This window comes from Cynocephalus volans, chromosome 3, assembly GCF_027409185.1.
Source record: "Cynocephalus volans isolate mCynVol1 chromosome 3, mCynVol1.pri, whole genome shotgun sequence".
NCBI lineage: Eukaryota > Metazoa > Chordata > Mammalia > Dermoptera > Cynocephalidae > Cynocephalus > Cynocephalus volans.
The window spans coordinates 150,422,707-150,566,885 of NC_084462.1; the positions used below are offsets into that span (position 1 = coordinate 150,422,707).

General features: G+C 48.8%; 1 protein-coding gene and 1 pseudogene across 3 annotated transcripts; one reads left to right on the plus strand and one right to left on the minus strand.

Annotated features, from left to right (window-relative positions):
- Positions 1 to 22,731: 22,731 nt before the first annotated feature.
- Positions 22,732 to 117,390, minus strand: ACTN1 (actinin alpha 1). 3 transcript variants are annotated; one of them, XM_063092071.1, is made up of 22 exons: positions 116,980 to 117,390; positions 68,080 to 68,194; positions 63,631 to 63,750; positions 56,314 to 56,400; positions 54,492 to 54,579; positions 53,854 to 53,932; positions 50,502 to 50,583; positions 48,591 to 48,676; positions 41,202 to 41,294; positions 39,888 to 40,118; positions 38,095 to 38,242; positions 34,341 to 34,491; positions 32,507 to 32,615; positions 31,901 to 32,041; positions 30,755 to 30,937; positions 30,357 to 30,491; positions 29,001 to 29,180; positions 28,085 to 28,231; positions 27,106 to 27,186; positions 26,559 to 26,624; positions 25,222 to 25,380; positions 22,732 to 23,443 (listed from the first exon to the last, which is right to left on the minus strand). In XM_063092071.1, the coding sequence occupies exons 1-22, from the start codon at positions 117,082 to 117,084 to the stop codon at positions 23,285 to 23,287; spliced, it is 2,745 nt and encodes a 914-aa protein (XP_062948141.1). In that variant the 5' UTR covers positions 117,085 to 117,390; the 3' UTR covers positions 22,732 to 23,284. The 3 variants fall into 3 exon arrangements, with proteins under 3 accessions (XP_062948141.1, XP_062948140.1, XP_062948139.1); XM_063092070.1 differs by lacking the exon at positions 27,106 to 27,186; XM_063092069.1 differs by lacking the exon at positions 26,559 to 26,624 and having other exon boundaries at positions 116,980 to 117,389.
- LOC134374118 (U2 spliceosomal RNA) lies at positions 79,384 to 79,490 on the plus strand (annotated as a pseudogene).
- Positions 117,391 to 144,179: the final 26,789 nt, after the last annotated feature.

A 144,179-nucleotide genomic window follows, 5' to 3' on the forward strand; every position in this document is an offset into this window, starting at 1 on the left:
AGAACCCCAAAGTACACCAAATAGCTAAAATAATTTTGAAAAAGACCAAATCTAGAAGACTCACACTTCCTGATTTCAAAACTTACTACACAGCTACACTAATCAAAACAGTATGATACCAGCATAAAAACAGACATATAGACCAATGGAATAGAACAGAGATCCCAGAAATCCTCTCATATATGGTCAAATTATTTTTGACAAGGATGCCAAGACCATTCAATGGGAAAAGAACAGTCTTTTCGACAAACGGTGCTGGGAAAACTGTGTATCTACATGCAAAGAATGACGCTGGACCATTACTTAACAACATATACAAAACTTAACTTAACATGGACCAAAGACTTAAATGTAAGACCTAAAGCTATAAAACTCTCAGAAGAAAACATAAGGCAAAAGCTTCATGACATTGAATTTGGCAATGATTTCTCAGATATGACACCAAAGGCACAGGCATCCAAAGAAAAAGTGGACAGGGTGAACTTCATGAAATTTCTAAATTTTGTTCATCAAAAGACACTATCAACAGAGTAAAAGGTGACACACAGAATAGGAGGAAATATCTGCAAATAGATATCTGATAAGGAATTGATATCCAGAATATATATAAAACTCCTGAAACTCAATAACGACAAAACAAGGAACCTGGTTCAAAAAACAGGCAAAAGACTTGAATAGACATTTCTCCAAAGAAGATATGCAAATGGCCAATAAGCACATGAAAAGATGTTCAACATTACTAAGCATCAGGGAAATGCAAATCAAAACTATAATAAGATACCACCTCATGCACATTAAGATGGCTACTATTAAAAAAATAAAGAGAAAGTAAGTTTTGACAAGAATGTGAGAAATTGGAGCCCTTGTGCATTGTTGGTAAGGATGTAAAGTGATGCAGCCACTGTGTAAAACAGTATGGCAGTTCCTCCAAAAAATTAAAAATAGAATGACTATATGATCCAGCAATTCCACTTCTGGGATCTCAAATATTCCCAGAAGAACTGAAAGTTGGGTCTCAAAGAGATATTTGTACACCCATGTTCATAGCAGCAGTATTCACAGTAACCCAGGTGTCTATTAACAGACAAGTGAATAAGCATAACGTGGTGTCTGTGTGTGTGTGTGTGTGTGTGTGTGTGTGTGTGTGTGTATGGAATATTACTCAGCCTTAAAAATGAAGGAGACTCTGACATATACTACAATGTGGATGACCTTGAGGACATTTTGCTAAGTGAAATAAGCCAGACACAAAAAGACAAATATTGTATGAGTCCAGTTATATGAGGTCCTTAGAGTTGTAAAACTAGTAAGAGACAGAAAGTAGAATGGTGGTTTCCAGGGCTGGAGGCAGGGGTATGCAGAGTTATTGTTTAATAGGACCAGTCTCACTGTTACAAGATGAAAAGCATTATGGATGGAGATGGACGATGGTGATGGTTGCACAGCATTATGAATGTACTTAATACCACTGAACTGTACACTTAAAACAGCTAAGATAATAAATTTTATGTTATGTGTATATTACCATGATAAAAAATGGGAGAAAAAAGACGATCAAAATCTAGTCACCAGGAAAGTGCAAAATAAAACCACAGTGAAATACCCTTGTACACCCACTAGAATGGCTAAAGAAAGAAAGCCTGGCCAAACTGGATGCTAGCGAGCACGTTAGCCGGAACTTTCACACATTGTTGCTGTGATAGACTGAATGCTTGTGTCCCCCCAAAACTCATATGTGAAAGCCCTCACCTCCAGTATGGCTGTATTTGGAAATGGGACTGTTAGGGTTAAAGTTAAATGAAGTCATAAGTGTTGGGCCCTGATCGGATAGGATTAGTGTCCTTATCAAAAGAGGGAGCAAAGAGCTGGCTCTCTCTCTTCACTCACACACAAGGAAGAGCTCCCTTGAGCCCCTGATCTTGGACTTCCAGCCTACAGAACTGTGAGAAAATAAATGTTGTTTAAGCCACCCAGTTTACAGTATTTTGTTATGGCAGCCCTAACTGACTAATACAGTTGGTAAAGTATAAAATGGTACGACCACCCTGGAAAAGGTCTAGCGGTTTCTTACAAAACTAAACATGTAATTACCCTATGACCTAGCATTTCCACTTGAAGGTTTTTACCCAAGAGAAATGTAAACATATGTTCACAAAAAGACTTATACAGGAATGTTCGCAGCAGCCTTATTCACAATAACCAAAATTAGAAACAGCCTAGTGGTAAACAAACTGAGGCCACCTACACAATGGAATACTACTCAGCAATAAAAAGGGACAGATTCCTGATACACACAGCAGCATAGATGTATCTAAAACATGATGCTGCGTGAAAGAAGGAATACACACAAGCCCCTGTTGTATGATTCCATTATATGGAGGAAAAAAATCAGCACAGCAGTTGCCTCTAGGGATGGGGCAGGGATTGATTGGGAAGAGGCATGAGAGAACTTTCTGGGTTGCTGGTAATGTTTTGTTTCTTGATTGGGGTCTAAGTTACATTGGTAGATGCATGTTTTAAAACTCAACATTACAGTTAATATGGATATTTCATTTTATGTAAGTTTACCACAAAGGGGAAAATAGTAAACAAATCCTGGATCCTGGTTAGTAAATTGCAGTGGAGTATTTAGGGGAGGGGTACTGATCGGTTTCTCTCTACTGCTCTCACTTGCTGCACCAACGTGGTCTCCTCCCGGGAGTCATGCCCGAGAGCTGTGCTTCTCATACTCTCACAAGCAAACCCACCACCTGGACAGCTTGCTAAGATGCAAATTCTGAGTCAAAGTTCTGGTCTGAGCCCCAGATTCTGCATTTCTAACAAGCTCGCAGGTGCTGCTGCCACTGGTCCTTGGTCCTCACTTTGAGGAGCAGGAACTTAGAATCTTACCTTTCCACCTCTCTGTCCCCATCATTTCTCCCCTCTGTGGCTTGGACTGCCTTACCCACCCCATGCACTCATCTCCCCTGTGCGCATCCATGTCTACCTTTTCCTCCAGCAGGCAATGACTGATAATCACAATCATGAGAGATGACAGCAACAGCAATCATTAGTGAGAACTTACTAGGGACTATGCCACATGCCTTATAGCATTATTGTGTTTAGTCCTTTTAACAGCCCCATGAGGTCAATACTAATATTTTTCCCATTTTACAGACAAGGAAACTGAAGTGTAGTGAGGTTAAGTAATTGCCCAAGTTCAGCTAGGCTCAGTTATCTGGATGCTTCTCTTGGTTCCAGCTACTGACAACTTTACGGTAACAGTCCTTGTGTAACACTTGTACACTTGCATGTTTTCACTTTCCACTGAGATCACACTGTCCTTGAGGGTAGGGACAGGATAATTCTCTCTCCCTCCCTCCCTCTCCTCCTTTCTTTTTCTCTCCCAATCAGAGCCTTTGCCAAACTAAGTCCTCTTCTTTAAAACAGGACACACCACTACACCCGAGCAATTCCCAGCTCATCTGTAACTGGGGCGCAATGCCCCACTCTCCCCACCCCCAGGGCTCTGTCTTGGGTGTCCCCCAGTTTGGAGATCCCTGCTCCCCACACCTCTCTACCAGTGACCCCTAGCAGCTGCTCTCTCCCCCTGCCATGGGCATCTCCAGGCCATACCTTCTGGTTCAGCCCATCCCTACTCCCAGATCATGCCTTCCAGTCTAGTCTCCCCATCCCAGGGAACCTGGAGTCTAAGCAGTGGCCTGGGAGCCCCTGACCACGAGGAAACCCCACAAAGGCTGCTCTACGCCCACCCCAAACACTCCTCACCAAGCTCCCTTAGATCTGGGTCGCTGCTATTCCCCCACTCCCCACCCCCCCACTGGGGGCAGGGACCGGGCCTTTTTTATCACAGCTGTGTCCCCAGTGCCTGGCATTTAGTCACAGTAGGTGGATGGGGGACAGGTCTCCCAGCCTTTCCTGGTCACCAGAAGGCTGGGCAGAGATCCTGCCCCATTCAGTCTCTCGTCACCCTCCAGCCTAAGCCCAGAGTCCACAGGTGGCGGACTTGATGTCCCACTCCACGCCCTAAGCTCTGTCAAGCAGTTCCGAGCCCTTCCCCAGCCCCCCATTCCCTCCCGCAGATCCTCGGCGGTTTCTCTCCACCCTCCCTAAGACCACTCTTGGGAGGGTATTTTACTTTCCAAAACAAGCTCAGCGATGCAATTTCTCCTCCTAAGAGGTTAGGCTAATTGCTCTTCCCAGAAGATAATCCTCAGAGGTTTTCCTTGTGGTGGAACAGGAGGTTTGAAAATTACACGTTCAGGGCAACCTCGGGTTACTATATTAAGTCAGGTTTCAGGATTGCGGCCCTGGAGTGCAAGCGCCGCCTGCTGGCCGGAAGCAGGACTCCAAGAGAGGACGTGGCCCAGCGACGCCTTCAGCGATGTGCGCACCAGCAGCTGCGCGGTGCACGGTCCTTGTGAGTCCTTGTGAGTGCACGGTCCTTGGCACCGTCGGGAACAAGAACACGGAACAAGTCAGCAATCCTCCCATGCAGCTCTGATTTTTCTCATTTTAAAAGCCCCATAACAGTAATGCCTAATTATTGACTTCCACATACATAAATTGTATGATTTGCAGGCATGGACTTAGAAAGTACCAGACACACACTTCAGAAACATTAGGAAAAAATTATGTATTTGTATGCACACATACAAACACACACACACACACTAGGACGTCTCTACCACTTATATCAAATTAAACAGCTTTTACTGTTTTAAACTCATCTTTGAACAAATGGGCTCTCTCAGACACTGACTTAGGAACATAAATTAGAAGTAATTTTCAGTCTCTTAAATTATAACAGCATGTACTCGTTAATGCAGCAATCCCATTCCTGGTAATGAATCCTACAGACACATCCATGTTCATGAATGCAATGACATATAGGTACAGGGATTTCCTCTGCAGCCCAGTTAATAATAGGAAAAAGAAAAAACAAAAACAAAAAACTGGGAACCACCAGTAAGGTAGGGACTAAATAAATCATGGTACATCCATGTGATGGAAAACACAGGGCCATTGAAAAGAATGAGAGGAATGGATACCTGCTGATATGGAGCCATCTCCAAGATGTAATGTCAAGTGAAAGCACCCTCATGAATATCTGGACTGTGGTGATGGCTGCACAACTTTATAAATTTACTTAAAAATCATTGAATTAGGGCCGAGCCTGTGGCGCACTCGGGAGGGTGCTGCGCTGGGAGCGCGGTGACGCTCCCAGCGGCCGCGGGTTCGGATCCTATATAGGAATGGCCGGTACACTCACTGGCTGAGTGCCGGTCACGAAAAAGAAAAAAAAAAAAAAAAAAAAAAAAAAAAAAATCATTGAATTATACTCTCAAAATAAGTGAATTTTATAGTATGTAAATTATACCTCAAAAAATATTTTTTTAAACAAAAGACCATAAAAGATAATATGTAACTTATTGTTTTCTATAAAACTAAACAAAAAGTACACATATAATCATATATGCTTGTATATGCATAGTAAAATCTAGAAGAATATATAAGAAACTCATTAGTGGTTGCTTCTTTGGGAGGGGAAATTTTTATTACACATACTTTGTACTATATATATATTTTACTATGAGCATGTATACTCTTTCAATAATTTTTTAATAGTTGCATCCATTATTCCATAGAATATCCATTACAATAATCGCCACAGCAGTATTTGACCCAAGAATTTAAACAGATTAAGAAATGATTTTAACATATTGATAACTTGAAGAAAAGAGGAATTTTTTTCACCAAAAGATGTAGGTTTTATACACGAGGTACTTTTATCTTCATAAATAGAATTCAAAGAAAACTCTTTTTCCATTGTGATAAGACCCTGATTAAACACACACACAGACACACATCGTGGGGTTTTTCTCTGCTTATAAAAATAAAAGCTGTCTATTATAGAAATTTTAAAATAGAGAAAAATATGAAAAGAAGAAAACAACAATCACCTGTAATCCTACCCATTTACAACAATTGTTACCATGCTGGTGTATTTTCAGCCTGTTCCTATGTGTACATATCTTCTGTTTTACAATGTTATGAATATACTGCAAATAATTTTGTATCCAATTTTTTTCCACCAATTCCCATATCATGCAAAATTTCCTAAGTCCTTAAAATATTCTTCAAGAACATGCTTCAAGAATAGGATACTACATCCCATGGACATTTTCTAATGTATTTAACCAATCTCTCTTGATGATTGCTTCCATAAATTTGCTTTATAAATAGTGGTACAGTGACCCTGAGATATATCTTTGTTCGCATCTCTGATAACTTTCCTAGGATTGATCCTTGAGCTGCAATATCTGGACTGTCAAAGAACAGATACATCTCAACACCCAGGAAGCAGATTGCCAATGTCCCCTCCGTAAAGGTCATACCTGTTGGATGAGCCAAGTGCGAGAGGAATGGCCAATACTTCTGCCAAGGAGGCAAATTTTGCAGTAATAGCAGCAGCAGCTGCTATAGTCACATTTATTAAATACTTGCTAGGTACAAAGCACTGTACTAGGCACTTATACCTATTATTTTACTTAATTCTCACAACAAGAGAGGTGTTGTTATTATCTTCATTTTGTCAGCTAGGAAAGAAACCTAGAAAGTCTAAGACACTTGCCCATGAAATGTCTCCCAGTTAGATCTATTTTCCATGACACTTCAGAGGAAGAAGAGGGGTGGGGGACAGGAGGGTAGGAGAAAGTCAGAGAGAACTTGCTTCTGAGGCCTTCCAATGTCCTAAGGTCAAAGTTCTCAGCAAGCCAAAGCATCATACTTTGGTGTATCATGTTCTGAACCCCAATAAAAAAAAAAAAAGAAACAGGTGAAATTAATTTTAACCTATTTTATTTAACCCATTATCTCCAAAGTATTATCATTCTAGCACATATTTAACACAAAAATTGCTAATAAGATATTTTTAATAACTTTATTGAGATATTTTACATTCTCTTTTCCTACTAAGTCTTTGAAATCCAATGTGTATTTTACACGTACAGCACAGCTTAATTTGGACTTGTCATATTTCAAGTGCTCACTGGCCACACACACAGCTGGTGGCTAAGGATAGGACAGCACAGATCTAGGTTCTGGCCCAACCTGTCTGTTAACATCCCTAGAACATACCCAGTCCTATGTTCTGGCCCTGTGAGCCTGCATGGTGTTGCTGTGTCTCTCTTACAGAGTGCACCGAGAGGCTGCGCACTGAGCATTTGCCACGCAGGAAGAGCAGCCGCTAAGACTGACCTGGGATCTAGCTGGGCACCTATTAGACAGGAGATGCTGTCAAGACACTGTCTATCCTAACTCCGTTTCCTCATCCATAGCGTGGGGAGCCCAGGGTTTGCCCTGCTTCCCTCCCAGGCCCTGGGGTGGAAAGGATTCAATCCAAGAGCTTGGTGACATGCTCTAACGGGCCTCCTGGCAGGGTGAGGGCTGGACACACGGCCAGTTCACTTTCGCTTCCCATCTTCTAAGAGCAGGTGGGCTAGTGGTAGGCTCTGCGTACCTGCTGGGGCTCAGCTCTGCCCCAGGAACTGCAGAGGAGACCGGAGAGGGAGAAAATGGTTTCTCAGCCTCGTGGATTCAAGACAGATGCTGACAGAAGCCAGAAACCACAGGCATACCTGAGCCCCTCAAGTACAAGCCACCCAGCGGCGGCAGAATATGAAAAGGGACTTCCTAAGTGGGGCCACTCAATCAGCAAGAGGTTATTATACCCTCCTATATTCCAGAGGCATGAAAACCACAAATCAGAAGAAAAACAATTACTGCATTCCATCAGTTCTAAGATGTACTTTAAAAAATTTTTTTTTTACATTTTATCGTCTCTAACATCTGGGTACATTTTATAATTGATGGTGGGCCAGTTTATTCAGCAGCTTTTTTTCTTTCTTTCTTAGAAGAGCACAAAGTAAATGTGCCTCTTAAAATTAATGGCATGTTAGATCCAGTGAAATACAGTATTATTAATTGAGCCCTAATTATGCTGCAGGCACCATGTTGGTTAATTAGCACACGTCCTCACACAACTCCAAGAGCCCTACATTACAGATGAGGAAAGAGGCTCAGAGAGGTTAAGTAACTTTCCCAAAGTCACACAGCTAGTAAACAGTAGACACAGCCTTTAAAACCATGTTTGCTGAACTCCCATGCCCCTATCCTTCCCATTTGTCCTAGTCTCCTTTCCTTCTCGATAAAGTGATGGGGGGACAAGGCCAAAGCCAGTTTGTTATTTCTGTCCTCAGGCCTGTAAGTCCTGGGTAATTTTCCAGGATAGGTCACTGTCCTGTCAGCTCTATTTGGAAGCTTATGGCATTAGATTGAATGCTTACATCCCCCCAAAATGCAGAGGCTGAAACCTAACTCTCAATGTGATAGTATTAGGAGGTGGGGTCTTTGATAGGTGATTAGGTTGTGTGGGTGGAGCCCTCGTAAATGGGATTAGCACCCTTATAAAAGAGACCCTAGAGAGCTCCCTCACCCTTCTGCCATGTGAGAACACAGAGAAGGCACCATCTATGCACCATTAACGGGGTCCTCACCAGACACTGAATCTGGCAGCACCTTGATCTTGGACTTCCCAGCCTCCAGAACTGTGAGAAACAAGTTTCTACTGTTTTAAAGCCACCCAGTCTATGGTAGTCTGTTATAAGCAGCCTGAACGGACTAAGAGACACTTATTAGTCTGCTCTGAGCTCAGAAGCTTCTGGGAAGCCCTGGTTCTCAGCACACGGCTCACTTGGTTCTGGAGCAGCTCAGTTACTTGGCCTCCTGCCTGTCTCTACCTCCCACCCTCCAGCTCTACTTGTGGGTTTCCTGTTGCCTTCCCAGGCCTGCTCTGCTCCTCACCAGCCAAGCCTGCTCCTCCACCCACCCAAGGCCCTGGGTAAAGAAGCCAAAGTTCCTCCCGAGGTGGCGGTTTGGGGAAAGACACTAATTGCAGGTTCTCTGGTCAGACTGGAACTGGCTAGTACAGTGGTCAGGCCAGCGCTCCCACATCAAAACAGCAATGACAGAAGGTGCCATTGGAAGGTTTCAGCCTGGGGGGACACAGGGGTCAGCAGGCCAAACCACGGTCCTTGTCCCCCAAAGAGGCAGAGGGCCACCTCTCTTTTCTCTTCCTCTGTGCTGCAACCCCTGCCCCCAAGGACTGGCTGTTCTCCACACCTGCCCTCCCTGGCTCTAGCTGGCTCTTGCCAATCGCTGCATGTACAGTTTCTCCCTGCCGGGCCTGCCCGCTCTACATTTATGCACCACGTCCCGGCTGGGAGCCCAGCGCACCCTCCCCACTGCCCCGACACACTCCCCTGACAGCAGCTCTCATGCCACCCCGTGGCTTTGCTTCCTCTCGCGGGCTCGACAAATATTTGTTCTTCTGACAACTGGATGCTGCTAAGTACAGAAGACCCCATGGAGGGAATGCGAAGTCGTAGACAGACACTCACAGCTGAGTATAGGAATGTTCCAGCAGCGCCCTGTGCAGGAGCTGCTCACACCGGATCGTGAGCACCGACGTGCGTGTCTCTTCTCGACTCTGTTCATTGATGTCAACTTGGTGGAGGGAAACTCGCCATGGTGGGACTATTTACACCATGGAAATCAGCGAACTGCCACCAAGGCTTTTGTTTTCTCCCCTGGCTTGGTTTGGGTTCCCCCTAAAAACAGACCCTGAGACAGGATTTGAGAGCAAGGATTTGGAAGGTGATGCAAGGGAAAGGAAGTCATATCTTTTTCTCACCCACCCCAAGGTTCATGGCTGACACTCCTATAACATTTACAAGAGAAAAGCACACAAATTTAATTCATGTAAGTTTCACATGACATGGGAGCCATCAGAAAATGAACACCCAAAGAAATGGGGAAATTTGCATATTTTTAAGGAGTCGTGCAAAAGTATGATAGGACAAAGGGTATGACTGGTAATAAACTGGGGGGAACTTAGCAAAGTCTGCTTGTTCCGATTGGTCTATGTTTCCTCGTGTCTTCAGAGATAATGAGGGTTGTGTGAAGAAAAAAAACACAAACTGTTTTTCCTCTGCTCCCACAGCACATCAACATCAACGTGGAAGACAGACTTCTGTGACCAAATGTGTGGGGATGTCTCCCCACTAGCAAGCCAGCCGTTCTCCAGCAGACACCAGCTGGGTAGCCTCTAATTCAATTCAATTTCGACACTATCTACCTGAAGATAGCATCAGATCCCACAGGGTGAGGGCTCAGCCCCCAAGACTGCCCATCAGATGCCAGTCGCAAGCCCAGGTCTCTGGGGCTTCTGACCAACCAGCTATAAATCAGGGTTCCCCATACCCTCTCCCTGGGTTCAATTAGTTTGCTTGAGCAGGTCACAGAACTCAGGGAGACACGTACTTACGTTTACTACTGGTTTGTTATAAAGGGTATCATAAAGGATACAGATGAAGAGACGCACAGGACGAGGGATGGAGGAAGGGCACAGAGTTTCCATGCCCTCCTGGGCACACCAGCCTCCAGGAACCCCCATGTGTTCAGCTTTTGGGAAGCTTCCCGAAACCTGTGCTCTTGGGTTTTTATGGAAGCTTCATTATGTGGGCATGACTGAAGCACAGACAACCATGTAGAAACATGATTGGACAAGAAGGGTCTGATTAACACCAGTAGACTGAGTAGGAAACCCAGCAAGGCCTATCTGTTCAGATTCTTCTCAGACTCTCTGTACAGCATTCCTTTCTCCTGGGCATGGGGCAGGACCCCTTCTGCAATGGGGGTCTTATGACCTACAATCAGATAACATAGGGCAGAGGATTTCTTTATGGCCAGCTCCAAGACAGAAAGGGAGGGGGGGTTAGAACTAGCCATGGAACCGTGGATGAAAACCAAAATATACATATCATAATGTCGCAAGGCTCTTAAGACCTACTTCAGGGAAGAAGGCAGAGAGAAGGTCAGAGCGACAGTCCTGCTTCTGCAGTTTTCCCAGTTTCCTTCAGCTTATAATACTCAGTCTGCCAAGGTGCCATATTTGGGGATAGCATGTTTCGAGCCCCATCAGTGGTCACAGGGAACAACAGTGAGACAGGGAAGGGAAGGGCCTTAGTTAAGGGGGTCTTATCAAGCAAGACGTTTTACCAACACGGGCAGTCAGAGCGCAACCCTGCTGCAGTGGCAGACAGTGCCGGGCAGACCCCAGTCACATGCCGAGCATGAGAAAGCAGGGGTTTATCCACCAGCATCGTCACCCTTTGCTTGGGCGTTGACCCCCTGGCACTTCCAGCAGGCTCTGTGCTCGGGCCCAGCTTGCTCTTGCCCCCAGGGGGAACTCTGCACCTAGGTGTCACTGCAGGCAGCCTTCCTCAAATAGAAGTGGATGCCAAGAAGCCCATCACAGGGGGCCCACCCAGACTGGAGCCTCAGCCTCTCCTACACTAAATTCCCTGAGAGCAGAGACTATGTTATTCTTCTAACCACGGGGCTCCTTCATACCCTTTCAGGAAATTCATGATATTATTGGGGTTCAGTAATGCTACCCCAAAATATGGCACCTTGGTGTTTGAGACCTGGGAAGGTCACTCTCTTACCTTCTCCCTCCCTCCTCTCCTGAAGTTGGTCATAAGACCCTCAGTAACATCCTCATCTCTGAAGACACAGGAAACAGAAGAATCTCAACAAACAGCCTTGCTAAGTTCCCCCAGGTTCATCACCATTAGGCCCTACGATTCTGTCCTCCAATCACACTTCTGCATGACTGTCCATGAAAATATACAGGTTTCCCTGGGTCTTTGAGTCTTAATTTTCTGAAGGTTCCCATGTCATGTAAAACTTATATTGAATAAATTTGTTATTCTTTTCTCTTGTTAATCCGTCTTCTGTTATAATGTTGGCCTGTGGATCTTGAGATGGTCGAGGAAAAGATATTACTTTTTCTGTCCTGCAAGCTCAAAACTATTTTTATAATAATACTAAGACATCAGTATTTTGCCCTCTCATTCTCTCATGAGCGTACCATAGAATTACCCAGAGGCTACTGATATGTGATATTGCAGCAGGTTGAATGTAGAAGCAAATATGAGAGTCCAGCTGTTTTCCATTAAGCCGGATATTAAAAAGGTTTGCAAAAATATATTAAAAATATTGATTTTTCTCACTATTTTTTTTGCTTTGGAAGATACATTTACTTTTCTTTAAAAAAAAAATTTTATTGTAAATATAACCATATTTCCACTCACCGTTATTTTTACTTAAATACTAATTTAATTTTTTTTTATTTCTGGCATGGTAAACATTGATAGTGTTGGGACTCAGAAAACAATACCCCAAAGTATGGTGCTTTGGCATGCTGAGGACTTTGACCTGAGGAGCTTGGAAGGTCTTAGAAGCAGCCTCAGAAGCCAATCTGAGTGTGGCCCATGAACCTGTTCAGATGACTAACTGGACCCCACCCAAAATGTCCTAGGGACAGATTCTCAGTTCTTTTTGCCCCTCTTAGACCCGGTTAATCAGAATCTCTGGGGACAGGGCCCTAGACTCTGCATCTTTAACAAACTCCCTAAATAATTCCTGGACATAGCAAAGTTTGAGAACCACTGGTAAGGTGGTGGATAAAACACAGCTTCTGGCGATTGAAGAAACCTAGGTTCAAATCCCAGCTCTCCCCCTAACTTGAGACTTTAAGGCCTTGGCTTACTGTTTTTCTAAAATGGAGATAATAATAGTGTGCCTGAAAATTAAAAGCAGGTAAATTGCTTAAGACTTAGGCCAACACAAAGTAAGGCCTCAACAAATGTTAGCCACTGTTTTTCTCCTGCTTAATGCGCCCGGTTGCTTCTGCTGTCCCTCTGTGGCACGGGTCCAAGCCCCCTCACCCTCCCAGGAAGAACCCAGCGGGGCGCTGGGAGCAGGTCAGTGAGGCGAGTGAAGCTGCTCTGCTCCGGGAGGGGTTTGGTTTTGCCTCCTGGGCTCTCCCACGGTGAAATACTGCAATGGCATACTTGGCCACTGGGGGGCAGCATACACCTAGGTCATTTTTAAGAGCATCATTCTAAAAAGAAGCGTTTTCCAGCCCTAGTTGTGGGCAGCTTGAAAGGGAGACTTCATGGGGCTTACTGGACACTGGGTTAATTGCTTTACCCTAGTATTCGTTTACATGCGCCCTACTCCAGGCAGCCATTAGTGAATAGGTATAACCTATATTATAACCTATAATAGGTTATATAAAATGCAACCTATAAAATATAAGCTATAAAGAGATGTTTCGCTTAAAGAACCCTGTTTTCTCATTGCCTTGAATTATAAGAATTTTGTTCCTAAATGTAGGGTCTCCCACAGGTGCCCAGTGACAGTTTACTGGCCCTTTTGCTGCCACACGCCTGCCCACCAGCACCGTGACTCCCCCCTCGGGCACACAGGAAGCTGCCTGTCTTCCCACCCTGCCAGCTGGGGCTGAGCATGAAGGAACTTGGAGGCAGCTGAGGGAGGGCTGGTGACTCCTTCTCTAAACCCCTGGTGTCCCCTCCTCAACACAGTAGCAGAGATAGTTTCTCCAACCTGTGGATCTGAATGTTCTAGCACTGTTTGAGGACTGTGCGTGGGGCTCCCTTGGAGCCCATCTGAAGGGTCCAGACCAAGGTACCCAGCTGAAGTCTCTCCCCAAGCAGGTCCCAAGAGTGGTCTTTGTCTTAGTTTGGGTTACCCCCAAAGCCTCCACTAGATGAGGATTCTAGCACCAGTAGTTTATGTGGAAGGCGTAGGGGATGGAAAAGGGGAGCAGACACGGGGAAGGGCAGGCAGCTTATGAGGCCATGCTATGAGCTCGGCTTCCACAGTGGGCAGCTGGGCTGAATCACATGGGGGAAATGCCGAGAAAGTCCAAAACGCGTGCCCCAGAATCATCCCATCCGAGTGGTAAGGCAGTCTCAGGGTTGAGAGCTGCTGCTAGTGGCTGCTTCCCCAGTAGTAGCCCCATCCTCAGGCAGAGTGGCCTTCTGTGGTTCTGGGGGAAAAGCCCCTAGGCACAGAGATGCAGATACAATTGTGCCTCAGTATCCATGGGCATTGGTTCCAAGACCCCCACTAATACCAAAATTGGCAGATGCTCAAGTCCCTGATATAAAATGGTGTAATATTTGCATGTAACCCATGCACACCCTCCCGTATATTTTAAATCATCTCTAGATAACTTAGCACACCTAATACAATGTAAATGCTACATAAATGGTTATTGCAGGATGAGTATTCATTATCCCAAATGCTTGGGACCAGAAGCGGTTTGGATTTCAGATTTTTTGGATTTTGGAATATTTACATTACATATTCATACCTACCTGTTAAAAATCCCTCATCCAAAAATCTGAAATCCAAAATTCTCCAATAAGCATTTTATTTGAGTGTCACGTCCGCACTCAAAAAGTTTGATTTGGGAGCATTTTAAATTTCAGATTTTCAGATTAGGCATGCTCCACCTATATACTACATTGTCTTGTTATTTGTATTTTTTTAATGTTGTATTTTTTTTAATTGGTTTTGGTTTTGTTTTTGTTCTTTTTTTGCTTCCAAATATTTACCATCGGCTGTGGTTGAATCCACGGATGGGGAATTTGTGGATAGGGAGGGCAGACTGTACTGGCAGGTAGAAATTTGCTGGAGCAAACTGAAAAGTGGGAGGGTACAGGCAGGGCAGTGACAGCAGCTGGCAGAGGCTGCATTCGCCTCTGACTCAGGTGCTGGCTGCCCATTGACCCAACACCAGTTCTCCCTTTTCTCTGGCAACAAACAGCCCCTGAGCTGGGGTGTGTATCCGTTCCTCCCCCACTCTCACGGATGCCTGTCATTGACCAGTGTCAGCAACTGGAGAAGCCCACTCCCTATGGGTTCTGGTAGGAGGCAGAGACGGCTTCTATTGCTTGCAATAAAGAGCACTCACACTGACACACCCACGCTGAACCCAGGTGGCCTGAGTGGGGCTGCACCCTCCACTCTAGGGCGAGTGCATGACCCAGGCCAGGCCTAAGCCAGTGAGCAAATCCCACACCCTGCCTGGGGCCACCATGGTGCACACCTCCAGTGGATGCCCCTTTTTCCAATGGCATCTCTTTGCTAGACTTGCAATTGCAAGGTGAGGAAGCTGGAGCTGCTGGCAGTCACTTAGCCACCCCAGAGGGAGAGGCTGTTTGAGAATGGAGTCAAGCCAGAGAAAACAGGTCCTGCTGGCATCATTTGAGCCCCGACCTTGGCCATCTGGGAAGCCAGCGTACCTCTGGTTAGTTCAGTCATTTGAGCCAGTAACTCATCCTTCTGGCTTTACTAACTCAGGTTGGGTTTTGCGTCTCCTGCACCTAGAAGGGTCCTAACCAATATACAACCTACTAGTTACTGAGCATCATCCACAAATGACGCTGGGCTGGGTATATTCGTGAATTATCATGTTTAATCATCTCACGCTGATTGTATATGAAACCACAATATCTCCACCCCATATTTTGACATTTATTTGTACATATTTGCGAGGAACAGTGTTTGGGTTTTTTTTGTTTTTTTGTTTTTTTTTAATAAAGATGACTGGTAAGGGGCTCTTAACCCTTGACTTGCTGTTGTCAGCACCACTGTCTCCCAAGTGAGCTAACCGGCCATCCCTATACAGGGATCCGAACCCATGGCCTTGGTGTCATCAGCACCGCACTCTCCCAAGTGAGCCACGGGCCGGCCCCACAGTGTGTTGTTTTAATGCATGCACATACTGCACAATGATTCATTTCGGATAAACAGCATAGTTTTGTACCTATTAGTCCACCGCTTTTTCTACTTCTCTCTCCTCCCATCCACCTTGGCTCCACACTTTGCTGTTCTGTATAGAGCCCTAAGCTATGTATGAGTCAGGATACCTGGATTCTCACCCTAACTCTGCCTCAGCCTACCCTGTAACCTAGAGCCAGGCAACCAGTGCTCCCAGGCCTTGGTTTTCTCCTCCGTGGAACGGGAAGGTTCGACTCCATAACCACAAAGGTCTTTCCAACACTGACATTCTACGCACATGCTTCTCCTTCATCTCCCAGATTTGGCCAGTCACCGAGGCCCACTGAAGTTCCCTTGGAAATCTCTAACCCATTCCTTCTTCTCCATTCCCCACTGCTGTTACCTTTGCAGTAAGAATGGGTTCCTCCCTTTCTTCTTTAAATGCTACTTTCACCACGGGCTCCAAATTTAGAACCAGAAAATATCTTGCAGTAAGTAGAGGCTGGGAGGGTCCCCCACCCCCAGAAAATTCTGAAAGGACATGGGAAGATTTTCATTAATTTTGATCCTCAGAGTAAGTCCCAAGTGAACCTCAACCCGGGATTTTATCAGACAGCCTAGTGTCGTTGGTTGTGTCCTGCTTTTAAGTTGCTTTACCACACTGTTGACCTATATTTAGAATCTTTTCAGTCTCTTTTCCATGTGACCTTCTCATATCTTCACACCATGGAGTCGGGTTTTGTTTTTTTTTTTTTTAGACCCAGTTTCAGAGTTTTACATTTATTCCCATGAAATGGAATCTTGTAAGATTATCCCCATTACTGTTGCCCATTAAGGTCCTGTTGGACCCTAATTCTCTCATTTACCTTATTGGCTTCATAATGACTGTGGGTTTGATGAGCCCAAGTCATTTAGAAAAATGTTGTGCAAGAAAGAACCAGCAATTCGGCCCTTACAGCATGCAGAAACTTCCCCACACATTGTCATTCATAAGCCAGCACACCCTGGGCATATTCATCTACTCAGTCACTTAGACCTCTAGTGGGATTCTCCATCCCCTCCCCTTCCCCGTCATTTCCACTAGGATTAGAGATGCTGCTTGTCTGTATTTCAGCAAGGACTGAGACATCTTTATGTTGCTCTTTCTGTAGAGCTCGGAATCCAGCTCTGAGAAAAGACAGTTCATGAAGCAGAGCCCAGTTCTTGCAACTGGGCTGGGCCCAGGGATCCCTGTATCCTTTCCCAAGTCTTCACAAGCCATCTTTTAAATAGCTTGTTTCCAGAAGCCAGTTCCCCCAGATATTAGAGTGCTCAAAATCTCTCTTGCATTGTTGTGTTGGAGAAGTAGGACTCAGGAGATTTCTAAGCAAGAAAGCAAGACTGGAAAATGGAAGATGCTGGAGGGGGCAATTAGAAAGTAGATGTTAAAGATGTTAAAGAATGAATGTTTTACATGGCCTTTGGCTCTCTCTGAAATTGAATTAAATAGAGTGAGTTTAGAATAAATCTTTCTCTTCCTCTTCCATCAAAAATAGAATCCAAAAGATTTGGGGGAGTTGACAGGCAATCCGATCAGTAGGCCATATTTCATTGAATCTGAGATACGACCAGATTTATAGATGCTTCATTATTTTATGAGACATTGAGAAAGAGTGTAACCAATTAAGCTGTAATACAATGTTTGCATATTTAGAATTTGATTATGTACTTTATGTACTCATTTATGTACATTATTTTATACTTATGGGAAGAGCTCATTTAGACTTACGTAGACATTTTTATCATGTGCATTGATAAAAAGGAAAGTATGAGGAAAACAAATTTGCTAAAACTTCATCAAGTGCAGAGTCCAGCTCTTCTGAATCTCCTGTCTGTAAGCGCCCGTTTCCCACACACCACTGCCGTGCTAGCAATAGCATTGATAACGGGATTTCTCACATGCTACACTATGATCCATGGGATTTTCTTCCCGGGTGCCTATTCTTTCTGAATACACATTCTGCAAGTTTTGGTATAGATTTTACCAGAAAATATTAATGAAATTAATATTTTAATTTAATGGGGCTAGATTTTACCAGAAAATATTAGAAAGTTTTTGACACAACAGCCGAGACTCACATTCCTCTCTCAGACAGGAAGGAATTATACTAAGTCATGACTGCCACCCGGCCAACAGCAATGTAAGACACCATTAATTCTAAAGTGAGATCAATTGCAAGCTGCATCCCAATTTCAGATACTAAAATGTGAAGATTGATGAATTGAGGTAGTTCTTACAAGGCCATCTTTTGGGTTATCCCAAAGGTGATACCCAACCTAGTCCATGAGCAATGGCCCAGCCTCGCACATTGGTAAGCATCTTTATATCAGACCAGGTCAGACTGGGCCAAGTGGAATTGGGAATGGGGATTTGCTACTGGGACTGGGCTTTTGTGTACTGGAAATGTCAACACTTGACACTGTGGGGCCAGCCTCTGGCACCACCAGGAGTCATGAGAACAGGAGGCTGGGATGCAGGGAGAGGAGAGAAGCCAACACACAGGGAGGGTTGAGAGAAGAGAGAGAGATGGATCTCAGCTTTCTGGTTCCTGGGGCTGGTCCCTACCTGGAGCTGGGCTGCCCTCTAGCTCCTGTGTTCTGTGAGACACCCTTAAGTCTTATCATCAGTTCCCCTGTCTTTAACCTCACTAGCTGGTCCCTGTTACTGACAAGTGGTCCCACCAGCCTAGCTGGTCTGCTCAGGTCTTAACTGCATTTCAGACAGTAGCTTCCCCACCACTCTTGGGGCTTTGAAAGACTCGATGGTCACAAAGCAACTTCTATAGTTGTTTAGCTGAAGGATCCTATAAACCATGGGCCCTGCTACTGCTCATGTTCTGTCCCTCTAAATTTGGCCTAGTCTGTATGGGGCCAAAGGAGGGGCAGCCTGTGACCTTGGAGACCTCCACATGAGGTCACCTAACCCATTCAGGGATTAAGCCCACATCCCTCAGCCCAGTGCCGCTAACCAGTGGAGCTAACCTGCTCACCCACCTCCTGCCGGGCCCAGCCATTCTGCCTCTTTTGGGGTTTTGGAACATTGTAGCTTTCATCTCCCCCCTCCGTGGATGGTGGTTTTAGGGTAAGGGCCTCTGGCCCAGCAGCCTCCCAAGGGCCAACACTTTGAAGCTAGGGTGGTTTCTCCTAAGCCTCATGCCTGTGACACTGGTCATTGATGTCAGGGAGGCAGCTGGGCCTCCCAGAGGCCTGAGCAGCGGAGCACATGTTAGTTTTCCCACAGCTGCTGTAACAAATTACCACAAATGTAGTGGCTTGCAACACAAATTTACTATCTCACAGTTCTGGAGATTAGAAACCCAAAATGGGTCTGCAGGGTTGCATTCCTTCTGGAGGCTCCTGGGGAGAATCCATTTCCTTGCCTTTTCCAGCTTCTGGAGGCTGCCACATTCCTCAGCTTGTAGTCTTGCATGACTCCAACATCTGCTTCCGTAGTCACACCTCTGCTGACACTACATCCTGCTCGCTCTTATGAGGGCCCACCCGGAAAACCCACAATAGTCTCCCCATCTCAAGATCCTTACCTTAATCATAGCTGCAAAGTCCCCTGCACCATGTAAAGTAACATATCACAAGTTCCAGGAACATGGACATGGATATCTCGGGGGACCATTATTCAGCCTACCACACAGCACAAAGACCAAAAGAGGGCTCCCCTTAATGGTATTTTTCCTGCAATCAGGCCTTTTGTTTTAAGAATATTTAAAATATCGTAACAACAAAGCACTGCTGATTTTTTAAAAATTATAGTATCAATACTCACTGCCAGTTAAACACCTACGAGCTACGTGCCAGAGACAGAAGGAAAGTAGCGTTATCAGCACCACTTGAGGTCATTTCCCTGAGGACTCCGCTAGTGAGCAGCGGGGCCAAGCCCAAGTCTTTCTGCCTTGCCAGGCGCTGATGTTGAAAGAGGTCACATTTCTTCCCTCGGTGACCGTAACGCAGACTCTAGTCTGTGATTCTTGCATCACAGACTTCAGAGTCTTAGATTCAGAGGAAGCCAACACCACTCTGCCACCCATGGACGCACCAGAGGGCCTGGCATAGACCCACCACCTCAGGAAATCTAATTCCAATCCTGGTAACTCACTCGGCCAAGTGACTACACTTTTTGGGCACTGACCCCACATCCAAGGGACAGGACACAGCACACTGCTGTGATAGGTCTGGTACTCAAAGCAGTCACAAGCGTTTGGCTAAGGGGCTGACGGGCCAAAGAGTGCGAGCAGGGAGCTGTTTTCACAGACTGGCCTTCATGAGGCTGTCAACAAAGTCTCTTGAGAGTTATGGTCAGAGGTAGATAAAAATACAAAAGAAAATGCACAGTCCACACAGACAAAAAGGAGATGCAGTGAATTTATCCTACTGATGCAGCAACAATTAATTGCTGCCTGGGTCAGGGTAGAGAATTGCACCTACCCCATCATTTAAAGCAAGCTGGAATAGGTTACTTTAAAAAAATTGGTCAAGGGTGAAATCCAAAGGAAGCCCAGGGGATGAACGATGCAGTGAGTTACAAAACAAGAGCCAAATGAAAGGAACGGGCCCAGGGCCCCTGGTGCCAGAGCAGAGACAATGTCTATTACAGACAATGCCCACCTGTACCTTGGATGGAACTGCCCTGGAAGTGTGTAAGCACCTCATTTTGTGTCATGGTTTAGAATCGCCAAATGATATATATCCTAAACCTTTGACCCAAAAAACCAGCAACAAGTAGTAAATGACTTTTAATGTCCTATTTAAAAATAAGTAAGAAGATGAGGTAAATCAGATTCTTAATACTAACACTTTAAGTTGTGTTCGGCAGTTTTGTACGCATCATGACAACCTGTGGATTAAAGTGCTTAAACACATGAGAGAAGCTGGCAAATACTCGTCTTGTGGTTTTACTCTGAAATGTGCAGTTGAAATTACATGTGATTTAATTTTGGAGGTGTAAGGAAATTGTTGGTAGACGGCATTGGACTGCTCAGGGAACTTGATTTACTACATTTATTAAAATTTTCAACTGCTTTGTGCTGAGCAAGACTTTGCTGCTTGGATTTGAATATGCCTGAGTCAGAGGTTTGAATTATTAAAACTTGTAAATATGGCTTAAAATGTTTAAAGGAATTTAATGAAGTTTGCAAAGAGGATTAATTAATTGTTTGGGGGAATTTAATCTGTTAAATGTATAAATGATTAAAGAACAAGCGTGTTTTTATTTTTACAGAAAAAATTACATTATCAATATAATAAAATGTGTTCTATGATCTTAAAAGCTTCAAAACCTAGATTTTTAATTTTTTACCCATTTAACAGATTGAAAGTTAATTTATGGAATAACATGGTAGACATGTTTTTGCTCAAATGACTTACACATTTTCAAAAGTGAGCACTGATAAGGGTGCTGATTGATCATCTCTCTGGAAATTAAAGTGCCTGCACCCTGGGTTTAGAAACCCTCTCCTAAACTCCTATACCCCTTTGCCCTTGTTTAGACTTGCATGTAAATAGCTAAAACAAGTGTGTCAGATTCTCTCAAGAGACTTCAACCCTCTAGAGACCAGGTTCGAGCCTTGTAACATGGTTTTCCCCACCGTGACTCAGCCACAGCAGACCCACATTGAGCATTTACTGAACTTCTTGCCAGTCAGTGGCAAAATCCATAGGAATGTTTCCCAAAGCAAATGCCAACATCTCTGTCCATATCCTTCCTCCCCAGCAGCCCTCCTGCCTAGTCCCTCTTTCCTAGGGCTATAGGTGTTCCCGAAACTCACTGAACTAATCCCTAAACATGAGGGCCTCACACCAAAGACAGTCATCTCTGGTCCCAGTCCAGTAAGTTATGATTTAGTATTAGTCCTATTCATTGAGGGAACATCATGTTGATTTTTAAGACATCTCTCAACCAAATGAATCCCTTGAAACTTAAGATTGATCACAGCTAACATTTATACATACTAATGTTCTATGAGCTCCATATTATAACATTAATTTTACAATAGCACTACTATCCCCACTTGATAGATAAGGGAACTGTAGTGCACAGTTGACCCATTTTAGAAAGGACAGTCATGGATTTGAACTCTTGTCAGTCTGACCCCACACACTCAACTCCCTGTAACCCCTACACCACAGTTTTAATTCCTAAACACAGCCATAACTTGAACATTTCAGTTGCTAAATTACATTTCTGCAGGCCACTGTGCTGTTCATGATAGTCTTTACAAATGCATTTTCAGTAAAAGGTAGTCTCAGGGAGAAGTAACAGAAGAAAAAATGGGAGAAACTACATCACTATACAGAAATCCCTTGGGGATTCTGTTAAAATGCCGATTCTCACTCACTATTCTGGGGTGGGGCCTGAGATTCTGCATTTCCAACAAGGTGCCAGGTGATGCTGGACAGCTGCTATCTGTAGGACATTTTGAATAGCAAGGGGTAGAATGACTCTTGCTGAGACAACTCAAGCTGTTCCCTGCATCAAAAATAAAGGAGTGGGCGGGGGGGAGGGGTAGAATACAAATGCCACAGAGCTGTCTGATGCTGAGAACAACCGAAGGTGGTTCATACATCCATGACCTTATTTTCAACTCACGGGAGAGAAGAGTAAGGAAATCACCTTTTCTTTTTCAAAATGAGGAAGCTGAAGTATAAGAAGACTAAATACACCAGTGTCAAAAACCTCTTAGGGGTGGGTAGATTCCCCACACCTCCTTGACCCCACACTTTCAGAAAACTGCAGGCCAGGAGCAAGCAAAGGGCTTTCGTGGGAGCACTGTTGTTTTAGTATGGTTTGAGCCAAGCAGTATCAAAGCTGTCCATGCTCTCCAAGTTTGTCCTATTTTTTTTTATAGGCAATATTAAAATCTTTTTAAAAACTGCATGTTGATAAAGAAGCTAGTCACACCTCTGAGGGGACTTAAAAATGAAAAACCACATAAATTTTCTTCCTTAAAAAACAGCCATTTCAAAAGATTTTCTTTAATATCATAAAATATTTTCATGGACAAGTGAGCTAGCAAACACACATGCACCAATGTGCCTTTTGACAATACCCCCTACCCCCACTCCCCCACCAGGGTGGACATGAGATTGGAGAAATGAATACAGCAGATGGAACAGATAGAAGGAAAAAAAAATCAATAAAAAGGATGGCATATAACTTTGTGCTTGGTTATTTCCCTACGTCACAACAAAACAAAACATGTTGGTGCAAAAAGTTAATTTTTCCTCTTTTCCATTTAAGTCTGGTGGAGAAAAAAATACTTTTTCTATAATAAAATATGTAGTTTTTTGGTTTTTTACTTTTTTAACGTAACTTTTTTTTTTTTCTTTTTTGCAGAAAATAACTTTGTAAACTGTCACTTTGCGGGAAGGGAGACTCGATGCCACGTGGACCCCAGCTCGCCTGGTGAGAGGCTGAGCTGAAACCAACCCCGGGCGGGAGATGGGACGGCGCAGGCGCAGGGTGGGGCGCGCACGGCGTACGGGGGGGAAGGCGGCAGGGCCGGCGGGCGGGTTAGAGGTCACTCTCGCCGTACAGCGCTGTAGAGAAGGACATGTAGTCCAGAGCACCGGGCACGGCGTCGGGGCCGGTGTAAGGAGCCATTCGCGCGATGCAGTACTCGGCCTGGTCGGGCGGCAGCTCCCGGCGTAGCTCGTCCACGGTGATATAGTTCTGCGGGGAGAGCGGGGTCAGGGCAGCCGCAAAGCCCGACGGCCATAAGGCGGGGCGACACGGCCGTAAAAGGCAGCGGCCGTAAACCTCCTCGTGATGCCAGGTACACCGTACCGTCCCCCATGTTCACCCCCTGCCAGTATTTCCGGATGTCTGTTATGCACATATACATACAATATGTATTTTTTAAATTATCTCATGTTTTCACTTCAGCACTTGCTTTAGCCTTTTTCCACACTAATTCGATGTGCTAATGACACCTGTAATCTCATGTATCATTTTAGTCTGCAGTAACCTCATGCTGGAACACTTATAGATTCCTGGGGGCCCCCACACCCACTCAGTTGGGTTCTCTGAAGGCCTCGGCCAGAGAGGCTAGTTTTAATGAGCCCTCAGCAGGTTAAGATGAGCGTCCAGGTTTGGGCATCACTGCTACAGATGGCATCCAAAATCTGGCTGAGTTATCTTAACCAGAACTGTTGCAAAAATGTGGACCTGCCCCACCACAGCCAGCTCCCAGCAGGGGCCTCTGCCTTCCTGATACCCCTCCCCCGCCAGACTCACCTATGATAGGTCTACTTGGAAGCTGCTTCTTTCAGGAGCTTAAGGGTCCAAGGGAGCTCTCAGGGGCTCTGATCCACACCCAGCCCCATGCCCTACCTCTGCCAGAGTGTCCTAGGAACCAGTTTGAGGGAGAGTGGGGCTGCCCTCAGGTCACTCCCAAAGTCAGGAGACCAGGTCCCTTTCTGGCCCTCAGTTTTCCTTTTCTAAAAACTAGTCACACTTCAACGAGATGGTTTCTGAGGATCCTTCCAGCTGCAAGGTGCTATGACTGTAATGAGGGTGTCCTTGAACTTAAATCAGAACTTCAGTGACCTCTTTGTAGGTTCAGCTTTTATTCCCTTATATGTGGGTACTTCAAAATGCTCATGGAAAGATTCGCATTATCTTTTAATTCTATTTTTCCACAAACTTCTTGAAGTACTCTTGAGGACTGAGACATTTCAGATACTGTACTCCCTGTTGGCTTTCACTTTTTGTAACTGAATCTTTTCCATTCTGAAGGAAGGATGAATTTTACAGAAGGAAACCCAGCCCACAGGCATCCCGCCCCCCAATTTCCTCTGGATGCTCTTTGAGTCTTTTCTATAATATTAGAAGGATCTGTTGCTCCTACAGATCCCTTTAGGTCCCTGGGCTAAGATGGTTGTGGGTCTGAGTGACATGTGAGTCCACCAATGGTCATCTCATATGGCCAACACCTGCACTGGGCCTCTGATATCCACGAAGGCAGCCACACTGCATCCCTCCCACTTCTCTGCTGCCTGGTAGGGCGCTGCAGGGTACTTGGGAGATTTGGAAACCCAAAGTGGACCACTGTTCAGGATAGAAAAATGAGATATGCTTCCTTCTGCCTCCACCTGCTTTCCATGCTTATGCCTAAGATGACGTAAGGGTGAAGTCCCAGAGGTTCTCAGATGGACTTTCCATCATCCGCTCACTCACCCTCATCCACTCTACTGCTCTCCACCCCTTGTCATTTCATCACAAACATCACTGCCTGCAATGTCCCTGGCAGGGTATCCCCAGAAGCTAACTTTGGCTGAGCCCAGGTGCTGTAGAATTGGGTAGAGGTGGGCCACAATGAGAGGTCTGATGGGACCCCAGAAGAAGGGGCAGTTGGAAGAAGGTGCTCATGTCCCAGCCTTCTCCCCTCCAGATAAGAGTCCAGCCAATGCCTGCTGCCCCAGCACGGTGCCCATGCATAGCAGACTCACCTTGTCCCCGGCCAAGATCTTGAAGGAAGCCATGACTTGGTCTGCCGTATCTGTGTCAGCTGTCTCTCGGGACATGAAGTCAATGAAGGCCTGGAACGTCACTACCCCCAGGCGATTGGGGTCCACGATGCTCATGATGCGGGCAAATTCTGCCTCTCCCTGGAGGGAACAGCCATGCCCAGGCCTGTCAGCATGGCCTGCTGGGAATATCTCATAAGGACCTGAAGCCTCTGGGGGCTCAGAGTAGCCTGTGATTGGAAGAGGCAGGCTCAGGAGCCCCCTGACCTAACCTTGGTTGTCCTGAGGGTATGATGGGGACACAACACTACAGTGGAGACCTAGCTCAACTGGGTCTTTTACCACACTTACAAATGCCTGGGTTCTTTGAACAAATAATAATGCTGATAATAATTATAATGACAACAATGGCCAACACCTACATAGCACGTACCATATGCCACGCACTACCCTGAGTGCTTTGTATGTTTTAATTCATTTAATCCTTACCACAACTATATGAAGTAGGTATATTACTTCCATTATACAGATGTGAAATCTGAGTCCCAGACAGGCTAAGCAACTTGCCGAACGTCACACAGCCAGGAAGGAGTGGAGCTGGCATTTGAATTTGGGCAGTCTGGCTCCAGAATCTGTTCTGTCCCCACCACACTGTATTTTCTATGTGCCAGACACGTACACAGCACTTACATAAGTTACTTCATTTATCCCCTACAGCAGTTCTGCAGGGCTCCCTCACTTCATCTGAGGCCACGAGCTGGTGATGGCAGAGCAGGGATCACTGCTAAGTTCACTGTTCTAGCCCCTGCCCTTGTCTCTGTGCTTTGCACCATGGCCCAGTAGTCATCTGACTGCTGGTCTGAGAAGCTAAGCCCCCTGCCCTGCTGAGAAAGTTAGGGAGGGCCTGGGGTAATGGCAGAGCTGCAGCAGACCTGACTGGAGCTGGCATCAGGGTGGAGATAGAAATCTAAATTTCCACACCTCATGGGAGATGAAGGGAAGCCAACCCCAAACCCGGAATTTCCCAAACCACTGGTCCTTCCAGCCTCGGGGTAAGCCTGGCCATCCACATAGGAGTGAAAAGGCCCGTTTCCACAGCAAGTACCAGGAGATAAACCGGCACAGAGACCAAGGTGGCCAGGCCTCTTGGACACGCACAGGCCCCATGGCTGGGCCCGGCGTCCAGGGTGCCACCTTCCCCAAGGACCAGAGACTTGAGGCTGCTCTGGAGAAGGCAGCCCCTAGCCTGCGGGCCTGCAGCCGGCTGGCTGCCTCGTCACCAGGCAGGGCCGAGGCCCGGCAGAGGGGGTTTACGTTACCATGTTGTAACCCATGGAGATAAGGCAGGCGCGGAAATCATCCGTGTCCATCATGCCTGTCTTCTTCTGTGGGGGCAGTGGCACGAGACACAAGGAGGGCACAAAGGTGGGAGGAGGAGGGGCGGCCCAGGGCCAGAAGACAGGGCACAGACGGCCACAGAGGAGGATGAGGTGCATGGTTTGGGGGTCGAGAAGGGGAGGAGAGCACAGCAGGAGCGGATGCAAATGCATCCAGGGAAGTGGGCACAGAACGGAGGAAGCCGGGGCAGGGAGATGCAGAATCCACGTGCAGGACGAAGAGTGGCGAGGAGAGGGGAAGGCGGGCACCGAGTAGGTTCCCACAGAGGAAGACGCAAAGGGCAGGGGGTAGAGAGAAGGGAGGAGGAGCATGACACAGGGCAGGTGGGGACGGCAGGAGAGGACGAGCCCCACGGCCCACACGAAAGGGGTCAGGGAGATCCAGACAGAGAGAAGAGAAAAAGGAAAAACGCGTTATTCCTCGCCCCGGATGCCACCCCTGGCCGTGCTCCATGCAGGAGGCGAGTACCTGGGGGTCGTTGCCAATATCATAGCCCAAGCTGATGAGGCAGGCTTTGAACTCCTCAGGGCCCAGTGTGCCGGAGTGGTCCTGGGGCCGTGGTGCGCCAGGCAGCCAGCCATGCGGTGCCAGGGAGGTGGAGGCCGTGGGAGGGGCATGCCCCGGTGGAGGGTGGCGTGTGTGGGGAGACATGGGGACAAAGGCATGCGGTGGGCAGGATGGGAGTGGAGGGGGCAGGGAGGAGGGAAAATAAAAGTGCACACGGTTAGACACACAGACAAGGTTCCAGAGGGTGTCCTCTCCCCAGCACACATGGCCCTGCTCCAGGAAGCAGGGCCAGAGGGGAGCACGAAGAGCCATGAGGGTGAGAAGCTCCCCCAGAAGTGCCCCAGCCCACCCAGGCATTAAGGGCTTCTCCCACCCGGGTGCCTGGAGGGCAGTGAAGCAGGCAGGGGCGGTGGGCAGCATGCTCCCACCCCTGTGGCCGCCCCCAAGCCCCAGGGCCCCAGGAAGGGGCGGCCCACTTAAAACACAGGCTGTCCTGGAGCTGGGATGAGAACCCAGGCCTGGAGATTCTGGTGTCCCCAGCAGTGTACCCAAAGCCGCCTGGATGGGGGTGAGGGCACCCCCTCCTCTACTCCTCTGTCCCTGAGGCAGGGGTGAGAGCCAGTTCCTACAGCCAGGGGCAGTGGCCTTCACTTGAGGGTTGATTCTTCATGGTAAGACAGCAAGGGTTAGGGGCCACAGGTCATCCCTCCACCCACAATATGAGCTCTCTCTCCAGGAAAGCAGGAAAGCTCCTGGGACACTGGGACAGGCTTCCCAAGGCCGGCCTGTGGGTCATACTGAGTCAGGGAAGACTCCCTCTCCCTTTTCCTCACTTGCCCAAGAAGTGTCCCACGTGGCAGCCCACACCCTGGGCAGTGCCCTCCAGGGCCTGGGGCAGAGGTGGGGCTGCTCTAGGCAAGCGCAGGGGTGGGGCCCTCACCCGGTCAAAGTGGTTAAAGGAGGCCCGGAACTCATTCATCTGCTCCTGGCTGATGCCTTTGGCATCCCGAGTCAGGATCTGGTTCTCCACCTCGTTGATGGTCCTGGCAATGGTGGTGAGCAGCTGCTCCCAGCCCACACGGATGTGCTGGGGGTGACGGGCAAAGGGACTGTCAGCAAAGCAGCCCCAGGCATGGCCTCTAGGCCATCCCAACCCACTCCTCCCCCAACCACCAAAATGGCCAACGCAGTCAATCTTGGCCTTCTGTCTGGGTTCACAGTGTCACGAGAGGGAGAAGAACCAGGGCAAGGACAACCCACCAGGACAGAGGACCCTGGATGATAAAGGGGGCAGGGCGGTGGCCTCTGCCTGGGACAGCAAGGAGACCAGGGCTTGCCAATGGGAGTCAGGTCAGGAGGGAGGGCAGATTTGGTAGTAGGAAAGATTAAAGGACAAAGAGCTGGGTGATTCCCTGAACCTTCAACCCACACACACGCACACACACATACACACTTTCCCACTCAAAACAAGTAGTCATTTAGAAAATGGGCCTAAGCCAGTGTTTGCAACTCATCAGCATCTGGGGGTGCTTGTTAAAAACTGAGATTTCTGAGCTCCACCCCAGAACTACTGAATCAAATTCTGGAGGTGTGGCCTAGGAATGTGCATTCTCAACAAGTTCCTTGGGAAATTCAGAAGTTACTGAAGACACAGAGCTTCAGGGATGAAGAGAAGTGAGAGTTTATCCTCCAGCTATAACCAGTTTCCTTGGCAGGCGAGAATTCTACCACTGAACCACCAATGCTGACTATAACCAGTTTCCTTGGAAGATGGGCAACCACCCATGCCCCGAACCCCCACCCAGCCAGAGGAAGAACAGGAGGAGAAACAGGGAAGCAAGGCCAGCCCCACCCACCTCCATGGTATAGTTGGTGTGCTTGTTGTCGAAGATGAGCGCCTCCTGGATGAGCTGGTGGTCGCCCTCCAGCTGGTCAATCTTTGGCTTGTAGTTGACAATGCTCTTCTCGTACTGCCGCAGGTGGTTGAGCTGGTCCTCCAAGGTCCCGTGCATCTCAATGGAGATCCTCCCGATCTCCTGCTCATCCAGAAGGGTGCACTTTGTCAGACCACCCCACTCTGAGCCCATGTGTTGGGGACTGGGGCTCCCAAGGTCATTGGTTAACCCCTTGGATGATTCTCAGCTCCCATCCCAGTCCTAGGAAGGCTGTCACTGGTAATTACTAAGACACATTCAGTGTGGATGCTCCTTGGTATGGAAACAGCATCATAAAGGTACACAGCAAGTATCATCACTGGACAAAATACCTTCTGTCTCTCAGGTACCTGTCAGCCTCAGGAAGGCAATGCAGGGTCAATTGCTAACCCAAATGTTCGCTCCTTTGATTGCCATTCAAATCCCCTTCCCAAGCCTTGTTCCCAACCATGGTCCACCTCAGAGACCTGCCCCGTGCCCACTGAGCCAGGATGCCTGCAGCCTTGGCATACCTGGCTTACCTCCTCACGGGCCATGCTCCTGCTGACCTGCCTCCTAGGATGCTTGCCCCGGCCCAGCCAAATCCCACCCATCCCCACAGGCCGGGCCTACTGCCCATCTCTGTCTGTCGGTCATCCACGTAAACAAACCTTGTTTGTGAAAGCTCTTCTGTCCACTCAACCCAGCAAATACTTCCCGAGCGTCTACTAAGTGCAACATGCTGGGCGAGCAGGTGGAGGGGGAGCGGGACACAAGAGTGAACTTGACATGGTCTCTGCCCTCAAGCAGCTCCAAGGCCATGCTCTGGCCAAAGAATGGCCCTCCCCAGGTCTTTGATAGCACCCCACTATCCAGCTCACACAACTCAGCAAAAAATTCTATGCTCAACTGGGGTCAGTTCTCTTTCTGGGAACAGCATCCACCTGACTAAGCCCATTGCTCAGGAGGGGGAGTAACGGAGGAAGGGAAGCCTGGTCAACAAGAAAGCCAAAAGGGTTAAGCTGAGTTGGAATCCAGGAGCTGATCCTCCTGTGGGACTTTCATGTGGCTTCTTAACAGTGTCCTGTGTTGGTCTTTGCTCCCAGATCACCCACTGGGACCAAGCCATGAGGCCTTCCTGGCACAGGCCTCTACACCCCCCTGTAGGACAGCAGGCCTAGCACGGGCTCAGACCTCCATCCTTCATGGGTCCTGCCCGGGAGCAGACAGCAACCTGGCTGGCTGGGCGGTGCTGGGAAGGGTGGGAAGCCCCCTGCTCTGCTCCCCGTGAGCACCCACCTCCATCTTGGTCTGGATCCAGGGCCCGATGACGTTGGCCTGAGCCCCAAACTGCTTGCGCAGCCTCTCGTTGTGCTGCTGGCGGGCATGCTCCTCGGTCAAAGCCTGGTCCCTGCGTGGCACCAGCTGCCTCACCTGGGGCGGGAACAACCATGGGACTTTGGGGATGGGCCAGCCATCTGCTCCATTAGCCAGGTGAGGACATGGAGGACCCATGAGGGAAAGGGACTGGTTAGTAACAGAACAGGGGTGAAGATATCAACCTGCTCCAGAAAGTCAGTCATTTGTTATCCGGACAAATAATTAGTGCTTACTACATGACAATTAAAAAAATAAAATCGATGAAAATCAATCAGTGAAACTTAAAACCCAGCCATCAGCCCAGCCCTTTGACTCACATGGTCCCATTTGCCATTGATCTCCTGAGGCGTGATGGTCGTGTAGGGGTTGGTGCCTGCCATGTTGACATGATAGGTCTGGACAATCTTGGACACCTCGTTGTGGATGCCCAGGATGGCCAGGCGCTCCTTGTCGGCATCAGGGAGGGTGGCCTTGAACTGCTCGTGGGCTGTGGTCAGTCCCTGGACAGAGATGGGGATGCAGGAGGAGCACAGTCACTCAGAGGGACTGGGGCCTGCCCTGGACAAGATGATCAAAGGGGACCTGGAGGCATCGAATCAAAGATTCTTGGGGCCAAAAGAGCCGGGATGGCAGGGGTGGCCACAGGTAGGTAGAGGCAGAGTCATCAAAGCAACGGCTCCATTCTTGGGGTGGGAAAATTGGCAGCAAGCACCCTGGGATGTTCACTATCCCACAGTCAGATCAAGGACAAGAGATGCCCCAGAAGTCTGTCCACAGGTGACCTCCCCCAACATTGGCTTCCTTAGTTCTTTGCAAAGCTTTTATTTCTTTTTGTTTTGGTTTGATTTAGGTTTTTAAAATTTTTTTTTCCTTCTTTGTAAAACCTTTTATTTTTATTTTTTTTTAAAGATGACCAGTAAGAGGATCTTAACCTTTGACTTCGTGTTGTCAGCACCACACTCTCCCAAGTGCGCCACAAGCCAGCCCCTTTGTAAAACCGTTTAAATAGAATACTCTGTGGCTGTATAAAAGACCGAGGAAGCACTTAATTGATATGAAGTGAGCTCCAAGATAAATATTAAACTAAAAATCAAGGTTCAGGATACAGTATATAATAAAAGCTACTTTTTGTGTTTAAAAAAAAGGGTGTGGAGAAGAACATGTAAATACAAATATTTGCTTGTGTGTGCAGAGATGGTATGGTCACACTGCCTGCTTCTGGGGAGGGGAACGGGGGGCTGGTGGGTAAGGGGTAGGAGGGAGACCTTATCATAAACCTGTTTCATCTTTGGAATTTTATACTATGTGCATATATTACCTAGTCAAGATAAACAAAATACAAAGGCTTCAGATCTATAAAATCCATGGGTTGCTCTTCCTCAATCCTCTGCCTACAGGGGCAGTCCTGCAGGAGTGTGACCTGCAGAGTGTGGGCCATGGGTGGCTAGGGGTGCGTGGCACACCTGGATCTCCTCGATGGTGTGCACGATGAAGGTGTCCTGCAGGTCTTCCATGGCCCCCTCCATCCAGTTGTTGAAGGGCGCAGCCCGCTTGGCATACTCCAAGTACAGCTGGTCAATGGTCTCCAGCAGTTTCTCTGTCCTCTGGGAGTGCCAAACAGAGTGGGGATGTTAAGCAGAGTGACAGCCACAATCACCCCCCATTCAATCAAGATCCTCCTGGTGAGCTCCCAGGGGCGCGGGTCTAGAAGCACAGACTAAATCAGGCAGGAAGAACAAGCTCTCCCTGGGGCACTGGGTCTGATGGGCATATGGACCACCTTGCACTGGAATCATCTGGCCTGGCCCCAGAGAGTCAGGAAAGTTCCCAAGCAGCTGGGGTTGGGCTGTTAAGAGCACCAAACACGGTTAGGGCAAGAGAGGAGGTATCTTTATCAGGGCAAAGTCCACATCCTATGCCAAAGTGGATCTTCCAGTTAGGCCAGGGGTGAGGGAGGTCCAGGGAACCCATGGAGTTCTTTAGCCCAAAGCTAAGAGAGTCAAGAAGCAAGAAGGGGCACACACAGAAGCTGCTAGATGCGGGCCTCCATCTCCCTCTGGACTCCTCACCTCCAGAGCCTCCCTCCGCTTCTGAGTCAGGGCCCCCAGATTGTCCCACTGGTCACAGATCTTTTGGCAACGGGCGTTGACACTGGGTGAGTCGTAATAGTCCAGCTCACTGGGGAGGGAGAAGACAAGGAAGTCAGATGACCCAGGTTAAATCTATGGTCCGCTCTCCCTTTTCCTGGGGCTAGGGGTAGCAGTGGCACCAGTGGTGCCGAAGAACCAGGGGTGCTCCCTTCATGAGACCCTCCAAGCACCCCTCCCACCCCCACCTCCTTGGCAGATTTGGGCCATAATTCCAAAAGATACAACCTCAAACACTATAATCCTAAATGTTGAAATCCACAAAGATCAAAATCCTGAAAAATCAAAATCTCTAAAAAATCCCTAACATCTTGGGCCAGCCCGTGGCTCACTTGGGAGAGTGTGGTGCTGATAACACCAAGGCCACGGGTTCAGATCCCATATAGGGATGGCCACTTCGCTCACTTGGGAGAGCGTGGTGCTGACACCACCAAGTTAAGGGTTAAGATCCCCTTACCGGTCATCTTCTAAATTAAAAACAAAATAAAACAAAACAAACAAACAACGAAAAAAAACCCTAACATCTAAAATCTCGAAATTTACAATCCCAAAAGATTAACACCCCAAATGTTGAAATCCAATTTTAAGTTTTTTCCCCCCACTATTTTAAATTGTTGAGATTCTTTTTTACAATTTGCTATGCTAATATACTTCTTTTTTGCATCATTTTCAATACTGGAGGTATAAATTATGTAAAGACTTTGAGTTCTAAATCATCTTATGCATTTTTTGCAAACTTAACTCCACAGAAGTGCATTATCATGGCACTGAATTTGAGTGTAAGCATTGTGCATGTAAGTAAAATAGTGGAAACTTCCTCAATAAAAGAAGAGATGTCTTTTCTGTATGTCTGCATTTGTGAAAGATAAAATTCCTCAAGATCTCAGCTCTTTGGACAACTGGATATGTGGTCGTGACCCATCGTGGTTTTTGATCTCATCATCAAAAGACTGAGGTTTCAGATGACCACAGTCATAAAGCTGGGTGCACACAATTACCAACCATAGTGATGAAATACGTTTATACGTTTCACTTTTTCACCTATTTCTCCATGAATAGTTTGTCTGCTCATAACTCTTATATCCATACAACTGTAGCTAGTATACTTGAGTGTGCTTGCAAAAATGTATGTTATAATTGCCTATTTTATTGGATAAAGTGGCCTATGTTCTGTCAAGTTTTTATGTCTCTCAAATAAATCCCCTTTTAAAAATGTAAATAAACATCTTTAAATAATTTTTTTAAATTACTTTCCAGAATTTTATTTTTGGGATTTTGATCTTTCACTATTGTGATTTTCAGGATTTTAGATTCTAGAGATTTTGATTTTGGGGATTTCAACATTCAGAAATATAGCATTTGAGATTGTATCTTTCAAGAGACAAGCAGGTAGGTGACCAAAGAAGGCCAGTCCTCCTGTCCAACGGTCCCAACCCCAATGAAGGCTGGAGGTGATGCCAGCCTTGACCCCCATTTCTCATGGCAAGGAGCCACCGAGGCCCAGCGAGAAACCAGGCTTGGTCATCCTCTGGTCCTGTATGAGTTACAGGCGAGGACTGAAAGCCTGCAACAGGAAGGGAGTGGTCACAGACTCATTCCCCATCAGGAGGGACATTTGTTATCTTCTGCCTCAACTCCCTTCCTGCCCAGGCACCCTCACTTCCACAGCTGCACCCCCACCTCCCACAGCAGCTGAGAAAGCTGAGCCCAGCCCCTCACCAGCTGCCAAAGTGTGGGGGTCGGGGGACGGGCCTACTTGAGCTCCTGCGCGATGGCAGCGATCTGCTCCACGCGGTCCTGGTGAGCGGCCAGGTCACTCTCGAAGGCCTCATGCTTCTTGAGCAGAGCCTTGATCTCCGAGAGGGTGGCTGTCTCGTAATCCTTCTGCCGCAGCATGGCCTCTTTGCCTGGGATCAAAGAGAGGGGCACACGGCTGAGCAGGAGCAGAAGATCTTCTGGGCCCTGACCATCCACCCCACAGGGCCCAGGAGCTCCGCTTCTGGGGGTATTTGCAGGAGGCATCCACCGTACAGTGATCTGCAATGTGAGAAAGCAGGTGTGCAGCCTGAACATCCAACCACAGAGTGTGATCAGGAAAGTCACTACTCTCAAAATGGGGCATTTCCAGGCCATTAGAAGTGGTTACATGTGAAGGCTCTGCAGAAATATGTGGGAACCAACAGGGCATAACATCAGCTTTATAAACAGCAGGAAACACAGCCATCTGTGCCCTCTGGTAAGACCAGAGAAAAACCAAGCCAAACACCTCAGGGGTACCCCATCTTCAGAATTCTTCCAGTCATTGTCACTGGCTCCCAGCAGCCCTGCAGGGACCCCTCCCCCAGTTACTCCCAGTGCCATGAGCACATCCAGTGTGCTCTGCACAAAAGCCATCGGGCCAGAGCCTTCCTGACCACTAGTGCACTGCCCTTTCCCTTTAGGGCAGGAGCATGTCTGGTATTCCTTGGATTTCTGTTTCCACCAGAGGAAAGCAGGGATGAAAAACAACTTCCCAGGACTGTTGTTTGATGATGTTCCCCAGCTACCTATGAACCACGGGCACAGGACACAGGCATACCCTCTGCATTTGCATCATCACAGAGACGCGCAACCACCTCAGTAATGAAGGCAGGGCTGCAAGGCCAGGAGCTAGTCCCCACACAGCATTTCTTCCTCTACTACTTGTTTTTGGTGGCTGGACTATACAGGGATCCAAACCCTTGACCTTGGTGTTGTTAACTCTGTGCTAACCAACTGAGCAATCAGCCAGCCCTCCTTTAGTCTTTTTTCTCTAAATCAGAATAATAATATAACAAGTTTAGAAAAAAAGTTACAGATAAGCCTATTTATGTACTTCTATTCATTCATACCTTACATAAATATTATGTTAAAAACCCTGGGGAGGTTGGTCATGGGTGTGGTTCTGTTGGTTTTAAAAGGAGAACACATGAGAGTGTCTACCCCCCCACTTCCTTTCTTGCAGTGTGTGATATCCTATGTCACTGAAGTCACCACCAAGGCGGCCCTCGCCATAAACGTTTCCTGGACTTTGCATTTCCCAGCCTCTGAACTGTAAGCAATATATATCGTTTCTTTACAAATTACCCAGTTTCAGGTATTTCTGTTATAAACAACAGAAATGGACTAATATAGAAAATTGGTACTAGAGAAGAGGAGTGTTACTGATAAGAACTAATTGAAAATGTGGAAGTTCCTCCAAATTCTTCCAGCTTTGGCAGAGGCTGGAAGAATTTGGAGGAACAGACTAAGAAAAGCCTAGATTCTGGTGAGGAGAGTTTAGAACATCTTAAGAGACTGGTTAGACGGTGGTGATCAGAATGCTATCAAAAATATGGACTATAAAGACCATTCTAGGAAGGTCTCATATAGAAATAAGAAAGCTTTTTGGAAACTGGGGCAAAGATCACCCTTGCTGTGAACTGGCAAGGAACTTGAGGAACTTGGTTGCATTCTGTTCATGCCTGAAAGTTTTATGGAATGTGGAACTTCAAGGTGCTGACCGAGGGTATCTGGCAGAAGAAATTTCTAAGCAGCAAAACATTCAGGAAGCTGCATGGCTCCTTGCCACAGCCTATGCTGAGTTATGGCAGAAAAGGCATAACACAGAGCCAGAATTTATAAGTCAAAAGAAAGCAGAGGGCAAACAATTGGAAAATTCTCAGCCTGGCCACATAAACAGTGAGAAAGTCAGTTCAACAAAGGAAATCAACAGTGTAGCCTGGCAACTGCTTGCTAAGGAGATTAGTACAGAAGAAAGGGATTATCAGGAGAAGAGAAAAAAGACCTTGAAGGCATTTCAGAGATCTTCAAGGCTCTCCCCCCCATCACAGCCCTAGAGGCCTAGGGAGACAGAAGAGTCCTGGGTAATAGGCCTGCAGTGCCCTCCACGGGCTTGCCGCCCAGGGCCACCTCAGGATGCTTCTCATACCCCAGATGCTCCAGCCTTGCCTTAATTGGCCCCAGGCATGGCTGGACCAGCAGTGGAAGATACAAGCCAGAAGCCTTGGTGGCGTCCACGTTGTTTTAAGTTTGCAGGTTCACAGAATGCTAGAGCAGTGGAGATTTGGGAGCCTCCACCCTAATTTCAAAGGATATATAGAAAAGCCTGGGGAACCAGGAAGAGATCTGTCACAGGGATGGAATTAACGTATAGAACCTTCCCTAGAGTAATGCCAAGCAGAAATGTGGGGGTGAAGTTGCAGCAGAAAATCCCCACCAGGGCCATGCCTGGTGGAGCTATAACAGCAGGACTGCTGTGGAGACCCCAAAACTTTAGAGCTACCAGCATGCAACACCAGCCTGGGAGAGTTAAAGCATGAATTGAGACCAGGAAAGCCATAGGAACAGAGCTGCCTAAGGATTTGGGGACCCAACTACCACACCAGCATGCAGAGGATGCCTGAAATGGAGCCAAGGTAGATTTTTCAGCTTTGAGATTTGAAGCCTAACCTGCTGGTTTTCAGACTGGTTACTATTTCTTCCTTTTTGAATGTGAACGTGTACCCTATGCTTGTCCCATCATTATATCTTGGAAGTAGATAACTTGTTTTGATTTTACAGATGGGACTTTGGAATTCTGAACTGGGACCAGTTGACTTTCGGGCTATGGGAATAAAACGAATGTATTTGTATGTGAAAAGGACATGTGTTTTAGGGAGCCAGGGGCGAAATGCTGTGGACTGAATGTCCCCCCAAACTCACTGAAGCCTAATTCCCACTGTAACTGTTCCGGGTGAAAGGAAATTCCTATTACGATCATGCAAGGTGGGGCCTTGAAGAGGTGATTAGATTCTAAGGACATGCTCTGGTAAATGGATTATTTCACTGATGGTTTAATGGTGTCACAGATGTGGTTCTGTTGGCTTTAAGAGGAGAGCACATGAGAGTCTCTCTCTCACTTGCTTCTGGATTTTTTGCAGTGTGCTACTCTGCATCACTGAAGTCACCACTAGAGAAGGCCCTCACCATAAATGTTTCTTGGACTTTGGACTTCCCAGCCTCTAAACTGTAAGCAATAAGTATTATTTCTTTGCAAATTACCCAGTTTCAGATATTTCTGTTATATGCAACAGAGACAGACTAATACAGTCCCCAGGCCAAATTTACACTGCTTTTAAGGGGCAGAGTCAGGATTCAATCCCACCCTGACTGATGCAGGGGAACAGAAACAATAACAGTGACAAGAACTATCAAAAATTAATATTCATGAAAAAAGAATTAACACTTACATAGCACTATACTATACCAGGAACTCTTCTCCATACTTTGTATTAATTGATTTAATTCTCATAAACCTCTATGAAGTTGGTGCTATTACTATCCCACTTTACAGAAGAAACTGAGGCAACTAAAAGGTGAACAAACTTGCCTAATTACACCAGACAACTAGTAAGAGACAAATGAAGCAAACCAAAAGCAAGACAAGAAAGGAGTTGTGCCTGGTGGCTGGGTGGGGGAGCAGGACAGCCAGGAGGCTGGGTTGGCCTTACCATCGGTCCAGGCCTCGTGGATGGAGGCCTTCTGCCGGAACTTCTCCGCCAGGTGGTCAAGCCGCTCCAGCCTCCGGATCTCATTCAGCAGCCACTCCTCATAGCCCTTCTCCACCTGCTCCAGGCAGCCCCAGGCGTTGTTGATGTCCTGTAGGGAAAGAAGTGTAGGCTCAGGGCCCAGTCTTGGCCTGGACCCCAACCCCTTATCCCCGAGACCCCTGCAGCTGCTCCATACCTTCCTGATTTCTGCCCCATTTCCACCCCAGCCAAGCACCTCCCCAACTCCCAGCTCCCATTGGTATTTCCCTCGGCTCCAAAGAGCCAGGCCTTGTGGGCAAGGAGCAGGGACTGAGTCCACATAGGTCACCCAGCTATGGGATTTTGAGTGTGCAGTCCTCTGAGGAAAGAGCCCAAGGCCCTCCCTGCCCACGACTGGCTTCCAACAGGTCTCGAGCCAATCACAGAGGTCGTAGAGCCAGGGAAACAGAGCCCCGATGAGGGAGGCGAGCAGGTATGGGAGCCACCAGCCTCCCCACATTCCCGGATCCACTCGTGGGCCTCTGGGCAGTAGCCTGGAGCTTGCAGGGACCCAGGCCTGGGTGAGCTGGCCCAGATCCTGAGAGGACAGACACTGAGTGCCAACCCACAAAATGCTTCAGACAGGGCTGCCTGCAGTTAGCGCAAGGGCACCCAGCTGAGCAACACCAGGGGCCAAACCCGCCAGCCTGTCACCCTCCCCACCACGTGCCATGGCCAGGCTGCCTCTGCACTAGGGAAGGGGCACTTTTTCTAGTTCTCACACAGCACCCTTTGGCTAGCAGTGGCTCTGGCCACCTAAAGCTACTGATTCAGCCTTTGAGCCAGTAAAAGGACTGCAGTTTTCCAAATTGCACATGTAATGTCAAAGTCCTTTTTTTTTTTTTTTTTTTCCTTTCAAGACTCCCTCAGACCCTGCCTACTCCCAGAGCTGTCTGTGCCCCCTTCCTCTACTAGTCCTGCCATACTCGCCTGTCTTCAATTTAAGGAAGAAAAAAGCTCTGCCTCGGTGCGTTTGTTAATTTTATTCTACATGTTTCTCTGGCTTATAAAACTTTTCCCTAAGTCCTGAGGACAGGAAAAAAGGAGATGAATAACAAAAAGTGACATAAAAGAAGAGTATTCTATGACATGGAAAGCTAGTCACAATATAACAATAATTTTTTTAAAGCAGATTATATAAAAAATGTTTTGGGATTCCCTTAAAAATATATTTATGTAGAAAGACTAAAAGGACCTTTTCAAAAAAAATTTTTTTAAGTTGATACTGGGTAGTGAGATTATGAATAATTTTTATTTTTTGTCTTTTTGCTTACTTGTATCTTTGAAATATACTATCAAAAAATTATTTAATAAATGTTTTTTTTTTTTAAAGTACTTAAGATTTCATGGAAGTAAAAATTAACTTTGCTACTGAGTTATGCTCTGCTTGGTTCTATCCATCAAGAGCCATCTTGTCTACAAAGATTTTTTTTTTAGGGGGTTGGTTGGTGGTGCTGGGGAGGTCAGGGGTCCAGAAGGACACACCCCTTCTGAATGGTGAGGGGAGAGGCAGCCGCCCCAGATCACTGAGTTTTGGCTCGAGTCTGGGCTGAATCTGGAAGGGAGAAGTGATTCCAAGAGCGGTGTCCATAGGCAGAAGAAAACACGACCCCCTCCCTCCCCTGCCCATGGCACCACATTTGGTCATGACTAGGAGCAGCTCAGGGATGAAGGTGATGCAGGCTGAGGGACCAGGCTCATTGCCTGGTGCTCACCGAGACCATCCTGCCCTCGGAAGGCATGAAGGCAGGCCGGTTGCTGAGCCGCAGCTTGGTCTGCAGGGTGTTGAAGTTGATCTCTAGCTGGCACTTCTCCTGCACCTTGGGTGGCTTGTGCAGACGCCGGTAGTCGCGGAAGTCTTCCAGCTTCTGCTGCATGGCCTGCATGGTGTTCTCGGGCACTCGGTTCTCCAGCCACGGAATGGTGCGGCGGATCCACTCCAAAAGCTGGGGGTGGGGGGCAAGCATGCTGGGAGTGTGCAAGGAAGGCTTCCCTGTGCCCCCAAGGGGGTCTCTCCTGATAGCATGCTCTTTCCCAACTATCATCCTAGGGCATTCCCAGGCCACGAGGCAGGTTCCAGGGTGTTCCCTCTGAGAACCGCAGGCTTGGTGAAGCCTGGCTACCAGGGTATGCTAACTCACAGCCAGCATCACCCAACCTCCTTGCTCTGCCACAGGAAGAACCTGGCGGGAAGATGGCTTGACTAAGAGGCAGGAGACCTGAGTCCTAGTTGTAGGTCCTAACCAGCTGGGCCTCTTTCCCCATCTATACCACAGAAGGGATTAACAGCTATTCCCTGAGGTCCTTGTCACCTGACCTTCTAGGATTCTGGAATGTGGGTTCCCAACTGGCTCCTGGGGCAGGGAGCTGGCCTGGAGCACAGGCAGGGAATAGTCTGGGTTGTTTCCCTTGAGCCAGGGTGATGGTGGTGCAGAAGACGGAGGAGGAGTGGAAATGACAATAGGAAATATTCTGAACACCTACAAGGTGCCAGACATGTTGCATGAATGAACTCATCTGAATAATGCCAGGAATCCTATGGGGTTAAGTGCTGTGATCATCCCCACATTATGGAGAAGGTAAACAAGGCACTGCCAGGTCATTTGGTGTGCCAAGGTGACCTGACTGGAGCAGGAACTTAAACCCAGGCATGTGGGCTCTAGAACTTGGGTTCTGACTATGCTGGATGGCAGATCCACCCAGAGGCTGGGCTGAGCAGCTCAAAAGGCTGAGTTATTTTAAGACAGAAGTGGAGCCTTTACCCAAATGTAGCCAATGGCAGAACAGCAAAGCCAACACTGTCCCATTCTGTCTCCAGATGGATCCAGCCACTAAGCGAGCTGCTAAGTGAGCCAGAGTAAAGCACAAGCTGCCCTGGGTTAACCATGCTGGGAACATGAACTACACTCAGCCCGGGACTATGCCCCAGGGATGGATTTGGAGGTACAGGCTCTGGGGGCTCTTTTTCTCTCAGGGTAGGGTGGGCAGGGCCTTGCGAGGCCAAGTCAGGAGAACCCGGGGGTACCCACATCACTGGCCAGCTTCTCATAGTCTTCCATAAGCTGCTCATTCTCCTGGTTGACGGCCAACACCTTGCAGATACGATTGGCTGCGGTCTCCGCCTGGCAACAAGACAGACAGTCGTGATCAGCCAGCCCCGGCAGCACCTGGTACACAGCTGCGTTGACAGACCCCTCCCCACCCCTGTAGGTCCAGATGGTCGGAAGGGAGCTCCCTCCTCTCCCTTCCTCACCATCATCATCGCCAGCCCATGGCCCAGTCCCCTGGGTCACGTGAGCCTGGATAGAAGTTTTGGTGGCTAAACTGGACCCCTGGAAAAGGGCTGAGTTTGAGGCCCAACATGTGAGTTGGGAAGAAAGGAATCCAATGACTGATACAATGAAAATGCTCGGGTCAGGCAGAGAGGTGAGAAAAATCTATGCCCACCCTACAATTCCAAGTGGGAACATTGGGATCCCAAGGCTCAGGACCTCGGGCTGGATTTGCCAGGATCTTGGAGATGCAGGAATTCAAATCTGGGAGTCCTGGGATAAGGTGCTGACTAAGCAGCAGTGAGCCCCCCCCCACCACCACCCCCAGGATCCCTGCAGAGCCTCTCCAGGCTTCTGGCCCAAAGCCCAAAGCAACTTTAGTGCAAACCGAGGAGCCCACTACTACACTAAGGGTAAGACTTAAGTATCAACCCAGCACAGGAAGGATGCCCGGAAAGCCCAGAGGAGGCACCTCTGGAAAGCTCAGCACACATCGCACACTGAGGGCCAGGAAGAGACCTGAGACGAGCCTCAGCCTGAGAGTCCCCCAATGAAAGGGGACTGAGTGGTGACCAGATGCAAGGGCCTGGAAGCCCCAGAGATCTCACCCTCCACGACTGCAGAGGAACTGTGCACCTAACACCAGTGGGGACCTGGCTCTCCTAAATCTAGTCGGCTCGGGTGGTTTTTAAGTCCATCCATGTTCTCGTGCGTGTTCTAACCCCACACTGAGGGCCGGTGAACTCGAAGCCTTTTGGGGGCCCTGGGGTAGGAAGGAAGATAGCCTGGGGATGGGAGAAGGTAACGTCTGCGAGACGGATACGCGTCCTGCGACCCTGGGGAAGGGTGACCTGCAGGTGATAAAGGATCCTGGTTTAAAGGACAGAAGGAAGGGTGGTTGATGAACACCTCTCAGCTGGTTGATGAGCAAGACCAAGTGGGTTTCAACTGCAGCAAGACGAACTGAGGTGGGGCGGGGGAGCTTCCCAAAACGAGGGTGCTTAGAATTGGAAGGAATGACTAAGACAACACAAATGTTTTTTCTTTGAAGAACTTTTTAAATAAGATGTACACCCACCAAATTATGTGCTCCGTGGGGGCACATGATTGTGCTGGGGGATGGGGGGCGGGGGCAGAATGAGATCATCTTAAAGGTCCTTTCAGGTGCACAGTCGAGACTGTAACCTACAGGGCGAGGTGTCCGAGTGGGCTGGGACTCCACAGGAGAACGTGGGAATGGCAGAGGGTGACCTAAGAGTCCTCTGGATGGGGACTTCAAGCTCCAGGTCTCAAGAAACTGAGGCAAGGAGTCACACCCTTAGACCCTCATCCCCTGCCCCCAACTATGTCCTGGAGATGCCAAGACCTCTTCTCACACAGAACTCCAGACTGATGGTCATTCCTCTCGAGAGCTAACAAGTAACCTCGGGGAACCTCCAGGGGCAGTGAGGAGGGGAATTTCTTCCCTGGAGCCTGTCCCAGAAGATGTGGGGCCCCACAGAGCAAGCAGGGCCATGGGAACATGAGGCTGGCTGGGGTAGCAATCTGCCTGAAGCACCAAAACTGCCACTTCTGCTGAAGGCTACAGCAGGGGACCGGGGAGAGGCCACGTGTTCTCCTCTAGGCTGACACTTATGTGAGGGTGTGGGGGGCTGCAGACCTTGCCACAAATGTGCTTACCAAGCAGATAAGACTCATAGGTAGCCACTCATCATAGGCAAGAAGCAGCTGCTGCTGCAATTTTTAATGGTTAAATCCCACCTTAACCTTGTTTCCTCCTGAAATCCTGGGCTCATTGGTGATAAACTTTGATGTGTCAATTTATCAAACTGATGGACTGAGTGAGGTCCATGGGATTTTAGGAACTGTGTCCTGTGGGCCTCAAAAGCCCCGCCCATCCCCTAGAGGCTGTTGACTGTTCCAGGGTCAAAGGGGGCTCCTTTTGGATGAAGTCTGGGGGAGATTCCTGAGCGGGTCTCCTGGGACTTTTCACAGAGATCCACCCTCTTTCCCAAGCCCCTGTCTCATCCTGCCCCTTCCCAGGCTGGCCTCGCCAGAGGGGACTGACAGAACACCGACCACTATAAGCAGCAGACCTGCCTTTGGAAATGACGCACAGGCTTTGTGGAACAAAAAGATGCTCTCTTTATGAAAGGTCTGTCTACAAACTCCACCAGGGTTCCCTCAAGGGACAGCCTGGTCCCTCCATTACCTTTCATAAGCAGGTTCCTAGAATCCAGATCTGACTTTTAGAAAAAGACAACAGGCAGAATGCTCAGAACCCTAACCTTTCCCTAGAAGCTGGCACTGCCCAGCCCCCTCCCACAGGCAGGCTGCACCCTGAAGAAGACTGCTGGGAGGGGGATTAAGCTTGTTTCTGCAGCGGTCCCTTCATGAAGAAGGTTCAGTCACCCCCCAACCTCAGCCCAAGAGGCAAGACAAGATCAGCTCAGAAGTACAAGCTCGGTCAGGCCCACAGGATGTAATCCCCAGACTGGAGGGGAAAGAAGACTGTCACTGGTGAGAGCTGGGCCTACTCCAGTCACCCCAGTTTTCTGGCTTTCTAGCTTTTCTCTCCCATGACTACAAGAACCCCATGCACTATTGGGGATTTAGAAGAGAGGCACCAAGAACCACCAAATACATGAAGAATCTCAGAGACTGCTTTAGTTCAGAAGCTCAAAGGAGACATTTGTTCTAGGCGAGGAAAGATGTATTCCCTGAGAGGACCTCAGAAGAAAACCCTCCACAAATCCTGGCTTCAGACTATTCCCGCAAGAGGAGATGGGCTGCTCTGGAATTCAAGCAAGAAGAACCAGAATGCCCAGACTTTTCTGATGTTCACAGAATTTGCACGAGATAACGAAAAGTGAACACAGATAATCAATGGGCTGAGAAAATATTGCACAGTAATAGGCAAAATATTTACTTCCAAGTGCCAAAGGAAAAGACTACTAGAAATTTGTTTACTATTCCTTAGTTTGTTATTTATGTTTTTTATGACCTACTTTAAAGTGTACTATTATACAACTTAACATATAACAATACACTTAGTTTCATATTAAAGAGTTATTTTTTTAAAGTTATGGACTATTATCCCCAGACTACTTAGTCATCCCACACCAAACTGCTGCCCTAATAATCAGCATCACATTACCTGGTACAGGTATATTCTAGAGAGGAACTGTCCTCAACTAAGGTGATATGCAACATCCAAATGTGGACAAATGCTACACCATGGTTCTGCAACCCACAGATTCATATGAATGTCACATTTTTAGTCAAACATGTCCCAAATCTAGCTAGAATCGCCCAATTCCTTCCTCCCACAGCTACCCACTGCCTAGTCTTTTCCCTTGTCCCAAGTCAGCAACCAAGCCTGGTGGTCCTTCTAACAAGGCCTCCAGATCGGCGAGGACCTCAGACCATGGATCCGAGCTTCCCCATGGTGGCGGGCAGGGCTGGGTACCAGACAGGGGAACTGACACCCAGGCCATGCAGCCCCTCTCTCCACTTCTGGTGGTCCCTCCAGGACGCCCTGCCCCACAGGCAGCCTGGACACTGCTAACTCACTCCCCTGCCGCATGCTTCACTCTCGCACCTTGAAACTTCTGCATGAGCTGTAGCCACCTTCCTCAACAACACCTGCCCTTTGCCATTCCTCCCTGAGCCTTTCCCATGTTGACCCCCACTCAACCCTAAGACCCTGGAGCTCAAGTGTCTGCTGCTCAAGAAAGCTTTCTCGGTGTCCTGCAGTCCCATCTGGAGCACCAGAGAGTGCTGGTCAGACAGCAGCTGTTGGAGGCTTCCTTTTTTATAGGGTTTTCCCAGATGGACTATGAATTCCGTGAGGTCAGGAATGGGATTTCCTTCCCTTAGAAGACTCACAATAGTGAATAAGGTGACTGGTGGACAAATGTATGGCTGCAAACAGCACCATCTACTCCTAAAAGAATCCAGAAACACCTGCCACATCAAGTTCATGCCTTTGAGGGTTGTTTCTCAGAAACTAGACCATGACCATGAATTTTAAAGCACAAACTACATAAACAAAATCTTGATGCTCCCTACCCATTCGAAATCCCTGCAGGGGAAGAGGGGAGGAGAGGAAAGCAGAGAAAGAATCAGAATCAAAATCAGCCTGTCTAACAGTACTTGGTCCTCATGACACAAGGAAAATCAATCACACAGACCAGAACCCCATATGCATGTGGGGGCACGTGTTGCATACACACATGCACACAAACATGCACACGTGCATTGGACGCTGCTGGCTTTCTAGTTCCATCAACCCAGGTTTGGTGAGAGAAAGACAGAAGAGAGGATGAAGGGCCCTGGGCATGGGATTTGGAAGATCTGCCCCCATCGGTGTGTGGGAGACAGTCATGACAAGAAGAGTGAGTGAGAGAGAGTCCTCTTGCTTTACCAGCCCCCTCCCCCGGCCTGCTCTGCTCTATGTAGTTGCCTTAGAGGTGGTTGGGGGCAACTCTGGTCAGGTAGCCCAGGTCAGGAGAGGACCACCACCACCACCGCCACCACACCCAGCTGGTGACCTTGTCCTCAGACATGGATGAAGGAAGCATGAAATGGTTGCAACAGGGATGAGTGAAGGGAAGAGGGCATGGGGGAAGGTGATATGAGATCTGGGAGGGAGAGCAGGCTGCCACACGCACACACACACGTATGCGCACACACACACACGTATGCACACACGCGCGCACACACACACACACACACACGTGCGTGCACCACCCTCCAAGCATTATCACCAGCCGGGACACAGAGGTGGCTTCAGAGACAGGTAAGGCCCGTGTCAACAGGCATGAAGCCCAGGTCAAAAGCCCTGAAGAAAAAGAGGAGAAAGAGGAGACAGAAGAAAGAGAGTTGGAAAGACCACAGCAGAGCACTCAGCCCAGCCATGTACATGGGCTAGCAGACTGTCTGGGGTTATCAGATTATGAGGCAGATCCAGGCAAGTAGAGGGACGCTGCTCATATCCCAGCTAAGAGGTGGGGAGTAAAGGGGGCCATAGGAGGTGGACGAGAGAGAGCAGCAGTAGAGGTGGGTGGGACCAAGAGGAAGCAGGAAGCAGGCCACAGAAGGGACTGAAAGGGGCTGGCAGCCGGTGGGGCTGGGACACCTATGAAAAGGAGCTTCCAGATGGGGCTCCTCTCCTGTCTTCAGTACAAGCCAGTGAGCCCTGGAAGGAAGGTGAGGAGGGGCTTAGGACCCCATCTGGTCAGGGAACAGGGCTGCTGCTAGCCCACATGATGTCTTTGTGTGATTTTGTAAAGGTGCCTCTTCCCCAAGACACTTCTATCAGAAAAATGTCATGCTGATTTTGCTATAAGACACTTTCACTGCCATCTGCAGGATAATTTTAGTAATAAATTCTCAGACCTTCCTTGTCTATGGCACTCTTGTGTGGTATGCAACCTGCACAACTATCCATGGTAGGCCTGGTTGGGAAGGATCAGGCAGGGCTCTGGCCTGGACACCAAGGAGAAGGCAGGAAGACTTCTCCTTGCCCTGGCTGCTGGTTAAATTTGAGACAATGTCCTTGCTCAAGCAGAAAGGAGGAAGAGAGAGAAGTGAAGGGGTCCCGGATGTTTAAGGGAACGGTGAGGCAGTGTAGCCAAGAGCTGTGCTACTTGGGATAAGGGCTCTTGATACAGGTCCAGGAAAGAAGCTGAGACCACAAGTCTCCTCCCTGTTTGTGGTATCCACTGCCCAGTGCACAGGGACAGAGACACAGGAGGCCCTTCAGAAGCTAGGGTTTTCTGGCATCTTCGAGTGTCCTATCCAAGGTGCAGAGAGGATCCTGCCCCTGCAAGAGGAAGAGCTTCTCTAATTCCTCCTTTCATTCCAGGGCCTGCTGCTGGAGTGTCCCGGGAGGACAGAAGAGATGGGCAAAAGGGCAGCAGGGAGAGTGGGCAAGGCCAAGGGAGAGCTCACCTTCTGCGCACCCGAGAGGGCGTGGCAGTGACATGAAACATTAGGCCACATGGCCTTCCCATCCAGCCTTAGCGTGCCTACACATCTGCACAGAGAAGGAGAAGAGGTTGAGAGGAGAAAGTAGGCAGCAGCAGCAGCACAGAATAAACCCAAACAGCCACGGCAGGCAGAGAGAGAACACAGGACAGAGAGACACACAGAAAAGGAGGGAATGAGGAGGGAGAGGAAAAACGAGATGGTGCAGGAGAAAGGAGGTGGGTGGGAGTTGAACATAGTGTGAGGCGAGGCAGAAGACAGACCGGGAATACAGAGGACACACAGCAGAGGAGGCTGGGCGGGGGGAAGGGGGTCCCATCATGCATTTCAAGACTACGATGCCATGCGGAGGGTGGGACATTCGCATGAGTACATGACGGGCCCACGGGCCAAAGCTGTGAAGGTTCTGTGGTCATGGCAATGTTGTGCTTCTTCTGGGGTCCTGTCTACAAGGGGGGTCTGGGTGAGGGGCGTCCACTGCCTGAGCTAAGCCTGCTGATGAAAATGTTCAAATCCACTGCAGCTTGGATGGTGCCCTTCCACTGTGGTACCCATGTGTAGTGTGGAACCTGCATGACTGGACTTTAACCTCAGGCTTCCCTGAGCAAAACTGGGCCAGGACACTTGAAGGGACTCACAGCTGCCCAATCCCTCTCTCCCTCTTCCCAGGATTGTGCTTATGCCTGGGAACACAGAGTGCAGAGGGACCGCATGGGGGTCTCAGGCAGGATATAGGAGCGAAGGAACCAGGGCCGAAGGGGCTTTGAACAGATTTGCTAAATCGTGCCTGTGAGTGGGAGAGAGGGGAGGGTGTTATGATGCCTTTGCAACATGGGTACGTGAAGACAGATGTCTCCCCAGATCTGCCCCGGCTGGTCTCACGCACACAGCCCCTCCTGCATAAGCCACTCATCTGGCTCCCAGAAGGTGAGCTCTTGTCCAGTTTTCTCGGTAACAGCAGAGGAAGATGAGAGAAGGAGCAGAGGTGTGGGTGGGAGAAGAGCCAAGCCAGAACAACTAGGGGCCAACTCTACCAAGGAGACCAGGCCATCCAGATACCTGTCACCAGGGAAAGGTGGGGGTGGGCAGGAGGGCATGGTCTGGGATCTGGCATGAGGTGTGCTGGGCATGGAAGGAGCAGGGGGCCCCAGGTACCTTCTGGGCTCCAGAGAAAGCGTGGTAGAAGCTGGACACATACGTCATGATGGCTTTCTCATCCGGCCGTGCTGTGCCGACGATGTCTGTTGAGAAAAATCTGGAGTTACGACCAGCTGGTGAACACACGGCACACCTCCTACTGTGATGCACAAAGCAGCTCGCGGCACCAGGAAGTATTCTTGCCAAAATGTTGAGCCTAAATCTAACCAGCCTCTGGCATCAGCTGGCACTTATAGGAGTATGAGAGGTGGAGGAAGGAGAGAAACGATGCCCAAGGAAGCAGACAGATGCACCCAGAATAAGGAACGTTCTACAGGACTGCAGGCCCAGTTCCTGCAAGTTCAATGGCAGGAATAAAAGGGACCGAGGGGAGGAAAAAAGTGCTACAGATTAGAAAAGATGCAAGGAATGTGACAACTAAATGCCACATGTGCACCTTGTTTGATCCTGATTAAAACAAACCAACTCTCCAAGACACGTTTTCAACAACTAGGGAAATTTGATTATGAACTGGTCAGTAGATGTATCAAAGAATTATTATCAATTTGCTAGATGTGAAAATTGTTTTATGGTTACATAAGAAAATATCCATATTTTTAAGGTATGCATTATGTAGTAGGGAAATGATGTGATGTCTGAGACTTGCTTTAAGATATTTCAACAAAGAAAACAAAACAAAACAAAGTAAATATGACAAAAATCTCAATAATCATTGCATCTGGATGAGGGGTATATAAAAGTTCATTGTACTATTCTGTTTTTGTATGTGTTTGAAAACTCTCCCCCTGGCATTCTGAAATTTAAAAGCCGCTGGTGGGCCGGGGAGCAGAGGGAAGGGGTGGTCCTGGATCCCACCACAAACCTTTCCCACTCCTCGCACTGAGCAGGCGCACTCCAAAACAGCGCCCGAGCAGCTGGGGCCAAGGAGGGCACCAGAAAGAAAGTGGCCATGGTGTGTCAGGCTTCTCCCGACAGGCAAGGGCAGAGGAGGGGACAAGAAGACCTAGACTGATCCCGGCCTTGAGGCAGCCCACGGGCCCCTCCTGAGATGCCTCCCTTCCCCTACAACCTCCGTTCCCCGCGTCAGAGCTGCTCTGTATGCTGAGGTGTGAGGCTGAGTTTCCAGCCCCAGGACCGTATATTTGGTAAGGTGTTCTTGAGTCATGCTCTGAACCTGTCCCCATGTAGGTGGCCTGGTTAGCAGGGCCTGAGACACACAGGCCTCAGCGAGAAACAGAAAAGTCAACACCAACCTGGGTCCCCTCCTTCCCTACCTTGCATGAGAGCCACTTGCTCTGCCAGGATCTACTAAGCAAGTGGATGAGAGGCAGAAACCTCCAGCACCAGGAAAGTCCAAGCCACGGCTCTATAGCACCCTGCTCAAAAGGCAGGGGAAGAGGGCCAGTCCCCAGGGTTGAGAAGACTTTGAAGATGTCAAGAGCAAACACACACCCAGCCCCCAGTCACAGCTGGGGCATGGAGAGGACACTAAGCTCAGCAGTCTACAGACCATCCAAGCACTCAGAGGGTTAGGACAGTGAGCCTTGCAGGGTCCCTCTCAGCCAGTGGCCCCTCCTGTCCCAAAATGTGTGCAGGAGTTGGACAACAAGGGAACACTCCACCCCAGTCCAGCACCCACTTCCCAATGCCAGGACAAAGATGAGAGCCACCCTCGGGCCACCGAAGCAAGAACAGCCTCACAGCCCTTTGCATGATCAGCTCTCACCTCTCCCTCCAAACCTCAGGGAACTACAGAATCCCTGACATGCAAGTGACCCCCAGGCTTCTCAAGTGAGGTCCTAGAAGACCAGGCCTTCTCCCTTCCTACCTCAAGCTGCTGGGGCCCCCTCCTAGCTGTTGGGTGGCAGGTGGGGGAAGAGCTGGAGGCACAGAAGAGGCGCTTTTTACCTTCAGCATCCAGCATCTTGGGGATGTCCAGGTACTTCTCTGCCACATCAAAGGCCGTGTTCAGATTTGTGAGCGGATCATCCTGCGAGGAGAAGAGGAGGAAGGGATGATAAAGTGACAGTCATGACAGTCACAACAGTCACTGGCTACTCTCAATTGGGGGGTAGAGGGGACTTTGCACCAGCCCCTCCCAGACTCAATCCTCAGGGCACCTCTGGGTGTAGAAGGTTGGTCTCCCCACCAGGGCTCACTGGCTGGGGGTTTAAAATGTTCTCCTTGGGGTTAAGAATAGTGGTCTGCAGCCCGAGTAGGGGTAGTGAACAACTGCTGAGAATTCACAGCAGCCCCGACCTCTGGTTTCAGCCCTGCCTGGTTCCAGCAGGATGCGTGGGTAAGGAACCTGACACCACCTGTAAATCAAGAGTTGGAACAGGAGCCCCTTTGGTGTTCAAATTCCATAAAGTTTTGGAGATCCTTCAAATAGCCAAAGCATTTTGACTATTCCAGCTTTTGCTACCTTCTCAAGAAAACTTAACGGGGAATGGGCAAGGACGTGGAGACACTGGAACCCTTGTGCACGGGAATGTAACATAGACATAGACAGGGATGTAGAATGGAGCTGCTGCTGTGGAGAGCAGTGTGGCGGCTCCTCAAAAAGTGAACACAGAACTACCACATGACCCAGCAATTCCACTTCTGGGCATATACCTGAAAGAATCAGAAACAGGGTCTTGGACAGATATTTGTACACCCATGTTCACAGCAGCATTATTCGCAATAGCCAAAAGGTGGAAGCAACCCAGGTGTCCATCGATGGATGCCTGGATGAGCAAAACATGGTCTATCCTTGCAATGGATTATTATTCTGCCTTAAAAAGGAAAGAAATTCTGATACATGCTACAGCATGGGTAAACTTTGTGCTAAGTGAAATAAGCCAGACACAAAAGGCCCAGAACTGTATGATTCCAGTTTTATGAGGTACTAGGAGTGGTTAAATTCACAGAGACAGAACACAGAGTGGTGGCAGCCAGGGGTTATGGGGGAGGAAAGAACGGGGACTTATTGTTTAATGAGTACAGTTTCAGCTTTGTAAGATAAAGAATTATGTTTGAAGCCAAGGTAAATAAAAACAATTTTAAAAAGAGTTATGGCGATGGATGCTGGTGACAGCTGCCCAACACTCTGAATGTACTCTCTCAGTGAATAGAGCTCATTTCTGGACCCTCCACTCTATTCTCAGTTTCCCAGACTAACCTAAAGCAAGCTGGTTTTGTCAGCCCAGGACTCAGTTTCCCTGTTTGCTAAAGTAAGAATTACAGAGTAAAAAAATAAATACATTCATTTTAGGATGTTTTCAGGAGGAAATTGCTCAAAACAGAGAAGTGGAGTCCTTCTGGGAAAGTGTCTGACAGCAGCCAGAATGATAAAAAAAAAAGCTGCCAAGCAGGGAAGGTCGTTTGCGTCCAAGACTGTCCAGCAGCTGCCAGTGCTCAAGCACCAGGAGCACATCCGGCCGCCCCCTGTGAGCCCGCCCGCCCCCCACACCCACCCCACACTGGTGCACAAAGGAAGAACTTCCCCGGCTCTCCCCTGTTCCCAAGCAGCAGTCAGCTCTGGCAAACTGTTTTCTGGAAAGTATTCATGGTTCACTGGGACTAGGTCTGTGCTAGCATTAGGGCTGGATTTTAATGATACTGGATTAAAGATAGGGGTAAACAGAGACACACTGAAACGGGAGAAAGGAGAAGGGATAAATAAAAAGATGGAGAAGGACAGAGGTGGAGAGAATGCTAGCTCGGTATCAGACAAGTCCCCTGGACTCTCACCTCCCAGATGGGTGAGGCTCCAGAAGCCTTTGGAATGAGGAAGGGGACTCTAGAGCCATGGTCGGCAGAAGCCCCACTTTTCACGGAGGTGGGCAACAGGTGTGGATTAACTGGCCACTGCCACCCCAGCACACCCAAGCAAGGACACAGATCCACACATACCTGTCACTAAAGCATATCAGCTTGACAGGAAGGGGGTAGGTGATGATGCCTTTAGAAGGAAAAACTACTACCTCTAATTTCCAACCCCACCCACCCCCCGGCCCTGTTTGATTTGACCACACAGCTTTCAGGCGGGGTCGGGGGAGCTCTCGAGGTGATTTTTTTCCCTTATAGAGAAGCTGAGTTAGAGAAATAGGAAGGTCTGGCCCCTGCTGTCCACATGGACCTGGACACAGCCACACCCAGGGCCAGGTGACGGGCTCCTCTCCTTCAGCAGATGGGCCCTTCCAAGCAGGCAGAGGCTCCAGCCCCCTGCTGCAAGTGACTAGAGGGTGGGAAGCTGCTCCTTTCCTCCCCCACAGTCCTTCTGGCGGCTCACTCACTCACACCCTGGAAACGGAGGACCTGCCACCACAGGAGCTGCCAGAGCACCTCCTGCACCGGCAGCATCAGGAAGCAAGAGACCTTTCCTGGGGACGCAGGCCAGGCTGGGCCTTCACTGAACACTGCATTCTCCAAGTATCAAGACAAGGAGAGAAACACAAGGCCGGTTACTCCTAGAAGCCCCTCACCAACAGACGCGTGTGTAGACGGGTGACGTCCCCCTCAAGCACCAGATCGACAAGGGCTGTGGGAAGGCTCCGGGGTGGCCTCTCCCTACCTGCCTGTGCCACATTGACTTCTTGGTGCTGGGGTGGGCTGAGAGGGAAGATGGTGGGTACAGTCACGGTGGCCTGGGACAGGCCTCTCCAAAGTCAAGGCTAGTGTCCTTTAACCATTTCAGACACCAAGAACCACCAAGACACTAGAAATTCAGCTTCCACCTCTTCTGCCTCCTCCACACACATGCTCAAGAAAATCACCCAGCAGTTTCATGCAAAAGCAAAAATGAAACCAAGCAGCATCAAAAGAAAATCCCCCAGCCAAACTCTGGCAATGAAGGAAACCAAATCCATGGGAGGGATAACCTGCCCAAGACCACACAGCGGGTCGGGGACAAGGGTGGGATAAGATGTCTCTTAGATATGCAATATTTAAAAGAATGAAAGTAACAGCTCCACCTTACAAAACACGGGAACAGAGCGAGCACCGCCACCTACATTCCCTCTCTATAACAAAACTGCCACCACGGTTCTGCTGTCTTTGCTGGCGGGCTGTGTGTGTGCGAGTACACACGTGCTGAGCACACAGCAATGCAGTGGCCCTGACAGGGGAGGAGGTGTTCTTCTGCTCACTTCTAGATGGGGCAGTCTGGCTGGTCCAAGAGGCCAACCCCCCTCACGCTGGGCTATGGGCTCTCAGCGTAGCAGGTCTAGTCCTGCCCACCAGGGACAGCGGCAGGAGGCCGGGCGAGCTCACGTACCTTCCGCAGCTTCCCATAGTCAATTAGCTCGGGCCGGTGTCGGTGGATCAAGGCACAAAAGCCGAGGCCATCCTTCCAGCTGTCCAGGAGAAAGAAGGTGGGCCAGGTTGATGAGTGAGGCCTGGCAGCCAAGCACTAACCCGAGCAAGGCAGCCGGTAGGGGCTCCTTTACCCCAGAGATGAATATGGAACTCTTCACGGCAGCAGTTAGATGACAGGACCGAAAGGGACATTTCTTCCTGCCACAACCCCAGGCACTGGGGTCAAAACTTTATGGGGGGTTGGCAAGTTGAGATAAACCTGCCACATCCAACCCTGTCCCCCACCACAGTCTATGGCCCTAGCGTGTGCTGTTCTGGCTGGGATTTCCTGGACATTCTCCTCGGGGGATCTTCCCAGTAACACAAGCATCAACCAAAGGTGTATCAGGCAGTAGCTGTGTCCAAGACACTGTGTGAAGGGAGAGGGGAAATTCCAAGGGACAGGGAGACCCCCTTTTCAGGAAAAGCTACTTCTTCCCCCAAGGGAAGCTCTCGCTCTGTTCTAGAGCTGAGACTGACCCAGCCAAGGGGGCCTGGGGGTTCCTGGCGGAGGCGGCCTGGGTTCTGCAAGAGCCCCTCAGCGCCCCCACCACTCACCTTATGTGGAAGTTCTGGATGTTGACATTTTTGTAAGGGGCTGTCTTTCTCTGACACCACAAGAGCAGCCCTTCCTTGGCCGAAGTCTCTGTGGGGAAGGGGACAAGTGGAAAGGTCAGTGGCTGACTCAGTGAGGGGAGGGGCGCTGGCTCACGGGAGGCCTCACCATGACCCCTAGATTCCCATCTTGAGGCTACCAAGGAGGGAAGAAGCCATGGCCATCAAGTCTATTTCTTTGACAAAGTTTGAGAAGTTATTTGAGAAACAGAAAAGCAATCTAGGAAGGTTCTCAGAGCTAGTCACATTACACATTGAAATTCTGAGATAATAACCTTTCAACTTTTCGGAATTATCTCCCCCTACTCCCTTTTGTTCAATGAAATGGTAGTGATACAAAATGAGTTGGCAACCTCTGTCAGGTGGCCACTATGTGGAGGAAGGTTTGGCCTGGGAAATCTAAGCATCTAGGAGTCTGCAGTCAGGGGATCGTGCAGCCTGCAGAGTACACAAGACTGAGTGGGAAAAAAGCGTTAGGACTTCTACCCAGATTTTGTTGTCATCTAAAAAATACAGTTTCTTCACATTCACTGCATGGATTGAGACTGGTGCCCTCCACTGCTATGTGTGGAGCAGTCACGTGTCTGGTAAGGCAGGCTGAGGAGACCCGGGCAACTCCCAGCTCAGAAAGGCTGCAAACTGCACTGCCCTCATGTGTTCACACCTATGAATTGCAGGTTCGGATGCCCAGCAAAGTCGGTTCATGGATGACCTCATTATCAACTCACAAAATGGACTTATGTGAAAGGGTTCCTAAAACGTACTAACAATTCAAGCACAAGAAAACAATTTCAAAATTGGTAAAGCTAATGCTTCTCCTTAGTTCCAGCTCTTTGTCAGCTATATCACAAAATTAAAACAATGATGATTTAATCAGAGCTGAAAAGAAGTCCGCCCAAAAGAGTAAAAGTCCAGAAGGCTATTTGAAAAGTGATTTACATACACCATCCCTAACAAGAACCATGCCCTAAGTGACTACTGTGAGGCTCTTTACAATCACTTCAGCCCTAAGTACTGAGTACCTACAAACCAAACTTAGACCTTCACATTGCTGTGTCAAAGTGTCGAACCAAGATTTCTGTAATAAAACAATTTAATCCACATTGTTTTCATTAGGAAATTCCTTTGACTAGAAATATTTAAGATTTCTATGCCATTACAAAGTGAATTTTTAAAATTTTTAAAATGTTACCTGCATCTTATCTTTAAAAAATTTGTTTTGGTTTGTGTTTATTATCTGCATAGTAATACAGAAATATTACATAATAAATACATGCATATCAGACATAAAGCTCAAAAACTGGAGGAGTGGGGAATCAAAAGCTGAGAGAGCTCACTGCCCCAGACCATGGTGGCCCTTGTAGATCTATGAAGCGGCCACCAGAGGGTGCTATGGGAGCGAAGTGGAGGCCTGGGATCAGCTCCCCCGCCCCTCTCTCCCTCCTGGAGGCTATTGCCCCACCCTTAGGGATTAACAACCCAAGAGCTAGATGGGGTTTCCAATACACTTCCCCACAGCAGCCTTGGGGACTTTCTGTGGGGCCAAGAAGCCCATGGGAACCAGCACCGCAAATAGTTCTTCCTTTTCTAAAACAGGCTAGGAGAGAGAGCAGATGCCCAGAAATGGACAAGATGCCCAGGACATGGCCCATGATCAAGCGTCCATTGCCCCAGGTAAGGGAGTTCTCCCAGGGAGAAAGATGAAAGGGTGAACGCGGCGGGGAGCTGTGAGCTTGGGGAAGGAAGGGACAAAGCAGAAACCCACCTTCAACGGAGATGTCCTGGATGGCAAAGCGAAGGATGATGGTCCAGATCATGCCCAGGGTCATTTTCACGTTCCCATCCACAATTTCTGCAGAAACAGCAGCAGGACACATTAGGATAGGTCTTAGCAGGGACAGAATTCACATTCCAGGAGCACCCATATCACTCCATGCACCACATTAAGAAGCAAAAACTACAGAGCTCTACTTCCAGAGGGAAACAGAAGGTTTTGTAAGTTGGTGCCATAAACTGTGACAGGTGCCAGTAAAGAAGTCTATTTGGGGCACAAGGAAGTCAATTCTACTTGGAGACAGTGGGTACATCAGGAAAAGCTACTGAGAAAGGGGTGTCTTACAGCCTGAACTGTGCTCACCACCCTGACAATGACGGGAAGGAATTCTAAGCCATCACAAATATCCTGGCAACTCCGTGAGCTGGGGGCCTCTGGGCAGTCAGCTCTCACAACAGCCATCCACACACAGAAAGCCAGTGCAAGCAACACAAAGTCACAAACTTAAAGTTTTGTAAACTGCCATCTTGAATGATCCACCAACCTACCTCATAATGCCATGAGTTTGGGCATTAAGTTCAGAAATTAAAAAAAAAAAAAAAAACAACAGCTTCAAGATCTCGACTAAGAGATACCCAGCGTACTCAGTCTAAGTACTTTTTAGACTTTTAAATGCTATAAACCCTATCTAGTAAATTTTTTTCTGTACCAGGCCTAGAGGCAGGGAATACAAACACAAATAAGCCCTGTCTTTAAGAAGCCTATGAAATGGAGCTATTTATGGTCTTGGTGGCTGATGAGGTGACACTCAAATGTAGACTTCTGACCCTCACCTGCTTCCAGATCAGGAGACAGTAACCTGGCCCACACGGTAAGGTACTCTCCATTAAAAGTAAGGTACGCAACGGATGGTCTGTTAGCTCAGTTGGTTAGAGCACAGAGTGTAACACCGCGGTCAAGGGTTCGGATCCCCTTACCAGCCAGCCACCAAAAAAATTATTAAATAAATAAAAGTAAGGTATCTAACGAACAACGTAGTTTCTCTCACCCACAGCACTAATGTTAGGGGAATCACAACAGAACCACACACAGAGGCAATTTCCAGGGAGTACTGATTTCCTTAGCCTTCATCCGCTAGGCTTTGCCTTCCACAAACCCCTGAAAAAAGAGTGGATTACCATTAAGGAAGTTACACTCAAACATTCTAGCCCTTGAAAGTGAGGGCAAAATCTCATGCTGCTCTATGCCCACCAAGGTACAGAGCAGGGAGCGGTGACACAACTGCTTCCGGGGGCAGGTGACACTGCAGGGTCTGCTTCGGGTGCTGACAAAGGAAGAGCAGTGTCCACTGGGGACACGGGATGGGATGTAATTCTTCCTACTAATGGGGAGGCTCAAATGCCCCTCCAGAGCTCCAGACAGCAAGAAGGCACAGCCCCACGTCCAAGGGCATGGGTTAGAGAGAAACTGAGCTGTGGCCGCACACAACCATTTTCATAAACAAGTAACGCAGCACTTTGCAGAACGCACTGTGGGGAGGGAGAATCACCCATTAAGAATCAGTTCACAAAGCTCTGGTATTTTAAAAATGCACTTTCATTCATGATTTCCAGTGGTTTAACATCTGGAACACTGAAAGAGTTTATCTAAGTTGATAGAACAAGTCTAAATTCTCAAAATATAAATAGGCAAAAGACATGAACAGACATCACAAAACATGAAATACAGATAACTAATTCACAAGAATGTTCAACCTCACTTGTAATCAAAGAAATTAGATACCATTTTCCCAGCTGTTAAATTAGCAAAGTTAAAAACACATGCAACACCTTGATGCTAGCAAGGCTACCACGCTGCAGCTAGAAGTGTAAATTGGTTTAAAAAAAAAAAAAAAAAAACTTGCTGGGAAATAATTTGGCAACAGCATCAAAAAGTTGCTCAACTTTTTGACAGTGAAATTCTATCTCTAGGAACCTATCCCCCAATGACCTAAAACGCAGAGTAAGGTTTCTGTATAAGTGTGCTTGGTGCGAGGCTATTTATCATGGCCCCAAATTGGAAATTGGGTGAAAGTGAATGTACGAGGTATAAGGAGTGACTGAGTAGATCCCCAAACCTGTCATTCCTCTACTCAAAACCTGCATGGCTTCGCACCTCACTCAGAATCAAAGCTGGTGGCCAGTGAAACCCTTGTGGCTCCTTCCACTCACACTGGCCTCTGCAGCTCCCTCTCCCTCAGCATCCACATGGCTGGTCCCTCACTTCCCCCTCAGTCTCCACTCACATCTCGCCTTCTCCCTGACACCTTCCTTGACCACCTCCTTCAATCACTGCTTTAGTTTTCTCCATCTGACATAGGTATGTGTATTTTCTCTTTCCCCATTTCAGAACGTAAGCTCCACAAGGGTGAGGATTTTTTTGTTTGCATCACTGCTTAGAGCCTGGCACTGAGAAAGTCCTTCATCCTCATTTGCTGAATGAATGAATGAATGAACACTGACAGGCCCTAACCACAAGTGGGTGAATGGGCACAGCCTGTCACTGGTCCGCGAACACAACAGTGGCTCAGTATCTTCCAGGGCAGGGCCCAGGTCTGGAACAGAGCCCAACTGTGCTCAACAAATAGAAGATTAACACAGCCATTAAGAAATTACATTCATGAGTTTTTAAGGACTGGGAAAAATCTTTATAATACAGGAAGCAGGGGCTGGCCGGTTGGCTCAGTTGGTTAGAGTGTGGTGTTATAACACCAAGGCTGAGGGTTCGGATCCCCATACCGGCCAGCTGCCAAAATAATAATAGTAATAATAATAATACAGAAAGTGGAAAAAGCAGGTACGAAACTGTATGGACAGCATTTCGAATATAAAAGGAATATTTTTAAGCCTAGAAAAAAAGCTCCCAGTGACAATCTTGCAGCATGGCCTTTCTAGGAGCAGGGCTGCAGTGCTGGCTGTCCCCTCTGTGAAGGCCAAATCCCTTGGCCTCCCAGTGGCCTGAGCTCAGTACCTGCAGATCTGCTCTCCTGAGAGCCCGCCCAGCACTAAGGGAAGCGGTGGCTTCTCTTCCAGCTTTTATCTACTTACTCCTCTCCTCCTTCCCCCAGCACCCTCCAGGAATTTTTGCTTACTGAATTCTCACATATACCAAAAAAGCAGTTTCACTCCAAAAAACAGAGTAGCCAAGCACAGGCAAAGAGAGTGGGGTATGTTCAATTAACTGCCATGCACCCCAGTCCAGTTCCCGCCTGACTCTCTCCCATGCTCAGAGGGTAACCCTCCCAGACCGCTCTCCTTCCCTGCTCCCCAGAACAACAGGTCGTTTCTTCAAGGCCTCTCAATCTCTGCAACAGGGACACCCCATCTCAGGCAGCTTTATGTCAGGGGGCTGCTTGGCCCACATGGAGGATTCCAAGGCCACAACTGGGGTCTGGGGGAAAACCCGTGATAATAGATTAACAACGTCTGCCATGGGTATGGGAGAAGCAGTGGCGTGTGTCTGCCAGGCCTGGTCTACAGCTGGCGACAGAGCTGCTTGCATCCTGTGTTTACTCAGAACACACTTCTCCCTCGTCCCCAGTCTAGAGACGGAATCAATCTGCCCATCCGTCAGACGACAGAATGAATGAGGCTGCAGAAATTCCTCGTGACAGAACCCGGGGTCCACCACCTCCTAGACCACTGCTTTGGCTACTGTAATCACTGCCCCCTCCATCCTGAAGACAGATGCTAAATCATCAAGACCACCCCCAGGCTCTCGGCACCCAAATCATCAGGCTTGCCCTGCCCAGAGATCTTAAAATGAAAAATCCTTCTCGGGTCCTCTCCCGTGGTTAAACCCCAACCACTCACCCAGGCCAAGTCTCAATTCCGTGCAGTCCAGACATTGTAGAAGCAAGTATTGTAGAAGAAATCATGAGGATCTGTTCTAATCCTTCCCTGATGAGGCCTCCAACCTCCATTTGTTTTTTGGGTTTTTTTCAATAAAGATGACTGGTAAGGGGATCTTAACCCTTGGCTTGGTGTCAGGACCACGCTCAGCCAGTGAGTGAACCGGCCATCCCTATATAGGATCTGAACCCGCGGCCTTGGTGTTATCAGCACCGCACTCTCCCGAGTGAGCCACGGGCCGGCCCTCCAACCTCCCTCTGAACACCTTCGGGGACAGGCAGTCCTGACCTTCCCAGAACACCCATTCCATTCCCCAAGGATCAGCATGTCACCCAGAATCGGCCTGCCCAAGGGTCTCTCTTGCCAGCCAGAACAGAGATCCAGTCCTCGCACCACATGATGATTATTCAAAAAGGGCCAGACCACTGGGCCTGGTCCCCACAGCACAGACTTTGCAGCCCCGGATGCCCTCTATCAGGGCAACCAGCAATGTTCCCCCACCCCCACCCTCCACAGAGCTTGTTCCAGGTGATCGCTCCCCTGCCTTTTATTTTATAGTCTACAGCAGTAAGCTTCATTTCATTAAAAATGACAGACCCATTTGATGCTTCTTTTAGTTTCTTGGTTCAGCAGAACCACCACCCCAGCATGATCTTGGTGCTCAGCTTGACGTAGGGTTGATTATCTCAAACCAGGAAGCCTCCGCTAAAAACACCAGCTCACGAGGGCAGAGAAAGTCAACGACATCTCACTTGAAAGGAGCCTGTGAAAATCGTTCAAGAAGCTAGACCTGTATGAAAGGAACTGGGAAACCAGAGAAGCTAGGTTAAGTGACTTCCCTGGCACCGCAGAGGTGATAAGATTCAAGTTCGTGCCAGTGTCCCTCTCCATTCTGCAGAGGCAACACCACAGACTTGACCTGCCATTTTATTACTGAGGAAAATCAGACATAAACGTTCTGTCTGGGACCCACTGGGGGAGGCAGCGATGCCCAGAGGTGATGGGGAAAGTCCTCAGTGCGAATCCTGTGGCTAACCCTGGCTCTGCTGCATATGAGCAGTCTAGTTCACAGCCTGGGTTCCACTGACCACACTCTTCCACCCTAGTAACCTTTCTGAGCCTCAGTTTCCCTTACTATAAAACGTGGCTGGTCATTCCCATCCCGCAAGCCTGCCATGAGGGTAGCAGTAGCTAATCTAGCCAGGCACAGAGCTGCTATGAAGTAAGTGCTATCCTCGTCCACTTTCCCCCTTCCTTCTTTCCCTTTGGTCTTTTTACATTTTTCTTTTTCTAAGTGAGCTGCCAAATTTTCCTTATGAAAAATCTGGACTTCTGGCTCCTTTTGAAAAACTGGAAGACATAGCAATGCTGGACCTATAGTCCCACACTGCAACAACTGATTAGATCTACACGGCGCCTACCCTGCTTAGGACATGCTTTCTCCAGTTCACCACAGTCCCCACCCATCCCTATCGCTCACCCCAGCCCACTTCACACATTCTCTACTTCCCTGCCCTGGCGGGCATCTGTGATTGACCAGGCCACCTAAGCAGCATTTTCTTTGGCTTCCCATGCCTGCTTAGCTCAAAGTCTTTCTGCCAAGTCTATATCTCTCCCTAACAGAACACTCTTTTCTTCTTACTGCAGAGTACACTGCTATGTGCAAGTCCTTTGAACATTTACTGAGCACCTACTGTACGCATCACACTGCTAGGAGTCAGGGGCACAGGATGTAGAAGACATGGTCTCTGTCCATGAGAAGCTCACAGCCATGGGGTGTCAGGGTCCATAAGGCACCGTGTGTGACTACCTCAGGTACCAGTCTAAGTTCTCGATAGGACAGGAGTCAGCAAACTTTTTCTGTAAAGGGCCTAACAGGACATATTTTTGGCTTTGCAGGCCACATGTCATCTGTAGCAACCACTCAACTCTGCCACTGTAGCACGAAAGCAGTCACAGATAATACGTAGACAAACAGGCATGACTATGGTTCTGGTATCTACAAAAACTCATGTCAGCAGATTTGACCCCATGCATTGTAGTTTGCCAACCCCTGGGCTAAAGTTTCTCAGTTTGAAATACATTACAAAGAGATACAACAATCACAATAATATGTTGAACTTTCAAAAGGAGAGAACAGAACTGAGGTTATCAGAGGAGGGAAAGGGGAAGGACAGGGGGTAAAGGAGGAATGGGCCACAAAAAACGATTATACTGTATAATGTTGAATATACTAATTATCCTGATTTGAGCATCGTATTGCACACAGGTACTGATATTCAACGCTATACCCCACAGATATGTACAATCAACTATGTTTCAATAAAAAAAGAAAACACAAGTTTCTCAGTTTGATATATCAATGTAAAATCCCTCAGTTTCTAGAAGAAAGGCGACTCAGCATCAACCCAAGAAGAGATCTGCTCCTATGGACTTACCAGGAGCAAGACTACTACCCTCCCCAAGGAAAGGCCACGCTCTGGGGGCATTTCTCTGGTGTCGCATGGATCTGGATTGGAGTTCTGGCTTTGCCACTTACTGAGGAGGAAACCTTGAGCAATAACGTAATCTCTTTAAGCATCAGTTTTCTTATCATAAAAGAGGAGTGATAATTAGAGCCATGTCACAGGGTTGCTGCAAAGATTAAGTCACTGGGGTAAAGGGCTTCGGCACAGTAGTTTGCACAGAGTGCACGCTCAATACTCACGGCCATGGTTCTGTCCTTGAATGAATGAATGAATGAATGAATGAATGAGACCGTGTCTTATTCATCTTTAATCTCTGGCATCACACAGCAAGTGCCCAATAAATACTTGGTGCATCCATGGGTCACATTACTGAAGGGACCTGGTTAGAGTATTCTAACCACCTCAATCCACCCCAAATCCTCAGAGCCACCACAATGTACATAAGAAATTGTGCTACCTTCTTCTTTTAATCATGAAGAAAATGCTAATGGTTCAAACAGTTTTAGGAAAAGTTTTTCTAAGTGAAAGGAACAGAGCCAAGAAGCTACACTGCAGGGAAATAAATGCCACTAACAATGTTGCTAGAGGCTTCTGGGCATCAGTCTTCCCAGGCCCCATGGAGCCTCAGGGCAGCCTCCAGCCCCACCCGCCAGGGTCTGCACACCATCCCCAGCCCACAGCATTCTCTGCTTCAGGCAGCCAAACGCGCACATGTAGGACTCCACAGTGCAAGGATTTGGCCGGGCGGGGGTGGGCAGGAATGGGACTGGAAGGAAAGTGCTGTTGTTAAACGAGAAAACCACAGGCCGGCCACATGGAGGTGCTGGGGACACACCTCCAAATGCCCCAGACATATGTGCGCCCCAAAGTCGGGGAGGAAAAGGCCAAGGAAACCAGGAGGACACAGAAGACCAGACTCCTCAGGGCAGTCAGGGGCAGACCTTACTCACCTTCGGCCCCAATGGACACCAGTTTGACCCCTTTGCTGGCTATGAAATCCAGGGCCTTGTTGACGTTGGAGATCTTGTGCACCCTCATCTTGCCTCTCTCTGGTTTGGCCAAGCGCTCGCCTGATTGGATCAAGAGGAAAGAACAGGAAGGTGAGATGCTGGTACCCAGGAGCCAGGGCTACGTTCACAACACCTTCATCCAAGGCACATCTTAGGTGTGCATGTGTGTGTGCACACATGTGTGTGCATGCCTCTTAGGTGCTGGAGAATGCCACCATGGCAGGGAATCAGAGGGAGAATCTATCTGCATTTTCTTTCTTCCACTTCTCAGATCTAAACCTGCTTGCATCTGCTCAACATATATTTATGAAGTCCTTAATATATGCCAGAGATTTAGCTGGGTGCTAGGAATATGGGGGTGAAAAAACAGTCTCTAGCCTTTGTATAATTACAGCCCAGTAGGAGAGGGACCTTAAACAGAGAAAAACACAGATAAATGCATACAGTGAACAAATACCAAGAAGGATCAATGCTCTTCAAAAGAGGAGCAGGAGGAAGAAGGAGGAGGAACTGAGGAGCGAAAGGGAAGGCCTGAGACTTTGCAGCCAGGCAGAGACCGCAGTGAATGGTGATCAAGGCAGAAGGAGCCACACACACAAAGACCCTGAACTCCTTCCAGTCCAGCCTGTTCTTGCCCTGGGAGGGATGTAGGTCACCCTAGAGTATTTTGAAAAAGTTCCCTGGTGTTTAAATGGAGTTGCCTACAGCATCCCCTGCTCCTGTCCTGCTACCCTGCGACCTGGTGAACACCCGTGGCTCAGCTCCAAGTCAAGCCTCCACCCTCACTCAGCCCCCATCCCCCCACCCCCATCTCCTGCCTCCACAGAGGAGCTTCTGCTGCTCAGGTTTCAAGGTCAGAAGCGGCAGGGAACAAGGGGGCTGGTTCTCCAAATACCCCATTAAGAGCACTTTTACCCCAGAACAGAACATTCAGGGATCTCCTGAAACAATGTGAGAAATGTGTAAATGCAACACGCATGGCCATACCAAGGAGTGGGGCACACAGCTCTCAGAGCTACTGTGGGGTCAAGGACCCCAAAGGCTGAGAATTCCATCCTAAAGCCTGAAACTCAGCATCCTTGTGCCTGCCATCGTGTCCAGACCAGCCAGCTGCCTCCCTAGCACATCACCTTCTGGCCAAGAGGACTCAAGGGGCCGGCAGCTATGATCCTGGGCCAGGCCCACCCTGTCAGAGCAGTACTTCCCTGGGTGGCCTCCCAGCGGCCCCCCAGCTTCTGGAATAGGGCAGACTTCCTGCCACAGATGTGATTTGGCTACTGGCTCCCAAGGAAGCACAGCTGTTTTTTAATTAAATCCTGACTCTCCACTTGTGGTTGTCCCGAGGTGGTGGCCGCTGCCCAGCAAGGTACTCCCCCATTTCCAGGGGTGATGCCATAGGATGAACAGAGGCAGCCCTATGTCCCTCCCTAGAAGGCTGCTCCTGCCTACGCCCCCGGCCCTGGGGTCCTGCTAAGCCCAAGCTCCCAGCCACTTGCCAGCTGTGCACAATGGCTGGAATAGGACTTCTTCACAAGGACAGTGGAGGGGAAAGGGTTAAGCACAGGAGCACAGGAAAAGCTTCCCTGGCTGGGCCAGTGGATCTCCGACTTTAGTCAGCACAACATCACCTGGAGAACTTGCTAAACCGCAGATGTCCCACCCTCTTCCCCCTCCCCTTAAGTTCCTGATTTAGAAGGTTTGGGTTGGTGCTGGGAATCTGTATTTGACAGGCAGTCCTGCTCATTCTGGTGTGGGTGGTCCAAGGACCACACTGTGAGAACCTCTGTAGGCAGTACTCCCTTCCTCCTTCACACTCCTGGCATCCTATTCATCTCCAAAGACACTCAAGAGGAAAAGGCAACATCTGGGTGACTAGATCTCCAGCCCCGGGAAAGAGACACACACGCTTCACAGAAGTTCACGCGCTCCCCTCGGGCACAGGCTTCACAGAAGTTCACGCGCTCCCCTCGGGCACAGGCCAGGCCTGCTCAGCAGGCACACACTGGGGGTCGTGCGGACATGCCCACCTCTGGGCATCCAGTCATTCCTGTTTGTGGAGCACTACCTACATGCCAAGTACCAATCTAAGCAAATGGGACACAGAGATAAGACAGTGCATGCCCCAGGAGCTCAGTATGGAGTGGGGAAGAAAACAAGTGAGCCAAAATGATTATACCTTGGGGTAAATGACATGACAGAAGAATTAATGTGGTTTTTTTTAGCACTGGGGGGGGGTGGAGGGAGAACCAACTCGGATTCGGAGGAGAGGGGTCAGAGAAGCCTTCCTGGAGGAAGCCCCCACACTGAGTTTTGAAGAATGAAAAACAGTAATGCCAGGTTTGTTTGTTTTTAACTGGGCAATGATGGAGAAGGAGGTAGGAAAGGACATTCTTAAAGGCAGTTAGAAGAAAACAAGTTGGTTCCTAAAAAAAAATTAAACAAAGAATTACTACATGATCCAGAAATTCCACTTCGGGGTATATACCCAAAAGAAGTGAATGCAGGGATTCAAAAAAGTATTTATTTGTACACCCATGTCCACAGCAGCATTATCACAAAAGCCAAAGGCAGAAACTGCCCAAGTGTCTATGGACAAAAGAATGGCTGAACAATACAATGGAATATTATTGAGCTTTAAAAAAAAGAATCTGAGGGCTGGCCCGTGGCTCACTTGGGAGAGTGCAGTGCTGATAACACCAAGGCCGCGGGTTCGGATCCTATATAGGGATGGCCGGTTAGCTCACTTGGGAGAGCGTGGTGCTGACAACACCAAGTCAAAGGTTAAGATCCCCTTACCGGTCATCTTTTAAAAATAAATAAAATAAAATAAAGAATCTGACACAAGCTACAACATGGATAAATCATGAAAACAATATGCTAAGTGAAAAAAGCCAGACACAAAAGGACAAATACTGTATAATCCCACTCGCATGAGGTAACTAGGAGTCAAATTCAGAGAGATAAAGTAGAATGGTGGTTGCCAGAGGCTGGAGGGAGAGAGACTGGGGAGTTACTATTTAATGAGGGCAGAGTTTCAGTTTGGGATGATGAAAAAGTTCTGGAGATAGATGGTGGTGATGACTGCACAACATTATAAATATACTTAATGCCACTAAACTGTACACTTAAAAAATGGTAAAAATGGTAAATTTTGTTACGTTTTACCACACACACACAAAAAAATACCCCACACACAGACACAGGTTTCACCTGAAAGCAACTATAAAAAAAACAAAAGCAGTTAGAGTTTGTGCGAAGTCACAGGGACCAAGGGTACATGTCATGTGCGGAGAACGTGGCAGAGGGTCTGAGGTCTGATACCGTTTGGGGAATAGTTAGTTGAAAACACAGCAGATGCCGGCACTCGAAGGGCCCCGCAGGCTACGCTGAGGAACGTGGGCTGCAGGCAGCGTTCTGAGCGCCCGGCTGCATGACCATATTTGGGCTGGTGCACAGTCCCTCTGGCTGCAGTGTAGATGATGGACTGCAAGGGGAGCTGGGAGGCCTAATGCCTTTGTGGTGTCATCTAGGTGAGAGGCGACACAGGCCCACACTGACACCACAGTAGTAGAGGTGAAAAGAAGGACTGTGAAGAAGGAAACAGAATGAATAGAACAGGAATGCTAAGCTGGAAGGAAGAGCACAGGAAGAGCCGTCTCGCACGTTAGGTTTGGGAGAACAAGACAAAGGCTGCAGGAGGAAAAAGAGGTTTGCCAAATACAGTTCTGGACGTGCTGAGAGGACCCTGTGGAACAACTGGGTGGAGATGCCCAACAAGGCTTGGTATTTAAGAGGGGGTCAGAGGGAAAGGTCTGGGCTGAGATTAGCTCCAAGACTCATTGGCTTTCAGATGGAAGGTAAAATGAAGACAGCAGCTAAACTGCCAGAGTATAAACCATGGCCAGACTCTCCGGGACCACCCACCTTTAAGGTAATGGTGGAGGAAAGGTATCCACGAGAAAGCTGAGATGTCCTTCCAGATATCTGAACAACCTAGGGGCTGGGTAATGGACTGGGGGCACCTGGATTCAGGGAGATAGGTAGCAGTGGAGCCAAGGTTTAGAGACGGTCTCCCATAGTTACATTCCTGGTCACAGAACCCTGACACTTTTCAGGAGAAGGAACCATGGAGATCATCCTTCAAATCCTTCTTTTTTTGCAAATGAGGATGCTGAGACAGAAAGACAGAGTGACTTGTCCGATACAACCAGATGGTCAGCAGCAGACCCAGAACCGAGACCCAGTCCTCTAGTCTGAGTTCACACATGTCACCCCGAGCTTGTTTCAAGAGACCCAAAGCTGGCTATAACCACAGGCACAGCAGAAGCACGGGTGTCAGGGTGGAACTCAGAAGGCAGCACCTTACCCTGCGTCAGGGGTCCACCTCACCTGAGATGACCTCCAGCAGCAGCATGAGCTTCAAGCCATCCCGGAAGTCCTCCTCGATGTTCTCGATCTGTGTCCCCGCCTTCCGGAGGTGGGAGTTGCACCATGCCGTGAACGTCTGGGCAAAGGGAAGAAGAGCAAGTGGTCAGTCTCCCCACAAGTCTCAACAGGGGCCTTGACGGACCCCTCTGCCCCATGCCATCTTTCCAGCTGTTCTGTGTAAGGTACTGGGGGGTAGAGTTGTCATCCTCATCAGACAAGGCACTTAACAGGGCCAGGGAGGTGGACTGTCACTCAGTACAGCCCACAGAACCTCTCAGCATGGTTGTCCCACACAGTTGTCTTCACCCCATCAACCAAGCAGTGAGCTCCCCACAGGGCAACAGTGGAGGTGCCCTACACAGAGCCCGCAGCACAGGTGGGCACCAGTGGGCTGGAGGAAGCAGCACCCTCCCTTAACTCCTCCCCTCCCAACCCTCTTCCACAAACATCATCCCCACCCACGTTCAGAAGCACCACAATTCCATTCTTAACAATTTGCCTCTTAGGTTAGAAGACTTAGTTTCAATCTTCACATTTTAAGGCAGAGTAACCCAGAGGTAACATATTAAGCCCCGTAGACACCATTGGGCAAATTAGTTTATTGAATCCTTTCTCACTTAGCAGCTAGGATTAAATTTAGAAGTTTTGTGGAGGACAAAGTTCAGCGACACGGGGTCAGGCTAAGAAGGAAAGGTAAGTGCTCCAATGTGTATATGTGTGGTTTTTTTGGGGGGGGGGGCAGGGGCACCTTAAGCTGCAGAAGCATGAGGAAAAATTCCAGAAAGGGAATGTAAGAAGGTTAAATGCAAAGACCATCAACTTTGTAGCTACTTCCCTATTAAGCAGATCATAAGCAGGCAGGACACCAACCAAGCTGTCCTGTGTCAACAGCACCACCTCGTGGCTCAAACAAAAAACAGAATAACTCAAACATGAGAAACCTGTGCACTTCCATTTCACACCTCTAGCTAAAATGCTGTGACCATGGCAACCAGAGAGAAGAGCTCTCTTGCTTCAGATCCAAAGCATTCTTTGGCAACTCCATATTTCACTGCACCCAATGGTACTACCAATTACATGGGGCTTACCCAACAGCAGGGCCACCCAGCTCTCTTCCTGCCTGCCCTGCAAAGTGCCAAAGGTAAGCAGTATATTATTCATCATAACAGCTGTAGCCACACTAGAAATACCACTCCCCCTACGGAAGGTCACTAGACTCATGACCCCCACCACTTCCTCCTGCCCTGGGGAACTCCAAAGTCAATGAGTGGACAGGGGGAGGGAGGAATACCACACCAGTGATTATTAGGAGGAAAGAAATGGCTGCTTAGATTTACAGGCAAGAGTTGTGAGCGAGAGGAGGGACAGAGATGGGAGCTATTACTCCACACAGGTGGGGAGGAAGGGACACTATGATGACACCCCCTAGCTGTGGGCCTCATCCTTAAATCGTGTCTGACTAGTAACTTACCAACGCAGGATACCTCTCCCTCCCTGCAACTCATCTCCACTCTGTAGGCCATACCACCCCCATGATAAAGAGAATAGGGGTACATGTGCTAGCCCAGAGCTTTGGGAAGACTGGCACACAGACTGGAGATGGGCAGGGGGCATATACTGATTCCTCAGCCTGGAACATCCTCTACATCTTGCTTGGCATCTTTCAAGACTGGGCAAAGACATCACCTCCTCCAGGAGGCCTTCCTGACAGTCATCTGCTCTGCCTGGGTTGGGCACACAGAGCCCACAGTACCCTGTACTCACCCCATCATTGCCCATACCCCACTGCAAGGTCATTTCCTGGCCGCTTATCAGCTCCATGGCCCAGACTGGGGGCTTATGAGGGTAGGGACTCAGTGATGGCCTTTATATCCTGAGTCAGGGACAGAGCAGTGAACAGCAAAAATCTCTGCCTTTGTGCAGCATTCTAGTGGGTATAATCGGGCAGCTGGATAAAGGGACACATAAAGAAGTGATGCAAAGCTAGGAGGGTCCTGGGACATCCAACCACACCCTGCGGGTGATGCTACATGGAGGGTAGGGAGTGACGGGAGAAGCAGCGCCCTCAGGGACCCTCTGGACACAGAGAACAGCTCAGAGGAAAGGGGCGAAGCAGGGTAGGAAAGACTATATACTGGGCATCCCTCCTCTTCAGCTGGCACTGCAAACCTGGCAGGAGACAAGGGGGTCCCTAGCTTTTGTTTTCATTTTGTCCTAACTTTTTTTGCTTGTACAAAAATATTAAAGAATTTTTCAATCTTTAAAATCAACAGAATTTACTTTGGCTTTGCATATTCTCTCCTGGCTGTCATCTGTCCACATGTGCACATTTGCCCAGTGTCACCAAATTGTACCTTCCCATAGGGGTGGGGGAGTCCGTCCACCACCATCTTGCATTTCCACAGCACCCTGCTCTAGCAGCCCTTCCAAGCCCACACCAAACCTTCAGCCTCAGGTGTTCTGCTGCCTCAAGGGAAACTGGGTCAGCCCCAGCAACTCAAAAGGACACTTTCAGGTCCAACATGGCCAGGGTCCTGGTGGGAAGTGCCCGGCGGCGCCCACCCAGCTGGGGGCTGTGAAATCTCACTGTTTACTGCCAAGTTGTGGAGGGGGTTGGGGGTGAGAGTAAGGAGGAAGAGGCTGCTTTTGTAAAAAGACACCGCTTTTGAAAGAGGAAAAGTGCTGTTGAAGGCAGCCAGCCGCATTTCCTGGGGAAGCTGGCGGTCTGGGAGACGAAAACACACCTGTGTTTGCTCAGGTCTCCCAGACAAAGCCCTGGTTCCGAGCCTCCTCAGGAACCGAGCTTTACTAAAACCCCCAATCCCTGGGCCCTACAGGTTACTACCTTGAAGGGGACCCTGAGCACGTCCCAAATGAGAAAGTTCCACCGAAATATAAGCACCCTCCATGAAGTTCAGGCATAAGTGGGAAAGGGTGATCCCGTGATGATGAGCAGGCACCTCGGGATGTATCGGATTAACCTCCCTAAACTTCAGTTCCCCTAGCTGTCAAAGGGGGATAGTAATAGCACTTCCTAAAAGTCAAGATTAAAACATTTTTATAAAGTACCTGCCACTTAGTAAGTGCTCAATAAACTCTAAGAATAAGAAAAAAAAGACTAGTTCCCCAAATGTTCCCATGGATGGCCCTGGAGGACCCGCTCTGCTGTGCTGCACCCCACACCCCCTCCCTGCCTCCAGCATCCAAACTCGCCTGTCCTAGGGTCCACCTCTCCAAGTGCTGAACCGTTTCAGATGACAGCTTGTGTGTCTGAGAACTTTTTTCGAACTGGTGCTGATGCGCTAATGGGAGAGGGCTAACACTGTGGTGTGGGTGCAGAAAATGGTGATTTTGGCAGTGGCCTTGTGCATCCCCAGCAGAAGATTCATGGGCCCCATGCACATCATACAACCATATTCTCTCCTCCAGCCTGGGGCAGGCCTTGGTCTCGAGGCTCGAGGTCCAGTTCTCCCACTGTATGACAGAGGCGGCACAGAGGTCCAGAAAGGAGGGGAAAGCCAACAGCCACAAGCAATGCGCAATGCGCATGGCTAGAGACCCATAGCCTCCAGCATGGTGGGCAGTGCTACACCCACCCCACCCCACCCCCACCCCACCCCGCAGGTTTATGGTCCAGCTTTATTCAAATCAGGGGCAAAGGGCCATTTTATTTTATTGCCCCAGTCCCAGCCAGGCCCTGCCCTATCTGCCTTGCTGTTGCTCCAAGAGCTTTCTTCAATAGCCTCCTGAGGCCATGCTCAGGCTCACAGTCTGACAGAGGAAACGAAGGGCCTTTGGTGGATCCAAATCTAGAAATGGGCTCGGGGAAGCTGAAAGGTATCAGGAAAGTATGTGGGACCAAGGAGGATGCTGGGAGGTGCTCGCAGAGCTGCAGCCAGGGCCAGCTCCCATCTCAGCAGCGCCCCCCACACTTCCCCCACCCCCAGCCAGCTGCACAGCCTGAGGGCCCTGGACAGAGAGGGAGGGGCTGGGAGAGAAGCTGGCCCCTGCTCCACCTCTCACTGACCTGGAAGCATCTGCCCGTGTCTAATCTGGTGTAGAGGTGGTTTTAGGAGGTGAAGAGTGGAACTGCCCAGCCCTGTAGTTCAGGGTTGCAAAGAAGGGCCTGGCCAGGCCCCGACAGTGGGGCTCCAGCCCAGGCCAGGGTCCATAGAGTCGGTTGGTCACGGAGAGAGAAGCACCCTTGTCTAACTTCTCTACAGGTCTTACCGTCTTGCTTTCACAAATTCCTCTAACATCTTTCCATTATATCTTTCACAACTGTCACAGCAATACATTTCCTTTTAAATGTGTCGAAAAGCTATATGGCTTTTGAGAACATGCACTCCTGGCTCCCCAGCTCAGACACCCTAGAATGTGACTTGAGCTACATAGACCTCTCCAAGCCTCAGTTTTCACATCTGTAAAATGGGAGCACAATAGCATCTACCAGGCATCACTGAGAAGAAGACTAAATAAGATAATACGAACATAGCACCATTGTTTGTCTCTATTAATGATAATAGTGTGCCTGGAACATAGTAAGTGTGCATGACGTGGACACTATTTAGACATTGTTATTGTCTAAATTTTGGATACTAAAAGGATGTTGAATAATCACACTCGGCTGGGACCTAGGTACAGAGGACTACTCCTTAAGCTTTTAAAAAGTCAAGTGTCTTTCCAGTCTTGATCATGGTGGGAGGAGGGAGTGGTAAAACAGGAGACCCCAAAGCAAAGGAAGGTCACAGGACTGGCTCAGGATCACACCACAGAGCAAGAATCCACGGAACTGAAAGGATTCAATTGCTCCAAAGCAGACAATGCAAATCCAGGTCCATCAACTCCTAGCCAGGTGATAACCTTGAGCAAGTGCCTCAAGGCACCCAGCTGTAAAACAGGGGGAATGATAGCACCTGCCTGTTTGGTTGTTGAAAGATTCAATGAGACAGTCCACTTAAAACATTGAAAAGAGAAATTAATGACTGCTCAATAATTACTTATAATTATTACAAGTTCATGCAGTTAACACATTACATCAAAGAATGTGAGAGCCAGAAGAGATGTTAGGCACCATCCAAGTCAAACCCTCTCTTTACAACTGAGCACACATGGACCAGAGAGGGTGAGCAGCTTTCCCCAGCCATGCAGCTGGCTATGTTCACAACCTGATCTCCTGTCTCCAGCCCCTCACACTTTCTGCTCCACCAGGATGACGTGGATTTCAGGTGCAGGCACAGGTGGGGTGCTGAAAGCAAAAAGCAGAACCAAGGCCAAGATTCTAAACGACCAGATGGGTGTGTCAAATCTCATGGGGTATCACTGAAAACGGGTCACTGTGAAGTGAAAACACCAACCAGATGGAACCTGGGGCACTCTGGCCAGCACTGGCACAGAGAGTCTGAGCTGACAGAGCATCAGCAGAGTTGGCAAGAGACAGGCAGCCTCTCTGGGGCAGCATGGTGGAGAGGGGCGAGGGAGACAGAGCCCGGGTGCAGGCAGATGGTTGTCCACAGTGGGGAGATCATTCTGGATGGTAGGCAGACCAGAAACGCCTCTGGGGGGAGAGCTTTGGGAACTGGGGCTCTTTGACTGGGAGGAGAGAAGAAACGACTGATTCACCTCAAATATCTGAACAACTCTCCCCCATGAATAAGTGGACAAGCTTGGGGCACAGACCCAGGCAGAACAAGCCAGTGGCAAGGACTGTGGATTCTTGAGCAAGGTAGACCTGGATCCAGTGCCAGCTCTGCCCCTGAGTGACCTTGTGCAAGTGACTGCCTCCCTTCTCCAACCTTCAATCTCCACATCTGCAAAATGGGTATAACAGAACCTACCCTGCAGGGTGGTGAGGATCAGTGCAGTGACACATGGAAAGTGCTAAGTACCGTCAGCCACATATGAGGCCCAATAAGTGGCAGCTGCTATTATCAGGATGAAGGACAGGAAGTTTCAGGGAAAACTTGAGTTCAGCATAATAAAGGACAGACCCACAGATGGATGTACAGGGTGTTAGCTGCCACTTAAGGTAGGACTTGGTGAGGGTACTGGGGAAGGGATTCAAGCACCCCCTGGGGCTGAGCTAAGTAAGGGCCCTCATAATTCTGATTCTACGATAGCCCAAGGCAGCCGTTGAAAATGCTGGCTTAGAGACCTGTTTGAAGGCTTTAGTCAGACCACGTGCCACACAGTTCACTGTCTAAGCTGGCTTCTGCGATGTCAATATCATTGATACTTGGAGTCACAAAATGCTTTGTTGGGGTTGGGCTGTCTCAATGCCTCACAGAACATTCAGCAGCATCCCTGACCCTGCCTACTAAATGCCAATAACACCCTCCCACCCCAAGCTGTGACAAGCAGAATCGCCCTTCAGTTGAAAACCTGGTCTAGAGGAGACAAACACATAAGCCATAGATAACAAGAATAATTAAAATGGCAGCTGACATTTATTGAGCACTTACTATGCGCTAAACCCTCTTCTGCGTGCTTTACCTCCTCTAACTCACTTCATCTTCACAATGACACCATGAGGCAAGTACTGTTATTCTCCCCAATTTACAGATGATGAAACAAAGGCACAAGGAGGTTTAATAAATGAGCAAAAGGGCCCAAGTGTAGTCCTCACTTCCATGGATTCTTATGCATTTTTCTTGAAACAGTGGCCCTCTCAGGCTATCCTTTGTTTTTCCACCCACAGGATGACATGGCTACAGAGAAATACTTGCAAGCGTACAGATATGCTCATGAGCTACTGAACCGCAACCAGAACAGAGCCTCGGTATCAGGCAGGAGGTGGCGGGGGGACAGAAGCAGCCCCTCCCAGCCTCTGCATGGGAACATGGGGCCCTCCGTTGCCACGCCTCCAGAAAGCTGGACTTTTATGTGAAATCCCATTTTTAAATGCTGCTACAATATCAAAAATAAGACATCCACAGGCCCCCCCCAAAATATGTTGGCAAACTAACTCTGAATTAATTAAGCCTCGCTGGGTCTCTGTTTCCACAGTGGGAAAACATGAAGCTTTTCTAAGTCTCCTAACAAAAACGAGTTACACACATAATAACGTATGGCGAGTGAAAGCAGGCATTCAGCACACACCTGTGCCTACCCCATTAACACTCCTCACAGACCTTCGGTGGTATTAGCCCTTTGGGACTCTGGTCACAAAAGCCGAGAGGACTTCCTGTGAGGAGTAAAGGGGGCTCCTCTCATTTGGGTTCAATCAACGACCAATAGGCATCACAAGGGACACTTACCACCACGCCTTATGAATGAAGACAATGGTACCAGCCTTCATTTATTACATTTGCAAAATAAGTTTCTGCTAATTCCCTTTGGTGGGGGGGGGTACATTTGACAAAAGTCCATGACACGCCACTGCAGGCGGGCTGATTTGGTACAACCCCAGTAGAAAACAACTCGCCAAGGTGAACTAAAATGGACATAAAACCCTTTACCCAATTCTGGGACACTATCCTGAATAAATAACGCTAAATAAAGAAAAGGCTGAGCATGGAAGCCTTCTTGCCAGCATTACTTGAGGGGGAAAGAATAGAAATAGCCCCAAGTTACATTAATAAGGTATTAGTTAAGTAAATTATGGTGTATCTATCTAATGGAACATCATAAGGCCAAAATGATGTGTTCCAAAACTATATGATTATTGAAAAATGCTTATACATAATTTTTTTAAAAAGCAGGAATCAAAATTCTGTGTACTGCAGGTTTAAAACTACGTGAGCAATCACACAAACATGAAAAAAAATGACTAAAAACAAAACACATCAAATTGCAATACAAAGTTTGTGCTCCAGTAATTGAATTGCTGGTGCTTTTTGCTGCTTTACTTGCCCAGTTATCCATAAATGTTGGTTTTCAATGATCTGTTCCCTGCCTCTTCTCCCTGCTGGGGCTCTCCTTTTTGATGTTTACTTGCTCAGTACACAATCCAGGCCATCCACTCTTGGCTGACCTCACCTCACTGACAAAGGTGCTTTTCTATCCATTGTGCAGCAGAGTAAACAAGATAACCCACCTGCAGCCAGATGAGACTGGCTCGGCCATGGTGGGACAGCAGGGCCACCTCACCCAGCCCCAGGCTCACATGCTGACCACACCTCTCCCAAGCACAGCTTCCACTCTCCTAGAATCAGGACACCGGCCACGGTTCACTCCAGGGAAGTTATTGTTCAGAGGATGGGGTCAGGAAAGCTGGGCCCTGCCTTGGCTCAGCCAAGCACATAACCTCGGATAAGTCACCTCAACCCCTTCCAGTTCCTCTGTAACTCCAAACGAGTCCCACATACATTGCAGGCTGGGGCCCAGCAAATTTTCCCGTCACAACATGCCTAAAAGACACAACCAAACAGAGCACCAACGACAATCTTTTGTTCCTGTGCAGGGTTTATTCCCGTCGGTGGGCTCTGCTCCTCGTCAAAGGAGGCCAGTACATTCCACAGGGACAGTTTCACCTTAATGGCCTCAAAGCATGATCAGTGTTTCATTCTCAAGACTGCCAGCTGCTAACACACAACCCTGACATTAGTTCACCAAACAGTCCCTAAAAGCTTTACACCAGAATATCCTTGGAAGGACATTGCAAGGACCTGGAGCAGTGGCTGTCTCCAGGGAGGGCAGCCAGGAGGCTCCAGACAGGGGAGGGAGGGACATTTGCTTTTCACAGAATACTCTGTTTCTTTTGAGTTTTGTACCATGTGCAGTCATCACCCATCTTTTGAAGAACTATGCAAATGTAAGAAAAGTCTATCTGGAAGTGTGTACATTTAACTGTGACGTCAGGCCCTTAGGATGAGATAGAGCGGACTTCCCATTTCTCTGGGATTATTTGGGAGGCAGGAGGCAGTGCTCATGCGTTATCAAAGAGAAAAAAAGGATGTTTCCAAAACAAAGTATGAAAAAGGAAAAACTCAACCCATTATTTAAAAGAATGGGTAAGGGACGGCCCATGGCTCACTTGGGAGAGTGTGGTGCTGATAACACCAAGGCCATGGGTTCCAGTCCCTATATAGGGATGGCCAGTTAGCTCACTTGGGAGAGCGTGGTGCTGACAACACCAAGTCAAGGGTGTCAAGGGTTAAGATTCCCTTACTGGCCAAAAATAAAATAAATAAATAAAAGAATGAGTAAGAGAATCGAATAAGATATGAGAATATGAGTATAGAGAAAAGGCTCTGAAGAACTTTAAAGTGCCACATCAGAGTAAAATATGATAAAGAAAGTCAGAATTAGGAATCGGGACATGAGGATAAACCAGCAATCATGCACACATCACCCCAATGGTTAAGATGGCAAACAGTTAACTGTGGGGAAAGGTCAAGGGCACACTCTGGCCAAGTGGCCCAAGAAAATCCCCCAAGCAAGCATCTAAGCCTCTTGAAGGTGTTGCAGGATTTCCCATACAAGCCAGCTTCTCATCTGCAGGTCTTCCTCTCCCTGGAGTAGAGCAACCAGGACCCTGGTCCAGGCTCATGGAGTCCAAAATCAACTCACCCCCTAAGAGTCCTGCAGCTTCCCCGGGCAAGCACCCTGACCTCCTGAGATGCCCATGGCAGCTGGTCAGAGCCAACCCCCTACCATGCTGGCCTGGTGTGTGAACCTCAGGCCAGGACCCCTTGGGAGGGCTGGGCCAGCACATGTGCTCAGGGTTGAGGTCACTTCAGAGCAGCCAGAGAGCTCGGCCACCCTGTAGTCTCTCTGAGCCCTGCACATGTGCAGTCAATCTGGCCAGGGCGTGGGCCCTGGGAGGTTTGTCTAAGCAAAGACCTGCCCACAAGTGATCTCAGATGCCCACTGTTCTGGTAAGGTAAATAGGAGTATCTTGTTAACACATCAAGGGCTGACTGCCAGTCCTTCAAAGCCAGCCATCAGTTGGTTCATACACAGATGAAAAGCAGAGTCCCCAAGAACATCTCCACCCACCTGGGAGTGGCTGCCGAAAAAGCTGACAACCACCAGGCAGTTTCCTCTGCTCAGAAAGGGCAACTCTCTAACAGCTTGTCCCCCAGGACCTGTGAATGCTGGGGTCCTGGAAACAGAGGCAGGCGGCCAGGGGTGCCCGGAGGAGCTGGACTTTGCAGCCAGAGCTGGGCTTTAGTCCCAGCCTACACCTCTCATTATACCTGTCTCCTTAGCTAAATTCTTAATCTCAGCCTCAGGATACCCATCTGTAAAATGGGTATAACATGACCTACATTGGCACAGAATGAGAGAGGACCAAATTAGATTTTATGTACTTGAAGATTTATTCCAGTGTTGTGCTCACAGCAGATGCTTAAAAAACTGTTAACCCAGCGGTCCTTGCCACTCAGTGGCTGTATGACCTTAGCTAACCCGTCGAGACCTCAATTGCCTCAGCTGACAAGGGGGAGAAATAATATCACTACTTTGCAGGGTTGTTGCCAAGACTAGGACAATGGAAGCAGAACAGCCAGCAAGAGCCCAGTAATTTCCACTGTCATGATGCCGTCACTTCCTATCCCTTTCTGTTTAATGAAAGTTAATCATTCACAGAGCACTATGGATTAGCAAGAACAAGGTCCTATTATTTTTTCCCCACTGATAAGGAAACTCTGAGACAAGCTTCATCCAGGAGGAGGATACTGGCTGTGGCAGGGGAGCCTGGGATTCCCGGTTTACACCCTCAACAGCCAACTTCAGGAGACAGCGCCCGACACCCAGAAGGTCACCAGGGCCAAGGAGCAGGGGCCCAATGGCTCAATGAGGAAGGCTGTGTGACCTAATGAACCCTGCATTGGAGAAGGCTCCCAAGCCCACCATGAGGCCCAGGCATGGCCTTCCTGCCAAGGCCCCCAGAAGGCAGACCTCTGCCCAGGTGGCTCAGCACCTTCCTGCCCAGTGTGGGTGAAGCCTGTGGGCTTCCATGAGAATTCAGAGACATTTTCAAAGTTACGTGAACATATGATCCCAGTGAAGAAACAAGGTCTGTTCCCTTAGCTCCTGGCCAATGAGAGTCAACTGCCCCCACCAATCTGCTACCATCCACAGCCTCACCTCTCCCAGGGACCAAAGAGCCCACAGCAATTGCCCAGCCATCGTCAAGCTGTCAACTATGGGCTCTGTAACCCTGGACTCGTTAATTGGCCTCACTGCGCCTTGGTTCCTGCATCAGTGAAACAAAGACAGAAATGAGTCTCTCTTCCACAAGGCTGTTGTGAGGAGGGTTATGTGAGCTAGCGCAATGGGCTTAGTCCAGGGCCAGTCACGAGATGTTAAAAAACCAAAAACACCGCTTCTCGGCCTTTTGGCTAAGATCAAGTGTAGTATCTGTTCTTATCAGTTTAATAAAAAACCAAAAACATCGATAGAGATAGAAAGTAGATCAGTGGCTGCTTAGGGGTTGAGGGCACAGGAGAAGAGGGGTGATAAGCAAGGGGTACAGGATTCTTTACAAGGAGATGAAAATGTTCTAAAACTGCAGTGATGTTGCACATACCTGTGAGATAAGACCTTTAAGTTGTACAATGTAAATGAGTGAATTGTATGGTATGTGAATTATATCTCAATAAAGCTATTATTTAAAAAAAAAAAAAAAAAAACTAAAATGTTCCAGGATCCCAGTAAGTCTTTTATATCAAGATTTTCTTTTAACCCATTTGACCCATTGGCAAAAAACAAGTCTCAAAGGCAAGCCCAGATGCTCACCCTCCCGGGACGCTGATGTAATGAACTGAGCTAGCTCAGCTACTGAACAGTGGCCTGTAAGCAAACTGAAAAGAGGATTCCAAGTTTGGTCCTGCCTGAAACACCTCCCCCATGTCTGAAGTCCAATTCTGGCCCTTGCAGGTCTGACAGCTAGCACACATGCCTCAGCGAGCTGCAGCTCATAGGAGTGGCCCACACATTCCTTTCCCAAAGAAGGCAAACCCACCAAAAGTGAGGTCATTTGGCTTTTTGGCACAGATGCTGAGATCTGTGGGTCACCCAATTTCATAGAGAACTTCCCAGATGAGAAGGATTTGGCTCAGCTTGGTACTCATATAACATGGGGATCTGCAGTCTGACAGACTCCAGCTCCTAACCTGACTCTTCCATGCAGGTGAGGTGTGACCTTCAACTTCACAACTTGAAGCCTCGATGATCTCTTCTATGAAATGGGAATGATCAAATCTACCCCTCCTGGGGTTGTGCTAAGAATTAAACAGCACAATACTTGGCTTATGGTCGGGACCCAAAAAATAAAATACAGTTAGCTTCTGTCCTTCCTCCAGGGTCATTTCTGCTGAATTTGCTTTGCTGACCAGAAAGGAAGAGCTTGCCTAGGCTGCAAGCCCTGTGTGGAAGCTCCTCCTGTCAAACAACTTATTACAAATCTGCAAGAAAGAAAGAGGTACTGCTTGGACAAAACAGCTTTCCAGGTCTCCTCACTGTGCCTCTGAAATAAGCTCCCAGACTGGAGCTTATGTTCCAGTCTGTTCCACAGTCCATCCCTGGTCATCGAGACCCCTTGAGGCACCTCGTTTGGCACAGTGCCTGGGAACTCTGATCTCCACAGAGGTCACTGTCTCAGGCTGGCAACTGGAGGCAGCTGGGGCATCAGCTCTGTCAACTGCTTTCAGGGACCTGGGAGGACTTCTGGAGGTCCCAGACCCAATAGGGACAGACCACTGCACCTCTTTGTAAGGGGCATGGAGCCCCTGAAGAGAGTCCAAGCCCAAAGTCTGGGCTCACACTGATGCAATGACAGAAGCAGGGCAGAAAAAATAGAAAAATGGCAGAATAATTCACTGCATGGTTCTTAAACTTGAATGTATATCAGAAGCACCTGGAGAGTTTGTTAAAACACAGATGGCAGGGTCCCATCACCAGAGCTGGATTTCAAAGTTTGGGCAGGCAGAGAAACTGCATTTCTACCAAGCGAGCTGATGCTGCTGGTCCAGATATCACACTCTGAGGACCCCAGGCTTAGTGGCCATGAGGATGGGTTTGGGTGCAAAAGACCTGGGTTCAATCTGGGTCTATCACTTACTAACACTGGGACCTGAGCAAGTTCTTGACCTTTCTGAGCCTTAGTTTTCTCCACTGTAAAAATGAGTATAATACCTTTCTCACTGGGTTGCTATGTTCTTTCAGTTAGTTAGATAATCTATGCAAAAAGCCTAGCACATCATAGGTAGTGAATAGTGTCTAGAGTTTATTACTAAAATACAAGACTGCTCATGGAAAGGGGTGAGACAACAGGAACTACTCCAGAGTCCATGGACTTGCCCTTGTATACTACATGGTCCCTGGCACCAAGGAGGGGTCATGGAGGCACCTTGATATTCAGTGTGTTCCTGCTTCTGAGCCAGCAGAACCCAGTGCCTTCAGGATGGCAAAGACACCCAAGCAGAAAGCAGGGGTGGGGGCACAAGCTCAGCGCTGCGGAAGCTTCACAAGCCAGTGATTTGCACCCTGGGGGAGAGACCAGAACAGAAACTTCCTGAGGGAATCAAGGCATTAACAGGAGGTATCAAACTGCCACTCCCTGGAGAGTGGGGGTTTTCTTCAGGGGATCACCATGGTTCTTGACTGTGACGGCCAGTGCCCTATGCCCAAGAGGAAGTTTCTGGTTCCAGGAGGGCTGAGTGGAGGAAGGGAACAGAGAGGCCTGGCACTTCACGGGGATGTACGGGAGAATGTTTATCATGCATTCTTTGTGCTGGCAGGGGAGAGGTTGGGGATGGTCCGCAAGTTCATCGTGGGGATACTGTGCGGTAAAATGTGACAAATGCACAGTGGTCTCACATGGATCTGCAATGACAGTGACCATGAACTGAAGGGCCAAATTTCCCAATTCCCTTCACCTGAGATCCAGGGAAATAAAGTCTCTTTTCCCAAGACACACACACACAGATCAGCCCATCAGAAAGTAGCATGGAAACCCAAAAGCCCCTCTATTAAGGAGTGACAGGCAGCCTGTGGGCCACAGAAAACCCCACCCATACCCAGCTGATGTGGCCCAATGCCATCACAGCCCTCCCAGCCCATGCACTAGAGCCATCAGTAGTCTGGGTGTCAGCAGTCCAGTGCCACAGGCCTGCTGGCCAGGCAGCCAGCCAATCCCTCAGCATGGCCAGCCCAGCTCAAAGGATAGCGCAGCAAGGCGATCAGCAGCCAGGAGCAGGGGAAGCGGCACAGGATAGTGTCTGTGGAAACTTCCACGTTTCCGGATGGGTGGGAAGACATGCAGCTGCAGGCAGATCTGGCGGGGACACTCCAACTCTTCTGGGAAGCCCAGGACCTCTGGGCAGAGCAGGACAAGGGGCTTCCACCTGAGGGTCAGTGCTCTGGAAGCCCTTCTCGAAGTTTAGAGACCCATGCCACTCTGGTCCCCACCAGCACCAGGCTCCTGGGCTTAACCTCAGAAACTGCAGCAGGGAGCCCAGCAGTGCTTGCTACCACCACAGCTCCCCCAAACCATGTTTGAGAGGAAATACAGCGTTATGCCCCAATATAAAGATGGGAACAATGAAAGCAAAGCGGACCTCCGGGAGCTCCAAGGAGGAGGGGGAACCCAATCGTAGAGCTGCTCAAAGACGTTGGCTATTATGTCAACGACTCTGAGCTCCTACTCTCTACTATCACCACAATAGAGATGGTGTGCACCATCTCAGCAAATCCACTTAACATCCTTTGCTAAAGGAGAAGGAAACTGAGGGTCAGGAGTATTACACAGGCTTCCCACAGTCACACAGCTGGTAAGAAGCAAAACTGAGATTTGAACTGGGGTCTACAGGACATCAAAACCTGAACCCTTTCTACTCTCCTGGGGGCTGAGGCTCATCCAGGCAAGCCTTCAGCCTCTGCTCAGACCAGGGAACAACGCACTACCAACCCCAACCATCCAGCTCTGCCCACCATCCTGCACCAGTCCCGGGTCAGTCTAGAGCCACACGGGAACCATTCAGTGTCCTCAGGCAGTCCCTGGGCCTGGATTGGGGAGGATAACTAAAGGGCAGCCCAGGACCATGGGACACAAATCACCTCCAATGCTCACATCCAGCCACAAAAGAAAGCTGTGGACAACTCTGGCTCCCTGGGGATGCAGAATGGGCTAGGAAGGTTTTTCTTCCAAGCCCCAGTTTGGGGAAAGCAGAAAAAGGGTTTGACTTCTTGTCTCTTTTGGCTTTCTGAACAAAAACCCATTGAGAGCGAGCATGAATAATTAAAGAGGTGGCCATGCCAGTGGTGTGCATGTCAGAGTGTAGGCACACGGCTTGTTCAGGCTCGGACTGGCCCGGTGTCAGCAGCCTCCCTCACGGCAGGCCATGGCATATTCTCCCGACTCGCCCAGCGCCAGCTGCCCCTGCCAGGGGTCTGTAGCCAGATCCATCCATTCACTCCCTCCTTCAGTAAATACTTACTGAGCACTGATTCTGTGTCAGGCACTTGGGTGACATGATGGGCAAATAAAGGCACAGTCCCTAAGACACAGAGCCTGATAGAGGAGACAAACGGCAATTGAAGATCATATCAAGGAGTGTGTAATTGCACCCTGTGCTTAAGTCCATACAGGAAAAGTCCCAGAAGACGTGAGGCTAAAACAGGACCCTGACCTGGTCCTGGGGAGCTGGGTCTGACCACTGCCCCGGGGAAGCCACTGAATTTTCTAAGGCTGAGGAGTATTAGATGCAAAGTTTGTAAATGGGAAGGAGGACCATACGATCTATCATCCAAACCGGGGCACTTGAAAATAAAAAGGGGTGCTATTAATAATTACATTGGGACAACAGGTGCAAACCAAGCTGCATATGCACTGGTAGTGGGTGGTCAGGAGGGTGGTGCCACCCAGACAGAAATAGAATAGCAAAGGCCCCAAGGAGAACGGGATAAGGCCTGTTCAAGACACTGAAAAATGCCACTGGTGTGGAGCAAAGGACAGGGTACTGAATGCCAGAGGCTGGCAGGCCACAAGGTATCTGGGCACCTGCAGGATGTTATAATCATGTCTCCTGAGAACAATGGAAGCCACATTTCAGCTGAAATAAATGAATGGGAGGGTTGGTAAGGTGGGTATGGGAATCAGGTGTTGGTTATCACATAATTGCACCTGCATTCTGGAAAGAGACTTCTCATGACAGTGTGAAGGGCAGGTTAGCGGTGGGCGAAAGTGGCAGCAAAGAGGCCAGTTAAAAGACTGTGCAAAGGTCCAGGCCAGAGAGGAAGATGGCTCTGCCCACGGTGGTGGTGGTGGAGACAGAGTGGGTGGATACAAGAGACACTCAGGGAATGAGGGGGAGGGAGCAGTCAGAGGTCCCAGACAGATTCTGGACCTGGGCCGACAGATGAACGGACGAAGTTGCCATCCACTGAAATACAGCTTTCCACCCCACACCTGCTCCCCACCCAGACACCCACAGCAGCTCAACACAGTTACAAAAGGTCCAAAGTGCACAGCCTGAACATCTCACTCAAAGGTCGGAGTGGAAGGACTTAAGAGACCAGGAGTCCCTCCCCAACCCACTGTCCCAAGTGCTCTACCTGCATTAATGCGATTAGTCCTCCAACCTCCCTATGAGGTGGTACTATCACTGGTCTCATTTAACAGATGAGGAAACAGGCACAGAGAAACTCACACAGTCACTCAAGCACACAAACAGCAGGTAGAGGACCCAGAATTCCACCAGGGCTGCAGAGCCCCCTCTTCTAGCCACAGGCTCACTTGGCCTGGACCTCCGGGCTCCTTCCTCTCTCCTGACCCTCCTCCCACAACTGCCCAGGAAGGGGCTCCTCCACGCCCCCAGTCAAATCACCCTCTGGGGGTGGGGCCCAGCAGATGTTGCATCATCCTTAAGAGCCTCTTAAGGGTAAACTTGAAAGTGGGGTGACAGAGAGGACCTGAAAGAGTTTTTCTCTAGTAAGTCAGGCCAGCCTTGGGAATAAGGAAGCAGGCACAGCAGTGGACCCCTGTGCCCAACAAGGCCAGCTGACCCCGGCAACACCCATTCCTCAACTCCCCCATCTGAACAGGGGAGCCAGCCCTGCCTGAGCCTCTAGAAAGCTCCCCAGACCAACAAAAAAGAGGGGAAGAAGACGATGCCACCGACCCACAGGACCTCCAAGACCTCACCGCCAGTCTTGGGAAGGTGTTCCAAGCCTGTCCTCCAGGCCCATGACGTCGTGCCTTCCTAACCTCCTTATGCTCTAACACCTGTGGATTCCCGGCAGCTCTGGGAGGAAGCCTAAGGCCTACCCGCTTTTGGGGCCCGGTTTTCAGAAGGCACACCTGGGGAAGCGTCCCGGTGGGGGCCAGGACTCTGCCCCACCATCTGTCCCCACACTGGTCTCTGCAGGCCCCCACGCCACCACTGAGGCAGTGTCACTCACCTCCTTCCTGTCACCCCATCTCTCTCTATCCCCCACCTTTACCATGCTTTAGCGGAATGTTTGCAGGCACAAGGGACACACAGCTGGGAGATGTGAGTTCGAAAATTCAGGTTTCACCACAGGAAGCTGAGGGCCTGAGGCCAGTCCCTTTGACCAGCACAGCTCGCCTGTAAAGTCCCCCACTTTATGTGGAGCCACATCTGCCTCATTTCAAAGGGCACCTGTGAAGAGCAAACAGTGCAGCCACCAGGAGAGCAATCTGAGGGAAGTGACATTTCCCAAACTGGCCCGACTACAAAAATGATGGAAACAGAGACCCCACCCTGACAACCGCCATTCTGCTGCAAGAGTTCTGGAGTGGGGCCCATGAATTGGTATTTTAACAAGTAACAAGCACTCGAGGTGAATCCTATAATCAGGCAAGTTTGGGCAACTCTGGGCTAGAAAAACGTCTGGAAGTCTATATCACCTCACCTAAAGGAAAGAAGGGTTTGCCGAAAGTGCTCCTTGGTTCATCCACACAAAAAGTAACACCTGCCCCCACACTTAGGGAGCCCACCAGGTGCAGGTCACCAACCTGGGGGCTTTACATCCACCACCTTGTTGGGTCCTGGCAACAACCCTACAAAACAGACTTTTTTTTTTTTTTATAGATGAAGAAACTGAGGCTCCGAATAAGGATCAGCTCAAGGATAAGATACAGATTCTAAGATGGCAGGACTTCCCTCCACCCCAGTGCTGCTGACTCCAAAGCCGGGCTCTCCCCAGCTCTCCGCAGCCTTTGCAAGATCATCTCTCCACAGGGAGAGGCAGAAGGCAGCTACTGGCGGGACTCTCTCTCCTATCCCCCGCCCCGAGCCTGGACAGGGCCCACAGAAGGGTGGTCTCCATCACCCTGCAGGAGAAAGGGGCACCCTACTGCATGAAGACGGAGACCACTATTTTCTGTCCCCAAATATGAGGAAGTCGGGGGTCCCGCAGCCTGCACTCTAGAAAGGGAAGTAGTTCCCACCTATGAAACAGTCAAATGGCAGTCCAAGGCAGGGGGATTTCTGAGTCAAGATGCCTGGTGCTGGAGTGCAGGGCTCCAAGAGGGTCTAGTAAGAAAGGGCACACAAGATCAGAGAACACAGCCCATCTAGAACGAAGCCGAAGCTACCCTGGACCCACCCCCCGCACAGAATCCCTGCTTAGAGCATAGGCCAGCCCCATGCCAGAGTTTAGCAGCTCCCGTCTCCCTGGGGAGGAATCAAGGTCCTCCTGAAGGGGAAGCAGCTGCCACCCAACCAGACAGCCTCACATAGCCCCTCCCCCTCAGGCAGCCTCTCCAGGGGTAGACAACTCAGAAGCAGAGGAAAAGCATGCGCTGCAGGGGGTGCAGGGGAAAGGGGGGGCAGTGCAAGAAACCTCACCTTCCTGCACGGGAGAGCGCACAGCAGTGACAACAGCTGACACTCACTGACACTTAATTATTACACACTTTATACTAGCAATCACGTTTACTCTTCACAACAAGCTTATTAAAGGGTAGGGTTTTTTTGATCCCCATTTTAGAAATGGCAAAACTGAGGTGCAGGAGGGTTAAGTAACCCAGCTAGCAAAGAGCAGGCCCCAAACCAAACCGCAGGAGTTCCCAAACACCTAATCCCAAACTCGTTCTACTGCTTTCTCTTTCTCTCTCACTGAGCAGCCACTAAGTACAGGGGACCAGACCAGCCACTACCAGGCCACAAGAAAGAACAAGCAGCAGCCCTGCCAGTCTCAGGGAGCTATGATCCAGCTGACAATACACACACTACAGTGAGGTATGTGCCTCCTGAGAAGCCCAGAGTGCCCAAGACGGACCACAGCTGCCGGGGGTCAGGAAGGCAGCTCAGCAGAGCCCACACCAGTGAGCAGGCAGAGACTGGCGTGTCTTGCATGGGGCAGGGCTGTACTTGGGGGCCTGACTTCACACAGTAGCCAACTGCAGGGTACAACAGACTTGGTGAGAGCAGGAATCAGGACAGGAGATCCTGCTCTGTGAGCAAGAAATAGAACTTTTCTCCAAAGGAAACTAGGAAGTTTTGCATTAGCTCCTGTAACACTATCCAAAAATCTATCACACACTAACCTTCTGGGAGAGCTTCTGAGAGAAACAGCCTAGGGCAGGAAGAACTGGAGGCGGGAAAGGGGGACAGTGTGGCCAGCAAGCTTGGGGTCCCCACTCCAACCCAGTGTTCTCACGAGGCTGCAGCCCCCTCTCCTGTGTCCAAAGCAGCAGGAGGCTGGAAAGTAGGAAAGGCAGGGACCTGGCCCATAAAAGCCCTTCTCCACGAGAAGATGACGTAACTTCTCATTAGTTCCGTGGCTCCAACCATCCCCAGAGCTGTACCGGTGTCAATGCCAAACATGGTGTACCCTCGGGGACCCAGATGGCCACTCCACCAGCCTCTGCAGACAGCTACTGTGGCAGGCCAGACCCTGGGGGAGGGAGAAGGAAGGAGGGAGTGTGTCCAAGGCCCTCTGCTGACCGCCAACCCTGCCTCTGGGGTTCAAAGTGTCTGAGAGTTACAATCAGTAAACACATAAAATATAGCAATTCCACTTCTGGGTATATACACAAAAAATTGAAAGCAGTGACTCAAACATGATCACAGCAGCATTATTCACAGTGACCAAAAGGTAGAAACAACCCAGTTGCCCATCAGCAGATGAATGGATAAACAAAATGTCATTAATACATACAATGGAATATTATTCAGCCTTAAAAAGGTAGGAAATTCTGACACATGCTCCAACATGAATGAACCTTGAGGACATTATGCTAAGTGAAATAAGCCAGTCACAGAAAGATAAATACTGCATGATTCCATCTATAAGAGGTACCTAGATTCATAGAGACAGAAAGTAGAACGGGGGCTACCAGGGACTGGGGGCAAGGGAGAACAGGAAGTTAGTGTTCAGAGTCACAGTTTTACAAGGGGAAAAGAATTCTGGAGGTGGGTGGTGGTGATGGTCACACAACAATGTGAATGTACTTAATGCCACTGAATTGTGCACTTAAAAATGGTTAAAATGGTAAATTTCATGTTATACACAAATTAAACATACAACCCTCTTAAATGTGGCATAGGAAAATAAACGTTACTGGTGGGGAGTTGCTTTTTATTTTACCACAGGCATGTCAAATTTTTATGATAAAACAGACATTGAAGACTTGTAAACCAAACACATTTCAAATCACGATTGAGGGTGTGTAATCACTCCGGGTTAGGGTGCGGCAACGTTATCACCAGACTCCTCCCCTTGCCACCAGCACCAGCCTGCCTGCAGAGAAGGACAGCAAACAACCCTCCCCCCAGACAATGAAGTAGCTTGGGTGGGCCCAGCCTTAGCGCACAGGGCCTTCCCTGCCCTCCGGTCTTGGTGAAACAGCAGGAGGGAGGCACCCCCCAGGGCCAGAGGCGATGGGTGGCTGATGGCCTCTCCCTGGCCCTGATTTAGGGCAGGCTTTGGTTTCCCTGGAAGGAAGGGAGCCAGTCTGCCCTTTTTCCCTTTCTAGGAAGGCACAAGGGAGTGACAGGGCCCAATCCCAGAGGCCCTGCCTTTCTACTCAGACTGTTCTGGGGAAGCCACCCCACCATCCACCACCCCAGTGGGGAGAGGAAGCCAGAGTGAAGAGGCAGACGAATGGCCCGCCCAATTGAGGGAGACACAGAGCAGGGCAGGCACAGTGGACATTGTACCCTCAACTCCCACCAAAGTACACAGGGAGGGGTGCAGGGAAGCTCTGGAACCTAGCAGACTTGGGCTCCAGTCCTGATGTTCCCAGCGACTAGCTGTGTGGTCTTGCCTCAGTTTCCTCATCTGTAACTTTAAGGAGATGGGACATTTGATATGTAGGCCCTTTCAGCTCTGAAGCTCTATGCTTCCATGAGTTGGGTGATGTGCTGGGCCTGAGAAAGGCTGCAGAAGGCAGGACAGGGCCTTGGAACAAGGAGAGCTTCGAGTGCAGAGACTTGTGCCTGCTACTCCTCCCAGAAGCAGCGGCTGGAACTACAGCACCCCCACCCTCAGGCCAAGCAGCCTGTCCTTCACTCATTTCGTATTTTCTAAGCCCTCACCCTGTGCCAGGTGCCATGCTAGTGCTGGCAGACAGTGGTGAAGAAGCCCAGCCTCGGAGGCACTCACAGCCTCGTGAGCTTTCCCACTGGCCTGAATCCTGAGTCTGCCACTGATCTGCTGTGTGTCCTTGGAGGAGTTTCTTCACCTCTCTGGACCTCTGTTTCTTTATCTGGCAGAGGGGACTGGGTCTGGTTGTCTGTGGGACTTTCCATCACAGACAGCCTGGGCATCCTAGGGATTGACTCCACCTCTCAATCCTGGGATCTCAGGAGGGAGACCTGTTGGAGCCCAGCCTCAGGCAGCAGTTTCCTGCAGTTTCCCGCAGGCCCATGCTTGGGCCCAGAGTACCAGTGACCCACCAGGCCCTGCAGGCTGCAGACAACCGAGCTGACAGATGGCCAACTCTGGGGACTTTTGAGGCACCAGGGATAGAGCTTCGCCTGGCAAAGTCCAGCTGTCCGAGGCTGTATGAAGGCAAACATCTCGCTTTAACTTCAGGGATAAAACGGATGTCATGGTCTCTTTAAAGTTGGAACCCTTTGGTTTGGGATAGGGTGGAAGGACAAGGAAGCTCTGTGCACTGTCCCTGTGCCACACTGCCTAGTCGGGAAAAGCGGTGTCCCTCCTGCCCTCATCTCTGCCGGATTTTAACCATAAACACAGCCCTATTCTGAAGGGAATAGTCTAACACAAACCAGATGCGGTAGGGACTTTCCCCCAACCCCCGCCTTGGCCTTAAAATTAAACGTTCAGTATCTCTTCTGCCAAAACTCACTTGAAGGCCCAGCCTTAAAGAGCCAGAGCCTCCGGTTCTCACCCTCACACGTTCTCAATCACATCCCCGCTTAAACAAAATGTCAAAGTCCCCCAGAGGGAAAGTGTGGAGGGGGCGGCCCCCAGGAGTGCCTGGCACCCATGAAAGGGCAGGGACGCATTTGAAAGGAGAGGTCGCTGGAGAAAAGAATGTTGATCCTCCAACACCAGTGTCACCTCTAGCCCAAAGGAACCAAAAGGGCATGGTTGGGGTTGTGCAGGGGGTGGTTTCCTGAGCTTAGGGATTTGCCCTTGGAGTGCAGCCAACCCATGCATGGGAAGCCGGCCTGAGCACCACCCCATCCCTGTGGGACTGTGGAGATGCCTGGAAGAGTTCATTTCCTGGACTTCAGTTCCTGGTCTCTAGAAAAATGGGGTGAATAACAGGCATCTTATTTAACTCTGAACTCGCTCAAAGCTGTGATGATCTGAACAGAATCCATCTCATAAGGACTGGACTCTGCTGATCTTTCTACGCTTCTCCGATTCCAGGCTAGTTGCTTCCCTATCCTGAAAGCTCTCCTGGTCCTTTCAACCCCGGATGAAGGTCCAGACCACCCTACCCACCTCCCACCCTCAGCCCTCTCACACCCCACCCCGCACCAGGGCCATGACTCAGCACCCAGCACTAACCAGCTTGCCCAGCACAGGGGCATCGTGTCTCCCCAGCAAAGGCACACATCCCCTGCCCTTGAGCTCCGGGAACCCTGTCATACACTCTCTGTGTCCTCCACAGAGCCTAGCAGTGTGCAGCACACACTGGAAGGAGAATTAAATCTCACCAAGCTGCTGTTACTCAAAAAAAGGACAGGTGATAGCGGAAAAATATTTGAAGAAGGATAATGCTTTAGAAAGAAATTCCCTGTTATAAAATTTAAATACGATTTTTTTTCAAAAAGTATTTAATCTTACAACCTTAACATAGCCATTTTCATTTTTGCATATTATCTTCATTATTTACACTTGTTTTACTATTATAACGTACATACTATTTAGTGTTCTACTTTCAACAGTCTATTGAATATTTTGTTCCTGTATAACCATCCTAATTATCATTTTTTAAAGACTGCAAAAATATTCCACCACCATAATGTAACAGGATAGTTTAAGTCCCTCCCCTAAGGTGAGTTAGATGTGGAAGAACTTTCCCCCCCAGTTTTGCTCTTAGAGATCGCACTCTGAGAATTGTTTAAGCATGTCTCTGTTTTGGTTGGACAGTTTCCTTAGGACATAATCCTGGGGGGTGGAATTACTGAGCTAAAGAGTATGAACATTTCTTAGCGTTCGCTTCATAGAGCCATGAGGCTACCCCAAAGGCTGCACCAACCTGCAACGCCTTTAGAAATGAGCACATCCACTCACTCTATAAGAACCCTACCACACAATCAGACTTTTTTTTTTCCTGGCTGCAAACTCAAATGTTAACAAGGTTCAGAAAAGTAATGCCCATGATTAAATCTCTCTCTTATTTTAACTGCAACAAAATAAAATAATATATAAAAATAAAAATTGTTTCTCAGTTAAATTGCTTTGACTAGATTTTACCTTCTCTGGGCCTCCAGATTAAGCACTCTGGAAATCTTTTTCGTAAATATTAGCTCCAAGTCCTCCCTCCTGTTTACCAATCCTTCCTGTAATCCTAGTCCACTCTGAGTGAGGTCAGCAGACCATTACCAGCCCCCCTGGTACCCCTCCCTCCACTGCTGATCTCCCTGATCCCATCTGCATTGTGGCCCCCACATCTCCCCTGCAAAGCTCCCACCAGGCAGAGAGGCAGCCAGAAGGTTTCTTGGCCTACAGTCCCAAAAATGAACGATCAGGGTGTGACGTCATTAGGCGATCACCTGTTCAACCCAAGTCCTCCAGGCTCCTAGGCCTCCCACTGCCAGGACCCCCCTCCCACTGTGCTGCTGAAAGACCCTAGGCTGAAATGAATCAGTCTCGTGACAATAAGGAGGCACTTCCCAGAATCTAGCCAACTCAAATCTTTGTTGTCATGCTCTCTGGATGGAAGCTAGAACCCAGGCAACAGCCCACAGTCAGAATTTGGCTCAACTGAAACTAGAGGATCAGAGGTCACTAAGGTGGGCCAGGGAGGAGAAGCAGGGTGAGCAAGGATGCAGAAAGTTGGAAGGTCCTCTCTCCACAGGAAACAAGCAACAAAGCTGGGCAGGTCACTGAAGGACACAGATGTTTGTGCTTGGTGGTAGTGGAGGGCCCACTGAACAGGCTGGGAGGGACCAATGGGCAGGGTGGGCTGCCTGCCTGATACAGACGGCCCCTCAGAATCTCCAGGAAGAATAAAACTCATCAAGATGGCCTCCACCACTATCACTGCCATCTTGCTTTAAAGCAGCCTTGCGGAGAGCCAACTGGCCCACACAAGCCAGAAGCAATTTACAATCAGGAAAGCAATAACAGATTTCCTTTCTTTTCTAAGCAATGGAGTTTTGGGGTCCAGAGAAATGTATGAATCACATTTGGGGGAAGCTAGTGAATTTACAGTCTAAATCGCAAGGAGACAAATCTTCATTAGAATGCCCTGGAAAATAGAAGTGAAGGAGCTGGGTCTGTTTAGCTGAACTCCACCCATTCAGACGGATGCAATAATATTCCTCAATATAATCCTCCATAGAGTTCTCTAGCTTTATCTGAAAGTTAAGTAGAGCGCTTGCTAGAAATGCAGATTCCTGGGCTCTGACCCAACCATTTGGTTTGGTAGGTCTGGAAAGGCCCAGGAGCTAGATTTTACACAAACTAAGGTGGCCCACAGACCACCCTGTAAGGAATACAGTCTTAGAGTGAAACTCTCCACTTGGGTGGCAGAGGGTGGACAAGCTCATAGAAACTAGAATGCCTACAGGGAAGTGGTCCCCTGGAGTGGGCAATCATCTAATACAGGCTTAAGCAAAGGGCCTTTAATTGTGTGACCTGCCTCCAGTCCTCATAGAAAAGGAATCTCTCCTTCACAGACCAAAGCATGAAGTCATTGTTTCCTCCAGAGGCCCTCTCTCTTTCCTAGTTACCATGAATCTTAATTGGACCAGCCTTTATAGTTCATTGTGATTTTCTGGGTGGGGAGAGGCAAAGAGCATAGAGTGTCTAACTGACTAGACGGAACAAATCAATCCCAGCTGGGCCACGTGGCCACAAGCTGGAGGCATTATGAGGCCCCAACAGGGAGCTCTTTACCCAAACAACTCCAACAGCAGTTGAGACATTCCAGGGGCTTCCCCTTTCCCTACCCCCAAGGTAATGTCCCAAACCCAAGATTCTCTCTGGAGAATCCCGTGGTTCCAAAGTTCTGATTATCCACACCCCTAGAAATTGGAATACTGCTCCCAGCTGTGCATCAGATGGGAGGCCATCGGATCCACAGCACCAGGGACATCAAGCATCCTCAAGGTGCGTCCCCAAAAGAGTCAGAGTTCCACACATGGTACAAGGGGCTTGGATAACTCTAAGATGCCATCATTTAAGTATTCATCTCCTCTTCCCACAAGAGACACCTGTGGACCTCCATCTATGGTCTCTGCCAACTCAATGAAGACAGCCAGAGTTGCAGAGAGAGAGGCCTTCCGTGCAGCAGCTCCTACACACTGAAGAACGACTCAGCCGTCCAGGTGTGTCACTGCCATGTGCACAGCACCAAGAGCGCCCAATATATTCACCCATTTTGGCATTTGAGACCAGCTAAGAAATCTTCAGTCAGTTCTTGGAGTTCCTAAGGACTGAGGCTTCACTCTCTATTTGAGGTCAAGTAATTCCACGAACAGATCATGTTCTTCTTCCTGTCCTAGTTTCTGGGAAATTCAGACACACATGTAACTGCTTGAGTGACAATGGAGCTACCCAGTAACAGAAGGGACACTCTGGATTGGGGGATGCCAGCAACCCTCAGCCCACAACCAGCACCTGGTCAAGAGTTCAGCAGGGCATCTGGCCAGTGCAGAATGAGGTCTCTCCCTGCCCGGAGGCTTCCTCCTGAAGAACCGGGAGTAGGTGAGAGTGGGCCCAAGGGTGTTTGATTCAGAGAAGTGAAGAGGGGGAAGTGAGAACTGGGTACAGAGACGGCAGGTTTAGGTTCTCATTTATGACTTCTCCCATTTCCCTTCAATTTTACCAAACACCTCGGCTCTTCAACAAGCCTCACAGACAGACAGGAACTTGAGGAATGAGGTCAAGCACGAGATCTGGGCAAAATGTTCTCAGACACAGAGTCCACTTCTTGACCACTTCACCAGCCTGGTGCCCCATCTCTTAGGTCCTGTGCCTGGCATGTAGTCTCTGTTGAGGAATCTGCTAAGGTGCCAGTAGGTGATAATGATTTAACATCTTCCTTCCAAAGATTTTAAACATTTAAGAGTTTTCTAAACCACCTTCTATGTACTTAGCACTAGATCAATGTATTAACAGGGCATCCAGAACCTTAGAAATATTAGCCACACAGGTCAGTGGCTGAGATGATAGTTTGGGTCAGAGGAAAGTCTGGTGCTCCTCCCCTCGGTAGGAGGGCACCTAGGGACAGCCCCTGACAGGGGATTGTCCCAAACTCAAAACCCTTCCTGACAAGAGACAATAAGTTCGCCACAGCAGCACACCAAACTACACACCTCTGTGCTGTTGGGGTGGTAGTTTCTGGTAGTCCTTATTTTCTTCTTTGTACTTTGCTGTAATTTCCAAATTTTCCACAATAAATATTACTTTCCTTTTTAATTAGGAAAAAAATTAATGTGTGTTGCTGGTGACACATTAAGCTAGTCCGTCTTTCAAAAGCAACTGATTAATATGTAAAAGGACTCAGAAATGATCACCTCTTTGGGAGACTGACCCAGCTCCTGGATATTGTCCTAAAATGCAGGAAAATGTCCACATGAAAGAACTATTTAGAGGCATTATCTATGAGAGCTAAAAGCTGGAAATCATGAAAATGTCCAATAATGGGAGAATGATTAGGAGAGTGTATGTCACCTGAGGCATAAGGCAGCCAGCAAGGGTGACGTGCCCAAGCCCAGCCCTAAATGACTACATTGTTTCCTTCCTGAAGGACCTTGGCCCTGTTCTGTGGCAACTGCCTAAGGCCAGGAGCACCTGCCCACATACAGCAGATCCAAAACTGCTTCTAGAAGACAGCTGTGGCTGCTGCAGCCGGCTTTCTGAAAAGGTGGGGTGGGCCAAGCTCTCATTTTCATTAAAAAATAGCGGCTTTTCCCCTCATGTGCTCAGTACCCAAAGCAAAAAGTTCTCTTCTCAGTAAAAGGCCTCAGAAAACTTCTGAACTCTGATCCAGGAGTCCACACAGCCTGCGCTCCAGCGCCTGTCAAACACTGCCACGCAGAAGTCTCCAGGGAGTGCTGAAGAGCATCTCCCAGCACTTACACCCCTCCCTGAGCTAAACCGCTAGACACAGTAGAGCTTGATTTCATTACTTGAACTCCCCACAGAAATGCCTTCACCCAAGTGTGATTTAGCACCATGCCTTTGGCTTTTACTGGGCGTTGATTTAAGAACAAAGTATACAGAAAAGGTTTCTGTGTGTTCCACGAAACTAATACTGACACATCATCCACGGCTCCACTCTCCTAAAATGGTAAAGCCCTCAGCTTCTCGTGCTTAAAAAATTGTATCTTTCCCATGGACTGGTACGTTTCCTTTTACAAGGAAATAAACACTGTAATATTTCCAATTTTCCTTTTTGCTTTGGCTGCCAGAAAGCTCAGAACTAGGGTCAGTGTTGACTTACAAAAACTAACCTCTTTTAATGTTAGGCTAAATAAAATAAGCCAGACACAAAAAGACAAATCCTGCACGATCTCTTTTATATGTGGAATCTAAAAAAGTCAGGCTCATAGAAGCAGAGAATAGAATGGTAGTTACTAGGGCTGGGAGATGGGAGAAATGGGGAGATGTTGGTCAAAGGCTACAAACTTTCAGTTATAAAATGAATAAGTTAGTAATATATTGCTTACTTGAAATTTGCAAACAGAACAAATCTTAATGTTCTTATCTCTCTCACACACACTATGGTAACTATGTGAGGTGATGGATGTGTTAATTTACTTGATTGTGATATCTGTATCACAATGCATGTCTATCAAATCATCACATTGTACATCTTAAATATATACAACTTTCAACTGTCAATTATACCTCAAAGCTGGGGGGGAAATTAAATTACATATTTTTAAAAACTAACTTCTTTTAACATTGTTTTTGCAAACAATTACCTCACCCCTACCTTAATGAAGTTCTAGATTTCTAACTTTTTAAATCTCTGTTACACATAAGCCTTTTAATGCGCTGCAAATGTTTTCTGGAAAAAGGCAGAAAAGTACAAATAAATTACAAATTCATGAAACAATCTCTATACTTAGATCTCACTTTCTCCAGGAAAGGAACATAAAGGTTATATAGCTATATAGAAAAAATGTTTTTGATAAAGTGCCATTTGGGGATATAAAAAAGCAGAGCTAGGACCGAGCCCGTGGCGCACTCGGGAGAGTGTGGCGCTGGGAGCGCAGCGATGCTCCCGCCGCGGGTTCGGATCCTATATAGGAATGGCCGGTGCACTCACTGGCTGAGTACCAGTCACGAAAGAAAAAAAAAGACAAAAAAAAGAGCAGAGCTAAATTTTATATACAATATGATTACCACTATCAAAATAAAGCAGTCATGAGGATAAAAACTGAAATAGGTTTCTGAAAATATGAATCGTTGTGTTTATGTGAAAGGGTTAAGATGGTCATTTCCCCCCAAAGTGGTTTATCTTCTCAAATGGAAATGAAGGCCCGTTAGGATGAAGCAACTAAGCCAGGCAGAAGCCAGAAAAGCAGCATTCCCTGCCTTCCCAACGTCACCATAGGCTGCTGCCCAGGGCAGAGACAGGCCATCAGCCCCCATTTGGATCCTCAGCCACTGGCCCCCGGTGGCAGATGGTGTGGATTTCTTAGGGTCCTGGGGAAGATGCCTGGTGCCCTAAAAATCACAGCTGTTTGAGATCCCTAGGACCCCCTGTCAGTGAGTTGACATGTTCTGAGCATTGCCTCACACCTGGGTGCATGGTGGACACAGAAGGAGGAGCCATGGGCCACGACCCCTGACCTCCAGGTGCCTAGGACTCAGTCAGCAAACCAGCTGCTCCTCAGCCTTCCATCCTCAGAGCCAATGCCACTGCCACCAGGAAGCCTTCCTCATCCACCTCCAGAAGCTACCCTCACACCCAGCCATTGGCTGCACTTCGTCGAAACCTCAGCACCCCTGACATCACACCCTCAGCAGCTGTCCAGACCCTAGACTGCGAGCCCTGGGCCCAGCACAGCTGTGGTTGGTGCCCCCACCCGCTGCTGAGGGCCAAGGTTTGGCAGACTGAGCTCAAGGTTCACAGGATCCCCATCATTCCCCAGTGATGCCGGAATGGCCTGGACTCCTCTCTAATGACTACAGCCCACACCCAGGGCAGGAAAGTGCAAGTGGTCTGGGGGTGGGGTACAGGCAGGGTCTGCTGCTCACATTCCCACCTAGCCTGGGCTCGCTAGCAGGAGAGGTAGGGCTGACTCAACACCTCGCAGGTGGAGTGAGCTCATTCCCTTCCAGGGCATCCTTGGAATTGGAAACCCACAGCAGCAATGGTTCCCATGGCAACGGGCCAGCACCTCCTCCACAGCCGCCTTCCTTGGAGCACCATTTGCCTGGGCCCACGGGTCACTTAACCGCCCTCCCAGCCAAAATCCCCAGAATGCAGAGCAAGGTGGGGCCCTGCAGGCCGGCCAATGTAGCTCCCTCCTCCCTCCACCCCCCATCCCAGCTTCAACACCTGAATCCACTTAAAGTCAAGGCCATGACACACACCCTAACAGTTTGCTCCTTCTTTGGAACGTTGACTATTAGAAATTCTATTCTGAGCTCGACTCCTACTCCACACAATTTCCACCGAGTCCTACATCTCCCCCTTGGGCCTACCAGCAGAGCCTCTCTTTTAAATGACAGTCTGTAGCCTTCTCCAAACAGCCCAGACACCTTCAAATACTCCCATAACTCGGTTTCCACCCCTCCTACCGCTACATGGTTTTCTCTACACAGGATCATATTGGTCTATAATCTCTCAGCACACGGAGTCCAATTCAGACAGCAGTCTGAGCAGGTCTCAGTCCAGGCCTGGCGCCCCAAAGATGACCAGAGCTGTCCCTCTGCTGACTCACCCCAGTAGTCACCGTCACCCACCCCCAGGCATCTTTCACTGCAGCTGCTCCGGCCCACTCCTTCACACTCAGGCCACCCCTCCCTCCTCCCCAGGGCTTTACACACCCTCTCTCCTGCCCCGGGCACACTCTTTGCTGGACCCACCTCCCCCCACCCTCCACCACCAACCCCTTTGCCTGACTCACTCTTACCTATTCTATTCTAGATTTGGTTTTAGTTGCATATACCTCCTGCAGGAAGTCTTACCTGTCTCCTCTAGGCTGGGCCCCTTCACCATACTGGATGCAGCATGTTTGTACATGACAGAGAAACTGCCAGTTCATGGGTCTCTCACCCACCAGCCCCCTCAGAAGCAGAGATCATGCACCTGGCCCTCATCTGGAAAGAGTAAGTGCTTAATATTGTTAAATCTGGGTGGCAAGCACATAGGTATTTGTCCTACTGTTCTTCCTACTTTTTCTTAGGTTTGAAATGTCATTTAAAAAAGAAAAAAAGAAGATCCACAGCAGACGTAAGCTGAGTGGGTGAACTCTGGCTGGCTGCAGGGCCTTCAGCCCAACGTACATGTTTGAGAACTTCCCCTTCAGATACTTCCCTCCCACCCTGGGCTGGAGCCCAACTCCCCCTGGCCAGTATCGAGTGCAGTTAAGTTCAAACCCCGCAGTGAGCACCTGCCACCTGCCTGGCACAGTGGCAACACAAGGACGAATTTTTATTCATACTATAATATTTCACCTCCACTTACCCCTTTTTCACTTGAGAAGTTCCTAGCAGTTCATACTAGCACACTAATCTCAGTGTCAACAAAATAACCCAGATGGTTAAATATTACAGGCAGGTTCTGTTGCTAATTGTTGGAGCTGGGTAACAGGTACAAGGGATTTCACTGTACTATTGTCTCTACTCCTATGTGTGAATTTTGCATAAGTTTCTTTTTTTAATTCATTCATTCATGCAACTCACATGCATCGTGGATAAAGAGAGAAAGAAGAATCAACACCCCCTATGAATTGATAACTTTATTAAATTCTAAATTACTTGCTGTCTTATCCCTTCCCAAGAGTCACATACCTAAATGGCGCTTGTGACATAAAAGCAATGCTGACAGCCCCAAAGCCATGAACAGCTAATGAGAGACTTCCAGCAAAGCCTCTCCTAGGGAGCACTGCACCTTCCCAGCCCTGCCTACTCCAGCTACACCTGAAGTCTCCCCATGGGAGACTCCCCGCCAAATAGTAAGTGGCTACAGAAAGCCCAGGGGCCCCAGGACTGCTGCTGACCTCGCACAGCCGCAGGACACCATTACAGACAACTTTCCCTCAAAGGGCAGGATCCAAGTGCCCTCCATTCCATCATTCTAGTTTTCCAAGGGCCCACTAGGTACCAGGTGCTATACTAGCTTTGGGGATAGAAATAAAGTCCACATGGAGGTCCCTGTCTTCAAGAGAATTATGGTGCTGGAAATCCTTGGATTCAAATCCTAGCTCTGCCACTTATTAGCTACAGGACCTTGGGCAAGTTACTAGACCTCGCTGGGCCTCAGTTTCCCCACCTGTAAAATGGAGGCTACAAGTGCCCACTTCCCAGGTTGTGAGGATTATAAGGGCAAGTACATGGAAGGCACTTGACCAGTGCTGATATGTGAAAAGCTGAGGACAGCACCACACATAGCTGCAGAAGAGTTAGCACCTATGACACTACTAGTATCATTGTTACTACTGTTCAGCAGGCTCCCACAGCTCCTGTAAACAGGTTCAGGTGACAATGGGCACTGAAACTCTATTTGAAAGGGAGAAATCACAGAAGCATGGCCAGATTCGAGGGACAGGCTTGGACTGGCTTCCGGCTGTGCTTGCATCATTGTGTTCACCTGCCTGAGCTTTCCTGAGCAATGGCCCAGCCCCAAACCCAGCCACAGTGTCATAGGCAAGAGGTGCCCACAGCCTGGTAAATGATTTCTCTCTGGCCTCTTTTCCCCAAGGAGGCCAGCCATGCTCCTCCATCAGGGAGACAGCCCCAGCTCTCCCAGACCCAGGAGGCTGAAGCAGGCTGGGAAGTGCTCTGTTGTTGTTTGGGGATTTTGCTTTTGTTTTTCTGAGCCAGTGGCCACTCTCTGCTCACTCTGGGCATTAGGTGGTGTGGCACTTTAGCCCTACAGACCTAGGTGTAGACCTCAGTCTGCCATATATCAGCCTCAGCCAGTGATTTAACTTCCCGAGGTTCTGATTCCCACACCTGTAAATAGTGCTACTACTCCCCACCTTGTTGAGAGGATGAGATAAGATAGATAATGCCTGCGAGACAGCCAGCACAGAGCAGGCAACATGAGCAGGCTCTTCCAGAGGCTAGAGGCCTGGGGCACCTCCACAGACCACGATCAGCCCAACCTCAATGCAGCGAGCGAAGGCAGGGCCACACCACGGGACTCCCAGAAGGCAAGGCCCAGCACGGCCTCACTCCCAAGACCACCCTAGGGTGGCCAGTGCCTAGGGTGCCACTGCGGGGCAAGAGAACAGACAAGGGGAAGAAAGGAGGAGAGCAAAGAGAAGCATGCAGGGCTGGACAAAAGCCCCTAATTGACCCTGAGCCATCCCCACCTCCACTGCTCAACACAGCACTGGGATTCAGTCTCCACAGACAAGGGCCACTTCCTGGTTCCTCAGGAATGTGCAGGAATGTGCATGACAGGAGAGAAGCATGTGGCACCCAGGGAGGGTGGAGACTCAGCTCATCTGTAAGGAAGGCTTGCCTTTTCCAGTCAGGGCTGACAGCTGGTGCTGGCCACCAGCAGGAATGACCCTTCCTGGCAGGGAGGAAGTGCCAGGGCTGTGCTTAGGAGTGGGGCTCTGGCCAGGCATCCCTGGGGGCAAAGCCCAGCTACCCTACTAAGAGTTGCGTGAGTTGGAGCAAACTGTTTAATCTAAGCCTCACTTCCTTCTGTAAAGTGGGAATAAAAATGCCAAAGCAGCTTTTCATTGATAAAATGCATGTAATGGACTGGGCACAGGGCTGGGTATGTGGTAATAAGCATTAGCTGTTAATGGCAGGACCACTACACCAGGTGGCCTCTGTCCCTCAGGCTCATTTCTTGTTCTGCTCCTCAACTGCAAACTCAGGAGCCAGTCCCAGGAACATCCAAGCATAAGGGCCCACCTGCCCATCACTGCCTCCAACCTGGCAGGGCACAGCTCCCCACACCAGTGAAATTTACCTGAAATGGACCACCCTCACACTAGCAAGAACCCCAGTGGCTTTATCCACCTTCAGAGCACAGAGGCTCAACCTGTGTATATCTATCCACAGGTGTTCAGGAGCCCACCTGCAAGAATAACTTGAGAAGATGGTTTATGTGTACCCAGAATAAAGAATCCTCACCAAGTCCTGCCCCACAAAGAACAAACTTATGGTAGAGTGTCCTTGGACAAATGAGATCACCACCAAGGGCCTCAATCTCTTCACCTAAGCAGGGGACAATGTAGGTCCCTTTTGGCTTGGGCATTCTATGATTTGATTTTTCAAACTGCTGTAAGGGAGAAAAGGGCTAGAGCTGGGCTTTGAAATTTGAAAGTAAACAAGTAAAAGACAAGGCCGCCTATTGACACCAGTCCCTTGGGCAGATTCCAGGCTGAAAGCCTTGCTCCCTGGCTCTGGCCAGAGTGTCTCAGACCCACTGAGCCCACAGGCAGGAATCCTCCCTCACACCAGGCCTGTGGGTCAGCCAAGCCCACACAAAGGACCAATTATATACAGTGCACCTTGCAGGGGCCGAGATGCTCTCCCACTCCTCCTGAGCTGCCCCGCAGCACCGCCCCCCCCCCACCACCACACCTGAGGCATCCAGGCTGGAAAGCAGAACCCTTCACCAACATCCAGCACAGAACCTAGGGCACCCTTCACCAACCCTAAACAAGGCCTCCCCACCCCAGGCACCTGGTTTCCCACATGGAGCCACACCCTAAGCAGGCATTTCCAGAGTCAGGAGGGTGACTGCAGGGCCCAAGACACCCCAGCACTGGCTTCTAGGTCTGTCTATGAGAGAAGCACAAGCACCTGGCCCCACCCACGCCCTCCAGGGAGGGTGGGAACAGATTGCTGAAAGCTGAGGACACAGAAGTCTCCTAAAGATGAGACTGAGTTTGCAGAATAGTGAGCTTCAGGGCCAGTCTAGGAAGCCCAGGGGACAACCACCAGGTCACCTGAAGAAGTGCTTGTCTCTACTGAGTATCCCCCAAAGAGGGCAGAAACACAGAATGCTGGCATTGCCCCAGACCCTAGAGATCATCTGCATGTGATAATCCAGGGAAGGCCTTTAGAACAGAGTCATCGCCACCATACCCTCATTTACAGTTGATGCTCAGGTATGACTCACCCAGCATCACACAGTGGCCACCAGCAGCATTAACACAAGACCTCGGGGCTCCTGAGGCCCTGGGACATAACATACAACCATTTTTCCTGTTCCTAGGACACAGGACAGGTTGCTGCCAAGCAGCTGTCTGGTCTAATAGTTCAAAAAGGACATTCTGAATGGAGCAGGTGGCAGGTGAACAAAGGGCCTACTGGACATCACATCCTGGTGAGCTGGAGGCCCCACCTTTCTGTCTAGATCCCACCCCTGGGATGTTGCAGCTAAGGACGACAGGCTGCTGACGTCCGACACTCAAGCAGGTGACTGGATGGAGAAGGAAAACTGAGGCCCAGGTTTTACTTCCTTTAAGGTCCCCAAACCCACACACGAGGACCGGAAACTCCCTAAGATTTTCTGAAGCAGGGGCCCCAGCCAACACAATCACCCCCTTCCAGAGAGAAGGGGCAGGGTGTGCAGGGCAGGTCAGCATGGCCAGTGCCATGGGCAAGGAGTCTGAAGTGGGCAGCTGGCTAAAGGAGGAAAAAACGCAGCTGGGCTGCATGACAGGGAGCTGCGAGACCTATGCTGGTTCCCCACCACCCCAAAATTAGACACCAGGGGAGGGGCGCCGAGCGTGTGGCAGGGGCTAAGGTCATCCTCAGCTCTGACCCCATCTCAATCACAAGGCTGGCTCCCCTGGCCTCTGTACCCCTGAGTCCTAGGAGCCAAGCAGGCTTCTGCCCCAAGCCTGGGAATCAACCCCATCGCTGGAGCAGCCCTTGGTGACTTGAACTATTGCCACGCAACCCCTCAGCATCAGCCAGACATCCCCTGCTGGGCTGTGGCTTCCCACTCCCCGGTCTGTAAGGCACCCACCAGTTCATCGACATCTGATATTTGGTGAGCACCTACTATGTGCGAGCTCTTGCCTGCCTGCTCTTTGGGGAGCTGGGATGAACTGGTCAGGGAGATTCCAGAGGGTTCACACTTACTAGGGGGCCCCAAGAGACCCCACAAACCCACCTTCTACCATCTAAGGAGCCTCGGGTCAATCACAGATCAACAACAATCCCTGAAAATCCTCCAAATGTCTTGAGAGCCAAGAGTTTCACAGCGCCAGAGGAAGCACAGTGAGGGCTGCCGACAGGTCCGTCCCTCTCAGCTCTCTCCAGCCCATCCTCTGGCCCAGGCGCTAACGGGGCAGGGCACAGCGGAGCAGCCAGGCCAGGGGAGAAAGAGGCCAAGGCAAGAGCGAGGAAACCAGGTGGGCACAGGGACAACACAACTGTGACCCCATTGGCTGCTCTTGGGGCCTGGGAACCGGCCTGGCCGAGAGGGGCACATCATGGCTCCCCACCTCTGGCCTCCTCCAAAACTCTACATGCAGCCAAGCCTCGTATCCGAGCACAGCCTCTGTCCTGTAGACTACAACAAGCTTCCAAATATAGCAAGACACCACTGTGAGACATAAAATACAAATTCATTTAGAAGCATTCCCAAATTCACAGTAGCTCTTTGTCATTATGTATTTGCTTTGTCAAGAAGTAATAAAAGTACAACTGCTACCTTGGGAGGAGAAAAAATGGCAAAGTAGTGTAGGTCCCCAAGAAGCTGACTCTCAAGATCCAGGAAAAGAGGGCAGCAGGCAAGGGGGCAGGCTCCATGGGGAACGAGACCCAGATGATAACCACACCCGTGGGAAGAAAGAAAATAAGAAACTGAGGCTGGCTTGTTCTGCCTCCCTCATCAAATACCACTAAGTCCTTGAACTCCAACGGGACGCAGAGCAGATGTAACGTAGGAAAGCCTCCGCAGAGGCGGGAAGCCAGATTCCAGTCCCACCTGCCACCTGTGAGGAGCTGTGTGACCCAGCAAGTCCTGCAGGCCTCCATGGTCCCAACCATGAAATGGGGATGCAGAGCTCCCACCAAGTCCATCCCAGCTCCAGGGCTCAGCAGAGGTGTGAGCAAATACAGCAGAGCAGAGAGATGCATTTGGTATGCTACCATTTCTATGAAGTTTCAAAACAAGCACATACAGGCGAGAGCCTGGATAAACCACCTAGGCGAGAACTGGATAAATATCTGCTTAGAAGCAAAGACACCAAACTCGGAAAAATGTTAACTCCAGCAAGGGAAGGGAAAAACGATTGGGGAGAACGCCATGGCCTCACCTCTATAATGTACTATTTCCTTAAAATAAAAATCTAAAGCACATGGTCTTGGTGAACTGCCTGCAAGATCAGGAAATCTAGAAACATCTGCTGTAACCACCTGAACCTTTCAGGTCTTTCCCAATACCTTCAAATGTCCTTTACCTACTGCTAAGCCATCTCGTATGGGTGCTGTGAGGAGTAAATGAATTAATATCTATAAAACACGTAGAAATGTGCTTGGCCCACAGGACACGAGATCAGTTCGGTTCATGCTGGGCTGGGGCAGGACAGGAGGAAGAACGGATACTCAGCTCCTCAGTTCAAGACATAGTCCCTGGGTTGGCATGGTTAGCCTCCTGAACCAGCAGCTTCTGTGGAAAGAGAGTCAGGACAAGTCCCCCATCCGGGCACCCTCGGGCACTAGTGTGGCCTCACTGCCCATGCCAAGCAGCCTAAAGGGGTGCCAGACAGGCCCACTGAATAACTGAGACCCCAATGTGGCATTCCTTAATTTTTTTATAATACTATGCAAAATAAACCTCTAAATTTACTGTTACTTAATGAAAGAGAAAGAAAGAGAGAGTCTTCCATTTGGGGCTAACATTGGAAAAATACACAAGTTTCTAAAAAGGGGCCTCAGGACTTCATGCATGCAAGATCCCTCCAGACAGTCCCAGCCACCAGTATCCAGGATGAAGGGCAGGAAACCCGGGGTCTGGGCCCATTTCCCTGCTTTCAGGAAAATACGATTCATAACTGCCTCCTCCAGCTCCCAGCTTCCAGCTCCCAGCTCCCAGGGCCAAGTCTGGAAAAGCACTTTGGGTTCCTGGAAAGAAAGGCCCTTCCGAAATATCGGGAACTCGACTGGAAAGTGCCATTACATATTATCTGGAGGATGTCTGCGGTGTTTGAAAGGCAGCCACTTCACTGCCAAAGTCGAGGCGGTAGCCAAAAACAACAGAGGGGCTTCTCGGAACCAGAGAGACACACACACGTGCCTGCACTTGTGCTGACACATTCAGGCAGACACCGACAGACACACACCCACGCTCACTCACAGCCCTGGGCAGACACAGGCATGACAGCTGGACCTCGGCAGAGGCTGCTGCTCCTACTTTTGGGGGCCAGGCCCTCACATTGGGGGGTGGTAAGAATCCTATTTCCTGGTGTTGGGATTTGACTTAGAAGAATTAAAATCTCCACTTCTCTCTCGATCTTCAAACCACAAGCTATCATGCATGGACCTCTCCACATCTGACTGAAGGAGAAAAGACAGTGTCTGATTTTAACAACCCCCCCCCCCCACCCACATGCAAGGCGTGGTGCCGCTCTCCAGCATGGAAAGCCAAGTTCCATTAGGAGACCTGCCTGAAGGAGGCCACCCACCTTGAAGTTCCCTCTCCTTGTGTCATTTCACCTACAGATGATTTCATAACAGAGCTCAGCACCACTGGTCTTAGCGCCATCAGTTATAATCAGCCCTGCAGATGGCTTTTAAAAAAACAGATCTTCAGGTCCATAAAATGCTCCCCTACAAGTCTTGGCCTGGTCTCAAATCACAGGCCAGTGACCATGCTCCAAACAGCCCCACAAGCACCAACCACCAAGAAACAGGAAAGACAAGGTAACAGAGAGGAGGCTCCTTTCCCCCAATGATTGCTTTTCTGCCCTGAGCTGAACCTTCTGGGGCCTCTGATTTAGACCCTCAGTCCCGTAAGGTCCAAAGTTGCGGGTTAGAAAACAGCATTGTTCTCCCACATGGTGCTGTTCTCCAGCCTGGCTCAAAAACTCCCCAGCCCCTTGGTGCTAAAAGCCAACCTAAGCCCCAAGCTTTCCCTCACCAACTTTCTTAACAGTCTCAAGGCTTAGACAAGAACTTCAGACCTTCTGGGTTTCATGTGCACAGGCTTTTAAAATCAAAATAAACCAGAGCCTTAGCTACCTAGTTCAAAGCCTGTTTGACTCCCAGGTGACCGCAAAGGAAGACTCTCCAAACAAAGGAAAGGACACAGCAGGTGAAATGGAAGCACGTAAAATAGCAAAGAAGGGAAGGTGCTGTTGAATCTTAAAGCAGGGGAAGCCAGCTCCTAAAAGCTGGAGTCAGTGCTAGGAGAGACCACCAGGAACACACGGGGCCCTCCAGGTCAGGAGACCTAAGTCTGTTCCTGACAGTTTACCCCTTCTACTGAAAAACACAGAGAAATACAACTAGCAGCCTCCTGTACCTTTTCAACCAAGAAAAGTAACTTCAGAAAGACCTATGCCCACCCGCTTAGCCTCACAGACCCTCCAGCCAAAGACCTGGATTCAAAACCAATCCTACCCCATTCAGGCTGCAGCAGCGACCCTGGTAAAGTCACATAACATTTCTGAGCCTTACTTTCCTTGTCTGTAAGATGAGGATAAGACCTCACAAATCTGCTCATAGTGATTAATGGAGAGACAACCACATGCGAAAGCATAAATGTTAAAAATCATGACTCATATAACGAGTACTTAATTATACACCATCACAGGTTGTTCTTCTTATTTCACTTATGTATGATCCTTGTCTCCCAATTAAAACATAAATTCCTAATACCAAAGGGTATGTCTGTGCTTTTGGTTAAAAGGAGTTCTGACAATTTGCCTGGGTTCATTCATAACCCGGCTTACTAGCTGGTCCATCTTGGGCAAGTTACTTAACTTCTCTGAGCCTCAATTTCCCTGTCTATAACAAAAAAATTAACAGTTCCTTCCTCAAAGTGTTGTTTGACAGATGGAGATAATCTAAACCATTCAATCTTCAATCAGTGTGAACTATTAGTCTTTTTACTTATTTGGAGAATCAAGACATTGTTAATAAATACTGGTTGGCTGGCTGGTTGGTTGGTTGGTTGTTATAAAACAGATAACTCTCTTTTCCAGTCTTCCTTCTCTCATCTTCTCTTCCTTCCCAGGCGGTGAGCAGTGTTTACATTTATCTCCCAGAATCCTGGGCTTGTGAAATGCTTTGAACCAAAATGAACAGTTCTCTTTAAGGGCTAAGGGTACCAGCACCTTCATTTCCAGCCCTTCCTTGCTGTGCAGCCATGAGCATGTCACTCTGTACCTCTAAATTCAGGATCCCCATCTATAAAGTGTGATCATCCCACACACCTTACAAGGCTGTTGTGAACCTTACATGAGCCACTGACAGAACATGACTAACACACATCCATGTGCAAGAAGGGTTTCTCTACGTCCCACCTCCAGCCCCAGGAAGGACCCCACTGCCACTCAGTGGAGAATGGATCCCAGCCCCAAAAGTAACCCTCTGTAGCCAAGGACCAAGCAGGCAGTTTCCAGGGAAACGTCATCCTCTGCATCATTCCCCAATTTCCATCCTCGGCTGTCCTGTATTCTCCTCCCGCCTCTGTAGTGGGCTAAATCACCTTGCCCCATTATTGCTAGGCAACATCCACGATTAAGGCTGCTGCCTCCTTGGAGGTACCCTGGCCCTCCCATTCCCATGCCTCTCCACTGGGACTCCCACTCTGACAACCTTGTGGGCGGCAGACAGACAGCAGCAGTCCTAAGACAACAGGGTCTACAGACGGAAATTTCCCCAAGGACTGGGACGTGGGGAAATGAGGAAGGCCACCCTTGCCTCCCCCTCCCACCCCAGTCTTCTATCTGTCTGTGCTTATCTGTGGTCTGTCCTTAGGCAGTTTCCCAGAAAAGGGCCACATCACACACATCATTCTTTAGAAAGCTGCAGTTCTTGATTATTTTCCTCCCCTAGGCTCCCCTCGAGCACCATGAACCCAGGCCCCTGACCCTAGTCAACAGTGAGCAAGACAGAAAAGGGGACACACAAACCAGAGGAAGAGGGACAAGCATGGCAGAAGCCATCAGAAATCCTGTGAGTGTTGACCTCTGGGAGGTGTGATGACAGGCAATTGTCATGTTCTTTACCTTATCTAGTATTGTCTCAGGTTTTTAAAAATTGAGACATAAGGCTGGCTGTTTAGCTCAGTTGGTTAGAGCGTGGTATTATAACACCAAGGTCCAAAGTTCAGATCCCCTAACTGGCCAGTGCCATAAAAAAAAATAAAAAATTGAGATATAATTCTTAAACCATGAAAGTCACCCTTTTAAAGTGTACAATCCAGGGGTTTTGAGTCTATTCACAAGGTTGTACAACCATCACCATTATCTAATTTCAGAACATTTCCATTACTGGGGCTTCATTTGTATACGTTTGTCTTTGGTTAAATGGTCCTACACATGCAAGCATCTTTAAAAAAAAAAAAAAAAAAAAAAAAAAGACTGGTAAGAGGATCTTAACCCTTGACTTGGTTTTGTCAGCACCACGCTCTCCCAAGTGAGCGAACCGGCCATCCCTATATAGCGATCCGAACCCGTGGCCTTGGTGTTATCAGCACCACACGCTCCCAAGTGAGCCACGGGCCGGCCCTGCAAGCATCTTTATAAGCAATGAGAGGCGCAAACGCTGGAGCCAGACTGCCTGGCTGTGGGTCCCAGCACCACCACTTGCTGCCATATGATCCTGGAAAAGTTCTGTGACTGCTCTGAGCCAGTTCTCTTATCTGTAAAATGGGATAACAGCAGCACCCATCTCACAGGGTTCCACATGTCTGTGGTGGACAGTCATCAGGATAGTTGCTGATACTTAACACGTGCTCAGAAGTGGGGAGCCACTATCACTATTACGAGAAAAGAAAATTTTTTTTAACTTTTTAAACAACGCAGTCCTGGGCTGGCTGGTTAGCTCAGGCAGTTAGGAGGTAGTGCTGATAACATCGAGGTCCAGGGTTCAATCCCTGTACCAGCCAGCTGCAAAAAAAAAAAAAATCCAGTCCTGCTCCTGTCTCTGGTCTGTGAAGATGACCCTGCCCAGGCTGCTGGGGACAGCCAAAGCTTTCACTCACTTGACTGGGAAGGGGCTGGGGCTGGACTAAGCCTTGCCAGTACTGCCTATCCCCTCTGCAACCAATGACGCCACTTTGGGGTAGTTGGATGGGGCAACAGGAGGGTCAGCTTGGGGTCATGAATGTCACCACACATGGCTTTGGGTCCTGCACATCACTAGAATGGACTCCCAGTGTTCACACATCAAGATCCTGCCATATAACCCCCAGGCAGGAGAGGACAGGAGGGAAAAGCGGGCGAGGCAGGGATAAAGGGCCTGACCCAACCTCTACATCCAACTACACCCCATCTGCTAAGCAGGGAGCTTGGACTTGACGCCCTGCCTGGGTACAGGGGGGAAACCTGAGGAAAGAAGATGGACTTCCAGGGTGGCTCTGAGCCCTGGTTTGCTGGGTCTCCTCCCACCCGCATCACTCCCAAGGCACCTTCCTCAGTAAGAGCCAGGTTTGGCAGACAGTACTCAGAAGAATGCCTGCACCGCAGCAGATGGAAGCAGAACCCTGGGCCAAATCATGAGCCAGTCAGCTGACCCGTCTGACCAGAACTAAGGAACAGGCTAACGGGGTTTCATCTGCCTGCATCTTCTCAGCCACAAGCTCTCCAGGGAACTGCAGACTAGAACTGTCCAAACCATCTCTAGGACCCTAGCAGTACCCTTGGTGAGTAACTCAACCCAGCTCTTGGTGCCCCCTCCTGCAGAGATGTGGGCCCACTGACCACTCTCAAGAGGGGATGAGTGGGGCCACTGGGGAAGGTGCCCCTCAGCTCCACACCAGGTCCTGGGAAACTCTGGGTGAGTTACACGTGGGGACAGCTCAGGCGGGGTTAACTTGCTGGTATGATCTCAACAATACCTAGCAGAAGTGTGGGCCTTGAGGGCCTGACCTGTGACCTATAGACAGCCCGGCCTGGCCATCCCTCTCAGAAGGGCAAGAGATCAGCTCTGGGTGGGACAAAAAGCATGGGAAAGCAGAACAGTGAGGGAGGACGATGGGAAGGGGGTGTCCCCAGCAGGATTCCTCGCTGTTGCTCTGCTCTGCCTTGCCAGGGTTCTCCCCTCCCCTTCCCTGTCCTGCTGTCCTTTACACAGACACAAAGACACACAGACACACACAGACACACACACACAGAGAGAGAGCCTAACTTCCAGGGAACGGTGAGAGGCTTCCCAGCAGAACCTTCTTCAAACCCTGTATCTCCTTTGAGATGTAGTTCAAATTCCACCAGCTCCTCACTTTCTCCACCACCCCAGGCCGAACGCTGGCTCCTGCCCTACAGTGGATACAGCATTTGTCTTGGCCATCCCTCTGGCCATTATCGGCACAGCCTGGTGTCATTCTGTCTTTCTGATTCCCTCTCCACCTAAACTGTGATTGTCACAACTACAAACAGCAGGTAGAGCATCTGATACCTAAGAAGGGTGCAGTGAACATCCACTGATTGACTCCACAAGGAGAAGTCGTCAGTATTCTCACACTGTTAAGGGGCTGGGCTCTTTCCTAGAGACACATAGCAGCACGTCCATGACTAGGTCACAGCTCGAGCTCAGGCTGCCCCGCCCTGGCCAAGACCCACAGGAGGCACCAGGTCTTGTGTGACAAGTCCTCAAGCCAGATTTATGTGGCCACTAGCCAGGCACCCAGCCCCGGGCCTTCCTTGAGAAGATGGAAAGGGCGGGCCCAGATCCAACACAGCCTTGCAGCACCTCCCCAAGAAGTCACACGTAAGGAAGTGCATTTCCTCCTCTCCCTCTTGAGAAGGCCAGTGACCGCACACCCTGCAGGAATCTGCCAGCCTCTTACTCCTCCAAACCCAGCAATCCCAACAGTCCCTAAAGTCCCCACCATTTCTCAAAACTGGAAAATCTGGTTCTCAGTACACTCCAGGCCTTCTCACCTGCCTGGTCCGGGGCCAGCAGCCCCCCGCCCCACTCCTGTGTCCATCTCTCCTTCGGATTTTGTTAGTCACTTCACCAACCAGTGGGGCATCTGTTCTCAGCTCATCCATAGGGAACAGGATTTGGAGAAGGAGCTGACTGGGGCCCTGGGGTAACGTAGGGCAGGACAAGCTGCTGGGAGATGCTGCGGGACCCAAAGAATGCCCTCAGCTATTTAACAGTGGGCCTGAAGACCCTCCTGGGCTAAACCAGAAGAAATTCATACCATGAGATCATTTTACCTGTACCGTAACAAGCCGACACAGTTTTCAAGCACTTTAACATCCATCCCTTTATCCTGCGTATCCAGGAAGTAGCAAAAAAGTAGGCAGCAAGGGAGTCTCCATCATTCTACAGGTGAAGAGACTGAGCAATTGGAGAGGTGAAGTGACTTAGAATGAGCCAGAGCTGAGTCAGGGTCAAAGGTCAAGGATAACACAATTCCCATATGCCCCTAGCCAACCTTAGCTCCTTCAAAGATGAGTTTATATACTATGTCTTTTAGACCCATATGTCTATGGGTTAACATACTACATCTGGTCTCAGAGCTTATCAGGTAAAGGCCATAGAAACTCTGGTTCCTCCAAATTGTTAACATTTATTGAGCACTCACTATATGCTAGATGCTACATTAAATCCCCTACACGCTTACTTCATTTAAACCTGCACACAACTATAGCAGGCAAGAACTATTATTATCCCCATTTCCCCATTGGTATCATCAGGCACAAAGCAAGCAAGTGACTTGCCAAGATGTCACAGCTAGTCAACAGAAGGGCCAAGATTTGGACCCACTTGTGCCCAGAGCACGTTTAGCTGCAGAGGCTGGAGCTGGGGTATAGCCCCATCCCCCAGCCCAGAGTTAGGAGTCATGCATGATGCTATTTATCCAATTTTTCAGCAATATTTCTCGACCAGGCCACCCACAGTAGGCCTGCCCCTGTGTTAGGCACCAGAAACTCAGGAGAGCACAGGACAGGCTCAGTCCCTGTCCCCATGCACACTGGCATGGGGTGAAGCAGGCAGGAATGCAGAACAGTGAGTGGTCTGATGATGGAGACCAGAGCCAATTTTCTCCTCTTTCCAGTTTTATTTCCACCATTGCCCTGGCTTTGGATGCCCTGTCCCTCCCTAGGCAGACCTGTCTACGGCAGGCCCTCCCCTCTCTGCTGTCCTCCACCTTAACTGATGGCCCTGGTGAGCTCCTGTGACAGTCTTGCTGTCCAGAAGGAGTGTAAACAAGGCAGCCCATCTTCCTGTGACCTGCCCTGGTATGGGAGCAGAATTGGGATCCTTATTCACAACCACCTTCGTTCACCTGCCAAGGCTGCCTCTCCGTTTCCACATCCATTCGCTCCACAAATAGTCAGCTCCTACATGCAAAAAGCCCCAGGACTGGCACTTGTGGGAATACACATTAAACCAGAATGTCCAGGACTTCAGAGAGAAGAGAGAATAAAATTTAACAACAGAAGCTGCCATTTTGCATATCTTCTTCTGTCAACCCCGTAAAGTGGGTATTAGCTCCTTATTATAAACAAGGAATTGAAGGCTCAGAGAGGAAGTTGCCCAAGGTCACAGCCTGAAAGTACAGAGCCAGGATCTTACTCCAAGCCGATGCTCTCTCCAGCCTGCCTGACACAGGCATAAACATACACAAAAGGGCATGGACAAGATCCACGGGAGGGAATAGACTGGGGCCAAGGCCCTCCAGCTGCCCCTAGAAAAGGTAGCTTCAGAGCTCAGCCTGGAAGAAAGATGGTGAAAGCTGGAAAAGCATGAGAAACTCCTCTAACCCACGTGCTCTGTCCATCAGATAAATGCATTTTGTGCCTAGAGGCACAGAGACCAGCCTGATGAACTCCACACTGAAGCATTCTTTGAAAAAGGACAAGCCATGGCCAATCTAATGCAGGTTTTTGACTCATGCCTCCTGCCTGCATAGACTTCTACCTGAGTAAGCATCAGGCCTTGCCTTCACCAAGGAAGCATTTCCTGCGGTGTCATAATCTGATGCTCGTAAGAGCCTGAAGAGACGAGCAGGGCAGGAACGAGTCCTGCTTACAGATGACAGAGCACGATGGAAGCACCCCAAGAACAGGGAGCTGGTCTGACCTGCTCAATGCTCCAACGCCAACACCTGGAATCGTTCCTGACAGAGCAAGTGCTCCCAAAGTACTGGCTGGATGATCTAACAAAAGCTTGGAGAACTGAAATGACTCGCCCCAAGTCTCACAGATAGCCGTGGCTCCACCAGAGCTAAAAGCAGGGTCTTCTGCCTCCCCCGCCACCCCCGGGACCTTTACATCACACTGCACGTCCTCCCCCTCCCCTCCTCACACTCATCCCACCCACTCTCTGCACCGGTCAGCCCCTGCCCAGTTGTCGGCTCTGGTCTCACTCAACCCCCGCCTCCCACAGTCAGTGGGAGAGTATCAAAAGCAACAAGGTAGGGCCGGCCGGTTGAGCGCAGCTGGTTAGAGCGTGGTGCTGATGACACCAAGGTCCAGGGCTCCATCCCTGCACCAGCCAGCTGCCAAAACACAAACAAACAAGTAACAAGTTACTTTAAGTCTTATCTGCCACATGTATACCACCTCCTTATATCCCCACCACCCTGCTGAGAACCAGAGAATCAGGCAGGGCAGAATTTTGCAGAAGAGGAAACTGAGGCCCATGAAAGGTAACACAGAGAATTAATGACAGGGAAAAAACTTAGACCAGATGTTCAAAGTCAGGCCCGGAGCTCCTTCCGCCCTCTCCCCTTCTCTATCAACCCACCAAAGCAGGTGTTGGGTCCCCTGGCCCAGAGATCCCCTGGCTCTGGATGCCAGGCCCAGCTTTCCTGCTTCCCTTGCCAATGAGGGACAAGTGTCCCAAACATGGCTGCATCCCAGCCCCTCCACACACCAACCCGAGAGCCTGGGCTGGTCACTTCCCTTCTCTGGCCCTCGCTGCCTCATCCTCACATGTGTCTGGTTCACAGCGCTTCTGGGGGTAACAAGTGAGATGATCTGAATGATCAGAACAGTGCCTGGCACTGCTACATTTGCGCCTAGATAACCAAATTCCCCAGATGACCTGTTTCTTCCTGGTTGCCCACAGGCCAGGTGCACACTCACCACCCCAAGGGCAGAGGTCTGGGGTCTATATTTTTCTCAACTACATTTTAATACATAGATTCATTCATTCAGTAATACTGAATGAATTGGTGCAGAGCCTGCACCCCAAAACTTGGTCTCACAGTCCTTCTCAGGCCTGGTTCTTGAGCAGCTCTGTCACTTCTGCCCCTCCCAGGCACAAAGTAGGTGCTCCCTAAGCAGGGATTTCTCCTCCTTTTCTACTCCTCACGGAAGATCCCAAGTCAGCCACTTTCCTAAAACCACTCCTCCTGCCCAATTTAAAACCTATTCTGAAGGAAACTTCACCTGAAATTTTTAAAATAGCCCCCATGTCCTCCAAGGGAATCTCCAAATTACCCACTCGATTTCCAACTCCACGAACAGGCCAGTGGTCCCAGGAAATAAGCAGCCACGTGAGTGGGGGGCTACCACGAGCCCCCCAGATCTCCCTTAGGGACCGACAGGAAGAGAGAAAGAAGGGGAGGGTGTGTTTAAGCAACTGCCACAGTACAAAGAAGTCATTTCAAAGCCAGGGAACCTGCGATGTGCCACGTGCCGTGCCCGGCCCAGCGGAAGCCGCGGGCGCCGGTGCCCCAGGTCACCTCGCTTCGAGGAAGCCCAGTGTGCGTGTGTTTCAAATTACCTCTGCGTGTCTGATGAAGTGAGTAAAAGGGCGCCGTTTCAGGGCTTAGGATTCCTGAGTGAGCTAATACAGGATGCCTCTGGCTGAAAAAAAAACTTCAGTCGGCTCTCTAAACTCCCCCCCTTTTAAGTTTAAAAAAGGGATGAATGTTACCATTTTTGGACATGAGCGTTCTCCCTCAAGCCCAACCCTAACCGCACTATCCAGAGGGACGCGCCATCCTGTCCCCCCCATTCCCAGATCAGCGGGGACGTGGGGGGGGGGGTATGAAACGGGGAGGGACCGGATGGGAGCGGGCAGTGGGGAGGGGCGGGGAGGGGGGAGAGGAGGGACGTGGCCGCCCGGGGCAAGGGCTCACCGCGCAGGCAGGAAGCAGAGGCAGGGTTGGGGCGCCCTCTCCCCCCCGACAAGAGCGGTTTCTGACCTCTTCCTGCCACCGGCCACTGTGCCCATCGCCAGCTCAGAGCCCAGCCTCCGCAGCGGGATCCCCAACGACTGACCCCAAATATTCTTAGTGACGGTCCCTCGCCCTGGAGCCCCTCAACTCGAAACCAGCTGTCCAAATTCGCCTTTCCCCGGGAAAAGAGCGGGGACCGGAGGGACAGAACGCAGACGCAAGACCGTGTGAGGCTTGCAGCTACCAGCCCACTGAGTTAAGCAATAAAACGGTTCTCCGTCCTGACCCCGCCCCCGCCGGGCCCGCTGCGGAGCCCGCATACGCCCCCCGGCTCTCTCGGCCCCAACCGCACTCCTGCGGACCCGGAGGCGGCAGTCAATCCCGCCGGCGCCGGCTCTCCCCTCGGCCAGCGGGGCTGGGTGCGCAGAGTCCCGGGCAGCTGCCCCGTCAGCGTGCTGCCACCGCACGCCATATGGAGAAGCGGCCAAGGGGCGGGGAAGGGGAGGGAAAATCGATCCCGAGCAAGCAGCCACCGAGCGGGGGGCTCAGCCCCAGCCTCCGAGCACCGCCCCCGCATCCAGCCCACGCGGGCATGGTTGCGGCAGCAGCAGGGTGGCCTGGATCACGGGCCCCAAGGCGACCTGCCCGCCGGCGGCGCCACCTCCCCGCGCCGGGGTTCGGCGTTCGCGGGCTCTGAGGCAGGGGCGCTCCCCCTTCTGCCCCGCGCCTGTAACCCAACACCCCACCTCGCAGCGGCTGCGCTGCCCCCGCCCCTGCCGTGCGCGCCCGGAACCCGTTCCGAGCCGAGAGCCGGGAGCCGAAAGCGCGGCGGGCTCTGCGGATCGGGCTGGGGGCTGCGGCGGGCGGAGGCGGCTGCTAACCTTTCTCTGCTGCTTCTCCCACGCCGGGTCCAGGAGCAGGTCGCGGTCCCAGTCCTCTTCGGGCTGCATGTAGTCGTTGGTTTGCTGGGAATCATAATGGTCCATGACGGTGTGCGCGTGCTAGGGGCTGGATTTCTTCCTCCACCTTCTCTCCGGGCGACGGCGGCGGCGCCGGCTGTAGCTGCCCCGGCGTGGGGAGGGAGTCGAGCCGGGCTGGGCTGGCGGGACCAGGCTGGCTCCCTGCGCCCGGTTCCGCCGCGGCGCTGCTAGCGAAGGCTGTTGCTGGCGGCGACGGCGGCGACGGCGGCGGCTCGGGCTGGCGGACTGGCTGCCCCGGGGCCGGCGCTTGGACCTAATCTCCACGCACACTGAGCGAGGCGGACACACTCGCGCTGCGGGAGCCGAGGCGGGCGGGGGCGGGAAGAAGGGGCAGAGCCCTCCCGAGGTTCTCCATTGGCCAGGCCGAGTTGCCCAAACTTCCCCCCATCGCCTCTCATTGGGAATTCCTGGCATCCGTCAGCCCGGCTGCGGCTCATATAGGTGGACTGGGCGGACCCCTCCCGGCGCGCACGCCCCCGCCCACTCCCCCGGTTCCCACTCCCCCGTGGCTCATGTGACACCAGCTTAAGCTGAAGGGGACCGAAGCTGGGGCCGCTTCCCCGCGCTCGGGAGCCCCAGGAGCGCCGACGATTGGACCCGTTCCCCACCCGCTGGAAGGCCCCGAACTCGGGGGCGCCGGCTTCATTGCGCTCCCTCGCGCGCTGCAAACCCGGGGGCGGGCGGGGGCTGCAGAAGGGACGCGAAGAAACCTGAAAAGCATTTCATTTTCTCTTTCCTTGAGAATCTGGGTCTGGGCAGGTCCGCACCCTAGGAAAGGGGGCGGGAAGGGGCCGCAAAGGACAGGAATTTCCTGGGAATTTCCTGACTCCGCCGCCCCGCCCGGCCCCGCCCGTGGCGATCCGGCTGATCCCTGCCCTGCTGGAGCCAAGTTTCTCGCCTGCAAACGGCCCTCAGAAGCCACTGAGCGTTCCCGCCTCACCGCGGGGTCCTTTCCGTCCTGTCCTTGGGCTCGCAGGACCGGCACGCCGCGGGGCTTCTCGGGCGGCGACTGAGTCGCCTAGCTTCCCGGTATCCTCGCTGGCACGCCTGGCAGGCTGGAGCTGCCCGAGCTACCTTCGCGTGGCAAACGTCCTACGTCCCGCTCACACACCCCACATTATTGTGAAAACCGGGAGGGAGGCCCTAAGTAACCTACCTACTCCACGCCCTCCTCCCACGTAGACGCACCTGACAGATGGGGAAACTGAGGCTCAAAGAGCTGAGCTCCGGAAGATATTTAGCAGGCTTTCTGGACTCCACAGCCCAATCCTGTAACCTTCTGCCTGACAGACAAAGCCTTACTATCACTGGAGGACGATGGAGGGCAAGACTGACTAAACACTTCAAACCTGCTTAGTACCTGCCAGGTCTTTCTTCCTCGGGCTTAGTAAGAGGAGGGTCTAACGCGCTGGTCCAGCAGTGGTAGATCCCTGGGTGAGGCAGCCTCAAGTCCTGGTGGGCTTCTCTGTAGGATCCCGGGTCTGAAGAACAGTAAGTAGCAAGTACACCTCCAATAGGTTATGCATTGTGCTGTGGACGACAGATGTGCCAGTCTTGCACCCCAGTGCCTAGCACGTGGTAGTGCTTAATTTATATTTGTAGGACAAATGGCTGAGTCAACTGCAAAAACACGAATACGTCAATCCAGAGGTGAGTGAAGGACTTGGAGGAAGAAGTTCTCTGACAGGAAGGGCCCTGAATTAGGATGCTTGAAAGGCCACCCATGGAAAAGATGAAGAAAGAGCCTCTGGTTCTCAGAAGAGCCAGCTGATGCTGTTGTAAGCAGACATCAGTGGTGGTGTCGCTCCTGGCACCATTATTCAACCACACACGTTTCTGCAAGTGTTACCCGTCAGCACTGTGCCTTCCACAAGCCCCTGGCTGAGAAAGCACTGCTTCTGAGCCACAGAGGCAGCAGATTTATGGGCTCTTTGATAACCACTTCTAAACTGTGGTTCTAAACCTAACAGAGAGGGTAATGATAGTGGTGTATCCATTCATTCACTCAATAAATATTTGCTGAGTACCATCTGTGTGTCAGGGATTGTGCTAGATGTTATGTATATAGAAATGAAAAAGCCACAATCCCTGCCCCACACAGCCCAGCAGAGACAGACACAGAAGCAAAAATATGATGCAGTGAAATCGATGGAGGGAGAGAGATGTGGTGAGGGTACTGCAGGAACACAGAGGAGGAGCACCGAGCTGCATGGGAAAGGAGGCTCCAGGTTTAACTTATTGGAGGAGGTGAAATTTGAGTGAGCCTTAAAGAATGAGAGTCAGCCAGCTGAAGAGTGTGGGAGGTTATCCGGGCAGAAGGAACAGCATGAGCTAACACACGGGGGCAGGAAACTGCCTGGTAGACAGAGGAACGCCTAGTGTCTCAATGCGGCTGGCTAGAAATCCAAGGCTGGGAGGGACAAGAGATGGGGCTGGAGAGGTGGGCAGCAGTCAGACCATGAAGGCCTGGTGTGCCATACAAAGTGTGGATCTGAGGAAGACAAGGCTGGCTGAAAGCTGTGAGACTATTTGCAAAGCTGTTGCAATAAGCCAGGTAGGAATGGAGAAGGGTGAATACACAAGAAATATTTAGGAGATAAGACTAAGAGACCTAGGAGTTTGACTGGATGTAAGGAAAAGAGAGGAGTTTTTGTTGAGAGATCTAGTGCGGGACAGACCATGCACTTTCCATATATTTTTCCTATTTAAGCTCTGTATATGAGGTGAGAACTGTCTACATCTTACAGAGAAAACAAACTAAAGCTCAGAAAAGTAGTAACTAGTTTAAAGATACACAGGTATATGTGACTCCTAGACCCATACCTTTAACCTAGTGGTTCTCAATCGTAGAATATTTTGAACCCAGCCCTGCCCCGGGGAATTTTTGTCAATTTCTGGAGTCTTTTTTTTTTTTTTTTTTTTGTCTTTTTCGTGACCAGCACTCAGCACACTGGCCATTCCTATATGGGATCCGAACCCGCGGCCGGGAGTGTTGCCACGCTCCCAGCGCAGCACTCTACCAAGTGCGCCACGGGCTCGGCCCTCTGGAGTCATTTTTGATTGCCACAACTGGTGGGTTACTATTGGCATCCAGTGGATGTAGGGATGCTGCTAAACATCCTTCAATGGACAAGGCAGCATCCCGACATCAAAGAATTATCCAGCCCAAAATATCAGTAGTGCCAAGGTTGAGAAACCCTGCTTTAACCATGGGTTTACAGTTTAGATGATCTGGAGTAGTGGAAGTTCAACCAATTGAGATACGATAGAAGAGGAAAAGGTTTGGGAGCCAAATCATGGATTGAGTTTGAACACATTGAACTTGAAGTGCTCGTAGAATGTCCAGAATCAAATGTCCAGCAAGCAGTTTGACTGCGTAGCCTCACCTCACGGGAAACAGATGTGAGTCATCTGCACATGGGGTGGTTCTGATACCATGAGACCATCCGTGAAGCATGCCCACGTGGAGATGAGAAGAGGACCAAGGGCAAAACCCTGATGAGCAACACTTAGAAAGAGAGGGTAAAGAACAGGAACCCCTGAACAAGACAAAGAAAATGGTCATCCAGAAACAAGGAGATCCTTGAGCTTATGCTGGTGCAGAAGCCAAAGGAGTGAGGTTTCAGCGACATCAGATGTATCAGAAAAGTCTGGAAAGTAAGACCTAAAAAGTGTTCTTTGGATGTGATAGTTGAAAATTCGTTGGCGACCTTTGCCTGTGAAGTTTTGAGAGAGTGGCCAGAGTTATGAGTTTTAGAGACATTCGAAAGTAAATAAAGGGAGACAGTGGACATAGAAAAGAAAATATTGCATGGTAGCTAGAGGGGGACTGGGGTCAAAGGAGGATTTTTTTTAAAACAGGAGAAACTTGAGCTGTTTGTAGTCTGAGAAGAAGGATTCATTTGAGAGGAAAAGGTGAAAGCAAAAGAAAGTTGAGGCACAGTACGAAGTTCTTGAGGAGATAGGACCATGGGAGTACAAGACACAGGCTAAAGGATGGGCCCTAAAGCAGACAAACCCTCATCTTCTGAGAAAGGAGGAGGGACAGCAATGATGTAAGGATGTCTGTAGTGTGTGGGAGGAGGGTAGGAAGTGGGTTGGAACAGTAACTGATGACCTTGTCCCTCTCCATAAGGGGGGAGGCCCTGAAGGATGGGCCAAAGGTGATGAATTGACCCATCCTCTCACCAGTGGCCACCACACTGGTGATATGATACTGGCAATACTAGTCCCAGTATAACACAACCTTCTATGAAGGGAACACAGTCGTTAATGTGTTGGTTTTTTTAGGAATGCTAAGGTGCATGCATGTTTATAACACCCATTCTTTTTTTTTTTTTTTTTTTTGGTGGCTGGCCAGTACGGGAATCCCAACCCTTGACTTCGGTGTTATAACACCGCACCCTAACGAACTGAGCCAACCGGCCAGCCCTATAACACCCATTCTTTTTCTCTTTTAATTGGTGCATAACATACAGTAAAGTGTATCAATCAAATGAGTTAATCTTAAGCATAAAGCTCAGTGAAATTTCGCAGGTGTCTACACCCATGTAATCTCCACCCAGGTCAAGATATAAAACATTTCCAGCACCTCAGGTGTTCTTATGCCCTTCCCAATCTATACACCCAATCCACACAGGTACCCACTATTGTGACTTTGTATCACCAATGATTATTTTCATTTGTCTTTGATCATATAAATACAGTATGTATACTTTGGTTTCTGGATTGTTTGTTCAGTTTAATGTCTATGAGATTCATTTACATCATGGCTTGTATCAGTAGTTAATTTTTCTATATTCATTTTTCTTATGTTTTTATTTTTATTTATTTTTGCCGTATAGTATTTCATTGTATGAGTATCTCCTAAATAATTTATTCATTCTCTTGTTGATGGGCATTTGCATTGTTTCCAGTTTAGAACTAGTGTGAATGAAGCTACTATGAACACTTTTATGTGTGTTTTTGATGAACACACACATTCATTTCTCTTGGGTATGTACCTAAGAATGGAATTGTTGGGTCATAGGGTAGGCATATGTTTTATTTCAGTAAATGTTGCCAAACAGATTTTCAAATTGGCTGTAACATTTTACTCTCCAAGAAGCAGGGTATGAGAATTTCAGTTGTTCCACATCTTCCTGCCACCTGGTATTGTCAATTTTTAAAATTTTTTTACCATGATGGCAGGTAAGTAGTGGTCTCTTTTTTATGGGTTTAATCTTTTCATATGTTTGTTGACTAGCTGAATAAATAACATCCATTCCTGCTGCCATTGATTTTAATAGCAATTAATTTCCAATTTATTATCTGCTTTAGATAAGGGGTGATGACATACATATTTTATTAATTTCCCAAATATCATTCATTTATTCAAGAAATATTTATCAAGCAACTGCTCCTTGCCTAGCACTGTGCTGAAAGAAAAGACACAAGAGCAAACAAGACAGATGGGGTCCTATCCCTCCTAGAATAGATAGTAGGTGCTCCATAAATATCCAGTGAATCATTGTTTGGGAGAAGCTGTTTGGTCCTGGGTGGGAGCTGTATTGTTTTGGTTTGCTTTGGTGGGAGCGGGTCTATTTTATATGATTTTTCAATTAGAAGTTTAAGAAAAGCAACTTTTAAAAAATCCATGGGATTACATGTGCAGCAAAATTGGAGTGAGGTAAGATTGTAAAGGAAAATGGGCCAAGTGGGAAGATTCATCTGGGAAGCAATACTGATGCCTTTCTTTGCAAAGGCTCAGCCATCATGGTCCTTTTTTCATCCATCCTTTGGAGTTCTTTAGGTGCAGTGACAAAAGAACTGAGACTGTGGTCAGATTTCTTGCCATTATACACACCAATGAGTGTGAGCTGAGACTCAAGATGTTTGCTCAAGTCAGTGACAAGGAAGAGGATACTGAAGTCCCTTCTACCAGTCGGGCCTTTCTGTGGCCCTGTTCAAGAAATAAACACCCAACTCATCTGCACCAAGCTGAGACTCTAGCCTGCCCTCCAGGCAGCTGCTTCTGCTCCAGTCTAGCCAGTGATGAGTCACTCAGAAAGCCATAGGTGCTTTGTTGTTGAAAGAACCTAGCTCTGGAGTAGATGACCCAACTTCCCTTGGAAAGGAGGAATGATTGTGTCTCAGCTCTGGGAGTATGTATCAAGCACCACTCCATGCTAGGCAGAAGAGCCCTGGTCCTCCAAACCTCATCGTCTACCTGGGACTAAACCATGGGCTTTCTCCCCTTGAATCCATCTGTCCAACAGGTAGTTACCGACAGGCACAGCTTGAGAGGATCAAAACATGAGGTGACATAAAGCAGGCAGAGTGCCAGCCCGATGTCTGGCATGCAGCAGGCCACCTCAATGCTTATTTGTTCCTTTTCCTTTCCCTGCTGGGTGTAATTGACCACACACATCCCTGTGGGGAAACACAGACAAGTAGGATCTGCAAGATTCTGGAAACTAAAAACACTGTGGACCTCCCAACCCAGAGATCTGGGGATTCCCTTCATTGTGTCCTAAGTTCTTCTCTAAGCTTACAGCCTGATGGCAATAGGCTCCTTACAGGCTCTTCCTAAGAGCTAAAGGCAAGGTAGTCATTAGAGTATTTGTAGAAGGCTAGATGGAAGAAGGAAAAAAATCACCATGATTTCTTGAGTTTCTAGCTCAGGATGCCAGAGACCTCAGTTTTGTTCCCACTCCCAGTAGCGATCTTCTTAGTGGACTGGCTTTTTCCTGAACTCCCATAGCACACCATTTGTAACTAAGAAAGCATTCTTTGCTTTTAGTCCTTTGTCCACGTTTTCTGTCCTAATGTTCCTATGAGGTCTCAGCCCTCTTCCCCCACACAGGGCCTAGACACAATAGATGCTCCAGTTTAATGTTTGCTGAATGAAAAATGGCATTAGTCAAATTCCAGCTCTCTGCCTCAGTTTCACCATCAACACTTGGAGCCCCTGGGAGGCCAGTGCTTTGCCATAGTCCACATAAGCACTTCCTAAGTCCTTGGGCCTCTTGAGAAGCCAGTGCTGGAGAAATTGAGTTGACCATCTCCATCATATGTCCCAGCCAGCAACGCTCAGCCATTCACCAGGTCTAATTCCTCAGCCACCAGCTTCACTGGGGCTGTTTGCCATAAGGCCTATTCCTCCCCCTTCCACCAAAGACCTGGGGGGATGGCACGGGGTGGGGCAGGGCAGGGAAAAAGTGGACAGTTTCCCTCTTGCAGGATCTCTAATAAAATGCTGGCCTGGAGCAGGCAGAAAGTTTCTTTGTTTCCTACGCTCTGCCCAGCTGTCAGGTGATAGAATATCTGGCCTGGCTGGTACCCTCTTTTTCCCAGTGATAGTACATATATCTCTCCCCCAAATTCCAGGAGTAAAACCCAAGCATGAAATCTGCTTTCCCTGGTCTAGGGACCTGTCCCACTCCCAATCCAAATCCAGAACCCAGGGCTGCTCCTAGGGTGGGATAACTCAAGCCCCCATTTGCCTAAAGGCCCCTTTAGACAGTATCCTGGGCCTTCCTTACAGGGGCCACTTCTCTGTTAGCCTGGGTATCCCACCTCTGGGCCCATGTGTGTGCAGGGAGAGGAAGGGTGCAGCAGGGAGCAGGCTCTTTTTCCCAGTAATCATACATATAACTCTCCCCCAAATTCCAGAGGTAAAACCCAAGCTGGACCCTCAGAATTCTCACAGAATTCTCAGTGAGCTCTGAGAGCAGTTCTGTGAGCAGAGCTAGTCAGGCTTGACACCTGCCCAGCTTGAACCCTCCAGAGAGGGCTGGGAGCTCTCCCCCAGCTACTTCTAGTTTCCAGCAAACACCAGAGCAAAACACCCAAATCACAGCTGGGAAATTCCTGTTGAGTAATCCCCCCGCTTCCCCCCGCCGTGTGCTGGCAGGCAGATTCCAGGCTGCGGAGAGTGAGTTGCAGGGGACTTCTTAGCAACGGGGTCTCACTGGCCTTCCACAGCTCAATCCAAGAGGCCTGCCAGGTCACTTCCATGGAAATGATGAGATGGGTTTGGGGGGCAGATATCCTTATGTGGGAATCAGGATAAGGTCAGGGAACAAGCACTGGGGTCAGGAGAGCTGAGCTCACTGGGCCTCAGTTTATTCATCTGCAAAATGAGAGCTCTGGTTTCACCAGATGGTTTTTAAGCTCCTGGCTATTAACTTCTGAGCCCTGTTCTAAGAACATCTTTCTCAGACTCCCCCTTTATATCTTCGATGACAAAAGGGTTTGAATCTTCTGAAACAGTGTTTCTCAAACTTGAATTCTAAGCACGTTCCTTTATGAAGGATACAAATCCTCACAAACTTCCTTAGTTTTTGTTTTAAGATAGGTGTATGATCACTGGGAAAAAGACACTCCAGCTGTTCTGTCACCTGAGACCTGAGCACTGGGCAGAGTGAGGGAAACAGAGAAACATTTTCCTTAAATGTGTACAAACATAAAACTAGATACAAACCTCTAAAGGTTTTAGGTTTACAATCAATGATAAAATTAAAGCAAGCTTACAAATTCTATTTAAAAGAAACTATAAAACCAGTTAGATGCAAATTAGCCACATTAATGTAAAGGTGACTGTTGCTATTTGCTGAAACTAAATTGCTGCTCCCAGCATGATTTAGTTCTGACTGTGATCGAGCAGGTGGCTCTTCTGGCTGTCAGGACGCCTGTACTAGAGCATGCCAGGCGGTGACTCAGTCTCACACCACTTCTCTGTTTGAACTAGTGCAGCAGGGCATCATTTAGCCTTCACTTGGTGGGAACACACCGTAATGCATTAAGTTCCCCTCTGCTCTTTTCTCATTAGCACTCAACAATTAAAGTTGTTTGTTGTTGTCGTCATTGTTTCTGTTGTTTTTTTGGTGGCTGGCAGGTACATGGATCCAAATCCTTGACCTTGGTGTTATCAGGACCACTCTCTAACCCACTGAGCTAACCAGCCAGCCCCAACAATTAAAGTTTTTTTAAAAAATCTTTTTAATCTCTATGCCAACAGGATCCTACTCTCAAGTTTCAATGTCCTGATCTATAACAGAGGGAAGAGTCACCTTCATCCCACCTACTTCACAGGATGGCTGCGCACATTCATTTATTCATTCAACTATTATTTATTGAGTACCTACTCTGTGCCAGGCACTGTTCTAGGTACAGAGGTTGTGGTAGTGACCAGAATGGACAAAAGTCCCTGCCGCACAGAGCTTATGTTTCAATCAGAGAGACTGATAAATAAATAAGTAAAATCACACGATAGTGTTAATCTCTAAGGGAAAAAAACAAAGCAGGGAAGGGAAATAGAGAGTATGGGGAGAAGTGGAGGGAGGTTACATTTTTTAAGCCGGGTGTTTAGAAAGGGTTTGCTGAGTAGTAACATTTAAGCCCTAAATGAGGCGAGGAAGCAAGAGCATTCCAGGAACAGCCAGGAGGTCACAGTAGTTAGCATGGAGTAATGCACATGAGACACACTGAAAAGTACAAGACAAATGTGGGTATAATAGATATCGTTGTTCCACTGCCCAGCAACTGTATTTCCCTCCTGGCAACTGTACCTGGATGTTTCTCTGGGGAGGCACCTCCTCTGCCCCAGCCCCTGTGCTACAAGCAGAGATGACCCCACCCCTAACCACCAAGGCTGGGCAAATGACAAGCCTAGCCAATGAGAGCACAATTGGTTTAAGAACAGGCATAGGACCCAATCAGAATGAAGGACACACAACGAGACTCTGTTAGCACTCCCGGGGGAGAGGCACACAGTCTTTCCCCCTGGAGATCTCAAGCTGTGAGGATGACATGAGCCCAGAGCCTTCAGGAGTCACCACATGGAACCTGAGAAAAGAGTCCATGCAAAGGAAGACAGATTTAGGAGGTGAAGAGACACTAAGCCCTAGTAGCATCTTCTGACCCATTTCATCTAGTTTACCTCTAGACTTCTCACTTATATACACCAATTAATTTCCTTTCTGCTTAAGCTGGTGTATTAGTTATCTATTGCTGCATAATAAACTACAGTACTGCAAAACACAGCAGCTTAAAAGAACATTTGTTATCTTACAGTTTCTGTCGGTCAGGGATTTGAGAGCAGCCTAAGCTGAATGGTTCTGGCTCAGGATCTCTCATGATTTCAGACTGGACATTAGCAAGGACTCTGAAGGCTTGACCAGGCTGGAAGGATGTGATTTCACGATGATTCATTCATGCAGCTACATTGTCAGGAGGCTCCAGGTCCTTGCCATGTGGGCCCTCCATAGGCTGACTGAGAGTCCTCATGACATGGCAGCTGGCTGCGCCCAGGTGGGCTATCCAAGACAGGGGAGTGAAGAGGAAGCTTCAGTGCCTTTTATGACCTAGTCCCTGAAGTCACACGTCATCACTCCCATTTATTCTATTCATTAGAAATGAGTTACTAAGTCCAGCCTCCATTCAAGGGGAATGAGGTTTCACCTCTTGAAGGGAGGAGTATCAAAGAACTTGTGCACATATTTTAAAACCACCACATCTAATCTGAGTTTGGTTTTCTGTCGCTTGCAACTGATACAGTTCTGATAGATATTCAGGGCTTTATCACTATTGTGTTATTGCTGTTTGTATTCGTCTGTTTCTGTTGCTTATAACAGAATACCTGAAACTGGTTAATTTATAAAGAAATGAAGTTTATTTCTTACAGTTTTGGAGGCTGGGAAGTCCAAAGTCCAGGGACCACACCTGGTAAGGGCCTTCTTCTGGGTGGTGACTCTCTACAGCAACTTAGAGTATCAAACAAGAGCTCTTTCATGTGCTCCTTATAAAGCCATCAGTCCACACCCATGATAACTCATTACTCCATGAATAGGTTAACCCACTCATGAGAGCACAATCCTCATAATCCAATCACTTCTAAAGGCCCCACCTTCTTTTTTTTATTTTATTTTGGTGACTGGCCAGTGCAGGGATCTGAACCCTCGACCTTGGTGTTATAACACCACACATTAACCAACTAAGATAAACTGCCAGCCCCAGCCCCACCTTTTAAATATTATAATCTGAGTTTCTACCCTCTTACCACTGTTACAGTGGGGATCAAGTTTCCAACACACAAACTTTTGGGGGACATGTTTGACCTATAGCACTGTTATAATATGGCTCTTGGCAAAACAAACAAAAACCAACAGCCAAGAAAGTGCTAACAAAATATATCTCATAAATGCCAATTTGGTCCTGTCCTACCTTAGCTCAAAAACTCCCAATGGCCTGCATTGTCCAAGGGTCCAGCTTTCTCTAAATTGGGCACAAGACCCATCAGAGCTGGGTCCAAGGCCCATCACCACCGGGTTCAGTCTCCCCTCCATCTCTCTCTACACACCGGCTGCTCCAGAGCCTCCAAGCTACTCGTCCTTCTCTGGATCTTCATGTTTCCCTGTCTCCAGCCTTGCCCATATTGTTCTGTCTTCTACCTTTAAAGCTCTGCTCATCTCTCAAAACCCAACTCAAATGTCACCTCTTCCATGCAGATTTCATGGATTTCACCCAAAAAATGATGACACTACTTTATTGAAGCCTACTGAATGTCAAGTGCTTCATATTTATTTTCTTCAGTTCATAGATTTAGAACCCTGCATTTTTGTTTTGTTTCATTTTTGTTGGCAGCTGGCTGGTGCAGGGATCAAACGTTTTACAGATGAGAAAACTCAGGCTCCTCTGGAGAGACTGAGGCACTTGTCACTGTCCTCGGCTGCTGGGGGGTGCAGCGAACGTGGGTACACCCCAGTCACGGGGCGTGACTCTGCCCTCCGCTCATGCACCGCTTTCTTCACACACGCTGAGTGGGCTTGTTGCTGAGTCTGGCCTCCGAGAGATCATGAACTTCTTGAAGGCTTAGCCCCTCGTCATGTACAAGGGTACTTCAAAAAGCTCATGGAAAGACCATATTATCTTTTAATTCTATTTTCCTGGGAACTTTTTGAAGTATCCTTGCAGAGCCACCTTCCATGGAGCACTCACTATATGTGTTAGGCACAGGGATCCATGTGCCCGCTTTCCAGATGAGAAGATAAAGACTCAGAGGGATTAAGTGACTATGGTCTGACCCCAAGCCCCACATCCTTATCCCTGCTGTGTGACAGTGCAGATAAGTAGTAAGTGCTCAGAAACAGTTTGTCAGCAAGCATGACTGGAGTGAATGAGTCCATGAGAACTGGGTGATTCCCAGGCTTCCCATCCCCCCATCTCCAGCTGGGGGCTGTGAGGCAGCTGTCTACCTGCCTCAGGTTGGCTGTGGGGCCTGCAGACAAGGGCGAGTGGAACACTCCAACTGGAAGCCACCTCGGGCCCCCACTTCTGGTCCTGGCTCAGCCTCCAACTGACTGGGTGACTTTGGGCAGGTTTCTCCACTTTTAAGGGCCTCCTTTTTCTCATGTGAAATAAAGGGGTGGAATTGCTACGATCCCACCAAGCAGTACCAGGCGAGATTTCAGGTGACTCCAGACAGCAAAGGACAGCTATGGGGCCTCACAACTGCTAAGGAGCACAGAGCCCAGGGCCCCTCTTCTACTGGCCTGCCGCTTGCTCCGATGACTAAGGTGGGTCTTTGCCCTGAACTGAGTGAGTGCCCACTCCCTGTGGCCAGCCCAGCCTCTCAGGGCTCCACCCTAAGTCCTGCATCTTATAAAGGAAGCTGGGAGGAGACCTTACCTTGCATGTGTTCAAGTTACATTTTAGCTGCCACCGTTGCTGGGGCTGGAGGAGATCAGCCCCATCTGGTGCCTCTTACAGGCCTCTGCCACCCCGGCCAGCTGAAACGTGTTCAGACCAACAACAACCTTCATCAGCTCATCTCCGCCTACAACCCTTACTAATGCGTTAGGCAACAGGAGCCCCAGGTTGACCTTTGCAGTGTGCATTGTTATGGCTGTTATTATACACACAAATAATAGCCAGGTTAATAATTCATGGTTAAATGGTCCTCTAAGCAGAGGGCTCAGAGTACTCTGGGAACATTACCTCATGGCCTGCCTGACATACCCTCCCACACTCCTTTTCTTCAAGTCCCTCTTCCATGCTCCTGCCTTCTGGAAAGCCTCCCTCCACATTCCTGCTAACTCCATCTTCGCACAGCCTAAGACCTTGGTTCCCAGGTCTGGGAGCTGCCCTGAAGAGATGCCTCATGGAGGAAGCTGTCCAGGTTTCAAAGATCTTCTTATCTCCCATCATGGCTCCTGGCAAGTCCCTTCACTGACCTACTTCCCTACATGCTTGGAAGCGGGAAGAACTATCACTAGCACTGAATGTGTTGAAGTGTTTTTAAACACTAAGGACAAAAAAAAATTAGACAAATATGATCTTGTAGTTGACATGTGGCTTGCTGCAATTGTGGGTCCTTCCCATTCCTGGTTGTCCAGAGGCACAATTTGCAGAAGTTATGTGCAAATACAAGCTGTTCTTATGAAATTATTACCATTAATGTACATATAAACTTAATTGTTGGGTGTTGCTTTCTTTCTTTCCTTCCTTTCGTTCCACCATCTAAACATCAGAATACATTTGCTGTAACATCAGAACTACATCAGTCTATGGCCAGGAAGCAGCTAACCTACCCCAGGTATCTCCAAAACATTTTGGGAACCACAACAGACCGCAATGTGTAGACCAATCACCTTCTCTTGGATTGTTTTGGAAATAAACCTGCAGGCTAGAGGAGATTATCTGGAGTGAGAAAGAGTGTACAAGGTTGGAGGTCAGGGGGGAGGGGAGAAATGGAGAGGAAAATGACATAGTCTTTTGAATATATAGGCTTCTCTCCAAAACAATGGCTGTGGCTTGACAACAAAATGGAATAATGTGGGTTCTGAAATATTTTGAACTTAAAAAGGAAGTGATTATAGAACCAAGGAAGGCCAGTGACTGTGTTTAACTCACCTATGAATGCCTATTTGCCTGGATCCCTGTGAAAGAATCAAGGAAGAATCACAGATCCTAGATCCAGGCATAAGCAAGCCTCGTGGGGAAGTGGGATGGAGATGGAGCTTCACCTGGACAAGGTGAGCTGCAGAATGCACAAAGACAGGGGGAGAAAGGAGGGAAGGAGCACAGCACAGCTAGAGTGAGCAAAATCCAGGGGGTGCATTAGAGAGGGTAAGATGGCTCATACCTGAACAGGCATCGATGGCCCATCCTCAGGAGAGCACATTTTCATCAGAGCCAAAAGTTGGGAAGGACCTGAAGCTCAGAAGAAAAATATTCAGTTTTCTCAGGTTCCTCAGGATCTGGAAACAGCTGACCCTAAGCCTAGGAGTAGCCCCCTGAGGGTTGGGGTCTCAAGGACAATCCTGTACTTGAGAAAGGGAGCAACAGTGGGAATTCCTAGAAGAGACTACGTAATTTAATGTACTTAACCCTGCTCCCAAGTCCTTGCTCCACCAATGACAAACATTGACCTCAAACAAGTTATAGAACTTTTTTCAGAACTGGCCATATTCTGCAACATTTTCTCATCTGTAAAATGGGGATATTAGCAATATCTGTGAAGCCAGGTATATTAGTCAGGGTTCTCCAGAGAAACAGAATCAGTGGGATGTGCATGCACGTGTGTGTGTGTGTGTGTGTGTGTGTGTGTGTGTGTGTGCACGTGTGATGTTTATTATAAGGAATTGGCTCATGTGAGTATGGAGGCTGAGAAGTCCCAAGATCTACAGGGTGATCCAGCAAGCTGAGACTCAGAGAGTCAGTGGTTTAGTTCCAGTCTGAGTCCAAAGGCTGGAGAACCAGGAGAGCTGAAGGTGTAGTTCTAGTCTAAAGGCTTGCAGGCTTGAGACCCAGCAAGAGCTAATGTTTTCATTAAATCCCAAAGGCAGGAAAAAAGCTGACATCCTGGTTCTGAGGCCATCAGGCAGGAAGAATTCTCTCTTACTTGAGGGAGGGTCAGCCTTTTTTGTTCTATTCAGGCTTCAATAAACTGGATAAGGCCCACCCACACGAGGGAGGGCAATCTCCTTTACTCAGTCTACTGATTTAAATGTTAACCTCATCCAAAGGTACCCTCATAGACACCCCAAGAATAACATTAGACCAAATATCTGGGCACCCACGGCTCAGTCATGTTGACCCATCATTCAAGGTTATTTTGAGGATGGACCAAATGAAATTGCACCTGTGGAAGCACTTGGCAAACTGTACAGATGGTGATCTGTTGGGTTAATCACAACTCTGCCTTGCTCTTGGCCTGAAATTCCCTCCTCTCTCAAAGGTAAAGTATGTTCTTGAGCTGATGGAAGAGGGTGGGGGTACCATAGAAGGGAAAAGTAAGAAGAGTAGCAACCAGATAAACATATCTGTGAGTACAGCCAGGACCAGAGCATTTTTAGGAAACTTGTACTTGAGAAAAAGGACAACCTGAGAGGCTGAAATATGGAGTTACTCAGGGAGAAGGAACCAGGCAAGGCCTGAGGAGCCACAGTGGAGACAATCCCATGCAATCCCTGTTGTGCTCTCTTGTCACCTGCTATTCCTATCAGTCTCTTGCAGGAAAGATCCAGGGCCAGGAGGACATCTGTCTCCTCATGTCCCCAGCCACAGGCTATGAGTGCTAAAACTCACACACACACACACACACACACACACACACACACACACACACACAAACACAATCCCTACAAGGCTAGATTAAATTAAATTAGATGAGGTTCAAAATCTTAACTCCAGCATGACTCCACAAGCTTCCTTTGGCTCTCAGAATTCTGGAGGAGGTGGGGAGGGGGCACCAGCCTTGATTCCTGGAAGGTAGGATCTCATCAGAAAATTGTGCCACTACCCTATTATAGTAGGGTTTATATCATAGCTCTAGAAGAATTTACTCCTAATAATCTATGTGCAAATCAAGAGAATATTCATGGAAGTTTTCTTTTTTTTTGGCAGCTGGATGGTAAGAGGATCTGAACCCTTGACCTTGGTGTTATCAGCATCACGCTCTAACCAGCTGAGCTAACTGGCCAGCCCAGAGAATGTTCATAAACACGGGCCTCTCCTGTTTCTGGACCCCACTCCACATCCCCAGGACCACATCCTCACATTGGGGCAAGCAGAGTCAGTGCCCAGGAGTCCCTGACCAGTATCTGCACCCAGCTTTCCAGCGAGCACATCCCCCTGCACGTGCCCTGTCAAAGGGAGCTATATGCTGTCGTGGTGATGAGCAGCACCTTCGGAGCTGGTCAGATGCTGAGACAGCTGCTCCCCTGGTGTCTCTGCTGGGACTGTGTAGTTATGGACACCACCTGTGTCAGGATGCAGTGAGGGGCGTTCCCACACACCACTCAGCAAGCGTTCACTGAGCACTTGCTCAGTGCCTAAGGGTCAGAAGGACTGTGGCTCAAAGCCCAGCCCTGGCACTGGCTTCCTGTGACACCCTGGGCTAGTAACTCAGCCTTTCTGAGTCTAGATTCTCCTCCCCCCCTCCTTTTTTTTTTTTTTTTTTTTTGGTGGCTGGCCAGCACAGGAAACCAAACCCATGACCTTGGTGTTGCAAGGTGGCAATCTAACATCTCTTCCCTTCTTAACACAGTGGTCCTCAACTGGCTAAAATCACATGATGAACTTAAAAAAAAAAAACAAATAAACCATACCTGGGCCCCAAACTGCACTGATAAAATCAGACTCTGGGAGTGGAACCCAGGCATAAGGTAGAAACTTCCCAGGTGATTTTAATATGCATCTCTGTCCTTTCTAATTTGGCCAGCTTGGCAAAGAGAGAACCAAGCTTTTTAGGAAGGAGTAGGATGGGGAGAGGGGCAGTAAAGAGGCCAATTCTATGTGCCTCCAGGAATTCCAATGGGGGTCACAAGGGCAAATTACAAGGAGGCAGATTTTGGTTCAGACTAGGAAGAAATTCGTAACCATTCCTGAAATGCCTCTTCAGGAAATGCCTTCATGACCAGCCTATGAACACACAAGATGATCAGTTTTGTGAACATTTATGTTGAGCAAGACTAATTTTACCAAGCTGGATGACTTACCTAGTTTAGTAGACTTTGCTCCAAATTGCTCTTGGCTGTTTCCAAAAATCAAGTCCATTCCCAAGAGTTATCGCAGTGCCACTTACTGGCAGGTTCCTTGACCTCTCTGACCTTCCCTGGCTTCCTCCCTAAGAAGGTCATAATGATCGCCCACTAGCCTCACCATGCTGAGATTTCAGTGAAACAATGAAGAGATGCAAAAGCTCCAGGTTCCGCTGGCTGAACCTTATCAAAGGTGGACTCCGTGCCAGCAGTGAGGATCTGAAAGGACATGTTTCTTCCCTGACCCTGGGATGGAGGGTTTTGAAGCTAGATGGCCTGGGTTTGACTTCAACACCCAGTAGTGATGTGACTCTCTGAACCTCAGTTTCCTTTTCTGTTATTGGGGCTGGAAGGGTCAAATGGAATAATACCCATAAAGCTCTTAGCATAGAACCCAACATTTGGCAAATGCTCTGTAAATGTTGATACCTGTTATTATTATCAACCTTGAAGGAAAACCATTACATACCTAGGTGACTACTAAGAAGGGAACAATGCTTATTTGGATGTGTAAGTCTGGAACGTTTGTTATGAAACCAGTCCCACCACTCTGTGGCCATAGCTCACCGTAGGCTCATTGCCGCCCATTCAAGTGCAGGTCGTTGGCTCTGGGAGCCTCACTCCTGCGGAGTTCATCTGGGCGTGAGAACAGAAGCCAAGGGAAGTGTTTGCTTTGGAACAAACAAGGGACAAGGATGGACTTCTGGAGACGCTCACCATTTCAGAGAAAGGAGTCATCTGTTTCTCATAAGCTAGAGTGCAGAGAATGGATTCTATTATCCTGAACTGTCTGGGATAGCTCGTTTCTAGTCTGGCCTCAGCTCCTGCGGTTAGGACCAGTCCCCACCAAAGCCAGGCCTTTACTTTGAAAATGGACTTGAACTTCTTTTGAGTCTTCAAAGCTTAGGTTGCAAGTCTTTCCAGTGCTACAACCTCTCCTCCATGACTGGATGCGGGTGTGCACATGTACATGTGTGTCTGGATTGGGGGACATTGGTGGGAAGGGGAGCAGTCCTCAATCACTGGCTCTGGACAAGACTGCTACGGCCCTGATTTAACCTTCTTTTTTAATTTATTTATTAGACATATTTCTGGGGTACAGAGATGACTATATAGTATACTATATGCTATACAGTATACTGAATAGTACTATCTATACTATATAGTATTCGTGTACAATATGTGATAATCAAATCAATATTATTAGCATGTTCATTATTACAAATTGTAATTATTCTTTGTGTCCCTTACCCAGTTACTCCCTAACCCCTCTCTCCTCCCCCTTTCCCACCTCTAGTAACCTTAGGTTTGTTCTCTCCTTCTGAAAGTTAACGTATTCTTGTGGTCTTTCTCTTTCTTTTTTTCTTTCTTTCTTTCTTCCCACTTCTGAGTGAGGACATGTGGTATTTTTCTTTCTGTGCCTGGCTTACTTCACTTAACATAATTTTCTCCAAGCTTATCCATGTCGCTATGAATGACAGAATTTCATTCTTTTTTATGGCTGAGTAGTATTCCATTCTGTATATATACCATGTTTTCCTTATCCAGTCATCCATCAATGGACATTTAGGTTGGTTCCATAGCTTGGCTGCTGTAAATACAGCTCTAATGAGCATGGAAGTACAGGTATCCCTTAACTTTCCAAGGGCTTTTAGCCTCTGTACTCCCTCTCTGTGGGATTCAAGAAATTGCTTTCTTGATGCAGCTAAATGGATCAGTCTGGTTGCAGAAAACCCCACACAGAACCACATCTCAGACAAACGCAAGTATTACTAGCAAGGGAAAGGTGCTTTTCCATAAGGAATTCGTCCCTCCCTTTTGAGGTTTCATGTTCATGGTTTGCTCCTAAACCACCACCACTTTATTAAAAAAAAAAAAAAAAAGCACCCACAGAAAGAAGACACAACAATCACAACAATTTCTTGATTTTGTTAAGACAAGTGAACAGATATGATGTTGATGGGGGCAGGTAGAGGGAGGGAGGAAAAGGAGGAATTGGTAAAGGGACATGAAAATCAGCTATATTGTACATTGATAAAATAAAACAAAATAAAATAAAAAGCACCCACAGCTCAACAGAGTTTGGTTTTTATTTATTTGTATTATTTTGTATTTATTTTGTTTTTATTAGAGTCATGGCATGGATCAAGTGAGGTTCAGAAGCCCTACCACATGCTAATATTCCCAGATGTTTCTTTGGGCTTCTCGATGCTGAGGGGCCGGTTCAGGATAAATGCGGCAGGTAGCTCTCTCCCCTCTCAGCAGGATAGAGGCCAGTTGGTGGTGGTGGGGTGTAGAAAGTGGAGTTGCCACAGCTTGTTGCAAATAGAAGGTGGATGTCAGCAGCTGTCAGTACCATATCTTTCAACAGCCCCAAATTACTGCTCCAACATGTGCATGAAATGCAACAGGAAGTGTGGAAAGACAGAAGTCATAATATCTGCTGCTTAACAAGGACTATGTGCCTGCTTCCATGAGGAACTGCTGACCTCATTGCTACACCCAGAGGTCCATGGGAAGGTCTGCTCAGGTGGACCTACCTGCCTCTGCCAGGAATGCACCATCTTGCTAGGTGCAAGGAGGGCAAGACTAACATTTAATGAGCTCCTTCCATGAGCCAACATTGTGCTGAGAGTTTGATATATGTTCTCTTGTTAATCTTCACCACAACCAGGCAAAATAAGAATTATTATCCCAGACGACAGGAAATTGAGACTCAGGTTGTATATTAGGCAGGATAGGCTAGGTTGTGCTGCAGTAACAAACACTTCCAAGAATCTTCTTGAATTTACACAAGAAGTGTGTATTTCCCCTCTCCACACAGCCACCCTCCAAGCAGTGACTCAGTAATCCTGGCTGCTTTGATCTTTTGGCCCCCTGTGTCAACACAAGGCCGCCTCTACAATTGCTGTGGTAGAGGAAGAGAGAGACTGGAGAATCATGCAGGAGTGTTTCACTAGCCTGGAAGTGAACTTCCTCTGCCATTTCATTAGCCAGAAATAGCCTCATGACCCCAAGAAATAGTAAGGGGGCTGAGATGTACAGTCTCTCATATGCTGGGAAGGGGAGAAGGACTGGATGTTGGTGAACTAAGTTCTGCCTAAAGCCAAAGCTTAAGCTCTGTTTATGGACCAGTGAGAGGAATCCCAGCCAGCAAGCACGTGTGAACACATCCCTTGTGTGACTCTGCTGGGCATATGTGAAGTCATCAAGTAGCAGTGCTAGGCACTTGTAGTTCCACAAAACAGCACCATCGTCAAAGCTTTTTAATGTACTTTGGCTCACCAAATCCACAAAACACCATAAGGAAGAGGGCAGGGCAATTATTTATAGCCCTGTTTTATAGCTCAAGAAACTGAAATCAGGAGGGTACAAGACTTGACATGCTCAGAACTAGTAATTGAAATGCCCAGACTAGGACCTAGTTCTTCAAAAGCCTAATTTGAAGCTCTTCCCAACATATCCAACTCTCTGTAATTTTAGAATCTGGAAAGAACACCCTTTCCCCAAAATTATCTCCTTCACCTGCTTACTAATGCCTAAAATTCTGCCTTTGAGACTTCATGCCTTCACTGGACCCTCCTCTGGAAGACATGGCAGTCTGGGGGAGGTCACCATTCATGCACATTAAACAATTAAAGAGTCAAGTCATGCAGCCTTAGGTTCAAGAACTTTTTAGATAGAATTTTAGAGAACTGAGAGGTCAGGGTGCTTGGGGGAGTCAAGGAAGGCTTCATTGAGAAGCTGCTGGCTTTGGTAAGATAGGGACAAAGGGGAACTCCATTCTAGATGAACATTCCTCCCCAATTCTCTTTCCTCTATTCTGTTGCATTCAAATATTTGCAGAGTGCCTTCCCATTTACTATTTTAATTCCCTGCATAATTCTGTTAGGAAATTGGAGAAGTTGAATAGATTTTTCTTCCTGTTTGACAAAAAACTAAAACATATGGAGGCTAAAGTGACTTATCTAACATCAGAGCAAATCAGTGACTGAACATGAATAAAGAAGCAAAAATGTTAAAATGTGATGATCATTCATACTCTTTAGTATGTGGTGAAACTGCCACTTTATAGCTACATGGTGGTATATATATTAACACATTTTATAAAAACCAAGGTTTTAGATGACGAGGGCTTCCAGCCAAGATGGCAGAACAGATGGTCCCCAGCGTCACTCTCTCCCACAAATCATCCAATTTACAACTATTAAAAAGCAACGACAAATAAGCTGGGGCCACTAGAGCTCAGGGGAAGAGGAGGAGAGACCTACAGAGTACGTGAAGGCAGGAGAAGCCACAATGAGAGAAAGAAAGGATCGCTCCCACCATTTCGAGCCCCAGCTGCTTCAAGTCTGGCGCTAGTGAGCACGCGGAGCAAGATCTGGCAAAAGCCACTGCTGTGCCCTTCATAGGAAGTTGCTTGGAGGCTGCAGGGGAGAAGAGGGCCTTGGTGGCCCTCAGGCCAGCAAGACCACTAATGGGGTTCCCATGGATCCACATATGAGCAAAGAGCAACAGAAAACTGAAAAAAGAGCCACTCAGAGGCCAGTGAGTCACCGCAAGGAACTGGTGCATGTCCCATCCCATGGGAAGTGTTTGGAGTGCAGGCAGTAGGGGAGATGGGCCCACCTGGGGAAACACTGGGGTACAGCAAGGACAGATGATCTGCACCCCACTCAGCACAAGACCACTCAGTGGAGACTGGTCAGAAATACAGAACCGCAGGGGGAGCAGTTTGCTGAGAACACTGAGGCCCAGACCAGAGTTTCCACACAACCCAGGTGTACCAGATCTCACAAGACCTGGAAGTGCCTATAAAATCAACCATTAAAACCTGAGCTGCACCAAAAGCCTTCCCTAGGGAATCAGCAGGAAAGCAGCAATTTAGCTTAACTACAGGGCTCAAGTGCTGGTCCCCACAGGAAGTTCCCCCATTTTAGAAGTAAGCAAAGGACAACAAATTAGTTCCAGTGCAGAGTTTTAAGTGGTAGGAACAGCAAATAGTCTAACACAGAACTGAAAGAAAAAACAAAATACCCGCAACCAGAGACAAAGTTTGATATTAACTAGTAAAGGTCTCACATCACCAAAGAACACCTATAGAACCTAGAAGGCCCAGAAGCCCCCTGGGCTCCCAAACCAGGGATGGGGGAGGGTTATGGTCCTCAGCCATGCCCCCTGACATCAGCAACCAGCACAGCTATGACCACCAGCCACAATGGGAAGCACCCAGGGCTCTCGATCTGGGGCAGTGGGGCTGCTGAGGGCTTCAGCCACACCACCCCTGACATCTGCATCCAGCCCAGCAACAACTGACCCACGGCTGGAAGCCCCCTGGTCTCCCCTGCAAGAATGAGGGGGGTGCCATGGGCCTCAACCATGCCCCACCTCATTCCTTTTTCTCCCACCCTATTTCCTTCCCCCTTCCCCTCTACCCCTCCCCCAACTGCTCTACAACATCTTAGAATGTAAAAAAAATTAAAATAATAATAAATAAATAAACTTTAAAAAAAGAATGATTAAAAAAACAAGGTTTTATTATAAAATATTTCACATACACAACAGAATTTATATAATACACATATATTTAGAATCATAAAACACCATTTACCACCCCGCTAATTACCAACACTCTAAAACATTCAGTCTCTTTAAGTTATCAAAATGATACAGGCTCTTGATAAAAAATTGAAATCATGCCGAAGATGGAAACTTTGAAGTCCCCTTTCCCATCCTGTTGACCAACGCATCCCATTCTCAAGGGATAACAACTGTTAACAACTGGTCACATTATATATATTCATTTTGGAATGCAATCTGGCAATATATATCAAAAGTCATAAATATATCTATAACATTCAGTCCTGTCACCCCATCCCAGGAATTCATTCCAGAAAAAGACCCCTCAGTCTTCCCTCCCTTCCCAGAAATGGCCAAATTCATTCCCACACAAGTCTTTCCCCTCACTGTTTCCTTTGTCTGGAAACCTGTTCCCTGGATTTGCTCCAGTCAGGTTTCTCAAACGTCACCATCTCTGAGAGCACCCACGGTCACCTGTCTGTACTTGTTCCCTCCCCCCACATCACTGCTTTTCATTTTGCCCGCATTATTTACTCTGATATCATGTCGTTTAACTGCTTGCTAATTTTTCCTGTGCCTCTGTCCCCCATTATAAGTCCCCTGAGAGGGGCCTTCATCACCTGCCTTCTCTGCTGCATCTGTGAACCTGGCACACAGTAAGAATGCCTGTCTTGGTGAAGAGGATAAATGTGTGTGAAACCACCACCTGGTACTCAGCTAAGAGATATTATTTGACTTACCTGGGAACCCAAGCAGCTACTTCTCCAAAGAAACAGGTCTTGCTGGCCTTTGAGACTCTAAAGAACCACCGTGTGGGAAGTCAGGTGGGCCCAGTGGCCAGTCTGTCATCTCTTTCAGAAGGATGGCCACCTTTCACATGTAGACACTGCAAGGCCCACAGTCATTCCTGGCTTCTGAAACAAAGAAGAGGTAAAGAAAATTCACAGCATGAGATGCACTGTCAAAATAACACCCAGGCCTACTTAATTATGATGAATAATTTTAAGACTCTCAAGTCAAACAATGGAAACATTAAGAGTTTCCACTGAAACATAAACTTGGTCAAGTGGCCTGGGTCTCCAGAAGGCTTCAAGAACATTCTCTGAGACAGAAAGGGGGTGGGAGGAGGCTTCTTGATTAGCCTGGGGGTGGGGAGTGAGAGGTTGGGTAGGAAGAAGGTGGGAGAAAGGAAAGCCTGGGTCCTAAACCGAGCTTCACAAACACATGCTAGGTTGTTTGGGCTGAGTGATTCTCCCTAAATTTTTTTTCTTTACTATAAAGGAGTCAAAAGAAAAATCGAAACCTTACATAATCCTATCATCCAGAAAGGCGATATTTTTGTACTGTCTCTTTGTAGTGTTTTTTTTTTCTTAGCATAAATATACTTAAAACAATAAAGATATGATATTATACACTGCCTTATAAATTGCTTTTTGTTTGCCTAATAATATATTGTGAACATTTTCTCATGCCGTTAAATACAATTCAGTAGTGTCACTTTTACGGTTGTGTAGTATTCCATTGTATGGCTGTATCACACAACCAATCCCCTATCACTGGACATTTAGGTTGTTTTTAATTTTTGTAAGCAGCATGGTAATAACTATTCCTGAAATGCATATATGACTATTTCCTTAGGACTAATTCCCAGAAGCAGAAATTCTCTGTTAAATAGTATATAAAATTCTAAGGGTTTTTATATATAGCAGCTTTGGACAGAACATTTATTAGTTTGTGGAACATTAATAAATGTGTTCTGCTCTCTTATTTTTTTTTTTATCTCTTCACCTATATTTTTACAGAGTGTTGTGATATTGAACTATGAACAATACACAAAATTTATATTCAAATGGGAATTCCTGTCTCCAAAGGAGCTTGTATTTTAAAGAAAACCTTTTGATTTTTTGATCTGAACAAACATAAAGTGAATGAAATGGAAAAAATTACCAATTAATTGATCAAATCAATTAATAGAAAATTAATAGAAGACCCTGATCTTTCCTGTTTCCCACCATTGAATAATTAGTTAGCTCCTTATAACACCAAGGTCATGAGTTCAGATCCCTGTACCAGCCAGCTGCCAGAAAACAAAAAAAAAAGTTAGCTAATTACTTAATAATTTAATTTAGTAAGTTTGCCACATGTGCATTTATATCATTAAAATATGTGCATTTTATGGCACACACTGATAACTGGCTACCTATTCACCCTTTCTAACCCCCTTCTCCATTTTCTGCTTCTTACTGTAGAAAATGAAAAAGCCAAAAATTCACTTTCCCAGATTCCCTTGCAGCTAAGGGTGACCTGTCTTTGCTTAATGAAAACCAAGGGGACATCTGTTGCAAGGATTGTGGGAAAGTGTTTTCCCTGCCTGGTGAAAGGAAAGAAGGCACAAAACAAGCTCTCTCTTACAACCTTGGACCTGTGCCCTCTTCCCAACCTTTAAATCTTGTCATGTGAGTGTATGATTCCAGGAGCTATGGCAGCCATCTTATAACCACGAGGCAACAAGACTAAAAATTTAAAAAAAAAAAAAATCCTGATAAAAGTGAGTCCTCCCTTACATCCTGGGTCTGCTGAGCTACCCTGGAATCTAACTCCTGGAGCTACCCTGCAATATAACTCCCAAGTGAATGTCTTCATGGGTTTAACTTTTTAACTTAGTGGTTCTCAAGCGTTTAAGTCAGCACATTACAATCACCTGGGAAGCTTTTAAAATTCCTGATACCCAGGGCATAGCCCACACCAGTAAAATCAGTATTTCTGGGAGGGTTGGGGAGGTGTGGTAGTACTGTACTCAGGCATCAGTGCTTTTTAAAATTCCCTGGATGACCCCAAAATGCAGCAAGTTTGAGAATGTGGCTTAAGCCAGTGCTTCTCAAACTTTAGTGTGCATACAATTCACCCAGGAATTTTGTTAAAATACACACTGATCAGTAGGTCTAAGGTGGGGCCTGAGCTTCTATATTTTTAGCAAGATACCAGTTGGTATCAGTGCTGCCAGTCCAGGGACCACACTTTGAGTAGCAAGGGTCACTGTTCTTTTGGCGGGAGGCATAGTAAAGGTACATCCTTTTTCTGAATGCAAATGTCCCCTTCATATTTCATAGGTGGGGGTAGAGGAACCCCTCTGGGAACACTGAGAGAGCAGGAAGGACTCCTTCCTGCCAGAGGTCCATTAGTCCCTCTGTGTCACCAGCCCCCAGCTGCAGCCGGTGGGCTCCTATGTTAATGCACCATTCAGTGGTAAGTGAAGTCTTGGGTCATGAGGTTGTCGGCTGTTGGCTGATGTCCTGCCCTGTGCTCGCTGCCTCCACCTTGCCAGCTTTTTGACCAGGCCCACCCAGGCAGACTCCATCTTAGGCCCCAGGGGCTCTCCCTAGAGCTCTTCCTTCCTTTCAGATCCTTCTGCCACCAGCCTTCATCTAGGCTGCAGTCTTAGCTGACAATCAGAGGGTGGCAATTCAAGTAGCGTCCTTCTCTTCAGTTGCTATTCTCCATGATTCTAAAAGCCCAGCTTCCAAAGGCAGTGACCGTGAAATTTCAGGCCAGCAAGAAAAAACACTGGTAGAGACCCTCTGTCTCCTACAGAGTCATGGACACCTCTGCCTGTCATACCTCTTTCCGTCCACTCTCAGGAGGCCACACTGCCTCCTACTGACATGGCATCCCACAATCTATCTGCTCTGCATCTCTGAAACCTCCTAGTGAGGCCATCAGTGACCACTTGGGTGCCAAACCCAGTGGCCTCTCCTTCTTCTCCCTGCATGACCAACTGGTTAGCCCATTGCTCCGTTTCTCTGTTCCCTTTTATAGCAAATCCCTCAACTCTGCCTGTCTTGCATCTCCATCCCCATCCATTCCATTCCCCCCACACCCTTACCAGATCCAAGTCCCTACCACCCTCTGGAGCTGCTCTGGTCAAAGGTGCCATGACCTAAACCACACCAATCTGAATGGCTCCAGATTGTCCCTCTTATGGGGACTCCCTCCTGCCTTCTTCTCTGTGTGCCCTTACACAGGACACCTGCTCACCTGGCTTCTCTCTTACCTCACTGGCTGCTATGGAGTCTCCTGGGCTGGTTCAACTTCCTCTTCCCGACCTCTCCATGTGGGAGACCAGGCTCAGTCCTGACTCCCGTTCCCCTCCCATCTGTTTCTCCAGGGGATCCCATCTCTTCCCAGCTGTCAGTTCCACCTAAAAGCTGATGAAATGTGTGTCTCCAGCCTCCCCTCCCATCCAGAGCCACCCTCCCCAGATCCAGACTCATATACTCAGCATCCCCATGGTGTGGCTAACGTCACATGTCCCAAACCAGAAATACTCACCCTCCTCACCTCCACCATCCACTCAGAAGCTCACGCCACCAAAAACCTAGGTTCGCTCTCGACTCCTCATTCCTCACACCCACTTCCATCCCATTATCAATTCGTGCCTTCTAGCGACCTCCAAAGCTAATATCCTACTGTCGCCACTCTCCATGACCTGCCACAGTG

Bases quoted from the DNA above. Each gene is read 5' to 3' on its own strand.
- ACTN1 (XM_063092071.1), bottom strand. From the start codon at position 117,084: ATGGACCATTATGATTCCCAGCAAACCAACGACTACATGCAGCCCGAA. The intron at 56,401-63,630 runs GTGAGTAAGGTC...CTGTTTCTGCAG, and splicing joins GGTGTCCATTGGGGCCGAAG to AAATTGTGGATGGGAACGTG. The intron at 38,243-39,887 runs GTGAGCACCAGG...CTTTCCCTACAG, and splicing joins CCGAGGGCAGGATGGTCTCG to GACATCAACAACGCCTGGGG.